Source organism: Coloeus monedula, assembly GCF_965178545.1.
Source record: "Coloeus monedula genome assembly, chromosome: 6".
NCBI classification, from domain to species: Eukaryota; Metazoa; Chordata; class Aves; order Passeriformes; family Corvidae; genus Coloeus; species Coloeus monedula.
In genome coordinates, this window is record NC_138786.1 from 30681693 (window position 1) to 30824142 (window position 142450).

Sequence of the window (142450 nt, forward strand, 5' to 3'; positions counted from 1 at the left end):
CAGCTCTCTGCAACCTGTCAGGGACGGAGGGGCTGTGCGACCACAGCACTGAGCTCTCAGACAATGCATTTCTGCAGCAGAATCCTGCAGATCTTCCCCCAGGAATGCTTCTTTTGTGCAAAACTCTCCCATGGATGGATGGATGGAGCCTGGGGTCTGCAGACAGCTACAGACCACTGCAGCAGCATGCAAAATCTTGAGCAAGCACCCTCAAAGAGCTTTGCTCTAAACATATCTGAGTGCAGTTGTGGGTTTGTTCAGGCAGGGATTGCTGACAACAACTGTGACCTACAGCTGCATGCCCTACCTATATTGGCTGTATGTGTAAGGGACCCAGCTCATCCCAGAGCAGTGATGGATGGCATAGCAATGATATTGCTGTCTGGTCAGTGTTAGACTCCGCAGGTTAGTGGCAGAGCCATGTGGGAAAGAAGCCAGTGCGGCGTGTTGTTGCTGAAGTATGATGAGGCAGCTGCCTTGCTCAGAAGAAATGAAATGTTTGTTGGCTTTCTCTCTGGAAAGTGATTCCAAGCCATGGCCAGAAAGGGGTTCTGCCGGAAAACAGCCTGAGGATACCACTGTACAAGTGATATACTTGAAGATGGGGGAGGGCTGGTTTTTTTTCAAGCACTGTACTACAAAATAGCAGACTTGCAATTATGGAGAACATCAAAGTGAATGGATTTTAAGTAGAGTTTTTAAGCCGGAGCTAAATAATGGTGCGTCTGAGAGCTCAGTGACTCTCGTATAAAAAAAGACTTTGTGTGAAGGCAAGAGTGGAGCCAGAAAGAGACTAATCCCGGTGCTTGCTTTTCTTCTACCGTGTTGCAGCTGTTCCCTTTCCAGAAAAACTTTGCAACATTTACCTCCAAAGCTTGTCACACTTGTTCCATGGCCAGTTTTGGTGCCTGGGAAGTGAGAGAAGCAACAAATTCTGCCTCTTGCATCTTTAAGCCATGGGCACATCATCAGGCAAGCTCTGCTCAATCAGAGAGTGAGAACAAGAGACTCAAACCTAAGTCTCCCTCTTGGTGGCACAAGGAATGAGCCATCCAATATTTCATTTGCAGTGTCCATACGCAAGCAAGTTCTTCTGTCGTCCTGCTACCATGTAGAAGGCACTGGTTGGCTTTGCCTTTCAGAGCTCTGCTCATGGAGGTCTGTAGCTTCTGCAGCAGCTGCTGCACCATGGCTTCCCCTGTGCCTCAGGGCAGCCCTGCCTCCACCAGGAGAGATGGCACTGAGCATGGCCTGGATCAAGCCTTTGGTTTGTACAGGGATACACAAGTTGTCAGGGATTTGTCCACTTACGGTGTCAAGTCTGAAGTGTGCTCTCTTCTACACTTTAATCCATTCCCTGTCTCTTGTAGGAACATGGAAAACGCTATTGTCTTAACTTCTCTGGTCCCTCAGTCTCCTTGTTGTTTGGGCCAGACAGAGGTACTGTGTCAGCACTGTGAAATGGAACATCCTTAAAACGCTCACACAGAAAACCAAAAAGACTGAGGAAAAGAAGCCCACAAAGACCTGCCCCTCAATAAAGGGCAACTTGGAGGCAAAACATGAAAATGAGAAGTACTTATCATGGGTGACTGAAGGTCTCTATGCCCATATCATAGAATAAGGGTGGTAACCCCAGTGAGGTGGTCATTTCACTGTACAATGTGTTTCATGGGCATCTAATGTGATTCTGTCACTGCCACTCCCTATTTTACTCCCTATGTCCCTCTGCAGAACCAGCTCGGCAGCTGCCCAAGTTGCTTGGGTTGCATGATGCTCCTGTGCACTTCTGAGCAGCAAACACCTTTCCCTTCAGTGGTAAAGTGAGGGAGAAAAGGGGACATTATATTCTTCTGGATTCCTCAGGTGGAAAGTGTCTTCATAACTAATAAAAACTAGTAGGTACAAAACTTCTAGATGTCTTTGTTGTTTCTATCATGTGATCAGGCTATTGGTTCACAATTTCTGTTACTGGGCATTCATTGAATGGTTGTATGAAATAAAAATTGGCCTTTCCTCTTCAAAATTATGAATGTTACTGTACTTACATATTTAAATAATCTTTATCTTGAGTGATGCATGGTAAAATGAATACAAGTCTCTGAACAGTGCAGAACTGTTATGATTCTGATAATTATATTTGTGTTTTTGATGTCGGCAAGTGTACATAAGGAGCATCATATGACACATGAAGACAGTGTACAGCATAGAGTACCATTATACCATACATCTGTCCATTATATGGACAGTTATTTATGCCAAGAAGTGAAAGAATACATCCAATTTCACCTCCAATGTGGGTTAAGAAGCAGGAGAAAACATTCCCCTTTTTTGCAAGTGGAGCTCATTGGTGTAATTCAGGGCTAAATCCAACTTAATGTGGAACATTTCAGCTCAATTCAACCTGGTGCTTTGCAACATCTTTCTAATTCACTCTCAGCTACCCCTTCTCCCACATTCCTGGGCCCCAAACCCTCTGCTTCCTCTGTATCGGATGAATTGGGACACAAGCTCACTCTGCCCTGCACGGTGTTGTAGAACGGCGTTTCCTCGGGCTTCCTCTCACTCTTGTGAGAGATGCCATGGTGCTTCCCAGCGAGACTACTGGGCAAACAAACTGCCGCTGTCCTTTCTCCCCCCTCCACTTGTTCAACTGACGGAAGCCCATGTCTAGCGTTTGCATGTCGGTACACTCCTTAACACGTTTTGTTTCCCTTCTAGGGATCTGCTAGATGAGCCAAACGCACATTAGTTTAGCGTTTTCCTGTCAAACAGGATATTTGTGGGCAGACAGCAGCAGGTGTGTCTGGGAGGCCCTGCCGCGGCACTGGATGCCCCACAGCTTCACCTGCTGACTGCGGGTGTGAGGACTCTGGCTGCCAGTGCTGGCAATCCCAGCCTTGACCAGCGGTTACCAGTCAGGAACAGGGTAACACAGCCCTTTCTTTTTGCGTCCTAGGTGTGGGCACACCTGCATGACCCCACAAGGAAGCTGTGTTTTGAGTGGGGCAGCAGGACTGTGGGGCTGTGAGTGAGCGCCCGGGCTGGCAGGATGGGCCACCAGCTGTGCCACAAGGAAACATCCTCACAGTGACAGGATGCACCTGAAGTTGTATCAGGGAAAGCTTATGTTGGGTATTAGGAAAAGGTTCTTCACCCAGAGGGTGGTTGGGCACTGGAACAGGCTCCCCAGGGGAGTGGTCACAGCACTAAGTCCGACAGAGTTCAAGAAGCATTTGGTCAATGCCCTCAGGCACAGGGTGTGACTCTTGGGGCGTCCCGTGCGGGGCCAAGAGTTGGCCTCGATGATCCTTGTGGATCTCTTCCAACTCAAGAATATTCTGTGATTCTGCCGCCCGGATCCACCCGTGAGGACGCGCCTGGTACAGGCTCCCGCGCCCCGTCTAGCCGCGGAGCGCTTGAAAGACAAATGCCCCGAAAGCGGCGGAAAGCTTCCCCTCACGGCACGGCAGGAGCACGGGGCACCCACCCGCGGCCTCCGCCGCGCGCCGGGGAGGCGCCGGGCGGGCCGCGAGCTGGGCGGGGCTGCTGCAAACCGCCTTATGGCGGCACGCGGATCCCGTGACGGACGGGCATAACGACCAATGAGCGAGGGGCGCTCCCTCGGCGGCCCGTGCTCGGCCGCGCGGATCGCGGCCAATGAGAGGCGCGGAGGCGGGCGATGGGCGGGGCGTCCCGCCCCCGTGTGCTGCGCGCGGCCGAGGCGGAGAGGTGGGAGCGGGCGCCGCCGCCGCGCGCTCGGGCTGAGCGGCCGCGGGGCCGGTACGGACACAGCGGGCAGCGGCACCGGCGGGACGCGACGCGGCGGGACGGGCAGCAGCGGCCGCAGCCATGGATCACTACGACCCGCAGCAGACCAACGATTACATGCAGCCGGAGGAGGACTGGGACCGGGACCTGCTTCTCGACCCAGCCTGGGAGAAGCAGCAGAGGAAGGTGGGCGCACTCCTGTCCTCTCCCCTGGCATACATCCTGTGGGGCTGCCGGGACCCGGCCCCGCCGCCCCCTCCACCGCTGCGGCGGGGCCGGTGCGCGCCCGGCCGGGGGCTGGCGCTGCGCGGCGCGGCGCGGCGTGGCGGGGCGAGGCGGCGGGGCCGCGGGGGCGGGCGGGGCGGGCAGGTGATGGCGGGGCGGGGAGGGAGAGAAGGAAGGAGGTGCTGCGGCGGGTCCCCCGCAGCAACAGATGTCGGCCGGGTCACCGGCTCCCGGCCCGCAGGTGCGCCCGGGCGCAGCGAGGACGGCGGTGGCAGGGTCCCTCCGCATCCCCCCCGCACCCCCGCCACCGCCCGTGCTCCGGCCCCGCCGGCCGGCGGCGGGACAGTAACTGGCTTCTGGTTTGAATGGTGTGGTTTAGGGCAGGGCTTGCGCGGAGCTTATGTCCAAAAATGGTAACATTCGGCCCTTTTTAAACCGAAAGGATGGCGGTGGGGAGGGGAGCTCAGGAGGAGCTCCAGCTTCGCTGCTCGCTAGTTAAATTTTTTTTCCCTCCTCCTTTAAACCAAAAGCATCCTGTATTAGATCACTCAGGAATCCTAATCCCTGAAACATTTCCGTTTTAGTCACTCCATCAGACAACAGTAAAGCAGAATTTGGAACACCACTCATGCTGGCATGGCAGGGGCACTTGGGGATGCAGCAGGCTCCCACCGGCTTCCCAGCCAGTCCCTCGTTTTCTCTGGGCTCGTGTTTTGGATCGTGCCTTGCACTCCCCGTGCTGTGAACAAGCAGAAGAACCCCAGACCTTCCGTGAGAGGGGGGATGATACTGCTTTTTTATGCACAAATGATATATTAACATACATAATGTAGCCTGAGGTGCGGGGCTTTCTGTAGGAAGCTGGGAACAATTGGGAAGGAAAACACAGCAGTGAGAAGGTGATTATTCCTCTTTAACCCTTCTCCTCTTCCCCTCCTGTGCTTCCAGATCAAAGGTTTTCAGGTTGTCCTGTTCAGGGCTGTCTGAAATGGTCCCACTGAGAAAGTTTTCCCCAGGAGTCTGATGAGTTAATGGAAGGTGATAGCTATAGAGCTGCTGTCAGAGGTTTCCTTGCTCAGGACTTGAGTGCTGAGAGTAGACAGCATGAGGACTAAAGTATACAAGCAGGGGCATTTACTGGAGAAAGAGTTGATAGTATGTGAGGTTCTATTTCAGCAAAGGAAAAGTGAGGAATGCAATCTTGGTCTGGGCTGTGAGTGCTGGATGGCTTATCAGAAGTCAGAGCTGTATTCCTTTGAGGAGGGAAGTTTCTTCCTTTCCAAAAGATCTGCCTGGCTGCAATTTTTTTTTCCAGTCTTATGCCTGTATCTAGCCAACACATCTAGAAACAGCTATTGGGGCCCAGAGCAAGATCGCCAGCCTTGCTGACAGGCTGTGAAGGGAAATTATTGTCATGCTCTGGGTTTTTTTGCCTTTTATGGTGCAGGGTGAGATAAAATATTTTATAAGTAGGGGGACACTGATTTGGTTGTCAGAAGTAGGAGTGGAACCTTAGGACTCAAAAGAAGTCTCAAACCCAAGGTTGTAGTACATGCTGTAAATAGCATGCTCTTTTAGTATTGCCTCCATCCAGGAGATTTTAAGTCCTCTTGGTCCTATCACAAGAGGGTGACAGAGAGCTGCTCTGTTAACTTGGGTTACTTGTGCAGAGGGAAGAAGCCAAGAGGGAGTTTCAAGTAATGAGTACGTCTGTTTCAACATAATCACAGGCAACTTCTTGTGGCGATCGACAGCTACCAGTTGAATTTCATGTGCTGGGAGTCACTCTCCAGCTTGCTGGACTGGAGGACTCTGTATAGTTAAATGTCTGTCGCTGGTGATGGGATCACTTCATTGTTTCTCTTCCTGCTGATGGACAGCTGAAGCTGTTCCCTTCTGCAGTGGGTGCAAGCTCAAAGTTTCATGGAGATCTACCCTGCTGGTGTCTGTAGTTAGGAAGATCAGGTCTGGGAGTGATGGCTCTTCCCAGTTGCAGCCCATCAGGCTAATGTCCCCTCAGAGGGATTGGTGATTGGACCCCAGCCTGGACAGGCGATGCAGATATTGAGGGACAGTCTCGTTCTTCTGGGGGTTTGAATGTGACTAGAAGCCCTGTTGGAATCTTGGGGCTTGCTTCCTTCTGAGGTAGGGAGGTAACAGTATCTACCAAGCAAAAGCCTGCAAAGTGAGGTGTAGTAAAACTGTCAGTCCTTCTTACCTGTGAAATGAAATCGTTGCAGTATTAAAGTTAAATGTTCAGTACAGTACATGTTAGCTAATAGCTTACTGAGAGGAAGAGGAGAGATTCATGCCTACCGAATATTCCTGTAGATTCTTTTCAGGCACAGTCTTTTCTTGTTGACTCACATGTTTTAGGTTTTTCTACACCTCAGTCTGATTTAAGTTCTACTGAATTATTGGCATTATTATTTATAACACTGAGGCCAGCTGGTGAGGCAGACTTGAAACTCTTTTTCTTGGGCCCTCTCTGGGAGCATGGACAGCATGTCTGAAGTGGTGGCATGGCCAGTAATGCAGTGAGCAAATGTCTGTGCAAGAAGTGTCTGTGTCTTGCTGGCTGTTCCCAGCCCAGCCCCTTGTGTCCTGGCTCAGTAAGGCTCTGTAGGCTGTGGACAGCTGTGCCTCATTGCAGTTCTGCCAGGCTTTGTACAGCTGAGGCTTGGGAAGCGAGCAGTCTAGTAATGTTACTCAAGTATGAATTAAGTCCAGCTCCCCTTCACCTGGCTGCATGGGCTCAGCAGAACTCATGGCAGAAGTGGGAAGATCTACTGAATTTTAGTAACAGCCTCTACAGGAGCGCATTATAAGGACAAGTTTGCTGAGCTTTTGGGAACTGGTTTGCATATTTCCTACCTGTGCTGAGACAGACATTACAACCTTTTCTGTCTGGGATGGTGCTTTGAAATGGGTGAATAGGCAAACTGCAGAATGAATTTCATATGTGGAGGGTGAAAGTTGGATAAAGTGACAGTTCCTGGGAGGAAAGCAGCTTTTCCTGTGAAGCCAATTTTTCACGTCTATCCGAAGTGACTCTCTAAGAAGTTTTAAGGAGCTCGTCACAGCACCGCTATTCTTAAGCAGCAAAAAACCCCCCTATTGTGCAGAACAAATTCAGCTACTTTTCACCTGATGTAAGCCTCTGCACAGTCTTTTGTGCAGGAGCAGGGGGTCTCTTCTGGAGATTAAAATACTTTCTCCTTTGAACTACATCTCAGTAGTTTGAACTGTTGAACTCATCTCAGCAGTTTCTTCTAACAGCCTTTTCTTTCCTCTGCCTTCTCTTCTTTTCTGTCTGGAGTCAAGCCTCAAAGTAGCACTAGCCAAGGCATAACAAGATTGATCCTGCTGTTTCCCAGATTTACAAGCAAAACTTGCTGTAAAGCCATTGCAATGGACTCACCTAGCTGTTGATATAGACAGGCTTGCCATGTAAAAAGTACACACGTGGTCTTTAGTGGCCAAGAGATTGTCACTTCTGCCCACAAGGACATTTCTATCTGCTGATGACATGTTACCAGCTGCAGCATTCAAATTTTTCCTGACAGGCTGGTGAAGGAGCTGGATGTGGTGTGAGGGACTAGGTGAGCCACTTGGTGCTCAGCATGCCTGGCTCATCTTCACAGATGAGGTGAAGGGTAATTATAAGGGCAGTCTGTGGCCACTGTATCCTGAGTGTCAGGAATAATGCTGGGGTGAAACTGGCTTTGTTTGGGGGTGCTGGTAGGGGTCAGCCTTCAGGTCCTGCATACTGCTGGCTCTCATGTGGGCCATTCTCTTTTAATGAGCTCATTGCTCAAGGTTTATTTTAAAATCTGGCCTGAAGCAACTTGTCTCAACTGTAGAGCTGGCAGAGAAACTTTAAATGCCAAATTGCTTTTTGACCTGACAGCTGCTTTCTTGACAGTAGGAGTAGGAAGCAGTGTTCATTTGCAGTGTGTAGAAGACAGCCATATGCAACTTTAATGCTCTAAGGAATGATAGTAATGCTTGTCTTTATTTTTAAAAAATCAAAAATCAAATTGATGGAATTAATGTGCCTTGTGCTTTATCCACTGCTGCTCTGCCTTGCCACTTTGGCATCTTTGTGACAGTGTGGCAGGAAATTATATCTCTGGCTTAGAGAACTGCACTGGTCAGATTTATGGTGCTGCAGAAGCAGTGATAGCACAGACTTTGGGAGCACCTTTTCTGCACCAAAGAAGTGCTTACTAAGTACAGTTGTTCATGAACTTACAGAAATTTCCTGTTAGAAACCCAAGTTTCCTACACAGGTCTCCTGAAAGCCCTCTCACTACTCTGTGCAATGTACTGCATGTAAAGATACACATAAATACAAGGGTGATCCCGTCACCTAAGAAGCTATGGGTCTCATGGCCCTACTGTGTCTGCATCCAGCAGGCCTTACTGCCCTTCTGATTTGAATTTTTCTGTGCTAATCACCTCTCTGAGGTGGGGTTATTAATGGTAGAAAGTACCCATCAAACAGGGCCGTCATGGAAACACCCCACCTCCAAGCCTGCTGGTAAGCATGCTCCAATCAGGTGGTACGAGTGTGACTGTTCTCTCTGACAAAATGTAAAAGCCACAATCATAGCTTCCTTTTCACTTGAATTGAGTGTTCTCTTGTCCAGATAGGGTCTATTTTGAGAAAGGTATCTAGACTTCCAGAAAGCTACCATTGTGGTGGCTGCTGTGGACCCACAAAAAGGTGTGATAACACTCTAAACTGAAGTTGGCTAAAATTTCTTTCAGTGCCTTCTTAGATTCAGCCATGAGGTAAATAAACGTGCATTGTTGATGAATGCACTGCACTGGGTTGCTTTGCTCCTGCTGTGACACTGCAGAGTACTCTGTGTGGGTCATAGCAAGAGATGGTCCTTGCATGGTCTCTGCAGTGTGGGTGTGGTGCAGGGAAGGTGGCCCTGATGTACCTGAGTATTCTGTGTGCCTTGTTTTGTACTGACCAGTATCGATACAGAAGCAGAATGGTGAAATTTGTAAGGCTGCTTGCTCAGCTGCTCTTTTGCAGTCAAACAGGCAGACAATATAGGTCACCAGATATCTCCTGTCTTTCAGATCAAACTTTTGTTGTTTAACATAGGTAGCTTGTTGCCAGATACTTGCTTTTCAAAACGTTAAACTCAAAAGTTGCTGTAGGGAGCTCTGGAAATATCTGGCTTTGTAGATCAGTTATTTGTTCTTGAGTGTGGGAGCTGCCTGATACTTTCTGTGATCAGGTTTCATCAGGACATGCGTGTTTGGTTTTTTTAACAAGAACATTATTATTCATTATAACTTCATGGTGGATGATGAATGAGGTATGTGTGTTTTGCTGTGACCTCCTATTCAGAATCCTGTGTAAGGGGGGAGTCTAAGGAAGAAACAGGCATGGGTTAAAAAGGAGACTGCAGGATTCTTTCGGGGGAGTGTATAACAGATCCCAAGGATCAGTTTATGAGAACATGGTACTCGCCAATCTGTACTGAACTTTTCCTTCCAATCCTCTAGGGAAGGGTGAAACACCTCAAAGGCATCCAGCTACCAGCTCAGTGATGTAAAGTATGTGTGTCTGGGGAATTTCTTGATGACTGCTTCAGGCAACCAGTTTAAATTCTTGTGCATGTGATTTAGTAATGACATTTTTTCAGTGCATTAAGTGCAAAGGCTAGAGAGGGTAACATTGTTTCCTGCCCTGACCGATTGCCGTGCTCATAGCTTGGGGCATGTGGCATGCTCCTTAGGGCATCCATAAGTAGAAGCTGTTTGGAAACCAGTTTTATTGTGTGTGGGGTGAGAACTTGTCCCTCGGAAGCATGTGCTTTTGTATGAGATGGTGTTGTCTGTGTATAATTCAAGTATAACCGGGTGGTAACTGAGAATGTGGGACAGTAAACCTGTTCAGTAGAAGTGTTCATGAACGCTGGAATCACATTTTTAGAAGCTGTGTATGTTACAGTGGTGGCCCAGTGAATGGTACAGGTTCCTCCTAGCCCTGAAGTCCCAGCTAATCCTGCTGTAGGCACTTTGTCTTCTCATGTGTGCTGTGTGAGAGGTGCAGCTCTTACGCGTTGTCAGGTGGAGGAGGAACAGGGTTCAGGTGGCCTCCCCAGCCAGCTTGTGAGCCTGTGTGCTTTTCTGTGGTGACTCTTGGAATCCACTAAAAGCATTGTGCCACTAAGGTTGGCACAAGCAGCAGTGACAGAGATGGTGAAAACTTGCATGGCTGTGCTGGTGAAGGACTGAGAGCATTTTCCATCTGGCTGTGGATTATCACTGTTGTGCCTGACACTTAAGCTGTTCTCTGGGGTGCGTTTACGCTATCGGAGAATGGCTGTGCTCTTTCTGACAATGAGGTGCAGAAAGCAGTCAAAAAAAAAAGAAGCAGTAGAAAAGAGGCTGGAGAACTGTCTGGGGAAACATTGGGAAGCTGCAAAAATACGACATACAATGGACTGGTCTCACTTTAATGTGTTGTGTCTGCCCCAGAGCCTTGCTGGATGTATTGCTGTGATTTTGAGGTATTTTGTACAGTCTAAGAAATTATGTTTGAGGAGGATGGAAGGCAGTGCAACAGTTTGCTCTTCCATATGAGAATATAAAACTGATTTCTTGCCATGTGTGACTGTTGGAAGCATGATGGTTATCATAAGAAATGTGCTTAGCATGACTTCTACACATCTTCTATAGCACTATAAAACCCTCTCATCCCATCAAAGCAATATGTGAGCTGTGCCTGAAGGGGGAAAAAGCAGGTGTAACGTGCTTCACAACTGCCAGGGTGGGAAAAACATAACCTCAGCAAGAAAGGCAGTCACCTTTTATTCACAGAGGCATAAGATTTGCTCTAACTGGGATTTTGGGGCTGAAGCATGTTACTCAGAGATTGAATCTGTGGGGAGGAGTTGGTGAAGAGTGGTGAGATAGACTTGTCAGCAGCAGTACTGTCTGTCTGGTGTTAGTCATGCCAGAGAAGCCTTCTATTGAAGTCTGTAGAACCACCCACCTCTTCTTTTTGACCCCAGTGCGTGAGAGTGACATACAGGTTACCAGTAGTCACTCAGATCCCTGAGACAGAACTGGGGACTTCCTGGGCCAATTCAAAAAGTGCTTAGGTGAATGAAAGCACTAGCATTAATATGATTAATTAAAAAAAAACTTACTTCCTGTTCCCGTCCTGCCATTGCCATTCCCTGCTCTCATACTGTATGAGAGCAGAACTTGGTATGTTTGTGGTGTGGCCTGGTGCCAGGTTAACCTCTTGGTTCCCTATTAGGCAGTAAAGCAGAACCATTTTTTCTCCATGCTGATTTCCTGTCATTGTGTCTTGGCCATTCAGCTGGCAATCAGTATATCTTACTGGCAAGGGCTGGGTCGGACCTTTGAAAGTCAACTGTCATACGTACTGCAGCTTGCTGTCTTCATGCTTTTACCTGCAGTTGTCCTCTCTTACTCTGCTTCCAAATCCATGGCTGCTTTGAAGCACTACAACATGAATGAGACTCTGCAGAGACATTCTCAACCCTCAGTGTTCTGAAACAGCTCCCATTGGCAGGGCTCGGGTATGCGTGCATAAGCAGGGGATTTTGGTCTTTCATCCAGATGAGTCTTTGATTTGTCATTCTATCTATGTAGACTGGAAATGTGTTCAACCCTGTGAGGTGAGAAATGACAGCAAACCTGTCATTTTTCTACTGTATTAGAGCCAAGATGGGAAGTGTTGGCAAGTGAAAAGACCGTGTCTTGGCTACACTCACTGCAGTGAACACCACTAGTGTGTGTCTCCATATCACCTGTCTGTCAGTCAGATTGGAGGGGTTTCAAGTAGGTCTCTGAATACCAGCGATCCAGGGCTTACTGGGAGCACCAGGGTGGATAGTTGATAGGCGTGTGAGACTGCAGGACAGACTTCTTAAGCAGCAACTTTTTCCATATCCGTCTAGATAGCTTATGTGGTCAATGTGAAGGCAGGGATGACTTGATGGATCAGCTGATTGCTTCTTTGGCAGTCTGCTTGACTTGGCAGTGATTGTGCACTGCTGCAGTGTAGGACTTGCCCTTCGGGATAGCACAGGTGGGCTCTGCTCATGTGTCCTGCGCATGGCCCTCATTTTTCAGTGGGACCCATGTGAAATCTTGTATGTGTCACATAGCATAGCGTGGTTGGGCAACTGGTTTGCTCTGCTCCTTCCATGAGCACAGTGCTGGATGGCTGGAGAAATTTCGCACAGAATACTGATGTTTCCTTTTATAATGCGGAGGATGACTCTCATGTCCTACAGAGGTGCTGAACCAAGGCCAATTGGCAGTGGAGGAAGGACTTCTGCTTTCCATGTCCTCTGGATCAGGCAGCCAGGGCGCTTTCTACTCCTCACTGCAGCATACGATGCTAAGCATTTGAACTTCACTGCTGCTGTAAATGGAAGTTGTGCTCTTACATCTTCACTGCAGGAGCTAGCCCATAAAGGCCTCCAAGAGATGAGAGAGAGTGAGAGAACCATGTATGGTCTCTGCATCCCAGCTGAGTGCTCTTTTCTTCATCATGGAAAATGATGTGTACGTCCTAGAGACCTGTTTCCTGGCCAGATTCCGTGGCTCTACAGCAGCCAAGTTTTTTTTGCTACCCAAGTATGTACTTACCTGTAATCGCCCTCACTTCATTTAAATCTACCCTTCAGTACATGGTAAGTTAGTTCTGCTACTTAAATGTATTATCCCCAAGAAAACTGTAAAATTTGACTCCATGGGTGAAAAAAAAAGCAAGCTAATTTCTTAACTGCTAAACAATGCCAAAAAAAGGAGGCTGTTTAAAGCTGTTTAGACCATATCTATGCCAGGCTTTATGTCAACAGAAAATACTTAATTTCCTGAGGAAAACTTTGACTGCAGCCAAAATCAGTTCCAAATTTTTAAGCACATGTGTGCTTCCAGGTGAGTTTCCTACATGTCTTACCTGGTTTGCGAGATGTGGACATCTCCCACTTAGGAAGTCGGGGAGAGCAGTAGCCCAGATGCAGGCATGTGGTGGTAAGAGGAGTGTTGGGGGTATGTTTGTTCAAGCCTCTGCCTTCCCTCTAGCCCTGCTTGTGGTGTTGCTGTACAAGAGGAGCATCTCCACAGGAAGCATTGGCCTTGGCCCCACCTGGTTCTGTACACAGAGTGAGAGGCCCTGTGCTTCGTCAGTGCTTGTTCATCAGGCACCCTTTGGCAGTGGCCCTTGCAAGCGGCTGCACTGTGCAGTGAAGGCTGGCTGGGAGCAGCGGGGGAGTACAGTCATGAACACCAGTGTTTCAGTCTGTTTTAAAATGGTCAGCGTGTGGAAGCTTGCTGTTTCCCAAGGGTTTTGTTGGGCCGTTGGGGAACTCTGGCCAGAGATGAGACTATTTCCAGCTGTGGTGAGCCAAGTGTGAACTCACTCTGGGCAAGATGCCCAGATCCACTGGTTTTCTTGCCAGAAATCCTCACCCTCCAGCCAGTGATACCAAGCTCAGTTTCTGTCAGTCCTCAGCTGAAGACCTCTGAAAGGAAAAGAGAACAAGGAGGCCAAGCAGAGCAAAATACTGCTGAGGGGGGCAAGGTGAATAACTGAAGAGCTTCTGCAGCGGGTACAGTGGTGGTGTGTCACCACTGAGGGCTGGCTGTTGTGGGTGAGGGCTAGCAAGAGGTGTAAGAGACCTGCTTTTCCTAGGGAGAGGAGACATGTAAAAGTGGCTGGTGGTGGTGCAGGGGATTGGCTTTTCTTGGCTAGGCAGAGCTACCTGACCCACAGGGCCATGCCATACTGCTGGCACTATCATCAGGGTGGTCACCAGTGAATGAGTATTGTTGCCTTCATTGTGATTTCAACACATTGGGGATTTCTTCTGTAAAGTAGGATATTGCTTTCCTCTTTTGTGGAAGGTGCCCTTCAAGGTGGAGAGGCTGTGTGTCTGGCAGTCTTGCCTTCCTCATATCTGGGAGTCTTCTTGCCTTTCTCAGAAAAGGCATGGCCACAAAAAACCTCATCTTCCAGAGCTGGCAGTCCTTCTTGTTGCAGTCTCTCCATTGGGATAGGACTTCTTGCAGGGATCCATTGGTCCAGTTGCTTTTCTGCAGACTGCTCTGTAGTCAGACTGTGAAAGAGCAAGGAGGTGTATGTGTCAGCAGGTGTGGAGGGAGCCTCCCTTCCCATTACTTGTATGGATTTCTGGTCCTCCCAATGCTGGCAACAATTGCTAGTGAAATTTCTGCTCTTTTGGGTGAGTGCCTTTGGCTTTTGGAGTGTGGGTGGTTGTATTCAGCTGTTTGGTTCAAGCTAGCAGGTCTCTGTTAAGACTTTCCAAAAGGCCTGTACTGAGGGCTTCCATGCTGAAACAAAGCATCTCAGGCATGATACCATGTCAGTAACTTAGCATGCACACACCTGCCTGCACCATGTCTTTTGGGTCCAGTCATGGAGAAGTTTTGGAGCTGATGGGATCAGTGCATTAACAGAAGACCTTCTGTTCCTGCAAACACACCTCCTCCAACGCTGATAATTTTCATGTGCCAACATATCATTTAATGACACATTACACCTTGCTGTTGCAGCATGTTGCAAGTAGTCTGACCCAGCCAGCTACTAACGGCCTCCTACAGGGTGAACTGCTGAAATCTGTTTCTATCCTAAACTCAAAGGAGTATTTCCCTCCCCCTCCTATAATGGCTTGTTTCTTTAAAGCTGTTAACTGGCCATAATCCAATCATTACTACTGTAATTAGTGAACTGCTTACAGTAACTAAAGCACTTGAAGCGGAATATCCTCTGATTGCAGAGCTTGGAACAACTTCTGCCTGCAGTCGTGTGAGAGGTAGTTACTGCTGATGGCTCAGGGGTGGGTGCAGGGGACACAGGGCAAGCCTGGCACAGCTGCCACGCTGCCTCTTGTGCCAAGCCCCAGCTGGCGCCATGTGGCCTTTCCACAGCAGGGTGATGCCTCAGAGCCCCATGGATGTGAGATGCTGTGCCTAGTTTAGGGTGGTGATTTGCTGTCAAAAAGGAGCCTTCTTTTTGCAAGCTGTGGCAGAAGACAGTGGCTTTGGGTGGAACTTTCAGGGCAGCTGGTGGCATTGAAGGTGTGATGTATTTGTACTTAACGTTTGGTTTATACAGGCTAGAAAATCACTGTCACAGCAGGCTCAATGTCTTCTTGCTGTCAGGGTACCCTCTTGTCCCAGTGTGTGATGCCTGTGCTCTCCCTCCGCCTGCCAAATCACTAACTTCACAGGCAAGGCCAAGGGACTTTAGCTCCTGGCCCTGCACATCCATTCCTGCCGGACTTGGGGTTTCCAGGCAGACACATCCCTCACTGCACTCTTCAGCCACTTTTCCTCTTGGGAGCAATGAGAGAGCTTTCCTGAGGGCTTCACCTGCTCTCCCCTTTATACCCTGACAGGAGGGCAGTGCCAGTATGCTGGTCTCTGGCCTTTGTTCTGTTTCCTCATGTTTACCTCCTGAGATGAAGCCTGTTGTAACTTGAGCTCTTCCTTCTTGGGGAGGAGGAGGGCCATGGTGAGGATCAAGTGTGGGCAGCTTTTGAAATGGAGGGCCCTGTTGGAGAGGAGGAGTGAGGGTAGATGAGTACATACAAGTACAGCAAGCAAAGGCTCTGTGCAGTGGTAGAATACTTCGTTCCCAGCTGCCAGCCATGACTTGGCAGGTGTGCTGTACTCAGCAGCTGAGGAGGGTATTTGTTGGCAATATTTGGCTTGTGATGGGGTCAGAAAAATTAAAAGTCTTTCTGGCCTAAGGAGGAGGTTTTTAAAAAAAACCCACAACAACAACAATACCCAAACCAGCCAAATGTGACTACTGCCACCCCCCTCAAAAAACCCCCCCAAAATAACACAAAACCCATCCACCCAAAACCTACTCCTCTTGCAGGGTTTTCATTTTGCTCTTGAGCAGTTGATGTGTAGTGTCTCCAGGCTTTATTCTTGTGTGGTGCTGGGCATTAGAGGCAGGTCTGCACCATGGTCCCTGGCATGTGAAATGGAGAAAAACAACCTCTGATGAGAATGAATTTCTTCAATGTGCTCTGGATTTAGCCTAGGAGGGAAGAGATGTTCTCACTCCTTTGGACCCTGTGCATGTTGTCAGCCTCCACCACTGTATACTTAACTTGTCCTAGAGCTGTGTGAAAGGTTGAAAATGTACTTGTTGCCATATAGGTCAGAGTGGTCAGTAAGGTGGGGAGAAGTCCTGGAGCTCCAGTGGCCAGAGATCTATATGGTGGGCACCGTGATGTGCCAAGATGTCTGCCTGCTGGCCTGAGCAGAGTCTGCCTGCTGCCTTGCCCTCTGCCTGTGCACTGCCTGCATCTTCCTGTGCTCTCTTGTTGGGCTTGTATCCTGCAGGGAATTGGGGAAGGGACCCTGTTTCTGCTGTGTTTGTACACCTCCCTGCACTACAGAACTCTGATGTTTGAGTGTGGTGGGTCCCAGATGATGCGAGGCGACAAGCGCTACAAAGATGGTAACAGATTTTAATTGGATCTTGGTTTTTATTGCTTTTACATGTTACCTTAAGACCACTTGTGCCGATTTCAGTACATCCTGTTTGTGATACTTGCATGTAATGCACTTGAATCAAAGAAATGATTTACAATTCCATGTTCTTTTGCACTGCCACCATGTGTTTGACTTGGTGTTGGTTTTAGGTGCTGGTGCAGCCACTGTAAGCACACCTTGATTGAGTGCTCCCAAGTGTCTCTTCAGGACCAAGTCTAGTGATGGACCACTTCAAAGTGGTTCTTCTGTATTTCTGTAATGTTTAGCTTCAGATGTTTGCTTTCAGTATGTTGCTACAAACTTGAAATTATAGATAACCCTTTATCCACACTCTTTCAACTCTGCGAGCGTAGTACAGAAATATTTGGTTATGTGTTTTTGATGTGGGTTTAACCAGAGAATAAAATCACAGCATATTATTTTTTGTTAAATTTTGCTTTGAGTTTAAAGCAATCTTATAGTGTACTCCTTGATATATTTTTCTACCTATAAATCCCTATCCCAAATTCTACCTCCTCCTCTTCTTCCTTTCTTTTCTTGCCTCACCTTCATTAACAGGCACTGGGAAGGGAAATGTGTTCCCATCTTATTCTGCCATTGTGTTCAGTGATCTCATATGCTTTGGATTGAAGATTGCTGTTCTGCTTAGGTGAGTTGCTGGCTTTCATGGTCTGATACATTAACAAAGTGATGTGCTGCTGGAAGGAGCTTTTGAAACTTTTTGTTAGTAAGATTTTAATAATTACCTTCATCTCTTTCATGTAGGGACTATTTTGGTGGTGTCACTCTCCTTCAGAGGTTATTTGGAAACACCTTCCCCACTGGGAGTGGGCTTCAGCAGCCCCTGAGCAAGCATTGCTCTGCTTCTGAGTGGGGCAGCGGTGGGGAAGCTTGAGGTAGAGGAGTGTTTGTACTGGGCACAGTCAGGCTGTGGGAATTCAAGGTGTGTATTCAGGGTGCACAGCCCATCCAAAGAAGCAGGTCTCTAGGCAAAGAGCAAAGTTCTTCATCAGTGCTGGAGCAGTGTGCACAAGTACACAGTCAGAGGTGTCCTTTGGGTAAGCGTGCCTCTGGGAATGAGTATTGTCCTCATGCTATCGCAGAGGGAGGCATCTGCACAGCTCACTCGGGTTTCTGTTCCACTCTGACCTTCCTGTGTGATGGCTTGGTAGATCATGTTCTCCTATGACCTCTTCTCATGTGAACTCTTAAAACAGTTTTGTAAGGGTGCTTATTTGCCGTGAAGCTGCAGTGCCCAGAACAGCGATCACCCTTCTGATCTTAGTAGAAGAGAACAGAATACAAATATTAGCTTGACATGCTTGTTTCTGTCAGGCTAACTGGGATTTAATTTACCCCCCATTTGCTGCTTGCTTTGCTTTCCCAAGAAGATATTAGTGGGCAAAATATTTCATATATGTATATTGGGGATAATACACTCCAGAGCTCTTAATGTAGTTTATATAGTGCTTATCTGCTTTTTGGCTTGTAAACTTTGCTACTTCTGCAGCCTTACAAAAGGGGTGAATAAATGTATTGTGTAATTGCTGTCTGTAAAGCGAATTCCAGAGAGTTTGCCAGAGGGTGACATAAAGTATATTCAAATTTACAGTCCCTGATGATTCCAAATACCCGCCAAAATCTTGTTTCGCACCTAATTTATTTAACTTTGGCATATGCAAGTGCTGAATGTTCTCCCTTCATCCATTTACTTGGGACAAGACTCACTCCAGATGCAGTTTCACAGTCTTTAGTCCAGTCTGACTGTGCTTGTCTGTCACTTTTTTTCAGTTGGACACACTCTTGATCAGTACCTGCATGTGTTATGGAAAAGTGAGTTTTCAGCCAGATCAGAGTTGATCACTACCGAGCCTAAGGTTAAAAGAAGGAGGTAGCAGAGTGGGGGAAGGGAAGGGTAAGTTCAGAGTGGGACTGCTCACTTTACTGGCAGCTTATCAATGAAGTGGTCAATGTCAGCAATGAAACCAGTCCCTTTGGAGCTGCAGCAAATGGAGAGGGGACCTGGCTCCTGGCAGCCAAAGGAGCTGGAGGTTTGTGCTTTGTTCCAGGCTTCTGAGTACCGGTTGCTATGTTGGAAAGCAAAGTGATGCTTTCCCCTCTTTATTTAAGCCCTGCCCAAATTCCTTGAATTTTTGCACCTTGGACCAGGTGATAGTTCTAGTTTGCATGTAAAAAGAACAGAGTGTCCACCAACTCTCCATAGGTAGGAATGCAGCTTAAAAGCTGCCCTCCTCTAGCCATGGGAGATATCTGAGATTGAGGAAAGGTTTTTAAGTGGGGAATGGAAATCTGCCTGACACAAGTTAGTCATGTTGGAAGCAGTGAGACTGTGCTTACTGCTTGGCACAGTAAGTGGGCTGAACTAGCAATGGCTGTCTGAGAAATACCTGTTCCTTCCCTTCCTTGCAAGGCACAGCCTCTGCATTGCTTCCACATTTACTACTTGTGGACATGAACTGTGAGCCAGATGAAAAATCTTAATTTGTGTTAAAATTAACTTACCAAAACAATAAGAGGAAGAAGAATTGAACCTAGATAGCTCTCCACAGTGAAGGAGCAGCAAGAGAATGTTTTTTTTTCTTAGACTCTCTCTAGCTCTTTCCCAGTCTTGACTGTTTTTGCTGTGGAAATAAATACCAGCACATCTGTGTTCTGAACATCACATTGCCTGGGTCCCCAGGCACTGACCCTGGACTGGGATTTGGCATCTGTCTCAGTTTCAAGTCCAATGCAGTCTCCTGCCTTCTGGAAGTGAGTACTTGATGGCTGGTCAAAAAGTTGCTACACAGCAGCTGCTGAGCTGCAAAAGAAGCTGCTGCTGTTGCCTATGCAGGAACATTAACTGCATCCTCTTAGGCCCTGCAGAGATTGCCAGAGCTCAGTGCAACTCACATGAACCCAGTTGCTGAAGCTTTGAGGCAGCAAAGCTTCTCAGCAAGTGCAGTCTTCAGCCCTCCAAGTCTGAAAGCTCAAAACCTGAAGACTGCCATGCTGCTTTGCAGAATACCAGACTTCTTCCATGAACAGGTACCAGTACCTGATCCCCCATCTTTAAAGAGGGGCCAGGCTGCTGTAGAGAGCTTGGGGAACACAGGGTTGTGCTATGGGTGGTTGGCCCCTCATGCCTGGGAGCTGGTGCTTCCTTTTTGGCCAGTTGCTGCTACAGTGGGAATTCCCTGTTAGTAGGAAGATGCTTTGCTCTAGTGGCTCCACTGGTGGGTGCCTGGCTCTTTATCCCCTGTCCAGTGCATAGTGCTCTGATCTGATCTGCTTTTGCTACCCTGTCACTGTTCATATGAACATCTATTGCTCTGCTAACTGATGCTTCAAATATAGTTCAAAGTCAGCAGCATGAGCATTTTAGGGCTCTGTGCTGTTTTCTTGGGTAGACCTCAGCCTACAGCAGTCCTAAATACAGAGAAACCACACAGAGAGCTGGAGACAGGCTCTAAATTATCAGGGTTGGGTTCTTAAGCATCAGGAAATCAGGGAAAAAAAAGTGCTAGAGTAGCCTGCTAAGCAGTGCAAACGACTTAACAGTTTTGGCAGCTGAGAAGGGAAGAAATAAATTCTAATTCACTTAACAATACCTTACCTGTGTGCAGAAATGAGCTGGCTGGCTCATGGCATGGGAGGCTGTCTAATGTGGAAATGACTAACTTCCTCTGGCAGTACCAGTACACTGCATAGGATGTAGGAGGTAGGATGTGAGGAGGTCCTGGGCCACTAATAAGCATAGCTAGGCATGTTAAGTATCAAGTTGAATTTAATCTGTGAAAACTCTGCTTTCTTAGTTGGATTGTCTGATTTCTGCAGGAAGAAAATATTTCTGTTACAAGCACAGTGCTCTGTGGCTATCTGACTGCATAAGAGGAAGTAAGACTGTTGTGAAGGTTAGGTCCTGTGTGCCTTGATAATAGGATATGTGATCCCATGGAAGGCAAGAGAATCCCACGGGAGAGGAGGACTGAAATTCTTTACTTACTGTCTTCTAGCTTGCTGGTTCAGGTCACTTTCTCTTCACAGCCTGTGGTGGGTGCTGGTGTAAGGTTGTGTGATCGTAGCTGCGTGATGTGTGGCAGCAATTGGAGTGGGAGCACAGCGAGCAATTCCCTGTGCCGGATGCTTGTGTAGCAGCTGTGGCGTCCCTGGGTGATGGCCAGCACCTACTGTAGTGTGTAACAATTGCGTGATTGCTTGCTGAGGAAAGGGTTGGGACAACTATACCCTTGCCCTTCAAGCCCCACCCGCTGTTTATTCAGCTTGTTGGGAGTGGGATTATTTCTTCCTGGCCCACAGACAAGATCAGCTTGAGCCTCTCACTGCAGCATCTTAATTACCCATAGCCTTTTCCCTGGGAAGCTGCATGTAATATTGCCCAGTCGTGTGCTTGGGTCAGAGCAGGGGAGATCACCAAACAGCAGACTTCCAGGCTGCTGGTTATGGTCAAAATTGCATAAATCCTTCTGCAACCTTCTGTTGTGTGGATGTGGCTCATCAGAGGAGACAGCAGCAAGCACCAAGCTGAGGACAAAAGGCCAGTACGTTTTTGGAGACTGTTTTGCTGTTCCCACTGCAGCTTTGTGCTGGTGCGCAGCTGCCAGCAGGAAGAGGGTTAAGCCCGCATATCACATGGCACGATTCTGTTTACTACATATTTCTCATAATCGGGACTGGCATCCAAATCCAGATGATTAGCACTTAACCAGAGACCCTGAAACAATGTGTGTCAGGTTTGTATTCCTCTGAAGCTATGCAGTCTGCCGTCATTTCTCTTGCAGAGACGTGGTTCTCTCTGCAGCCTTCAAAGGGAGCTATGGGGAGAGCAGAAAATGAACAATTTTATGATGAAGACTGGATTGGCCTGAACTTCATTCATCTTAGTCTAAGCTTGAAGCCAGGGTAATTTTGCCAGGAATCAACTTACACTATAACAACTTGATCCCTACCAAAGGAGATTCTTGCCTTACCCTGGTCTGAGATTAGAGCACTGGCTCGATAGTGATAGTTGGGGAAATGAGACTGTGCCTCTTGGCTTAAGAGTTTGGATGGATATTTTTCAGTGCTGAGTACAAGCTGTGGCGGTGGAGAGCTAAGTATAAAATTCACGTTAGTTTTTGAGGTGTGGTTTTGGATAAGAGGAAAGGTGTATTTTCACAGCACAGTCTATACCTTATTCTTACTATGAGCATGGGCATTACTGTAGCAAGCTTCCATGGGGCCCAAGGCAGGTTGTGATTTACGTTTCTACTACTCCTTCTGCACAAGGCAGTTCTGTTTCTTTCTCTCTCCTAACAAAAACATCTCTGCCCATACACATACACAACACGTGGCTTTTCCTTTCTATGGTGTAGTAGCAGTTCATTTGTAAAGACCTGCTTTGACCTCCTTAGAGCTTTGACACGTGGCAGCAACCTGCAGTGCTGCCATTTCTGAAGACAGATTGCAGAAGTCTGTTTTCCCCCATGTTTCTAAAGGTCTTTTTCCACCCCCCCTGCTTTCTGTCTTACCTGAGAAGTCACATCATCATCCATGGATAAAGTTTGTACGAATTAAACACGGGAGGGGAAGGATGAAGAGGTGTACCTTTTCTCCCCCTTCTCTGTGATGAAGCCAATGCTAATGGAAAAAGAATTTCTCTTCACAGTCCTGTTATTGGGATCTACCTTCTTAGAAAACTCTTGGGCTGAAGGGAATTAGAAGAGGTTTTCTGATCTAAGCACAAGCTTGAAATAAACCTGTCAATATGTCTGCTAGTAATGTCAGAAGGACCCTCCTTTTTCTTTCTCAACCACAGTGAGTTTTTACTCCTTTGTACTTGAGGAGAAAAGGAGATGAATTCCTACTTTCTGTTCTGTTGAGTGCTGGCATGGCTGCTAACGTATGGTACTGTTTCTTAGCCACAGATATTAAAAGTATAGCACATTGAGTCTATCTTGAATTGTCTTTTTTGTTTTGGTCTTACACTGAACTGCACTACTGTAAGAGAAAGAGAAAGCTACTTGAACTTCCAGAAATACTCTCAAATTTCTCTAACTAGAAAACTTGTGGTGGATGGCTTAGGGTGCTAGCAAGATACGTATTTTCATTAGATACTGACAGACATTGTGTGGACATTTTTGGAATAAGGTTTTTAGGTTTTCTGAAAAAAGTGACAGTAAATGTTCCTTGACTGTTTGTACCAAGGTAATTTGACTTCCACATGGTAACTTAACACTGCTGTCATCCGCATGTACCTTGCCTCGCTCAGATGATTCTTTATTTGAGAAAACAGACAGCACACATGATGGCAGTGATCATGACCTGCATGTCCTGCCATTTGAGTTATCTATTTCTCTGGTTTGAACCAGACTGAACAGCCATGCATTTTCTTACGTGTAACCATTAGGACAGTAGTCATGTGTCAGTTGTGATACTAAGCTGAACTGCAAATGTTTTGCTTAGCAACTGTTGCAAAGGAAAATTGTCAGGCAACAGCAAAATTAGGAGTGGTGAGTATGGAAGGCACTCTTTGTGAGAGATGAGCTGTACTCTGATGTGTTATCTGTGACTAAGTGATTTGGCATTTTCTTACACAAACACATAAGAATATGAGCGTTTATGAACAGATATCAAAGCAAGTTCAGTCTAATTCCTTAGGTCTGCCTATGCTCTTGCTAACCTGGGTATAGTAGATATTTGCAGGCAGTTTACCAATACAAGGCAGCAGGGTCAAAAGCTTGATGGGGTGGTAACTTCTACTACCAATCCTTGGGCAGCAGTGAGGAATTTCAGTGTCCATCCAGCCGTGGTAACTGAAGAAATCTGGTTGTCTTAGTCATTCTCCATCATGAAACCGTTCGTTTTCCTGTAAAATACAGGATGTACCTGAGAGGACTATGATCAATACTGTATTTGAGATTTCCCTTCTGTGGGATTACACCAAGGTTGATGGCGATGTAAGTACGAGTGTGAATGAGGTACTGGTGTGTCCTCTCTTAAGTATGGAGCAAGACAGGGCAAAATGATGAGTGACACCATGTGGTGTCTGCAGAAGTCCTTGTTCAATAGTACTGGCTGTGGAGCCGGAGGGTGAATCTACGGTGAAGTAGGCTTTAATTTTGTCATTTATAGGTGTGCACATATTATAGAGAACACTGGGTTTAAAGTCTCCATGAAGGGGGCTAAGCCAGCAGTCTTAGGGCATAAAGTCCAAAATAAGGAATCGGTACTAAGCTAAACAACTGCTTTAAGCATTTATGTTAAGGAGTGTCTGTGTTCATGTCTCCTGCCCTTGCTGCTGTAATCTTAACAAGAGACTGTCTTAGGAGAGCCATATGCATAGCAGTTGGGTATCAGAATACAAATACTGTCAAGGTAAGTGCACTTTCATTAGGTGTTACTTATTCATGGGAGAAATGATTAAAGGCAAAAGAAACCTACCTTGAACTGGCACATGTGATGTGCCTCAGAGTGTGTGGGAGCCTTTCTACTGGGGTAATCTGTGAGAGGGTGCTTGGTACATGTCTTACAGACTAGTTTTTACTTGATTATTAAATTCTATGCAAAAAAAAAATAGATAAAAAAGTTATGTAAGGAATACTCAAGGTACAGCCTAGTAGTAGTCTCCCCAGACTGCTTCCCCAGTCTTGAAGCAGAGGTTTTGTTTTTCCCAGTATCCTGCTGCTGCAGTAGTGAGGTTTTACAGTACTTCCATTGCCCTTACAGGCCAGGGCTCAGTTGGAACCAGAGCATTCTCTCCTCAGTACCTGCTCTTTCTTTTTTGCCTGTCTCAAACGTGGATCATGTGGCCGGGGAAATCACTGTTTTTCCTGCGTGACAACACAGCTCAAGCAGAAGCTCTCCAATATGAAAGCTTCCATGTTTGAACCAGGCCATGCAGGAAACTGTTCTCAGCAAGGTGTTACCTTTTTCTAAAATTTGCTTCCTACCTGTGGCCAGGATATTTCTGCAAGTCCTGTCCCTTCTGATGGAAGGATACCAGACATCACGTGGAGAGAGGACCCGTCACTGTGATGGGTCTCAGCAAATCTGGTCTGAGCACTGGTGCCACTTGCTGTGCTTTGGACTTGCAGTTACGTCATTCTGTCTGCCCCGTATGGTTTTGTGTCCTCCTATGAGGAATACTCCTTGTTGCAAGCTTACAAATAAAGATAGAATTCCTGCTGCCTCATCCTACCCTCAAATGAAATGTCTTGTGTAAATAATTTGCCTTTCCCGAAGCAGAGACCTCATGTTTATTGTTCACATCAGAAGTGGGAGCATCTCCAACCTCATTCCCTGCTGTACCTGTGGGGTTTTAGTCATGGTAATAAGGGGTGTGTGTTGCTCTGTTACAGAAACAGTGCTGTGGCTGTTACAGTTGATCCCTTTTGTGTCTCCTTCATCACCATCTCGATGAGCATAGTGTTAAACAGGCCCTGGGGATTCTCCAAATCTACTGGAGGAGGCAGGTGCTGCTGGCAGACACTGGAGAAGCCTGTGCTGTTGTTACTGACTCTCTTTTCCTTGATATTAATAAAAAAGACTGTTCTAAAAAAAAAAAAAAGTGCTACTTGGATGCACCTGCTTTTCCAAAGGCTGCACAGCTGGTGGAAAGGAAATGGTGTCTGACAAGGGAACGGGGGTGTGTAAGCATCCTGCATAGCTTCCAGGGCTTTCACAGTGCAGGCAAGAGGGTTAGTTTAAATTAGATATAAGAAAGAAGGTTTTTACAATGAAGGTGATGAAATGCTGGAACAGGTTGCCCAGAGGGGTGTTGGATGGAAACATTCACCTGGAAACATTTTAAGTCAGATTGGATGGGGCTCTGAGCAACCTTAATGTAGTTGAGGATGTCCCTACTCATTGCAGGGAGGGTGGACTAGATTGAAGGTCTGTTCCAACCCAATCTATTCTGTGTTTCTGTGCGTCACAGAAAACAAGGTGTGCCCATTGCCATAGGTAAAAGTAGTAGTTCCAGCTACCCATTTGCAAGTATAAAGCAGCGGGCATCCTTGTACTTTGTTCTTCCTGACAAGCCAGACCGCAAAGGGCTTCTGTGGTCAGGAGCCACATCTGAGAGTTTCAAAGGCAGCATATGCCAGTTGGGGACCTTACAGCTAAAAGAGCTTGTATTTCAGATGAGATCAGAGCGTACTAGAATGGAAAAAAAAAAATCTGAGGAAAGATATGAGTTAGAGATATGATTGCATGCATACTCACAGGCAAATAATGTGATGGTTTACACTGGCTTTGATGCCCTGTTTTATGGGGGGTGCTGAAGCACTACTTTTTGAAGTAGCCCAGTTCTGATATCCACCCAGAATTTGTGTCTTTGTAAGACTATTTCAAAACTTGCAATACACAAGGTAAAAAGTACCCCATTCTTTGAATGGTTTCACTTTTGTGTATGAGAGAAGGGCACCTCCCCATGCTGCCCTCAGAGCTGCTGTTGTCACTGGTAGTTAATATGCAACCATAATGTCCACAGAAAGTCTAGGTTTCCGCAATTATTTCTGTACCTTGACAATGTCTTTTCCAAGAGTGGCAAGGGAGGGGCAGGAAAGGAGAGATTTCCTTTGTATTGCCTTAAAAGAGCTAAGCAAACTAACTGTAAGCCACAGAATATAGATCTGACCTTCATTTAAGTCAAACTCTACATAAAATCTGCTGTAAATATATGGAACAATTGCTGCATAATTCTATCCAGCTCTTTGCTACTGAAGTGTAAAACAGAATTACATTAAACATCTCCGATGATTCAAGGCATTTGCTTACAAAAATGTTTTGCTCCTGCTGTCTTGTTGCAGGTTCAGGACCTCACTGTGCTCTGCATGCAGGTACAGCATGGAGCAGAGTGCTCTTACTGTGATGTCCATAAATTCTTGTTCATACTGTTCTTTCCTCACCTGTACTTGCAGTCTCACATGTCGAATATTGCCATTTGTTAAGGGAATGAGTTTGTGGCGCTTCCCTGTTTTGTCCCAGTTTATTTTGAGTTAATTTAGGATCTAGTAAGATGTTTGTGTAGTTCCAATACAGCAGAATCCTTGGGGAATTATCACCAGTGACTTTTGTCATTATGTTACTCACATGTCTTTGATTAAATCTAGTTCTTCACAGCTAGACTTTATAAACCAAAATATGTTTACACCTTACTGATCATCTTCTTTTTCTGTATCACTAGTAATTACACCAGGTGATATTTGTGCTTGTATGACATTTTGTGTAACCCCCTGCTTAGTTCTCTCCACGATGGAGACTGGCCACTTTATGCTTTCATTTTCCATCCTCTAGCTCATTCCTATTCCAGAAGAGCTGTTTCCCTGTGAAAACTCAATTATGTCAATGGGGAAAATAAGTCAAAAGTTGGGCAACAAAGAGGAAAGGTGCAAACTGCATCTCATTTCTAGACGTGTGGCAGAATGGGACAAGCCAAATAGGTTTGTTCCTTACCTAGACACCAGCACACTTGGGGCAGTGTAGGGAGCCAGAATTCATTAGTACTGCTGCTTGCTGAATGGCTTGCTATCAAAGAATGAATAGGTTAATATTTGACTTTGGGGATGAGGCATTACTTTTCAAGAAGAGCTGAAACCAATCAGAATTGAATACAGCAGTATGTAGGAAAATGTGCACTAGCATTATTTTGCATCTTTCAAGAATGGCACGTTGTTTGTTTTGTTACTATTGATTTGTTTGAGTTGCCTAGGACAGCTGATATATAGTGGTCAGTGGCTAAGGCAGCATCCTGGAAAAAAAAGCTCTACTGATAACCAAAGCAGCTGTGGGTTTTTGATAGCCCAGCAAAGGGAAGAGGAGCCAGGGACACCGCTTCCATGATGTTTCAACTTGATTCCATCTTAATGATTAGCCATGACCACTTAAAGCCTTCACTAGGAAGATGGTGTTGACTTAATGCCTGTGGCAGGTGCAGTCAGTTAAGCTGTACTTCGGTAGCCGGCACATCTGAGAGCCAGCCATCTGGTAGTGCAGATGGAGGGGCACTACTCTTTGGGTGTTGTCCTCTCCTGCCTTTTGCCATGAGACAGTATGTTCTGAAGTAATGGATTTCCATTCCTTTGCCTGGGAGGGAAGGCCTATGGTTGGATACCCATTTTGGTCACCTGACTAGAAGGCTGGTGGATTGCCCTTGGCGCTGCAGTTAAACTAGCTTCTTGGTGGGGCTTTCTTTGTGTTCATCAGGTCTGGCACAGTTTTTGAAAGCAAGTGCAAAACACTTCGTCTAAGTGGGAATTAAGCTCCTGTGTTGATTCTACCACATGACTCTTCAGAGATAAAGACCTGAAGTACAATTTATCTCAAGGAGGAGGAAACTTTTCTAGGGCCATGGTTTCAGCTGCAAGATTCCATTTGCTCTCAGGTGAAAGGGTAGAGAAGCTGTGAGGGCTCCTGGCCCAGTAGTTGGAAAGCCAGGTCTCAGCCTTTAAGACTTTGTGAAGAACATGTGTTTCTTGGGGTGGTCAAAGTGCATGGAGGGCTACTGAGTTCTCTGTTAAATTCAAGCAAGTGGGATAGAGATGAAGAACAGCATACAGGCCCTTTAAGAATAAATTGGCAAAAGAAGAACTCAGTATTTAAATTTAGTGCAGATGAAGAGGGAAAAAAATTCCCTACAGCATCTGGTTTATATTACTGCTCTCTGCCTCAGTAGAGGGTGTGTTTACAGTGAAGCTCTCTGGTGCATAATGAGGGGGGTGCTCAAGCAGTTTGTTTCTGGGGAACTCTGACCTGAGGGTATGCCTTGCAGCCATCTCCATGTCCTCCCTTTGGCCTCCTTAACTAATCCTACCTCAGCTGTTGAGCAGAGTGGAGGGGTGCCCTGTTGGGGATGAGATGTCTGAGCGCAGCACTTCAGCTTCTAGGGTTCTCCAGTATTGCTTATTGTCATGGCTTCTTCCCATTTTGCTCAGCCTAGAAATGGTAGCAAATAGTCCTCTTATAAGTTTATGCAGACATATTAGGAGTGGCTGTGTACAAAGACTAGAACTGCTGATGTGTCTGTGTCCCAGCTGTTTTAATGCTTTGAACAGAGCTGGTCACTTTGGATTTTTCTAAATGCAAGTTTGAAGCTCAGTGTGGGAGGTGGAAAGAGCAGAAGAATGGCTGGGTTTTAGTTGTGGTGGAATTTCTATTTTGTGTGTATGTGTTTTGTTTATTAAAGTGTGGTTTGTGGTCTCTGAGCAGTTTCAGCAGAGCCCAGAGCCAAAAGGAAACCTGAACTAGTAGCAGTAGTGGGGTGAGCTACTCATCAGAATGTAGCACAGCTTTGCATAGGTAGTGCTTTACAGAGGCCTGTGGTAACCTGTGCAAATGCTCACCTCCACCAGTAGCTTGTGCATCCTGTGGTGTATCTCCTTAAGAACTGACTGTGCCTGTGGTCATGAGTGCTGTAAAAGTACAGCTGGACTCACAGTAAGCTCCTGTGCTCTGTTTGACAGACAGGGAGATTAAAAATTAATTTGATTTACATATCGCCTGATAATATATCTTGTATTGCAAGATTTCATCATGTTCAAGGCTAAAATACAAATTTTTTTTAGACCTAGAGCTGTGGAAAAAATAATTCCTTGCCCACAGAGCTAGTGATCATTTCAATGTCTGCTATTTGAAACTTTTGGGAGTAGATGCCATATGCTTCCAGGCAGAAGGAAGAGAAATGGAAAATTTTATATTTATGTTCATTTATAATAAAGATTTTTCATATGGTCATTCTCTCCAGCTGCTGCTGGACCAAAACCGGTTGCCACCACTGCTAGACTGAGATTAAAACTTGTAACACAAACTCTTCACTCAGCTATTGTTGCAATTTCCCTCACGCAAGAATGCACAAAGCTAGAGCCCATCTTCCCTTTTTCCTCCTCCTCTTCCAGAACAAGTCAGAAGCAGTTACCGTCTTGCAATTTTCATCAACTCTTCTCTTTAAACAGTAGCAGAGACAAATAATTAATCTTTGCCTAACCCTACTCAAATTGGTCACCTCAACTGTTTGTCATCCATCTCCCTTCAGGTGAATTGAAATTTAAACCCTACCCTTGCCTCTGTGCCATCCTCTTTCAGCAAACCACCATCTTGTGAGCTGTCATGTTCACTTCCCAATGACTGTCCTCCTAGAGACAGCCTGCCATCACTACATTCAGGAACTGCATGATTGATGGCAAAACGGGCAGCACTGTGTGTGTGCCCTTTTCCTTTCCATGATGCTTTGGGAATGCTGGTATGTAGGGGGTTGATTAGCAATTCTTCAGTTGTGTCTGTGAGGTGGTTTCCAAAGGGAATTGCATCTCCCATGAAGTGCACCCTCTAGACTTCTGTAAAGTACCATCCTACTGGGTAGCTTATTGTGGACAGTGCCTTTAAACAAGTTCCTGCAGAGCAGAAGAAAATGGGAGTATGAAGCATCTGAACTACAGTTCCCAAAAGACATCACAATTCCACTGCCAGAGCAAAATTCTCTAACTTGTAACAAAATATTTTTATTATATGCACCCTTGCTGTAAACAGATCCTTTTCTGTAGAGCAGAAAAAAGCCCAAATTCTCAGAGCTATCCTGAAACTCGCTTTTCTAAAAATGGGGTATTTGCAGCCATCAGTGGGGAACACAATTTAAGAAGGAAGTATCTGGGAGTATGGTTAGGGTTAAAATGGAGCTACAGTAAGGAAGGGAAAATACTAACAAATAATGTACAGTTGCTTGTAAAAATTTACTTTTAGCTTTGGTTCTGCTGGGATTTTACTCTTCTTCTGTCTTTGCCCTTTTCTAAGATAATTGCATTAATGCACAGTAACTTGGGACATTTGTCATGGCACGTAAGAATTGTTCCAATCCTCTTTATTTCAGCCTAAAGCTGACTAAAAAAAAAAAAAAAAGAAAAAGGCCATCTAATGCTTTTTATTAGAAGTAGCTAAGACACTGTAAACTTGAAGGTATATTCATTTTCCTTGATGAAAATACATGATTTTTCTTCTGGTTTCGGTCCTCTGCCTGTCCGAAGGCTCCTCTTAGTGAGGGAAAATATTGGAGTTTTTTCTCCCATTCCTTAACTGAGCTGTGGCAACAGTGCTAACGTGTTCATACTCAGAATGATGCCTCCTCTGGTCTAATGAAGAATGCACCTTTTACATCAATGGCCTTTCCTATAAATGGAAAGGCTTGGGATATGTGTGGAGCACAGTGAGAAAAAAAACCCCAGCATAACGCTGGCACTCACCATTCAGTTTACGTCATTCGTCCTCTCTTGTGGTGAGCTCTTTGACCTCATCTCCTAGAAATGAGAAAATGCAAGAATTTGAATGTGTCTGTGGCTAGGGCTTAAATCACACTCTGTCCTCAGCCATTGGAGTTGCTACAGATCCAGCTCCTGCATTCAAGTATTTCATGTGCTTTCCTGGCTGCCCTGTGTGCCAGTTTCCCCAGCCAGATGCAGTAGAGTGGTGTTACTAATGTAGGTTACGTTTGGGCTTGTCACATCTTTTCAGAGGGTGACTGTGGAGCAGAGCATGACTTTACGAGAAGGCAGACCTGGGCTGGTCCCCAAGTCCTCACCAGTCAATGGCAATGTCTGTTTGCCTAAGGCATTGATAGTGAGACTTGTGTCCCTTTGTTCTCTGTCTCTCCGAGAACACAGTTTGAAGCCCCCAGCATTTTGACATGGAAAAATAAAAAGAGTAAACATTTCCTGATGGGCTGAACTGGCTGGTTAGCAGTGTTTTCCTCCCAGTTCCTTCTGCAGTGTGTTTCCTGCTATGTTCCCTTAGGTTTTCCTGTCATCAGGACGGTGAAAATCTTGCTGCTAGGTTTAAGAAGAGATCAATTTTTTCCCAATAGTATCTGGTAAAGTGTTCTGCATGTCTGCTTTTAAATAACACAGCAGCTCTGTACGACTCCTTTGGACTTGGTTAGAGTCATCAGACATTTTCTGTCATTCTGCCACTCTCCCCCACAGTGCAGGGCCTGAACCCAACTCCCAGCAGTCAGTGGAAACATTCTCCTTGGTAGCATTTGGGTTAAGTCCAGAAAGTTTGCTGACTGCCTTTCCCAGGCTTTACCTAGGACAGCTATTCTAATAAGCTCAACACTCTCCCTAAGTATTGCAGATCCCTGGTGAATGTGTCTTTAAGTCTCGCTTCCTTTTCTCCTTTTCATAAAAGTTTTGGAAAATTAGACTATAAACCCTGTAGCACAGCCTTTTAAAATAATAAACAATACTAACAGATATTAGCTCAGAGCTACTGTGCTGCTAAGAACTGGAACTGCCTTTGCTAATGGTTCAGGTTGAATAAAAGATCAAAGAAAGAAGAAAACAAAAATACCCAACAAACTGGAATGTTTCTCTTCTGTTTTTAATCCTTGGTATCAGTCCCACATCTGACTTCCTTTAGATAGTGTTCCTTGCTTTGCTAAACTACATAAACAGTCTCAAGACAAAATAATTAAGATAAAAATAGATAAAAATATGAGGCTTTACTCATTAGATCAAGAACGTGTTTAAAGATTGCATCTCCTTAAAGTTAAGTATATTGTCCTTAGATTCCTAGCCTGAATTTTTAAAGGCTGTGGGCAGGGCCAAGGAGCATGAGTTTGGAGCAAAGACAGCAAATTGAACGATGCACAGGAGGGTGCTGTGCTGTCCTCAGCCAGGTGTTATGTTGGGTGAGCCTCCCAGCATAACAGCATTGCCTCCACCTCTCTTAATGCAATTGCTGGTTTCTTAGGATGTTTGAAACATTGGACCACAGCAGTCTGGAACCAAACTCCTGCTGTAATTATGCCCTATCATCATTTTTAATCTTCAGCTGTCCTTTTTTTCTTACTTTGTTTCAAGATCTGCATCCTGGCCTGAACACAACATACTGGGAAGACATGATGTGAACTCCCCTTCTTTGCTCCATTGCACTACTGAGCCTCAGTTCCCATGTTTGCTGGGTACTAATCTCTGCGGGGGGCTGTGCCCTCCATGCCTGTTACAGCTCCTACATTAGATAGCCGTGGCTAAGCTGTGCTTTACTACCACCAGTGTTTCTGGCACCTTGGCTTAGATACTCTACACTGTTTTTCATTGTGCTGTCCAGGTGTACCCACAGACTTGGCACAGATCACTCAAAGCACACCTCAGTACTAGTCAGGACTATATCTACTGCATGAAGATAGGAGATCTCATTGTTTACAGTGCATGTGGTGGTAAGTCAGTGCTAGAAGCTTGCAGTGGCATGCAGATGCCTTAAGGTCCATGAAGATGCTCACTGATTAGACCCTTCCTCAGGCTGTGATGTATACTGAGAAATTACTTGCTCTTCAGTGTCATTGTAGAGAGTTTAAATCCTGTTGTATTCTACTCTTAGATGACATATTCATGCCTAAGCACAAAATATGTCTTAAGATTCCAGAAAAGACCATCTTCATAATCTCAGCACCCACAGTAGCTTTTACACTTTTGGTATCCAATTAAAAGTAAGTCTCAATGCAATTCAATTTTAAATATGGCCATTACCTTAATAAATACTCATCCCCACAACCATAGGACACAGAGACACTGATCTATATCAAATTTTGTTGTTGTTAGCGGTTTCATTTAAACTGTAAGTGAAAAAACTATTGAGCCTACAACTGTGCAAATATGTGAGCCTACCTAAGAGTTAAAGCCTGGGAGGCGAAATGCCTGTGGTCAACTCCCAGTAATTCACTGAGGATCTGATCATTCTGACACTGCTTGTCTGTGCAGTGTTGAAGGCCTGGAGGTTCAATTAGACACGGAGTGGATACACTGGCAGGCTTGTGCCATAGTAAAGACTTATCTTCTCTTCATGCGTGAGAAGGTGTAGATGTCAGTCCCATCCCAGCTGTCTGTGCTGGCTTTACAGAGGCAACAGCAGTAAAAGGTGACAATTCCTGCTGCTCTGTTTGTGTGAATGAAAGGAGCACATCTGCTTGGGGGTAGATGGAGGAGCAGTTCCACCTTCTCAGTCTGTTGTTCTGTGTTGCAGGGGTGGAGGTGGGAGGAAGAAGGGTTGCCCAGGTCATCCCTTTTCAGAGTTCCTAAGGCTCAGTTATGTATTTTGCATTTTAGAAGACACTTACTGCTCACATGGGTTATCAGTGAGACTTTTTTACAGTCTTTATGTAAACGTTCAGTATCTTGTCTTCACCCAGATCAGTTAAATTGTTTCGTCCAACAATAGATGTGACATTCCCTACTCTGACCTGACATTTTATTTATTCCAGAATGGCTGATGAATCTCCCATGCAGCTCTCACACAGGCTCTCAATTATCTTATGGTTGAGTAATGGCAACATTCTTTTTTTTCTGATCTCCATGAAGCAATCCAATCATACTCACCCAAAAAGCTGCAGCAATAATTTTTGTCATCCATCACTTTTAAACATGCCCTTCGGTTCATGTCTCTTCAGTAGCATCCCTTTCTTAACCTCATTAAATATGAGGTACCTACCTTTGTTTTCAAGGCCCTATTTCACCTCTCCCATTCTTACCTCTACAGTGAGATGTCAGCCCGCACTTTTATCAGCCCCTGATGCCAACTGTCTGCTTGTTGCATTTTCAATTGCTTTCTTGCTCTCGTTTGTGCTGCCTTGCTTGCTTAGGTGTGATCTGCTGTAGACTGGCACGTTGTTTCCCCTGCATTAGGCTGGCAGCACCAACTGCATGGACCAAACTAGAGGAAAGTGCACCATGGCAGCAGGATGTAGCTATTGAGACCAAGGTGATGGCTCCAAACGTTGGAGTGTGGGGGAGATTCAGTCCTGTGGTCTTGCATAGGAGGCTACAGTTCAGATACATTTGTGTAGCTTGTAGGGGTTGTGAACTGTTTGTTCCTTTTTCAGATAGGATCAGTCTTTTTGTGGATCAAGTTTCTCTTTAGTTTACTACGATCTTGATATAGAAAATGACAAGAGCTAGGTGGTGGGTGTGCTTAGACCACTGCCAAGCACCCTGACTAACACTGCCTACTTGTTTCCACCCTCATCTTGAGTCTCACATTGAAGTGCTTTGGAGCACAGAGCAGCTTTTAGCCCTGTGTATGGTAGTTTCTAGCACAGTAAGATCCTTCAGGGCCCTTACTTCTTTGGTAGCACATGTGAATCAGAGTCATCTTGTCCCAGGAGCTATTTTCCTAATTTTGGAAAAACCCCATTTCAGGTGAATGATACTACCAATTACGGACCTTGTTCAAAAAGTGACTCTTCCGGAGCTGGGAATAACCCCCCTGGAACTGGGAATTATGTGTTTCACAGTTGCAAATGAGTGTGAGAGCTCTGAATGCTGACAGCACATTGTGTCAGGGACAGTGATGATGGCCAAGGGGACAAATGTATCCAAAAATCTTACATTTTTTCTGTATGTTTTATCCAAGAGTTGATGTTACTGGTGATGAGAGTGAAGCCCAAATACATAGTACATCTGTGCTATGTAGCTTTCTGTTGGATACAGGTATCCTGATTCCTTGCTCTTTGACAGGGAGCTCCAAGGCTTCATGCCAAATACTGTTTTGGAGGCCTTTCTTGCTAGAAATGCAGCTATCGTTTCTTTTATCCGAAACATTTGCCATCATCCCTTAGAAAACCAGATTATTTCAAGTTTTTTCTATGTTCCAGAGCTGCAGCATCCCTAAACTTCTGCCAATGCTTTGTGCTAATTTTGCAGCATCCCTACAGAGCAGTGGGCAAATACATTAAGTTGTTTCAATTATTCAGCCTGTTTATGTAGCTCTTTATTTAGAAAGCCTGGGTAAATGGATCTGTAACCTCCTCTCCCTCTCTTCCTGTTCATCAGCAAAGTAAACAGCCAAAGAAGGGCCACAGAAAAAACACCACCTGTGAATCCTCCCAGGAAGCTCTGGGCAGCCCCTACACTGCAGAAGGGCTTTCAGCCAGATCAGCTCCTGCACTGCTGGCTCTGTGGACTCAGTATAAACTGATAGGCCCCACACATACACCTTCATGGCAGAAGCAAGACAAATCTTCATTGGAGCATTGTCTGCCTGTGAATCCACCAGAGAGAAGGTGCTTCCTGACCTCCTTTGAGTTGAAAGATATCTTGTACCTTTGGTCCGTGCTCTCAGATAGGCCAGAGCTGGAGCAGAGCTGCATGTCCTGCTTTGTGTTACAGTGCCAGGTGTTCTCTGTCTTCCCCCCAGCCTCTTCCTGGGACCAGGTGGGTGACACCTCATCTTCACGATGAAATCAGTACTGGGTCTGGATAAACCTGGATGGTGAGATGTAAAGTGTGGGCCTGCCATCAGGAACATAAGGCTGCTCGTGCAGGTTTTCATCGTGGTGTCTTGGCCCAGTCCTGTGCCGAGCAGTTGGAGTTCAGCTTCCATGAATTGAACAGTCTGGCTTTCAGTGGTTCGTTGCCACTTTTCAGTCTATAAATAGTTTCATCCTAGTGCAGTAAAGTAATTTCTTCCAGTATATTTTCAAATGCTATAAAGCATTTGGGAAATTCAGCATATAAAATGCAGAGACAAGCTCTGTTTAATTTTTGTTGTGAGAGAGCTTGAAGCAAGTTGACAGTTATGAGCTGATTTCATAGGAGAGAGAAGAGTATAATGAAGAGTCTTGCAGTCTGAACTTCATGATAAACTCTTAAAGACCTTACTTCTAGCTAGTTGATATCCTTGTATAGTTTTGGGGGGATTTTTGTAGTTTTTGCATGTTCGAAGGCTTCTTGTGTTTTCCCAGCTCTCAGTGCTCTTTGGTAACTCAGGGATCAAGAGACCTTATACTTTACTGATCTGAAATGCTAACCAACTCACTGATTTAATGGTCAGTAGCTTTCAAATACCAGAAGCAGATTCTCCTTGAAATGGTGCAGTTCTGTAGCAGAAGTGGAGTTAAAGGCTCCAGAGGCACAAATGTAGAGGAGAACAAATATTTACCCTGTGTTGGACAGGAAGTGTGCTGGATTAAGATTTCTGCCCTTGCCACTTTAGCCTGTTGTTAGCTAATAAAAGGGCATGTTCTGGCTCCAAAGCAGTTAATACCACACCAGTGGGAAACCAGTGTGGAAAGACTTTTGGTTTTCTTCTTTTGTCCTGTCTTCCAGGATATGAGAATTAAAAACTAAGCAAGACACTGAGAACTCTATGCCACTGAGCAAAAATAAAAACTCCTGCACTGAATTTACATGGCACTTCTTGCAAGTGATGTGTTGCTGATTCATTGCCAGTGTCCAAAAGGATGAACTGGCTGTCAGAAGAGTTCATTATCTCTATGCAGCAGTTCCTAGCTCCTCTGGACAAAGAGACTTCAGTGGAGAACTTCATACCACCAGTGGGATCCAAGCCAGCTTACGCCGTTATGCTTAGGGATGGAGCTCTTACTGCTGTAGTATTGTTCTCATCCTGAGCTGCAGGGATGGGTTTTGGAAAGTGGCTAAGAAGTAGTGACTGAGTTGTTTCCAAATTGCAGGGGCTGTGCCCTGGGGTTGGTAAATGCAAGTAGACTTACAATTTGCCTTTTCACCTTCAGTAAGTCCTTATGCAGCTACCAAATGGCTCTTTGAGCACATGCTGGTACTGCACAGTACAGTGTAATGATACCTCCTGTTTTCAGGGCATAGCACTTGAGAAGTAGTGTGCTCTATATTTTGTTTTTCAGCTTGGAACTCAGCAGCTGCAATTAAGCCAGAACAGGACATTAGCACTGACGCTAGTGGTACTAAACTCTTTTGTGCGGAGTTGGTGAAATTGTGCTGAGTGTCTGTAATGATTCCTTCTGAATATCCATTTAATTCCTTCAGCCTTTCTAAAAGGCCAACTCTATTGGAAAGCAAAGCTCTTCACTGTGCAGCGTCCATCTCATTGAGCATGATACCTGTAATTCTTTAGAGGTCAGCTGCTGATAGTGGAACTTGTCAACACAAACCGAGCTCTTTGAACTACCTCCGTGTCCTGGGGACTGGATTTGGAACATAAATACCAAAAGGTTTATCAAGTGCCTTTCTTTTTTTCAAAATTGTAATGTGGCTTCAAATGCAAAGCAACATGCAGTGAAGGTATTTCAGGTTAGAAGATGAGATTGGGGAGTATGGCAAATGGTGACTTTTCTCTTAATTCAGGCTCAAATAAAAAGAGCTTTGGGTGGTTCCCTGTACTTGTGATGAAGTTTGTGTAGAGGATCTGCAATACCTAGAGCTCCCCTGTGGGGAGAGGACGACTATTTTTGAGTATTTTTGGGCACTCTAGCAGATGTCCAAATACACCGAGGAGTAATCCAAGAGGTGTAGTATACAGAAGTAGGGATGCAGTAGGTCTGCACTTCCTCCATCACTATTGAAAACCAATAGTATGTATGTGTTTAAAGCTTCTGCCACTTGCAGCACATGGGCAAACAAAATATTCAGTGGGCCAGTTGTACCTCATGGACAGCCTTTTTAATACCCAGGTTTCTTCACTAGGGTTGTTGGTGTGATCTGTTATGACCAGACATGGCCTTTCTTGTGCCAGGGTGTTGACAGGATATAGGATTACTTTGTAATTACTCCCCAATTAAATGAGTACCTCCTTGTCAGCTTATATCACAGACTTGTGCAGAAAAAAAGCTGCAACCAAGCCTGATAATTGAGTCTGTGTTGAGTGTGGGGAGGGTGTTAAGCAGCCACCCACGAGACCCCAGCATTTCTTCCAAGTGCTTTAAGATGTGAAAGGAGGACTCAGAGCAGTAGCATTAGGAAAGGGAAAAATCACATGAGACCCTGGGAGGTAATGCTGGTAATGAGTTAGTACGGAATGAAGGGAAACTGGAACTGGATTGTTGAGCTTTATTTTTCATGGCCTACCCAGCCAAATCTTTCCAATTAGTAAGTTGATGATGGCCTAGTCTGTTCAAGGAGCAAGGGAGAGATATTTGTGGTGGCTGTGGGTTAGCATCCTCCTTAATTGATACAGTATGTTCAGCTTCCAGACTACTAAGGTGGAAAGGATCCCTTTATGGGGCAGCTGGACTCCTTTATTAGTAATCCTATTGCTTAAAAAAAGCTATGTGTGGAGCAGTTTTCTGCCTGCTATAATAAACTATTAGCTGTTATTAGATGATTGCGTTAGTCTTTGTTTCAGATAATTTTATTTAAATAAAATTCCTTGCAGCATGGACTTGGCTGTAGAAGTTGTTGCAAGAATTAGCTGATCTGCCCCAGCAGTCCTGTAAGGAATGTATGGTGTTGCAGTACGCAGGAGCCACGGAGGGTTTGCGTTCAGGCCAGGCAGAGAATGCAGCCTGGCTGTGCAGTCAGAAGCCCAGGTGCACTGCTAACTACATGACTAGCAGAAGTGCAGCATGTGCAGCTGGGTAGATTGATTTTGTTTTTCACCTATGTATGAAGTACTGTTTGAATATCCTGCTTTCTTTTCTGGTGAGTGGAAAGGGAGTACTGCTGTCATTTCTCCTACAACACTAGAAGAAAGCCTGGGCTAGCACCCATAGCTTTCAGCCCACTCAAGACCTCCCTTTGCAGAGAACATGTGTAGACAGCATAAAACTCTGCTACTAAACTGAGATTTGTGTGGTAGCAGCTCCATCCCCTTCTTACCAGGAGCCAAATCTTTGTGGACACATCTCAACAGCAGAACTGTGTTGAAATATCTAATTAAAATTCATCCCCCAGCATAAACACAAGGAAGGAGGGTGTCTTGGTGACTGCAAACACTGCCTCCCTTTGAGCCCAGTGGTGGTGGTCTGGAGAGGCAGTGCTCCAGTGAATTCTTTTGCTTAAGCCAGACCTTTCTCCTGTCAGAAAAGAGGCAAGCAGCACTGCTCTGGCTCAGTTACGGCTTCTCCAGGGCTGTTACACAAATATGGCAGTCTCTTGGCCATGTCAGAAGGTTTACATTCACCCATGGAAAGCAGGGCTGTGTGGAGAGTGATTTAGCAAGGAGAGAAGTAAAGAGCATCTGGAAAGGTCAGATAAAGCTGGAATGTCACAGCCACAAAGAGATGAAACTGCCTGTTTATTTTTTCTTTGTATCTGTCATTTATGTGGTTGTGGTAGCTTCAACATTTACACCGCTAAAATTGCTCAGCAGCCGAAGTGCCTTATGCCTCATTCGGCAAAGAGCTCTCTAGATTGGCTCTGAGTGATACCGTGGTGCTGTTGCTGCTTTCCAGGCAGAAACATTCTTTAAAATGTTGACATACTGTCCTGCTCCCTAGGTTTCAGGAATTCTGCCTGAACCACTTTGGTACCAGAAAGGTACTCATATTGGAAATAACAGTGTGGAGGGGAAAGATTATTGGCTTTCAGGAACAAAAGCAAATGTTGAGGAAGTGCAAAGAATACCAGAGAGTGCAGTGTGTATGCACACTTAAGTGGTATGGGTAGGTTTGCAGTTGACATGGCTGAGAGATACCTGGAAGGACCTAGCTGAATCTCATTAGAGTTTTGCTTGCAGGACTAGCTATCACCGGGCTGTTGTTTTAATTAGCTTGTGACCAGGAAAGGGTTAATACGGTGAAGAAGCAAGGATTTTTTTGTATTGTGTCAAGAAAAAGAGTGTGCATGCCTGTTAAAATAGGTATGCAGGTAGGCTTGTAGAGGATACCCCAACAGCAAATATGCTGAGGCAGCAGAACAGTTAATCATATTTATTTGCTTTAGGAACATTTGTTATTCTCTTTATTATCCGACACGTTATATTGTGGTAGAATATGAACGTGTTGGTGTTCATTCAGCACCCAGCAGCCAAATTGCAGGAGGTGATCTTGGTGTCAGGGATCTTGCTGATCAGGCTGGGGTGTAAAAAGGAAAAAAAAAAAAAAGCTACAAATCTTAACTAGGTGGGAGCAGGGAGTACAGAGAGCAATGATGAGAAATGCATCCATGTACATGCAAATACACACGTGCTCCTTCATTAGGCGTCCTCCATAGTGAACAGTGAAAAAGAGACAGACCTGCAGGGGTGTCCTGGCAATCTGTTGTGTCCAAAAATGAAACTAGGAGTACAATATATGGAAAGATCCAAGGGCCAAGAAACACAGCTCTGTTTGCACCTCTTGTGCAGTTGCCAGAGAAAATTTATGGTGTGCGGTTTCTGTGCTATTATTTAACAGTAAGTAGTTTTCCGGCTCTGAAATTTCCATAAGTCTCAAGATTAACAGACTATTTGTTTTCTTGTCTTTGGGACAGGGAGTTAGAAGTAAGCAGGAGAATAATCTCCAGACTTCTGTGTCTGCAGACAGCAAGGAAGAACATCTGCTGCTTCCGAGCAGCTTCCCAACTGGCAGTGTATTTTTGCCCTCTGAACTGGGGTGCAAGTCGCCTCACCCCAACAAATGCAGGTGTGGTGTTTTTTGGTGTTTTCTTCCTTGCCTGGCTGCTCCCAGGGCCAGGCCTGCAACAGAAAGGTGGATGGCTGCTCTTGACAGCCCTTTCCACTTCCAAAAACTTGTTTGCTGGTGACAGGCAGCACAGCGGGGCTTAGTATCCACCCCGAGCCAAGTGCCACCAGTAGCTGTGACTCAAGGCGTGGGGAGGAGCGGCTGTGTTGCCCAGAAGGTGGATGGGGTGAGTGGGAGGCTTCAGTAGGTTTCCTAGAATAACAAAAAGGATCCTGTGCAGGTGCATGAAGCCAAGTCAGTAAAAACGGCTCTAAACAAGACTGCCAGGATTGCAAGACCCAGTGGACAGCAAAAATTTCAGCTCTCCCTTCTCTTGCTTCCCTTTACTTTTCTGGCACATTTGTCTGGGCTTCTCCTATCTGTCAGATCTCTTTCCAGTTTACTACTCTGAAGTAAGAAGATATTTTACTGCTCTGCAGTATATGCAGTAAATGCAACATAAAGCTGTTTTCTGATGATTGTGTTTTGATAGATACTGCTCTGGGTTGATCTGTGGTGAATATAGTTTGTGAGTCCCACTGCAGTTATTAAAAGCATTCATAATCCTGCTTTCTTGTAAAATGGCCTAATGCATCTACACTGGGATATTAGTTGTTGCTGTTCACTATGCTAATGTGCTGCTCATAGCATTATGCTTGTTGGAGTTCATGTAGGACCTGAAGAATGCCTTGAGAAAATGTCTGCACATCTGGGAATTGTCTTATGGAAACTGCGCGTGCTCTATCTATTCACCCTTCATGGTCCATGTTCTTGAGAAGCTGAAGTGTCCACTCTGCCACTCATGGGTAATGGCAGTGTTTTGCAGAATTGTGTCACTTCAGCCTGAGGCCATGATGAGATGGAGATGGTTCCATTTGAGAAGTTGGTGCTGGCTCTGGGACTTTGTTTCCTACCAAGCCCTGGGTGACTCTTGCAGCAATAAAAATACTCTCACTGATCTAGTTGCCCTGCCAGGCTTTATAATAAGGAAAAGTTTAGAAGATTTGTAGTTTGCATTTAAGTTCATCTGTGTTTCTTGGAAGTGTAGAACTGGTGGCCCTCTTCTACCCTCAAACCATGCAGAGGGATGCCCTGTTGAGCTCTATTGGGATTATCAGTGATTTAAAGCAGAGATGTCTGATCTGCTTTGAGCTGATGGAAAACAAAACTGAAATTATTTCAGAGAAGTCAGACAAGAAATAAAAGTGCAGGCTTGTGGCCTGTGAGTTAGATCTCAGGCTTCCTCCTCAAATCAACACCAGTTTTGTAATGTCACCCAGGGCCAGGCACTAGCTCAAAGTATCTCGCTTTTTCTGCTTTCCAGATATGAGAAGGAGGTTCATGGGCAGCCACAACCTTCCTGACATAAGTTGCTCGCATACTTTGATATGTGATGATGATGATGTACCATTTGAAAGTATCTCTGCTGTCATTTGCCTTTCTGGAGGAGTGAAGTAGCCTGGCTGCAAAAGGGAGCCAAATAAAATTAACCTCTCTTGTAACACAGCTCAGGCAGTAGCATGAAGGAAGTAGAGCCAAAAGAATGTACTTCAGGATACAGGGCCCTTTTCCAAATAAAACCACTCTTACTTGAAAAAAACCCACCACCTTTTATTTCTCAGGGGGTTAACAATAAAAAGCAATAAAAGGTGCTTAATTACTTACTCTTCTTTTTTCCAAGCTTCCAAATCTGGAAGGAAACCAGGCTATTTTTGAAAAAAAGAGATCACAGACTTTCACAATACATGCATCCGTCCAAAGGGCCATTGCCATAAAAGTATTTACAGCTGTGCTGTTATCCTGCTCCATTCCACAGTCCCAGTGGAGAACAAGGCCAGAGTGCAGCAGTGGAAAGCTCTGCAGCTGTTGAGCAATGCTTTTTCCAAGGAAAGATTCTGCCACACTGTTTGTGGTGTGGTGAACTGAAATAAGAGCAGGTTAGTAGTGAAAGCCCAGCGTTGAGACCACTCAGAACAATCCTGTTGCCCTTTGGGATAATCTTTCTTTTGAAATCCTGTGCATGCTATAAGTAATAGTGAAGCATTTCTAAATTCTTGGCATGCTGTGCTTCAGTATTAGATGAGTCCTTCCTTCTGTGGTTCCCCAGCAGCCTAAAATGGCATGGCTTCTGTGGTCCACTCCACCCTCCTGCTTGGCCCTTGTATGCCAAATTTTCTCTTGTAGAGGCTTGTTAGATGCTGCTGAACTGCCTCCATGCACTACTGAGCAGGAGACCTTTAAGAAAGTAAACAATTTTCTTTGCTGGGTCAGTGAGTTGAATTGGACCAGATCTGGGAGGGGGGGGGGAAGACTTTACTTGTGGTAGCACTGAGATTTTGGGTACATTCATTTGTGAGTAACCTCACCCTTCTATTTAGAGAGTGACTGAGGGTTTATCAGGTTGTACAAAGGAAAGGGTTTACTTGGTCTGCTATTCAAACACTGGGAAACACATTCATTAGCACTTGAACAAACCTTGTCCTCCTGGTTGCTACCGTTTACTGTTCAAACAGTAGTTTTGTGTCAAACAGCTTCTGCTTCTTCAGATGAGATTGAGCTCTTTGATTCACCTGTTTAAGTCTATGCCACGCAGAGGTGTCTGAGGTGTTTCATATTTGCTTCTTGTGTTTTGACCATCAAACTTTTCTCTTTCAGACCAGTTGACATGGCACTCTTTTGAGATAACCCCTTCTGTCACATCTCTTGGAAGAGATGGTCTCTCCCCTGTCAGTCCCCCACATGCCCATTGTTCAGAGCATGGGCTTACAGATTGCACCCACAGAAAATGTGCTGTGGTCTGTTGTAGTGAAATTGATTTCTTTCATATGAGAGATACTTTTATCCTGACTACTTGAGGTCAGAAGGTGCTTTCAAAAATGAGTTATGTTTAGCTTGCATAGTGCTGACTATATTGTAGTTTGGGCCTCAGTCTGTCCTGCACTTCAGACTCATCATTCCAGTGGTGATGCATTGTATCACTAGTTACAGAGTGGCTGTGATTTTTATTATTGAGATGGCTGCAGTGATGCTTCTGCCAGAGGCTCTCAAGTAGTGGGAGTTTGGGGCTGTGCTAGACAGTAGTGTCTCTAAGTAATGGTTATTTACATCCTTTCTAGGACCTGCACTTCTGCTGAGATGGGTGATATTATCCTTATTCAGAAAGTATTTACTCCTCCATGTTGTGGGGGAGGAAAGGTGGGACAATCACAGGGGAGGGAGGTCTACTTAGCAGCTAGTCAGTGAGAGTGGAGGCAGCAGGACAGACACTCCTGGGATGTGATTTATGTGGCTAAGGAGGTCAGCATGCTGTTCTTCAGCGTCTTGAGGGCTGCTGGGAATGGAGTAGACCAGAGGCAGTTGAAGAATGGTTCTTGTTTGTTCTTAAGCACATCTCTAGAGACAAGATCATCTGGAATGCTGTTCCCTGTTCTCCTTCATATTAATAAGTGTCATCTAATACCACTGGAAGTCCTTAGCAATCTGAGCACTTAGCATGCTTTAAAATCAGTTTCAAGGTATTCTAAGCCAAACAGAAAATGAGAAGCCTCTCCAGTACATCAGATGTGCTAGAGCTGTAAAATGACTGTCTCAGATTCCCTCTGCTACAGAAACACTTTGCAACTTCTTTGGATGTTTAGAGGTACAAATGCTTGTGCTCCACAAGGACATTGGATGGAGAGGTGATAACCTAATGAGCATTTGTCATGGTACCTAGCAACACTGCTTTGGCTGGGAACTGTTGTTTGGTTTGTGGGAAGATTACTGACTGCTTTTTTTTTTTTTTTTTTCTTTCCTATATTTTAGACATTTACAGCATGGTGTAATTCTCACCTCCGCAAGGCTGGGACACAGATTGAGAACATAGAGGAAGATTTCAGGGATGGTCTTAAACTCATGTTACTTCTGGAAGTCATTTCAGGTGAGAGAGGTTCTGTGTGGTGCTGTCCATGTAGGATACTGACTGCAAGGGCTGTAATGCTGCAGTTTTTGCTGGAATGTAAGAACAGCTGCTTCCTGGTTCAGAACAAATTTCTGCCTAACAAATATATGTCTCTAGCAATGACCATTTTGGAATGTACTCCAAAGCTCATGGCTTGTGCAGGCTGCCTGTTGCATTCCTGCTCCGGCTTCTTGGCTTTTCTCTGCCTGTCAGGAATGTACAGCCTCCTGTGAAGATCCAGGCAGTGGCTCTTACTGTTTGGCAGGGCTGATGAAGCAGCTCTGGGAAGTGTGGGAATGCTGCACTGGCAAATCACACCAAAGCCACATGGCAGTGGGAGTACGATAGAAATTACTGGAAGAAAGGAGTCAAACCAGTAAATCTTCTGTGTCATTCAGTTTCAGCCATGACTGAAGTTTTTCCATTCTAGTTTAAATCTGAGCTCAGTGCTCAAACCTTCATGGGGGGAAAAAAAACATCCCAAAGAAAAGCATAATCCCATAATAGTCTGAAATAAAAGCAGTGGCATGAACAAGTTAGGTCAGATTTGTTTTTACTCTGTGTCACAAGTGTCCCACTGCTAGACAGATATCTCCCAGGGATTGTTTCATATAAGCAGTAATCCCTTTTGATATGCCTTAGTAGGAATAAATACCTTAGTAAAGTGTTGTAGGATGGATTGAAAGAGGGCAAGACTGTATTTTTCAAACTGGGGTTGTTCACCCCCAGCTCACAGACTTTGTTTTGATGGCTTTTAAGCCAGTTACAGCAACCCAGTGACTTTCATTCCTGACCTTGGTACATTTTCCTATAAAATGGCCGTGATAGAAGCACTCACATTGCCTTTCCTATGTCCCTCTTTTCTTTCCTTACCTTCCTTTTTCTCCATTTTAAGGAAAGATTTTGTCAGTTTATTGTCAGTGTTTGTCAGAAATTATGAATATAGAATGAAATCTCGGGGGGTTTGCCCATACTGGTGGGTTGGAGGGATCAGAGTTTAAAACATTGTAAGAACTTTGCAGTGTGCAGTGCCTGTAAGAAATGAGGTAGTAGAGTCCTGTTAGTTTGTCTTCTGTATTTATGTTCCCTCACAGAGGCAGAGCTGCAGCCTGGACACTGGGGCAAATGGGCCTTGGTGGCTTAGCTTCTAATCACTGGACTGGAAGATGGGGGGAGAGAAGGATGTGTAGTGTAGGAGAAGGCAGATGAGGCTTGATGCTAAAGCAGGGCGTCTTGTATCTCATGCTGCTTAATTTCCTTGCATCATCTCCCATTCTTCCTCTCGTTGTCCCTTTGGTAGCCCACTGGCAGGGCCTGTCAGATCCACCTGAGTTTGGGAAGAAGCTAGCAGCTTCCAATTGCAGTGGCGTGGGCATGGCACCTACCTGTCCCAGTGCAGAGCAGCTCTGCCTGAAGCCTGCTGCTGCATGACGAGTGGGCAAAGACATGGGGGCAGCTGGGGACTGCATCCCACCAGAGACCATAGTCCTTCACACACTTAAGACTGAGCATCCTTTCCCTAGAGACAGCAGAAGCCAGAACTGCAGTTCTCCTAAGTGCAGTGACAGAAAAAGAGAAATGTGGCACATTTTTTCCCCATTTCACTTCCATCATTGCAGTTCCATTACCCATTCTGAGCCCCACTGCTCATACAGAGCCTTCTTCCAGCTGCCAGCTCCACTAGCAATCCCTTAGGTCTGGAGCCGGGGAAGTAGCCGCCCATATGGGGAGCAGCGTGTCTCCTGATTGTTTGGCAAGGGCTCACCTGTATGTTTTTGCCATGGTTCCTACTCATCATCTGCCTAAATGGTGAGTCTCTGGGTGGCTGTTAGCCCTCCAGTTCCAGCTTCTGGCCTTTCCATTCAACTCTTGGCTCACACCTTCCTCGTCACGTATTTTGGGGGACTGCAGAGCTGCTGATTGGGAATTTGCCATGGGCAGGGTTACTCTGTGGCAGGCTGATCTCCTCTAACCCAGAGGATGATGGCCATAAGAGCTTTTGGCCATGAGAGTGCTGGGTCGGCTTGGCTGAGAGCCACATGAAGCCGAGTGCCTCCTCCACCTGTCTGCCTGGCTGGGATGCGTGGGACTGAGGGAGCACTATGTCCCTGTGTCCCTGCTGGAGAATGCTGCTGCCACTCTGTGCCATGGCAGGAGGGATGGAGCCTGCATCAGGGAAGCTACTGGAGACCCTATGGTGGAAGAGAGACTGCCAGTGAAACTGTGGGAAACCTGCTTTCTTGGGAACGTGTTGCTGCTAGGCAGCTAGGGCAAGTAGGAAGCAGTTTTCCCGTCCAGTGCAGTTTCCCAAAGTATGGGAAGCAATGATGGTCTGCAAGAGGAGAATGCTTCAGTTTTACTCAGTGTGGTACCTTCTGGAGGTGAGCTGTGCTGCTGACAGCTCCCCTTTCAACCCCACCAGAGACCCTTGGTTCCCCAGTCACTGTGTAGTGGGGGCCTGTCCTGGGACTTCCTCATTGCAGGTCCTCTCTGGTTGGCCTCTGTGGCTGGAAGTAACAACTGCAGCTCGCCTTAAAAACTGCCCCAAAAGATACACTTTCATTTTTCACTTTATGTGTTTCCTTCCCTGACAAAGCTGTTTTAAAAATCTACTGCAAGACTGAAAAAGGCTAAACTCACATTTAGTGCTTTTAAAATAAAGTTGTAAGGTGCTTTTTATTCCCTTTGAAGAGACAGAGGCACTAATTGAAATTTTTCCTAAACAAATTTGCAGTGAACAACTTCTATGCCAACACATCCTTGCATTGTTCGGCTTTCAAAGCACAGCCTTGGGCTAGTATCTGAGAATCAGAGTGAGAAGCGAGCAGATGATTTTCATTGTCTCAGCTAGGAGAAGTTCTGAGAAATAAAACCAATGATGGAAATAGCTCAAAGTAGAATGTATTTCTAGCAGGCTTCCTTTTAACAGTCTACATCATTAATAATGTATGGCATGGCACCAGATGATGCGTTTTTCTGGAAATCTAAATCTGTAATAAAGTCCAAGTCTGAAGGAATAGCAGTTGGGTTTTGAAAGCTAAAAAGTTCCCAAAGAAAGGATTCTAATCAGGGAGTGGTTTGCAATCACCATCAATTGCTTGAGGATCTCATGGCTGTCAGGGGGAACAATCCTGCTGTCCCCAGCCTCAGGGAGAGCAGTTCAGATGTTCTCCACTGCACTAGCATTGCACATGCAGCCACAAGGTGAATTGGATCAGCTTGCTATTCCAGCTGAAACCTAATCACCTGTCTTTATTTTTCTTATTGCAAGGCTAGTTTACAGTCACACGAACTGAAGAAAATGGCTGGTTTTTAGCTGGCTTAACCCATTTGTTGACATTTGGCTGCATAAGACTGCTTAAGTCTATTGTAAAATTACATGTAAAAATGTCGTTGTGAAACTGTCACAAATAACTGTCACACAAAATGCTTCAACTTTTCTTTAGAAAGACTAGCATTATCCAAGTGGAAAAAGAAAGCCGTGTACTGTGACATGTACTTGAGGTTCCATTAAAGCAAAAGAGCTGGGTTTTTTTAATCTTACAAAGGAAGTAATACCATAAATACACCTTTTTACTTAAATTGTCAGACATCAGTGTTTCCTTTTAAAACTGAATCTGGTTTTGTCCTTAAGCGTGAGAGGTAATGACACCAGCACACAGTAACTACTGAAACACTATTTAAAGGATTGTCATTTCTAGACTTTTTCCTTTGGAGGACATGGTTATGGAGATAGTATTCTCTTTTCTGTTTTAGCTTTTCCTCATGCCTGTGTTAGGAAACAAGCCAAGTACTTTTCTTTCTCACACTTAAGCCTAAAATAAAGGGTTTGAGTCAGCTTGCATTGGCTTAAATATTTAGTTCAAGATATAGCAGGAGACTTTTGGAACTGAATAGGTCAGGTGAGTAATTACTTGCCTAGACTTGCCCATTTGATCTCCTTTTAATTATAACTTTTTTTAAGTACAAAACCTACTTGGATTTTCTTTAGATTGTTTTTGTATTCTGCAGCTTGTGATCTGGAAGCAGATGTTGTCTTCACTTACAATGTTGTGTCACATACAGGTGGTTCCTGAAATCCCATCTAATTGTATTTCTAGTTGAGGTTTCTTTGAAAAGTCCACCTGTCCAAGTTTTAATTTGCTTACTCTGAGTGTTTGGATTATTGTTAGTAAAAGTAGACTGAGTGTAGTTACAAGCAGCCTATTAAGAAGGACATGACTGTACTTAATGCACCTCTTTCAAATAAATAAGGTTGGAATCTACCAGCTTTGTTGCAGTCAGGAGCTGGGTGTTGTCCTAAGACTGATTTCTATTGGATACTGACCTGTTCTTACCTCAGGGCTAGGCTGCTGCCTTCTCTGTGCCTCTGTATAAACATTTCAAATGCACCTGTGTAAAAGACCTAGTATAGAGTCAGAATTACATCAGACTTAATGGAAAGGAGTTGAGGTGACAGTCCTTACAGTTATAAAGCCACTTTGCCAAAGAAGTAATTCTGTTTCCTGCTACATTTGGCCATTCAGTGGAGAGACTAGAGAGGTAGGAGATTTGAATCTTGGCTGGGGGAATGAAAAGGCAAGGTACAAGATCACCCTCATATTTGACTGTAGGTAGTTTCAGGGAGAGATTTGGTTTGTAAGTTGGGTGTTGCAAATGCTGGAGGAGAGCTCCTCGCCTGTCTTTGTCAGGAAGGGGAGTTTGTGCTCTTTCCAAGCCTTGTTATCTGTGTCTGGAGGAGGTTGGTTCCACTGCCTAGCTCAGTGGGGTTTTAACAGACTTTTTCACTTTTTCACTTTTTTCACCTCTGATGCAAACCTACTCTGCAAAGGACTTGACAGGTTCTCTGTAACCAACTTACCTGTGATGCATCAAAAAGTTACTTTTCTGTCTGGTTCTTTCTAGAGGTGCTTAAACCGTGAGCGTGGCTGTCCTGGAAGGATGCAGGGAAGTCTATACTCTCTGCCAGGCTGAGCAGTGGGAGCCACACCCCAGGAAACATGCACCAGGGAAGAACAGGTTCAGAGTTATTTTCTAATACTTTTTTTTCCCCCCCTTTTCTTATTAGGTGAACGTCTGGCTAAGCCTGAAAGAGGCAAAATGCGAGTGCACAAAATATCCAACGTGAACAAGGCCTTGGATTTCATTGCCAGCAAAGGAGTCAAGCTAGTATCTATTGGAGCAGAAGGTAATGGAACCATCTGATTTTTCTGGGCCCAAGCTGTGCTTAGCCCTTGCCTTTCTTTCATAGCTGCATGTCATTTCCCTGTGCCCTAGTGTTCTTGTAGAATAAACCATTGAGTTAAAAATGGGATGTAGTAGGCCTTTACCCTGGATTTAAATCCTGTCTTCACACCAGGCTGCCAAACCTGAATCCCACTTGGCATTATTGGTCGGGTCATCCTGCTTTTCTCCTGGTTCTCATGAATTGGGGAAAACGTTGAGCAGTAGCAGAAACAAATTAATTAAGATGTTTCCTTCTCAAATGAAGAAAAGTCTGAATTGAGGCATAGCAGCTATTTGTGTTTAGCTTGTGTCAGAGCTGCTGGAGAAGGTCTGTTGCTGGAGGACATTACATGGGTCAAAGCCAAATGCAGTCCCCAGCACAGGACAAAGACCCCAGAGGCTCCAATGTTCAGGGCTTCCAAGCTTCTGTTTGTGCACCCTACATAGCTGGATGGTCTGGCTGGAAGCGTGTGTATCACTGTGTAGAGACCAGTGCAGGCAGCATCTGGGATGCCCTCAAGAACTTGCAGATCATGCAGAAAGCAGGCAGTTGCGTAGGATTTTTGTCTTTTTAGCAGAGGTGGGTAGGTGTTTTACAGGTATGTCACCCAAGACCCGGAAAGGCTTGCAGGTTTTCATAACACTTGTTTTTCTCTGTTCTGGATCTGTGTGTAAGTCCTTCCTATGGATTCAGGTTGTCACTGTTGCTGTGGAGACACTCTGCTTCTGTGATATTTCTAGGTTTGTCTTTACAGTGACCATGGAAAATGAGGGAGGTTTGTTATCTCCATCTTGCAGATGGAAATACTTGGTTTCTCTAGGGAAACTTCTGACACATGCAGGAAATGAGCCCATGATACAGTTCTGGATGAGTATTCCTTCTTTGGGAGAGTCCTGGGGCTACAGGGCTGAGCTCTGCCTATTTTCAGCTCAGTGAAAGAGAGCAATGCAGTGTTGGCCTGCTGTCCCCAGTTTTGAACTTTCAGGCATTCTCCTGGGATATCTCCAACACCTGTACCCATCCTATGGTTCATTTGTTCCATGTCAGATCAGGCAGATTATTGCGGCCTGCTGCAGGTGCTTATGTTTGCCTTACCCAAACCTTTACCTCAACGTACTGCTTTAACTTTGTGGAGACTTGGAATAATTCAGAACTTGTGTCAGGGACATTGCAGACACCTGTTTACTGTGTTTGGTACTGAAGAGCAAAATGCAAGAGGTCAATGGCTGAATGATACTGATATTTTGCATGCAAAACTTTCATTCAAATTTCTCAGTTTTTTCCAGCAGTAGCAACCTGAGGCTATTGTTGGCCATGAGTACTGTTTATGGAGCACAAATAGATATCTAAGGTCATTTTGTGCCCTTACAAAAAAACTGATGCATCCAGTGTCTGACACAATAGTCCATATATATATATGAGACCCTTTTCGACTAGAAGCTGGATCTAGACCCAGAGGTGGTCTACCTTAGAACAGCTCCCCTTTTCCCAGAGTATGTATAAAACCTATCTCTCTTTTTTTCTTCCTTTGTTCCCTTTTCTTTTTTCCTTCCAATTCCACTCTCCCTGGCACTATTTTGCCTTTTCCTCTTCTGAGGGATTTCTTTTTTTTGGCTTTGTTCCTGAGTCAGCTTTGACTGCATCCTCACAGCACTTGGATACCATTTGCAAGTCAAATGATCTGTGACCAAAGATCACCAGGGCCCGATTGTTCACTATGGACTCATAGTGGTACCCTGTTCAGAAATAGGCTGTGAGGTGGCATTTTGTGACAGAAGTATGATTCATATTAATTGAATAGTGATCCTGACCTCCCCTGCCAGATGTTTCCTGGCTCTTCTTTGTCCTGATGCCTATGCAGCTACATGGAGAATACATATGGCTTTCTTTAAACTACCAAAGGCAGCATGGCACTGCAGTTTAGACGAAGGTTAGCTTTGATTTTTATACAGAGTGCTTGGGCCTGTGCTGTGATGCCAGCCCAGGCCATGTAAGTGTGGTCACGGCACAGACTCCCCCACCCCAGTGCCTGCCTGTGCACACAGACCGAGCCCATGCCACTCTGCTTGTCACCAAGAAGCATAACCTGCTGCAGGGCCTTCTGCCCAGCCCATCAGGTGCTTGGTGGACAGTAAACTGCACATCAGCTATAAAAATGGACTTTTACTTTGGACAGCACAGCAGTTTATTCTGTCTATTAGGACAGAAGGATTCATGTTTCAGGAAGGGATTATGAAACCTTCCTGAAACGTGAATTTTAGGAACTTGCTTTCAGATTTTCAAAAAACATCATGCAGCAGCAAAGCAGGAGGTCAAAACCAATGAGTCAGTCATAAGTCTGCACCAAGAAAATGAACTGTAGATGCCTCAGTCAGGTTGGACTGATGTAGAAAGTTTTCTAGGGGGCTTTTCTGCTAGAGAAGAAAAACATCCAGCAGTAGTGTGGTGGTACTGGTTGAAGGGGCACACTCCTTACCTCAGGGGCTTGTTCCATCTCTGGGTGTCTGCTGGGCAGTGAGGTCCTGTTGAAGGGTCTGCAGCCCAGCTGTAGTTCCCTGTACACATTGGCCATCAGTGTCCTGGGGGTTTTTTTGGTCTTTTTTGTTTTTTTGGGGTTTTTTTGAATCTAAACATTTTGTTAGCCAGAGTCTTTAGAATCAAAGTATGTTGTGGCATACAGCAGATCTATGTAAATCTGGATCAAGGAAGACTCTAGCCAAATGGTTTTCATCTGCTTTTAAATCTCACTGTCATCTGACACTTCAGGAGGCTTCTTTTGCTGTAATAGATTCCATACTCATGTCAAATGCTTCTGGGATTTAACAGACTGAATAGGTCAAGTATGTCACCCTAAGACTGGTTTATTTTTACCTTGAATCTGCATAGAAAGTTGCTGCTTTCTTAACCAGATCTTGCTCACTTCAACATACAGATAACTTTGGGTGAACTGATTGCTATTCTCACCTGCACAAGTAAAAGGAGACATAAAGCTTAGAGATTTCAATGACTGCAGAAGTCCCATCTGAGTTTAAAACACCTACTGAAGCACCAGGCAGTGCAAGCATACATTTATTTCACTATGGAAAGAGGGGGGAAATAGGGTCTCTCTACATCAGTGAGTGAAACATAGCATTTTATTTGTCCCTGTATCCTGTCCACTCAGTTAGGGACCTGAGAGTTACCCTCACTAACAGTGCCAGCTATCTGTCCTAAATCTGACAGGACCATCAGGAGCAACACACTTTCTGAAGACAGGGGCATGGATAATTGCCCTGCTGTATTTGGCTTTTGTTTGATAAACAAAATGCAGAGCAGCCTTTATATCACCATTGTTGTTCTGTGTCTGTAATTCCCAGATCATAATGCTATCCTGCCAGTTGTTCATGCCCTGCAACAACTTCTCTCCATGTGGTAACCAGAGGCTGTGCTCTCATGGGCAGCTCAGAAGTATCTAGGAGGGGATAACAACTTCTGTTGTTATTGTTGATTCTGTTTCTAACTGTCCAGGGCAGGAAAGGAAGCTTAATAATTTTTGCATTTTTCAAAATGAGCTCATGCATTTAAAAGATGTGGTGGCATTTCAAAAGGCTTGTCTCTTTAGCCAGCCAGTACTGTAGTTTTTTCATACTTGTTACTTGGTACAATGATGGGAGCTGGGTGGAAGCATAGTCACTGGTGCAAAAAATTTCCTTCTAGTGGATGCAGATGCCTCCCCAGCTTTAGCCAGCAACTGATCAACCCTCAAGTTGAATGTAAATCACATTAATAACATGTGCTTGCTGCTGCTGTTCCTTCAACAGCTGCTGGTGGTGAAGTGCACACAGTGCTTGTAGAGGCCCTGCCTAGAAAGAGCACTTGGAAAGCACAGTCAGGCTTTCAGAAAATACTGTCTGATTACTAGCCTTTTAGTAACTGCTCTCACATTACTGAGTCTTCCTTTCATCAGCAGGGAGCAAGCATAGTGTCTTTAATTAAACATTAGATTATTCTACCTTTGTAGTGTTGCAGTCAACTTTTTAACAATTCCTGTGGAGTTTCTTTTTTTTTTCATCACCAGGAAGCAGAAAGCTTCATGCAAACCTGTTTTGCAACCATGTTTTTCACTTTTGTTTCTTGGCCTGTTCTACTCTACTAGAAAGAGAGCGGCAGCAGATGAAGTGTCCTGAATTCTGAAGGAAAAGGAGGTTGGCAGTGGGGAGTGCAGGGATGGAAAACCAAGTGAGTCAAGGCCAAGGAGCATAGTCTTTCTGATCAGGCTGGCTGACTTTGTAACCAGGTTTCCAGGAGAAGATTTTTAGCGCCAGAAATGAAAAATTTCTTGCTTGCCTGCTTCTAACAAAGAATAACCATTTTGTCAACTCTGTTTAAAGGGGTGGGGGGGAAAGGGACTGAGGACTGTGAGGCTTGCTAAATGTGTATCCTGGGATGGATCACTCACTAATCTCACTGACATCAGTATCTGCTTGGCAGGTGGTGGTACTGTGTAAAGTAAAATGACATGCAGAGATGAAGTGGTAGAAACATTCTAGGTTTCCTCCACAGCAGCATTGTTTTGGTGCGCTGCTAAGGAATAATCGTATATGGGAACAGGGAACACGTCTTCCTTTTTAAATGGGTAATGCTGTGAAGAAGACTGGGAAAGAAGGGATGCTTCCATCTTAATTCCAGCAGCTGACTTTATAAAACTGGAATTTGAGAACGTGACCAGAACATAGTGCTGAGTTCTTAGGCGACATTAGCGACTTAACACTATCTGGTTTTATGTAAGTGTCTTGACCTTTCTTTCCAATTAAAATCCATGGAACAGAAATATTAATTGCCTATTTCAGCTCACTGATTGATTTATTACTGTTCATGAAGCATTTTCAGCATTTAAGTATTGTCATCAGATTTTAATCAAGCCCATTAAAATAAAGAGCTCATTTTAGTTTCAGGTCTTAAATATGTCTTAGGAGAGTCCTGGCAACTGTTGTGGGTTTTACGAGCATTGAGTTTTTTGCTTTTTGAAAATCCCCATGAATATCTATCACATGAACAAAACAAGCAAGCTGAAAATACAGATGCTTTCTTGTCTATTTTAGCTGCAGTATCTCAGGTATTTGTAAAAATAGTAAGGATTTTCCTTTAAGTTGATGGCAGTGGTTTTTTTGGAGGGGTGAAGAATGCAAAAAGTACAGAACTGAATACACTTGCCATCACATGACATTTTCTTGCATCAGCCTAGCAGACAACCACCTGACCTCAAAATGTCTCTAAAAAATTAATTTGTGTGAAAACCGTCAACAGAAAAACACAGTTTTTTTCATGCCACCAAGAGTAAACTGAAGGTTTTTTGTACTGAACAGAAAAGTTACTGGCTGTTTAATTCTGGGCAAACTAGTGACCCACTAAGAGATCTGTGTGTACTCTGAAGTTTAGGAAGGAGCAGAGACAGTTTTATTGCGGTACAACAAGGTGGCCTGTCTTGTTTTCTGTGTTTTGCATCTGTAAGTCCCTAATTCAGGTGTATGTCAAAGGACAGCAGAGCTTATAATTCTAATTTACACTGTAAGTTGCATGACATGTATCTCTAAATCACAAGTTCTCAGGAATTTGGACACGATTTCTCAAAATGTGTGTTTGGGGTGTGTGCTGCTTGTCTGTTGGTTTGAGTGCAACGAGATTCACATTTTGAAATTTTTTCATAAGAAGAAAAGCATTTTTTAAATAGCTTAAAAGGAAAAATTCAAATATTGTTACTTTTGTGTCAGAATCCAGACAGGTGTCAGTTGCCTATACTGCAAATTCTACTTCCCCCAGAGCACAATGTGTTCCTGCTGGGCAGCTTTATGAAAGAAGTGGCACAGAGGTGTCTACAATAGTACAAAAATGGTTTCTGACAGTCTTCTTGGGACTTGAATTATTCTGCCTCCAAACACTAGGTTAATTCTAACCATTTTCTTACTGAAAATACTCTTGTAACTTACCATTTGTTTGTGAAAGATCCTGCCATACAGGGATCTGCCAGAGAATGATGAGTAGGAGAAAGCAGTTCAGCTAGTTTCACTGTCTAAAAATGTGAAGGCTGTAAATTCTGTAACTGTATATATATCTCTCTGCAATTTCTGTAGATGTTGAGGATCAGCACTTGAGACCCATCTGCTCACTGTTTGGACTCTGGCTCTAGTCCATACGTGGTGGAAGCTCCTTTCTGCATTGCCCCAAGTACCTCTCCCCAGGACCTTGATCCACCATCCTAAACAGATCGTACCTCAAACACGCAAGCAGTTGCCTTGTAAAACCTCCAAGCTGTTGACCCTTGCTGATTTATATTGTGGAATCTAATGAGCAGTAAAGCACAGTCTGCTCACCTCATGGTTTATGTTACGTTCTGCACAGACTGGTCAGCATGAGTCTTTGCTTCCTCTTCCAGCAGGATGTGTGGACTTTGAGAAATGCTCTGTTGTGTCTTTTGGCAATTACAAGACTGAAAGGAGTCCTATACTGGCAATCTGATGTATTTAGTCTTGTTTGAAATTAAAATGTTTATGCTGTATGGTTTTCTTGGTGGTATCTTGTTCACAGGACAAAACCAGCTGTCAGAGCTCATGTGCTCTGGGAATTGTCACTGGTTCTTCTGGTAAAATTATGCTGGGGCAGTTATATAGGTGACGTGGGGTAGACATAGGGTAAGAGAAGGAAGGCTTTTCCTTTTCTCAGTTTGGCTTCTCTAGGTGATAATAATTATACCTGAGGAAGGTGCTTTTAGGCTTCTGTGGGGAATTACACTGATCTAAATTAGTGCTTATTCTTAATCTTTGGGAACATCTGTGTCTGTTTTGCTCTCAGTATTGTACTGCAAAAGAACCAGTCTGATTACTGGGTACTGTACTATACCAGCGGAGCATCTGGGAAGGCAGGAGAAAACAGTTTTTAGCAGGAATTCCAGTTTTCCATCTGCAAAAGGAAATGTTCCTCGATGCTCCTGTTTTACAAGGATTGCAGTTGCAACTTGATGTCTTCTATTTCTTCTCTTTCTACCTTTTATTTCCATAGAAATCGTGGATGGCAATGTTAAAATGACCCTTGGAATGATCTGGACCATCATCCTTCGTTTTGCCATTCAGGATATCTCAGTTGAAGGTAAATTTTAGTTCTTTCCTGCCACTGTTCAGTAGTGGACAACTGGGGTAACTAAATGGCTTTGCCACTGAATGGCCAAAATGTGCTCTTAAGTGAGTCACTGAAAAATCCTAGGGAGCTACTCTTCCCAACCTGCCCTGATGTCTCACAGACATGTATGGCCAGGTTCAAGCATACTGAGATGAGTTTTTCACATGCTTCTCTTGCAAGAGATTTCAAGAGTAGCTCAAAAGGATGACTAAGCCTGAAAGTAAACTTTTGTGTTGGATTTTGATTCAGGCACTAGCACTGAAAATGAACCTATCACTTACGAGTCCTACAAGACTCTAGTCCCAAAAAGCTATCTCCTTATTACTGAACCTCATTAAAAAGATAATAGTAACAAAACTCTCCTAGTAGACTTTTCCAAACAAGACATTTTCTGACAAGTGAAGTTAAATAAAACATAATTTAGTGCAGTCTCTACCAAAGAGGAATTCGTGATGGTTTTTCTAGCTTATGCTCCAGAGACTCCTGTTTTCTAAGAAAATGAGTTAATTGATGTGTTTCCTTTCTTTCTTTAGAAACATCTGCTAAAGAAGGACTTTTGTTATGGTGTCAGAGGAAGACAGCTCCATACAAAAATGTAAACATCCAGAACTTCCATATCAGGTGAGTTACAGGCGAAAACTTAGCTTTACAATCAGTGTTGTTTTCCTGTGTCTCTCAGTATATTCAACAATATTCCTGACAGGCCTCCCAAGGCAGTGCATGTGCACTTTACACAGTAGCAGTGTGGTCCAGAGAGATGCCTAGGAAATTGAAGGCAGAGGATCTAAGAGGATCCAAGTACCTACATCCCAATTCCTCATTCAGGTTACAGTTGCTGCTTTCATAAAATTCTTCAGGGCATTAAGTCCTCTGAGAGCAGCATTTGTGCCATGGGCTAACCAAGAGATCTTTTGCTCTGTGAAAACTCAGAACACTTTAGGAACCATGAAGAAAGGACTGCCTCTTAACTTTTGTAATATGGCAGAGCTGAGAAGGGATAAGAGGTTCTCTTGCTCTGCTTTTCATATTTCCAAACTGGCAGATGTTCCCGTGAAGATTCTGCATAATAGTGTTTTTTCCAACACATTTTGGAGCCTTGTATGAACCATAATAATGTAAAGCACTTCTAAGAGCTTAACTGCCATCCATGTTCTCCAGTATTTTAGTGGAGCCAGCTGAGGACACCTGCCTTTTCCCTAAAGAATGCACTTTTTCCTCCTTTACGGCTTGCGTCTACACATTTTTTCACCCCGGAGCTCACGTGCTGCACAGGGTATGCACAGAGAGTTCAGCACAGAGATCTGCCAAAAATGAAGTGCTAACTCAATGGGCAAGTCCTAAGCACAATGGATTTTTGTAGGGGTTGATAGGAGTCTTTATTGCAGTCTCATGCACATATGAGACATCCCTCACTCCCAGCACTTAGAGAAGCACTGCTAGTTGGAAACTAAACTAGAATTAGTTGTCCCACTGCCTTGCTGCCTTCCCTCATGCTCACTGCTGTGTGTGTCCGTGGCTGAACAGTGTTCATTGTTCTCTCTTGTGTTTCTCTCGTAGTTGGAAGGATGGCCTTGGTTTCTGTGCTTTAATTCATAGACACCGTCCAGAGCTTATCGACTATGGGAAGCTACGAAAGGTACAACTCCATTTGTTTATCAGACAAGATGCTTGGCTCCTTGCAAGTAAAGAGGGAAAAGAATTAGCTTGATAAACATAATTGGAGAACTTCAGCACAAGCTGGCAGTTGCAGGACTGGGGAGGAAGGAAAGAGGGATGAATCAGTACATTCAGGCTTCTTAGTGAAGCGTGAACTTAATGAGCTTCCTGCTTGACTTTTCCCTGCTTTCAGACTGCCTTGTATGAGACACACGTGCCCCAATCCCAGCTGATGAGCAAAAGCTGGCAAACTCAGTAACACCAAATGTGAGAATAGTTCTGTGCTAATGTCACAGACTAGTGAGTCAAATCAGACTTAACATTTCTGTGGAGAGTTGGATAGAAACCAGTTATCTGGTTTCAGAATGCAATAGCTCACTGAGGGGTTTGTGTGCCCTCACTGGACACTTGTCACATGGTTCCAGCTTAGCACTGAGTCATCTGCAGTGCTTCTGGGCTTCCCCTAGCACATAGGTATCAGGTGCCAAAAAAGCATTTGTCACAAAATTCAATTTTACTTAAAAATTTATTCTGGTAGCATGATAGCAAGCTGCTCCAAAGTTTACTTCCTGTGTGATCTGGAGACAAGATTGCTGAATGGATGATGACAATAACCACTTAGTGGTTCATGCTGCTCCCAATGTCTTGACCCAGCAGTGTGATAGAAGATCAGACTGGGTTCTTATCCTACTGGCATTCCTGCAGTCTCCTGAGATCCAGTTTCACTGTAGCTGTGCCCATGTCACCTAGAGCATAATGAAATGTCACCAAGAGCATAATTCATGTGTCATTGCCGAGGCTAACACAAAAAGCTTGTCCATCAGATCTCCTGGGCTCAGTGTTTTAAGTGCATGTGTGCTTGATGTTAGCTAGGGAAATAAACATAGAAGCCCATCACCAACAGATCTGGGCTCTTGGACCACCATGCAAATAGACAAAATGTAAATGACCCAAGCAAATTAGCTGCATTCCAAAGGCAATGAGTTGTACAATGCCTGATCTGCTTTTCAATAACCTTTTAGATCTTTACTGTCTTGCAGAGCAGTCAGTTACATTTTCTGATCGGTTTTAGTGTCTGGAGTCAGCACATGATGAGTAAACAGTGGGAGGAGACTGTACCTGTTCACATAAACAGCAGTAAGAAGAAAAGGACTTATTAGAGTAACATTTTCAGTGCCTAGTCTTGGGAAAATAACGCAGCTAAGCAATGTGTGCCTGACAAACCCAGGCTGGTAAATGCTACAGTGCACTCTGTTATCAACAAAGCCCTAAGCCAAACCCAAGCAAAAACAGAGTGAAGGAAAGTGAGTTATTTGGTCATATTGTCTGCAGGGTTTTTTGGGTGAAAAATAGGGTGATTGTTCTAGCCAAATTCAGTGTACATGAGAGGGGTTTTTTCCTACTTGGAGTAAGGTTAAATAGAACCAGCATCTTTTGATCTCTGCTTGCTTTTGATCCTATCCTTCATCCGGTTCCCTCTGTCCTCCTTAAGTCTTCTCACTCTCTCTGTATTGTTTTTATTGTTGTTCTGCCTCAGTTACTCTAAAGGGATGAGATTAAATGTATGTTGGAGAACTCTACAACAGCTGAAATCTTGAGCAAATAGCTGGGAGGAACTTAGAGCCTAGTCCTTAGTTCTGGCAGTTGATATGTGCTGAAGGGAAGTTAACCTTTTTTATGCTAGGTGTTTGAAACCCCTTTGTGGAATGTATAAACACAGAGGAGACTGCTGAGAAGCAGCCATTACAGTGGATAGTAGATTTGAGATCCACCTCAAGTTCTCTTCCAGCTCCAGGGAGCAGTGGCATCTCAATTGTGTGTACCTTTGGCAATGCTGTGTGTGTTTCTGTGTATACACACACACACAAATGTACAAGATAAAGAGGTGAAATCAGTCCAAGCTGTCCAGAGTTCTGCACTGTACCTCTTGTTTGGGCAGCATTCTTTTGCAGCTTTAGTGTTTCTGCTCTTTTACAGAAGCTGTGTCTAGGCTACAGACCTCTATTGGCGCTGTATACTTGAAAAAGGTAGCCAGTGGAGTAGCTGCATGTCTTCCCAAAATTTAGCAACTTCTTTTGTCAGCACTGTTTTGTATTGAGTTTGTTCCTAGCTATTTCTCCTAGTCTAGCTATATTAGTGGAACAAGCACAATTAATTTCTGCATATGGGCACTGCCTAACAAAAGTTATTTCTATAGTCCCAGCCTCAAAACAGCAGGGGCAAGTCCAGCTTGGTGGTGGTGATTCCCTGACACCACAGCTACTTGGTTAGATAGTTTCTATTTAGTGCAGGTCTGTCTGCTGTTACTTGGGTCACTGTAGATAAGCTCATGGTCTGCAAGTGAGGGGTATGCAGAAGGTGGGGTTTCCCTTCCTCCTTTTGCCCCTGACTGTAGCTCAGCCGTGAGCCACATCTAAGATACTTTCATCAAGTACAGTGATTGACTGATGGCTCCAACACCCCATCATATACCACAATCTGTGTAGAACTGTGGTCTGTGTACTGCTGTGTTATATGCAGATATTTCTGAAAATGTGAGTTTTGGAATTCTTTCCTAGAGTCTTTAACTCTGGCAGATATAGTAAGTGCTTGCACTCTCTCAATTTTCCTCCCCCTCCATCTCCTTTCCTGACTGCTAGATAATAGATGATGTTTTTTGTTACATTGCAATAATTGCCATGGCAACCTTGTGTGCTGCAAGGACTTGGAAATAGCTGGGGGAAGAGAGGAGTCCCTGTATGAGTTAGGGTTGTGGCAAAAGATGAAGAGCCGCAATAGTCTTTAGTCAGCAAAAGCAGAGAGTGAGCCAGGTTGGCATCTGTTAGGGCAGGTTTGCTGTCTGCCACTACTAAAACAAAGTACCTCCTCCATGGTAAAGCTGTAGATTTCCTTGTGGCTAGCCCAGCTAGAGTCTGGCAAGTTACTGTTCCTCTTCAAGCCTCTGGCATTGCTATGTTCTTGTAAATGGAGTTGCACCTCTGCAGCCTCATCTGGGTCAGTGCTCTTCTGGGTGTGTGTTTCAGCTGTGGAAGGAATCAGGGGACAGGTGACTTGTCTTTTGTTTGATCTGCTGTGTTGGGGCCCCTAAAATGTGCCTGCAGCCATGGTGCTGCAGTGTGAGGCTTGGAGCTGCCTGGCCAGTCTTTACTACATTGCCCCTTTTCATGGGCATCAGCTGAAACAGGTGATTTGAAATAATGATCAGTTAGCGTACAATGGGATGGATCTGAAAGTGGTGGAGTTCAGAGGAATTTCATAGGCCTTGAGACCCTGTTGTAGTCTTAGATAAGCTCCAGGGGAAGCCCTAAGTCTTGCACAAAGAAGCATCATTGTTGTGATGAGCTGCTCCAGTGTCCTTGAGGCATGAAGCTTTTTCTACAGGCGACAATCTTGCTCAAGTGTAGCTCTCTGCTCATCTCAAAGCTAGTCTTGGACTTAGGTAGCTTGCTTTCAGTAGTACTATCTTTAGTTTCATTCCTTAAGAGATATGTGATCACACATCTTTCTTGCATTTGAAGTAGAAATCTGCTGGCTTTATCTAGGTGAGTCTCCAGTTTCCCACGTTAAAACTTCCAGCCCTTCCTTTGGGACTGCCCAAGCCCAGTATGTTTTTCCATCAGGAAACCTCTCCCAGCTTTCAGCCAAAAATTTCTTTTTAACCTTTGGCAACAGTGCTCCTGGTGGTGTTACTTGCAAACTGATAGGAAAGCTATCTGCAGTGAGAGATTTGCTCCTCCCTTTCCTCCAGGAGAGGCTGACAGATCCTGATGCAACTTGTTCAGATGGGTCTATGCCAAGGAAGAGTGTGTGTTAATACTAAACACTCTATCAGGGTGTTAACAACCATGATGGTCATGGTCAGCATAGGGTGAAATTTGCTACACAGTGGTGACATTTCTACAGAAATAGAAAATGGCACATGGGCTAGGGGAAGGCTGGCAAGAGAGCTGCCACTTGGCATTTCTGGACGCTCCTGCACTTGAGTAAAAGAAAATCGGTTCTTTTTTCTTCCGAAATGAAGCTAGGGCTGTGTCTACACTCAGTGAACAAGGTATGTTGTATACCAGCTAGTCTCACCTCCTCAAGTAAGGCTTTTAGTTACACTGTGGGTTGGTTCATAGAGGTTTCTCCACATCAGGCACAGAAGACAAGTAGGTTGAAATTGAAGTGGTTCCTCTAATTCCATGCCATATGATGGTTCCTTGTGTCTGGAGAATAGTAAAAATCCACTGCCTTCTCCACTGCTCAACTCTGAAGAGGTGGATGTAGATACATCTGATGTAGTTACCATTGAAAGTGTATTATATAGGAATATGAGGATTTGACACGTCATACTGTACGTGACAGCTGCTGGCTTCATCACAGCATGCCTGTGCAACATTTCCTTGCTTAATATTGACATGTTCCAGTGGACTAAATACAGATCACTGTCTGTTTTAATGGCCTTTGTGTGTGATTTACATCGGTAGGTGAAACACTGCTGTCTGCTAGAGACATTCATCCAAAGGAATATGTTGCTGATGTTGGATGCCAGCCTAATACATCGTTGATTCCTAGGGAAATGCTGCAGGAAACTGCTTTTCGGAGCAGCTGAGTTTCCTAATTCATGAAGGCTGCAATCTGAGGGCTGCATAGTGACCAATGCCATAAAGGAAGTTCTATCCATGCCCATACCTTGTCTGCCCAAGCCTGCCTAGCTTCATCTTTCCTGCTGGGTGTGTTCAAAGGAAACTGCCTGTTGATTAGAGTTCAGAGGCACAGCTTAATCTTCCAAGTCAGTGCAATAAGCAAAGACATATGATTCACGTAGAAAATAAACAGAACGTGGATGCCACTCTAGAAAGAAGGTGAAATAATTTTACTCCATATTTCCTAGTGTTTTATGTGGGTCTCAGTGTGGGTGGCACAAAGGGCAATATGGAGAGTACCACCCCATCTTTCCTCCCTCCCAAAAGACACCAAACAAGATGGCTAAACACTAGCAGTTTATGCACAGCCTTTCATCCGGTAGAAGCCGTATGTCTCAACAGTAGAAACTGATAATACAAATGTAATTCGAATCCATGAAGTGGATTGATCCACAATAATGAAGTATCATGGTTACACAGGAATATAGGAACAAGCTGGTATGAGCATCTTCTACAGGTTGGCAGGTGTCTTGTTGCTGATTATTATGTTTGAACGCTGGACACAATTTGCAGAGTGTCTTTCATTTTCAATGACATTTGTATTTCATGTTTTCTTGTGTGGCTCTTTAAAATCTACAGAAAATTTATATAGAGAGGAATAGAAATGTACTAAGGAAATTACAAGACCTGTGCAAGAGGAAAAGCAATACTCAAGGCAAACTGGGTACTTCTATATGTATTTATTTTGTAGAGATTTGTTGAAACATTTCTCTTCCTCCCACTCAACTGGTGTTCAGCAAACTGTACACTAGCTAAGGACAGCACCCATTGCAGATGTTGTTACTATTCTGGTATTGCTTAGATCTTCTAACAGATACACAGCTCTGCAGTTCTTGGAAATGGAAGTTGCAAACCTAATACAGCATGAGATGTAAATGTGAGATGTGGTCTCATCATTTACTATCAGTATGATGTGAAGCTAATTTTAGTTTAAACTAGGTTCAAGACAAAATGCATTATTCCTTTTTTTTTGCAAGTGCACAGACTCTATGATAATTATCATACCATGAGTCCCCAGGCTCTTCTTTCAAAAGGAAGCTAATTATTTCATCCTGATACATGAGGCTTCACACACAATTTTTTCTGGACAGCACAGTTACCTGAACCAAACCAAGCTCTTTCTGAGAGAAATGCTGTGTACCCTGTTAAATTTGACGCTGATGCCCTTCCTCTGTTTCTTTCCCAGGATGATCCTCTCACTAATCTAAACACAGCTTTTGATGTGGCTGAGAAGTATCTGGATATTCCGAAGATGCTGGATGCAGAAGGTAAAGTAGAATCCAACTGCTTTTAACTTGCTTTTTCTCAAGAAATTTTCCATGTCTTCTAGGTGGACTTCTTTTGTACAAGATTTCAGTAACCTCTGAATGTTCCCTGCATGACTGTGTAGTAAATGTATAAGGGAAAAATTAAAATGGAATAATGAGTCATATGTTCTGCTTCCCTCTTCCTCCTCTGTCCTTCAGTCTTTTGAGTCTAGCATGGAGATCTTAGCTTGGGGTTGACACATGAGGCAGAGATGAGTAACACCTGTCATCTGCTGACTGAAGTGTTCCCTTTCAATTATCAGGCCAAATAGTGAGTTAGTGTATGGTGTAGGACCGCGTTCCTTTTGCTCCAGGGTTTTTTTGTGTGGTCTTTCTGACATTGCTGGTGTTCTTCCTTTTGAGGGCATGATATTATTATTATTATTATTATTATTATTATTATTATCTGCTTTTTCTTGACTACTCAGAAGTGTTTGGCCTGAAGATCCTTCATTGACTGGATCTGGAGACCAAGGCAGAGTTCCATGTTGTTCAGAGATGCTTTTGCTGCTGATCATGATTGCTTCCCTGAGGCCACTGGGACAGCAAGGATTACTTTTTAGAGCCTTGTCAGGACCAGCTTGGCAATAGATTTTGAAGACTGTAACTGTGGAGTACAAACAACAGCCTGAAATAGTTCACTGGTTGTTGGCTGTTTGCCTGAAGCCAGCTGGTTTCAATGGTAGAAGCTGTATTTCGGGCTTGGGTTGAACAGGAGAAGCAGTTAAAGATTTTTGTTAAATAAAAGGAGTAGGAGGAGCAAAGAGGAAAGGAGGGAATAGGACAGCCAAACCCAGTGAACTTATATTTCAGTAACTAGGATGTTCATATTCCTAGGTAATATTTCCCATCCTCGGAGATGAGTTTTGCTTTCCCTGCATTCATCATGCTGAGGTTAAAAAAAAAAAACCATGAGGTTTCCAGAGTAGATTCAAATGTTTCCTACCATTCTGTAGGAAACACAGACACCTCCAAAATAAGTGGATTTAGCTTCAGATCTCAGCAAAAGTAGCAGTGATGAAGAGGGCCCCTGGCAGGAGCTCTCATTTCTCTTTACTGATCTCTCTCCTCCCTCATGGAGTTGAGCTAATGTGCATTCCTCCACACCATTAATTCTGATCTCTGGAGGTGTTGAGTTTCCCCTGAAACTAATGAAAGGGCCTCTTGAAATTCAAGCCATCATTGTATTGAAATGGAGGAGGGAGGCATGGAAAAGAAGGGAGAAAATACCTTTCCAGAAGAGCAGAACTGCGTGGAGGAATTGCATGGCTATAAAAGTCATGTCAGCCTGCTGCCAGTTTGGGTTGATTCAATCCACCAATCACAATAATATTCTCAGGACAGGGAAGTGCTGTGACACAAGACTTGCTGACATATGGCTACATTAGCCTGTCCAGACTCTGGAGGAAATTTTATGATGAGGGAGGGGAACCAGAAGGGTGATCCTGGGTTCTGAGACACACACATCTTCTGGGGAATGCTGGGAAGCCCTGTGGAATCACTATGACAAGCACACACCGCAGCAGGCCTCCTGGACAGTTGTGGTTCTTCCTCTCCTTTGCTTTCCTCCCATCAGTTGATTATGCTCTTAACGTGAGGTTTTTTTTGACAGACATTGTTGGAACTGCCCGTCCTGACGAGAAAGCCATCATGACCTATGTTTCTAGCTTCTACCACGCCTTCTCAGGAGCCCAGAAGGTATCGCAGGATCCCAAGCTCCCTCCACAGAGCACACCTGGTGCCGTTGCTAATGTCCAAACCTTTTTTCTTTCTCTTTCTCCTCTCTAGCTACGGGCATCTTTATTATCATGTTCTTGGTAGAGTTGGCTGTTGGTTCAAAGTGGTGCCCCAGATATAATACATGGGGCAAGGGAGCCAGGAATTCCATTTCCCTGTAGTCAGCAGTACTTCCAATGGCACTTAGGTATGCCACACTTTGGCACACATGCAAATTTAAGGGAGCAGGGGGCTCTGCCTTCTCCATTTGCCTTACAAACTGCTGTCCTCCTGGCTGAGAACCTGTACCTCCTGTTCCTGGTAAATCTGAGCTAGGATACTTGGTCTCACAAAAAGTAAATGCCACCACATAGATGCTCTGCCCAGCAGGAAACTGGAGCCTGCCCCCATGGGAAGATAATACAGATACCTATTAACTTTTTTTTTGCCTTCTCCAAAGATGGAGAAACAGAGCTGACTGAGGTTTCATGAAGGGTTTAATGAATGGCCAAAGCTTTCTTTTGCCTTAATGTACGCTTCAGGTTCCAGCACCCTTGCTTTAAGGTCTGAACCTGCTGCTTTCTCAAGTTGTGCCACAATTTGTCTCAGTTCATCTGGGGCTTACAAAGCATGTCTAACAAGTACATCCATGGTGGTTTTGCAAACAGAGCATTGCTTATCATGACAGAGATGCCTGGTTTTGTTCATTTGTATCTTTTTTTCCCCCTCTTTTCTCATCTGTGTTGGAAATCAGGCAGTTGAGTCCTTGTTACTTCTGGCTAAGCCATTTTCCTGTTGGTAATGGAGTCACTTCAGGAAAACATTTTGTGGGTGAAACCTTGTACACATCTCTTGCCAAAACCAAGCAGCTGCCTGTACTTCAGTGCCTTAGGAACAGGCAGTGCGCGTTGCAGCAGAGCAGATCCTGTGTAGGAAGTGCACTGCGTAGGAAGGCTCTGATCTCCAGTTCCTCGGCGTACGAAGGGCCTCGAGCGCGGGCGTTCAGATCTCCAAACTACTTGTTTCCATCCTTGGGCCAGGCCCCCAGACCGCAGCTGTGAAGGTGCAGAGCCCAGATCCTCCTCTCAGGATCCCCCTGGATTGGGGGGTAGGGAGGGGTGCCGCTTTGAGCCACAAGCCAACGCTGCTAGCCACCTTCTGATCCGAATTCCTAGCTCTCCGCATGGAAATCTGTTTGGCCTGTCCTGCAATGCATGATGGGAAGTTTTCTCCCCCTCTCTCACGCCACCCATGATTGTTTTGTTTTATCCTATGTGCTGCTTCTTACTTTATCCTTTCAACCTCTTTTCCTTCTCTGCACAGATATTATAGGCACGCTAAGGCCGGATGAGAAGGCCATAATGACCTATGTCTCTTGTTACTACCACGCCTTCTCAGGGGCACAGAAGGTGAGACTTTACTGCTAACAACCCCTCCCCTCACCCTGCCCTGCCCACCTGTCCTCTCCAATGAGGAATGCCAGATCCCCATCCGCCCCAGGGCGTTTGCAGGGAAGCCCAATGCATCCAGTGATGCATTTGGATATGCCATCTGTAGTCTTGCTGGAGAAGTGATGTAAATGTCCTTTTGGACAGACTTGAGCTGCTCCTTCCCTCCAGTGTCACACCACAGCAGAGGAGAAAATATTTGGTAAAGCTGGCATTGAAAGGTGAATGGATGTCTGCTCTGACAGAGGCAGAACCCTTTCAGTAACTAGTGGGCATTGTCGTGGCCAGGCAGTGTGCCTCCAGAAGTACCACAGTCCAATCCGCCCACTCCAGGAAATCACAGCCTGTCCCTCTTGGGCTGCCATCCTGCCTTCCACACTCAGCCTCCACTAGGTCTTTTCCTAGGCTGAATCATCTGTGAGCTGGTTACATAGCACTTTTGTGCTCCAGCCACAAAGTTCAGTTCTACCAGACGTTCAGCTTTCCCAGACTAAGGAGGTTTTTCCATTCCTCGTTTCTTCCTTGTCATTCTCTTCCGTTTCCCAAACCACCTATATGTTTTATTTCTCTTTCCTCTGCCTTGTCCATTTCCATAGCTTCAGGCTTCCCTTCTTCCTCTGCTTCCTCTTTACTCCAAAGTCTCTTTGCCTGACATCAGGACATTTGTAACTAAATAGTTGCAGATTGCCTTTGGGCAAGCAATTTCCCAGCAATCCTTTGAATAAGGGAAAAAGTTCCATTCTTTTCTCCCATGTCATAACCTGCCTGGTCTGCGGCCCTTCCACAAGATTACTGCTAATTTCAAATTGTAGACTTTAGAACAGTAAAATCCAAAATCCAAGACTGCATTCTTCATGTTACAAACAGAATTAAAATCTTGTTGTTTCCCCCAGCCACAACTCCTTTCTCTCATTAGGCTTTTTCTATTTGAGACACAGTCCTTGTGTTGCCCATCTTGAGGGCTAATCTGACTCCAGGAAGATTCTACCTCTTTTGTGCAAAGCAGCGCTGATGGTCCCAACATTGATTCAGTTACCATGCTGATGCTGACTTTCAGAGGGCAAATGCAAGTAGTTTCCAGGGAGCAGCTCTTTAGTTCAAGCTTTTTGTTCTTTACCCAGTTTCGTATAAATTACATGATAATGTCTTGTTTCCAAGGAACTGGGAATGTGTCCCACAGCAGTGCAGTAGACTTGCCCATGTGGTGTAATGATTTTCCTGCTAGGATCCTGCTTTGTGATCCTGTGGTTTTTTGTTCAAAACACTTAAGACCAGTCTGCAAGCTCCAGCCAGCTGATACTTGCCCAGGAAGACTGTAGTTTCAGAAGTCATGCCAGTCTGATAAGGCCTGCTGTTTGCCAGGTGCCCCTGAGGGACTGCTCCATGCTGTCTGCTTAACCTGAGGAGCTCCAGATGAGGAAACATCAAACCACAATACGAGGAGGGTTGTAGCCTGCTGCAGAAACAGCCATGCAGCTTGCCAATCTCTTCCTTTTCTCTCTGCACTCACTCCGTGATTTGGGAACCTGCTCAGCAGGTTCCATGCTCTGATCAGTAATTTAGGTGGATGCAAAGTCTCCTGGGATAACTGAAAATAGTCTTTTACTTGCCTCAGGACCTGAACCAAGTAGCTGAGGCAAAAACTGGAGATGAAGTTTCTTAGTTATTAAAGTTTCAATCCCATGTAGTCCAACCGGCTTACAGGGAAGATTTAATAGTTTGTTCATTTTTTAGCAGTCCTGGTGGGCCAGCAACTCAACTGTGCCCTGGCAGGAGGGCCACAGCTCCATTTTGGAGCTGCCCTAGTCATACATTAGCCAGCTGCTAAGTGATACAGATTCAAACCTGCAGGCAAATGCAAAGCGTTTACTGAATACAAGCCTCTGCCCAGATGTTACTGTGTTGCCACCTCATGCAGGGTTAGGTGACTTACTGTGATATCGCTGAATTTTTCATCCAGATTTTTCACTACTGCCACCAGGCCTGAGGGGAGAGTCCCATGAGCCGCTTTCTACTTCTTTCACTTTCTTATACTGAGCCTTTGAAGGTACAGGGTCCCCAGCCTGACATGTGTGTGTAGATGGCTGCTTTTTCTCTATGCCATTTTTATATATATATATATATATATATATATATATATATATATATATACATATATATATATATATATTTGTAGGTATACTTGCTTTGGTTGGTTTGCTTGTTTTCTAACCGCTTCTGACTTTCACACTAAATGCATGCAACTCTTGGTTGGCTTGATATTTTGTAAACTTGTGGAAATTTCTAACAAATGTTTTACTGTTTTATTAAGAGATTGTGTTTGGTGTACGGCATTTTGGAGTGGTCCCCTGATGCCAGAGGACAGCAGCAGGCAGGCATCTTCCCCTGAGGCTAGAGGACAACAACAGGCAGGCGTCCCTACGTTGTGCACTTGGGAATGCCTTCCTTCATGATCCTCCTCAGCAGAAAGATTTAGATCCATGAACTAGAGAGACTGCAAACTCTGCTCCTATCCTAAGCAGTTCAAGTTATGGTTGAGAAGTACAGAAAAGACAGAAGGCAGATAAATTGCTGCCATTCAGATTTTCATTTTGATTCCACCAGAGAGCATGTACAGAGATACTCCAGCGTGGTATCATGCAGAATGTCCTGGGCTTGTCCTCCCCAGCACTCTGAGTGCAAGCAGTACAGTGCATCAGCACGATGCTGCACTGAAGCTGAGGAGCTCACACGGATTCTCTGAGAATACAGCTGTGCAGCTTCCAGACCCCAGGATTCTGCATCTTCTCAGTGCTGCCCTTGTGGGCATCTTGGCTTGTTTGGAGCCAGGGTGAGCATCCTAAATGCATTGTTGCCATTAGTAATGTGGGGAAGCCAAAACAGCTTTTTCCACTGAACTAAAGAAGGTGTAGGGGGAGCTGCTTTGGCCTCATGAAAACATCTTTGTGTGCCACTCTTCTTTAACTTTGAAGTGTTTTGCTTTAGTTTTGAGGTTGCCATCACCATGGATCAGCTCATTAGGAGTAGTGTGTGGGATATTTGTGAAGGTTGCCTGAAAGCACTGGGATCCTTCTGTCCTACCTTGCTCAGAGCACAGTGTAACATGTTGCTCGTGACATTAATGGTGATTAATGGCCATGGAGCCTTTCCTGTGGCTGCAGCAACAGCATGCTGTTGCATAGAGCAGTAGCAGTTCCAAGGCAAGAACCACTGGGAGGCAAGTACTGGTGGGGGAAAGAAAGCCTCTAAGCTTCTGCCATTGGGATAATACAAATAATGTCCTAACTGCTGACATTCTTAGGGTCTTTTTGTTTGGACAGTTGTTCAATATGCATATATACACACACGTATTTAAACTTGGGCAGCTGGAGAAAGTCCTATCATCAGATACATGTAAATATGCCTCAATGGAATGGGGTCCTGCCTGCACAGCTGGCTGCTGCTGCAGTGAGCTCATGGGGTGCAAAAATAAGAAAGTTAAGAGTGTGCAATGAACACCTCTCCTGGAGTGATTGAGATAAACATTTGGTATTGCCAGTTCCCTGCAGTCCTTAGGCATATCATGGTAGGGCTCTAGCAATGTCTTTTTGACATACTATTTGGTCCCATTGTGTATAGCTTTCTCTGTATATCAAAACCACTCCATTAGAGTACAAACTTTAGTTAAAAACAGGTCAAAGTACAAGCTTTTTTAAACATAACCATTGTTTCCACTTTTTGCAGATTTCTTTTAAGTGAAACTGCTCATTTTCCTGTACAGGTCTCTCTGATGTGTTTTATATTAGCTGATAATCTGTGTATCTCATAGCTGGTCCACTTTAGGGAAGGGGCAGATGACTGAATAGATGTTTTAACAGCTTCATTTCATTCTACAAATTAGTAAGATTGCCATGTCCCCTGGGACCTTAGCAATCCATATATCACTGTACAGCCTATGACTTTGTTGCTATTCTTGCTGCTTCACATCAGCTGCAAAAATTAGAGGTTTTTTCTCAAATGTCCTTGAAGATTGAATAAACAGATAATTAAAGGTCTTTTAAAAATAGAAAAAGGTTGAAACTTACCAGCTATAAACTCAGCAAAACTTATTTTGGCATCAGTCCCAAATGTAGTTTAAAGGCAGAACACAGCGTTGACAGTTGGTTTGTTGTAGTGTTGGCATGTACCCTCTCCTCCTTATTTGCACTTAGCCTCTGTAAGGAGGACTTCTCCCAGCAGGGCCTGGGGGTTACCTCTAGCACCTTCCCCAGGCACCAGGGTCACAGCTGTACTGTGGTAAGAGGGGTCTGAGCAATCCCCTGATGCATCACAGGGGCACATCCTCAGGTGATGTAGCATGACACACACACCATGGTAATGAAAAAGGGAGCTGATAACCCACAGATACATTCTATGCAAGGATCAGCCTGCTTGTATGTCCCCCATGCCAAACACATGCATGGCACTCCAGACCAGACTGACTGCTTCCAAGTTCATAGCTGGGATTTTTCTGATCCTTACTTTCCAAATACATGTTTTAACATGTTCAGCTCCCTGCAGAGAATCAGGGTTTGGTCTCACAATGGAAAGAAAGAAAGAAAATGAAAGAAAGAAAAAGAAAGAAAGAAAGAGAAAGAAAGAAAGAAAGAAAGAAAAACCTCCAAACCTAAATAGTAACAGTAGGATCATTTTTTATTGTGAGACTTGTTTTGGAAGAGTAAGCAGAAGGATTACCTGGAAAGATGGGGGAAAAGAAATCCTCTTCTCAGCTGGATCATGAGACCCTGAATACATGGTGGGTGTATGCACCACCAAGGACGTGGCCCTGTAATCAGTGCCAGAAATACAGGGAAAACTGAAAGACAGTGCTGCTGGGCAGAATTTAAGGTTAAGAAGAGTATCTACCATTTTGTCTTCCAAAAAAAATTAGGAATTTTCCTGTAAGTCCAGTCTGTGGATTAACTCTCTTTGGATAGTTCTTTCCTGGGGTAAAAGTATGGAGACAGTCTCATGAGCTTGACATCACTCTGTTACTGCTGTTCCAGCTCAGAATGCTGGTATGGGGAGTGGAGGTGACAGCAGGAATTCCCTGTCTTTATGAAGAGGTAGCCAGGGTCCCTCTGGTAGGAATCAAACCACAAGGCCCTCTTACAGAAGCAGCTCCAGAAAAAGCATAGAAACCTTGGTTGTCCCACAACATATAAGGTAGAATCAGTACAGCTGAGAATCTCGGAAGGAATGCATTCACCTGAGAAGGGAAAAAATAAATCATTATAGAAGGCCAGATGGAAAGCAGAGCAATCAGGACAGATGTTTCAAAGTGCAGACAGGTTACTAGAGCTAAGGGTAGGAGATTTTACCTTCAGGTGTGTAGCAGGAAGCTAAACTGCAAGGTTCGGGTTGGGTTTTTTTCACACTTTTCCCTTCTTTTGTTTTTCTTCTCTTTGTCAGGCGGAGACAGCAGCAAATCGTATCTGCAAGGTGCTGGCAGTCAACCAAGAAAATGAGCAGCTCATGGAAGACTATGAAAAACTGGCCAGTGATGTAGGTGTTGGTTTCTGAGTGTGGTAGTATGCAGAAAAGAATTGCATTTAATGCTGATAAGTAATCTTGGAGAGTGCTATTGACCCACTGCTATTTTCCCTGGGAAATTGTTTCCTCTTCAAATTGAAGACTGAACTTACCTTAAAGACAAGAACAATCTACTTTAAAACAGAAAGTTTCCATAGAGAAGCTTTGAATTGCTCAGTTTATTAGGAGCCAGCCCAGAAATGCTAAAATTGAAGGAAAAATCAAGCTGGCTTAACTTGCATTTGTCAGGACTATACAAGTTTATTATGTCTTTCATACAGCTTGTATGCTAGTATACTGTAGAAGTCAGGATCAGAGAATAAAAGTTAGAGATAATTGAAGAAAGAGATATGCATTTGCTGATAATGGAAAGAATCTGAGTCAGATACAAACTGGAGGCTGCTTTTGTTAACTGAGAAGGCTTACAGACTGACAGCAGAGAAACTACAAAAAGAGACCAAATGTGGACTGGAGTATGTTTGTGGTAGGTAAGCAGGGAGAAGATGGACAACAGAAGGGCAAACATAACCCATAAGCCTGGTTTCAGCCTGATCAGAAAAGCATAGGGCACTACTCCACTCACTCTGTGGACTGCCCATTGCATTAGTGTTTTGCCAGCTCTCCAGATAGGTCTGTTATGGAGGTATATTCAAAGAGCTACACTGACTTTGAGGAAGCTAGAGGGGAAAAAATGTAACTGAAGGCAAGAACTTGATTTCTCCTGTCAGATTGTTCTGGAGATCATATGACTTACAGCATCCTTTAGTTATGCAACAGTCCAGCAAAATTCCTAAGGCTTTACCATAATCTGAGGACATAGGTTTGGTCCTGGTTGTGCAAAAGCTGTGCCTTAAGCATGTTGGATTGGCACTGCTGCAACAAGCAGTACTACTTAGTGTGGTAGGGAATGTGCTGCTCATTAAAAAAAAAGTACTTCCAAAAAAGCTGGCAAACTTTTCTTCACGAGCCTGCTGGTAGCAGATCTTTCTGGCAGCAAACGTAAAAGTAAATGGTCCCTTATGAAATCAGAGCAACACCTGCAGTTTTAACACAATTTTCAGTTGAAGGCTTCTTGTCGTTGCTCCTTCCAGCTGCTGGAGTGGATTCGTCGCACCATCCCCTGGCTGGAGAACCGGGCCCCAGAGAACACCATGCAAGCCATGCAGCAGAAACTGGAGGACTTCCGGGACTACCGCCGCCTGCACAAGCCCCCCAAGGTCCAAGAGAAGTGCCAGCTTGAGATCAATTTCAACACCTTGCAGACCAAGCTGCGGCTCAGCAATAGGCCAGCCTTCATGCCCTCAGAAGGGAAAATGGTCTCGGTGAGTGGGGGTAACTGCTTCTGTGTACCCCAACCATGCCTAAAAAACAAGACTCTCTTTCTGCCCGTGGGTGGGCAGAGAATGCCCACCTTCATAGTGAAATACTCTGCAGGAGGAACCCTGCAAGATATGGATCAGGGAGGCCATGATAGGGGAGGATCAAGTGATCATTGCTTTCCTTTGTCTAAATCAGACTCTGAGGCTCTTCCCAAATTGCATGTCTTTATGAGGAGATGTCTGGGTGCCTTTTGTTCTTTCTGATTCAGAAACTGTCAAGTTTTATTAAAGTTTCACGTAGGGAAACTTTAAAACTCTAGAGGTGTTTAGAGAGGCTTTTTTCTGCAGACAGTTATATCCTGGCACTTCTAGTCCTGCTTGTCTCCCTGACTTGTCTGCAGAACCCCATGAGGTGAAAAGCCCGTGCTTTTCATGGCTTTCCAGTCAGTTGGAGCCACGTAGCTCACTGAGACTAATGCGGGTGAACATCTTCCCTCCACCTTCTAACCTACCTTTCCTTCTCATGTTCCTGTCTCTAGGATATAAACAATGCCTGGGGTGGTCTAGAGCAGGCTGAGAAGGGCTACGAGGAGTGGTTATTGAATGAGATCCGGAGGCTGGAGAGGCTGGATCACCTGGCAGAGAAGTTCCGGCAGAAGGCATCCATTCATGAGTCCTGGACAGATGGTAATGCCAACCTACATGCTTCCTATTGCCTGACACAGTGCTAACTGTTATTTAGGGAGGAAGAGATGGGTTGTGCATGGGTCCTTCCATGAGAGTTTCCTCTTGAGAAAGCTAGATTTATTTTTTATTTTATTAGAAAATAATGTATGAAAACCAGCTTGATCTCTGTTGTGCATCATGCAGTCAAGTGTTGGCATTCCCTAACTGTGGCAAAGTGAGAACTTTGGCTAGAAGAGAGCAGCTACAGAGCAAAGGAAAAGTTCCTGTGCTGTAAATGCTACCATTGGCTTTTACAGGATCAGCGTAGCCCATTTTGCACATACTGAGACGAGTCCAGTATAAACTGTGACAGTGCTGGCTTAAGCTGCATTATGTGCCCTTCTGTGCTGTTAATGGCAAACTCACACTTTGTGGTTTGAAAGTGAGCATTGTGCTTTCTCTGGGCCAGCAGTCATGAGGACAAGCCTCGGGCAGGGCGACTGGAGTGGGGCCGATGCCCTTTTGAGGGCCCTCGAGGGTGCCTGGGTGGCCAGAGCTGGCTTTGGCCACCCTGGGTCCTGTCCTTCATTCTTCTGTCCTTTGGCTCCCTCCACAGGTAAGGAAGCAATGCTGCAGCAGAAGGATTACGAAACTGCAACCCTCTCAGAGATAAAGGCCCTGCTGAAGAAACACGAGGCCTTTGAGAGTGACCTGGCTGCACACCAGGACCGCGTGGAACAGATTGCTGCTATTGCACAAGAGCTCAAGTACGGCACCCCAGCGCACGTCCCATCCTTGGGGCCACAGAGGCTTAATGAGCTTTGCTCTCTGCCCCCTTGAGAGCAAAAAATCCATCCTCATACAAAAATGCTGGGAATTCCCAGTGTTTCCAAACAGTATCTAGGATACTGCTATCCAGTATCCGGACACACCAGAAAAGCAGGCCAGAAAATGGATGAGTCGTGGGTGCTATGGAGGAGGAGGCAGAATTAGATTCCTAAGCCAAGTTTCCATCCTCTTGCAGTTCATTATGCTGCCATGCACCCTTTCCTAAAGAGTTTGACCTGCTGCTGGCACCTGCTGTGTTTCAGAGTTGTAATACTATCACACTTTTCCAGGAACAGAAGGAAAGAGGAGAGGATAGGAGGGTCTCAGTTTGCTCTCTTTTATAAAAAAAAAAAGTCCTCCTTATTCTAGCCAGAAAAAAGCTGCTGGAGGCCATCGTGGCCTCATTCTTTCCCCCAAGAGTACTGCACTGTGTGCACTCTGTTAAGCACTTGCTACAGGGCATCCTCACAGCAGATTAACTCTTTCCTTGCTCCACTCCAGCGTGGAAACCTTCGCCTCCACTCCCTTTCCTGGTGTAATACTGGTTACCAGGAGAAATGGGAAGCTCATCAGGATTGCTAGAGATAACAGGCAGGCAAAGAGCTAGTGACTGCAGCAGGGAGGTTTTGAAACCCTGCTTTTTTCTTGGCAAAAAACAGTCTGAACTACTTGGTGTTGACTCTGTTTCCTATTTTAAAATGATTTATGTATCACACTGGCCTATCTAAAGTTAGTGTCTGGGCCGAGATCAGTACTCTTGGGCTGAAGAGCTGTTTTTCTCTAAAAAACTAGGATTACTGGATCAAGATCATTATCTTCTTTGACAAAAGAGATTTACAGAATTGCTGTCTTGTCTACTGGAGAATTGACCTTGGAACAGTAGGAGGGTTCAAGGCAATCCTCCATGTCAGTAAGATTAAAACTGAGTCTGTCTGGCCAGCAAGCATTACCTGACCTGCCACTTCCAAAGCACATGCTACATGTCAGCCAAAGCAGCTGCAGCTCTAAGAGCAACAGGGAAGACTGAGGCCCAAGCTGTGGGAGAGGTTATTTCTTCTAAAGTGTGAGAACAGCGGGCTCTGCTATTCTTATAAAAGCCATCTTCCATCTCAGCAAAGAGTCCATGTCCTGAAAAACCATGGCAGAGCTCCTTTTCTCCCCCTAAGACACACTGCCAGAGAGATGCAGAGGGTGTGGAGGAAGCCACTGCAGCTACCCATGGCAGGAAAGTTTGGGGGCATGGCACTACTACTACTATTCCCTAGCAGTAGTGGTCCAGCATGGGTGTGTTAAAAGTCAGACTTTCAGAAAGAGTTCTTTCTTCTGCAGTGCTGGCTCTGCAGCAAAGTCGATCAAGCAACTGATCTGGATTAGAAACCTAGCAAAGACATTATTTTTAGCCCAAATCAGTTTCCTGGCTAGTTTACTGAAGAACTCCATTGACAGCTATGCCCATGCACCTCAGGAGGGCAATACAATGGCATGAAGAAACACGATTGGGGGAGGCAAGAGTGTAACCTCCATTACTGCTTAGAGAATTGCTCATCAGATGGCTCAGGGTCACTCAGTATCCCAGTGATTTATTCTGGGTTTTTCTTTCAAGGCTGGCACTTCCCAGATTGGCTGGTCTCCCTCTCCCTGCAGATTTCTCCCTCTTTGACCATATGCAGAACTATGAGCACAAAGCAGTGCAAGGCCGTAAGCTTTAGCCTGTCCCTGTGCTCTCCTTTCCCCAGTCATACTTTCACCAGCTTGTGTTCCTTGAGTGTCAGCCTATAGATATGTCAGCAACGCACTTCTCATCAGGCTTCTAGGAGAGAAACCTACACTGTTATTCTGGGACTGTCCTAAATAAATTTACTGGGTTATGTAATTTAGCTATTCCTTGCCACCTGTACTATGCAATTCTTAGGACACTCTTAAGCAGTTTCTTAGTGTTCCTAATAAAATCTTTGCTTTCCATTCTGATGTACAAGCCACAGTTAGTTAGCCTGCATAATGTTCTTAAGCAGAGTACCGGAGCAGATTGCTCCGCTCATAATCTCCTTATTTCCAGTCTGAGCAACAGTCTATACTCCCTTCCCCCTTTGGCAAGTTATTCCCATCAGGTAGCCAGCTTCAGTATTTATTGAGGCCTTGGGTGGTCCTGTTCTGTGCTGTTTAATGTACCGTAACATACAGTGTCTCCTAAACTAGATCCTGATATCATCCTGACTTGCTTTATTTGCAGTGACCATGATCTCTTTGTCTGAATCTGTCTTCAAGATTGATAAAGATTTCTAATGGATTTCTCTTATTTCTGTACAGGGTCCTTATTTGACTTTTTTTCATTTTTTTTCCCAACCCTTTATAGCGAGCTGGACTATTACGACTCTCCCAGTGTCAATGCCAGGTGCCAGAAGATCTGTGATCAGTGGGATAATCTGGGTGCTCTAACCCAGAAACGTAGAGAAGCCTTGGAGGTGAGATATGTTACAAATTGGACCTTCTGGGTAGTGCATTTGTGGGGGGCAAGTTGCAGTGTGCACAAGCAATATCAGCTCACTTCTGAACTCCTAGAACATCCTGGACTGTAAACAAGGGCTACATTTCAGTATACTTAGTCTGCTTTTCTTCCAGCCCAATTATGGTGCCATTTATTTTCTCAGACTATTGATTTATTTTTACATTTTTTGTGTTTTGTAATCTCATTCTGCTTGAAAAGACTGTCTTTGTTTTGTTTTATTTCAAAGGACCTCGGATTTGTTTTATTTCCCTTAGAGAAAAAATCTGTCCAGTGTGTAATCTCTTAACAGCAGAGAGATTTTTACTGACGTGCCATCCTGGGAGCACCAAGGAGGTCTGAAAGGAAGGAGCAGCTCAGACAACCCTTGTATCTATGTGATTATTCCTCTCCAACCATCTTTCCTGATTTTCTTTCTTCTTTTTCTTTTTGTGCGTGCACAGAGGACAGAGAAACTACTGGAAACAATTGACCAGTTGTACCTGGAATATGCCAAACGAGCTGCCCCTTTCAATAACTGGATGGAAGGGGCCATGGAGGATCTGCAGGACACGTTCATCGTTCACACGATTGAGGAGATCCAGGTACAGAGCAGTCATTTGCACCAATTAGGTGGGGACAGTGAGAAGTTTGGGGTCTCCTGAGTTGCATGAATTCAGAGTGGTATGAATTTATAAGTTATATTTTGGTACTTCTGCTCTATTGAGTGAGCCTTATCAAGAGAAATAAAAATGAGTATGTTTTTCCTTGATTTTCTCCAAAAACCTGCATCTGAATAGATATAAAACATACATACATCATCCTAGCTGGACAATAAAACTGAAAGCAGATTTTTCAGAGTAACTCCAGAGCCATATTGATGGAAGCCTGAAAATTGAGAGAAACTTTTAGGGTCTTGTGGAATTTTTCTTTAACCCACACAAGCAAAGCTTAGTGCTGCTCACGGGGTCTGCAGGTCAGTTCTCACATGGAATGTCACGTCCAGGTCATTTGGTCTTACGTGACTGACAGGATGTACCATGAGGACTGTTGAGCTGCCAGCTGGTTCTTGGTGCTGAGCACAAGAAAAATCAGAATTGTCCTCTTTGGCGTGGAATTACCATTTGAAATCAAAGTTGTCTTGCCTACTCTAAGACAACAAAGACAAGTATCTCATTTTTTCCCCTTCTGAAAGAGTGTTAGGAAAGCAGCTTAAGGTATAGACAGGTAATTTGCAGACCTTAGAGAGCAGGAATTACTCTTTCCTGAACTGCAGTGAGGACTTCTATTTCACCTGCTTGATGGGCTTGTGAAAAGAATCCAAGTCAGCTCTTTGCCGGAATTGCTGACAGGAGTGCGACCATCAGTGAGGCAGCAAATGGCAGACCTACAGGGAGCATGACAGCCAGGGCAGAAGCAGAGCAGTGACTGTTACTGAGGTGCTACTTGTTTCATCCATGATGCCCTCCTGAACAAAGGGCTTCATTAAGTCTTTCATAATGCAAAATGAATCTAAACAGCGCTTAAACACTTCATCATCTCCTTGTGACTGTTTGCAGTGTCTTTCCCAGCCCCCAGACTTGTGTTACATCTCTATGGCCGCTACAACAGCTGCAAAGTAATGAGTCACTGTGTAAGAAAGGAATTTTACAGAAAGTAGTTAACAGTGTGTGTTGTGAGAGAGAACAGTCAGTCACGTGGTTTACTTTCATGCCCTCTTCTGTCCACACTGTTCCCTTGGTTATCCCTGCACACACCGCTGTTTCCCATTCATTTTCCTGCCTCTTTCCCTGCATTTGCTTCCCTAGTCTTGATCTTCTAGGTTTCTGGGATGAAGTACCTTAAAGGCCTGTAGAAGCAGTGGGAGATGAGCCAGGACTAGCTGGCTTGTCAGCTGGCTACAAACTACCAGCAAGCACTCCCCAACCGGCAGTCCTTGGAGCACAGCCTGGGCACCGCAGCGAGACAGGGAGCAGGAAGGACCTGTTGTGGTCAGGCAGAAGGAGCTGTTTTCCAGCAGCAGGAGCATGTGATGCCTGTGCAAATTTGCAGCTGTCTGGAAGACCTTCACCTGGTTCTAAATGATTCTAATGAAATTGAATCTGACTCTTAGTACTCATCTGGAGTTACTTTGGGTGTAGAAATGGTGCATACCTGGTGGGAGAAGAAAAAACACAGTGCATTTAAACTAGTGAGACTTTTTTTTAATAGTCAGATCTTCTTCCCCAAAGAGGCTGGCAAGCAGTCACTGAGGAGTGTTGCAGAAATAGTTCCTTCTAAATTATGAGCCGTTACTATTCCATCTTTTTTTGGTATGTGATCTCTGTCACTGGTCAACATGGGACAGAAAGAGAGGGAAAACAAGACTTCACATCATTTGACTACTTAAAACATCCCATTAGTGATACTGAGAGAACCTGAAAAGTGTATTAGATTAGCCTGCTTTGTATGCTGGGAATATGTTAGCTTTTGCAGTCACTTCAGGAATATGGTCTCTGAAGAGGCTATTTCATAAGTAATGTTCTTACCCTCCCTTTGCTGCTGCCTTCCTTCTGCAGGGATTGACCACAGCTCACGAGCAGTTCAAAGCCACGTTGCCAGATGCCGACAAGGAGCGACAAGCCATCCTGGGAATCCACAATGAAGTTTCAAAGATTGTCCAGACATATCATGTCAACATGGCAGGAACAAATCCTTACACTACAATCACCCCACATGAGATCAATGGCAAATGGGAACATGTGAGTTCTTTCCAGCCTTGCAGGGTAGTGGGGGCAATGTCACTGCTCAACCACTGTGGACCCAGGAAGTGGATTATTTACTCTGCAGTTTTAACCTCTCATGTTTACTCCTGAGTTGGTGTGGTTTTGTCATTTGATTTTGGCTCAATTGCCATGTGCTTGGAAAGTGGAAGATGTCTTTGATATAAATGTCTAAGGCACATCAGATTCCCTTTTACATGCTAATTTTAAATGAAAGTTGCTAAATTTAAAAGCTTTGAGGTTTTTGATCTTCAGTTGACCTGCATGTATAGCACATAAATCGGTATCCTTTTTCACCATTCAGCCCTTCAAATGTTCTATCTCTGCAGCCAAGTACCCTTTCCTTGCTGTAATCCTAAAAGAGCAACTACTGCCCATACCCGTTGCACTTATGGTTCCTACTACCAAACAAAATCACCAAAGTGAGATCTGAACAGAATCCTGCAACTCAGTTAACATGAGCCACCAAAAACCCAAATAATGAATGGAAGGTGCTTCTGATCTTTCGTGGCCTGACATGAGCTTGTGTGTATCCTACAGCAGATTGGGTTCACATTCCATGAGTTTGCCCACTGTGACTTAAACCATATGAATGCTTGTTTTCACTGCAAACACCCACTCCTCCCTCCCTTGAGGCAACTTCTACATTTACTGTACATGTGCCTTTGTGTGTCTAAACTGCACACTTGCTCATTGTTGTAGGTGAGGCAGCTGGTTCCCAGAAGGGATCAAGCCCTGATGGAAGAACACGCTCGCCAGCAGCAAAATGAACGACTTCGTAAACAGTTTGGTGCACAGGCCAATGTCATTGGACCCTGGATCCAGACCAAGATGGAGGTAGTGCTTTGCAAATTTTGAAACAGTCTCTTTTTCTCTGTGATCTTCACTGATATCCTTATTCGTGGTCTTTCTTGATCACTGTCACAGCCATTCTTTCTTCAAGTTACAACAAGAGAAACATCATAGAAAATACAAAGAATATCAAGATTAATATTGGTTACTGAAGTGCTTGTACTTTTCTGCCCCTCACTCTAGTACCAGAAAAAAAGCATTACTTAAGATGGAGAACATTGGTATTTTAAGATTTGTGTTTAAATGCAACAAATTAAAAATCCTAGATCAGAGACATAGTTTATGTAATTGCTTTCGCAGAATGATCTTGATACACATGACTAAATAAATACAATGAACATACCAAACATCTGCAGAGGAGACATTTTTAAGGGAGGTTTCTCTTTAGGTAAGATTTGAGGTAAAGTAGTTGGAGTTGATGAAACATAAAAATACGAAGCTATTACTGATGGTAGGAGCTGGAAAGAAGAGAGTGATTACGGAAATACGTCTGTATGAAGGAGCTAAGTGGCAGACAGTACACCAGAAAAAGACCTGGCTTGGTACATTACTAGCTTATGGACTGCAGTTTCTTTTTCCTTTGTATCCTTGTATTAGACACATCTTATGTGATTTACCTCACTTGGAAAATGTTCAGGGCTGTGCTAAATTTTTTGCTGACACTGTCTCAGCTCCTGTGAAGTAACTGCTCCATGAGATTTTTTTTTTTTTTTTTTTGAATCATCATCCTGTGTGAGAGTGAAATTGCTGCAATAAAGATCAAGCATGTTGAGGCTCATCCTTTCAGTGGAGTGTAACTCCTTTGGCTTTGCTATCGCAGGAGATTGGCCGCATTTCAATAGAGATGCATGGGACCCTGGAGGACCAGCTCAACCACTTGCGGCAGTACGAGAAGAGCATTGTGAACTACAAACCAAAGATTGACCAGCTGGAAGGAGACCACCAGCTGATCCAGGAAGCGCTTATCTTTGACAACAAGCACACCAACTACACCATGGAGGTAAGTGTTTTGGCAGCAGATCAGACAGCCTCATCTGCTGTGGCCAGCTAGCGTCAGCCACATCTAGTTCTGGCAACATATTGTGGTTCTCAGGCAAATGGAGAGCTTGATAATATGGCCAAACATGCAAAAACATGTCACTGAATTTCATTTTTACCTTGCTGTACTTCATGCCAAGCCATTCCAATGTACTTCCAAATATGGACAACAGAAACAAAAACAACCTGAATGAGATCCACAGTATTGCTTGAAAAATTGACAGGTCTCGTTTCTCCTGCCACCCGATTGTGTTAGCTGGGATTAGAAAGGGAAGTGCTGATGATTTTGAGCTGCCACTGCCTGGCACAAGAAAAAAGTCCAACAGAAGGTTTTTTTAAAGTTGGAGACTGGCTTTCTGTTGATAACGTGAGGTTTCTTGGGAGCAGTCCGAGTTCAACATGAGTCCAGCTGAACACAGGCTTTGAAACTGGTTTTTTGGTTTCTGTCCAGCTTTCCATTAAGCAACAGTAGAGGCAGGGGAGCTCCAGTGTCTTCCAAGCACTGTGTTTTATTTAGTTTCTTGGTAAAGAGAGTTTTCTGCTTAACTAAGTCCTAGGAGCACTGGGTTTGTTTCTCATTTGTGTTAAAGGCCCTCCAGTATGTTGCTCTGACCAGGCAAAGGAACTTTGAATAGGACCAAGTTTTTCTTAAGATCAGAATTTGGCCTCTTCAATATGGGGTTATTTCAGTCAAAATTCAGATTTTAAACACCTGCAGATTAGAAAGAACTTTTCTGAGAAAATGGACACCAGGACTGTGTTGCACACCAGGATCATTTAATTTGCACTAAGTAGCACGTCTGATCCACTAGCCTCAGAAGGAGAAGAGCGACTTCTTAATTTCAATATTGTCCTGACCTCTTTTTCCAGCATATCCGAGTGGGCTGGGAGCAGTTACTAACAACAATTGCTAGAACCATCAACGAAGTGGAAAACCAGATTCTGACCCGTGATGCCAAAGGAATCAGCCAGGAACAGATGAATGAGTTCCGGGCTTCTTTCAACCACTTTGACAGGGTGAGTCAATGCTGACTGCAGCTTGGTAAACTACAAGGTTCCATGTGGACTGCGCAATGCAATAACAAACAAGCAGTCACTGTGATAAAATGAGATCACAGAAGATGTTTCATTCTTAAAAGTGCCACTCCTGTGGAGCAGTCATTTCTGTGAAGACTGCCAAGTGATTGTTAGCCTGGGGAGAAGTATGTCTTCACAGGAGACTGCAAAATTTCCTGGTAAAGCAAAAGTGTGGAAAGGTTTGAAGTCTTTTTTAGGCAATAAGACTTTTATCCATTCCTCTTCAGAGAGCAGATTATTATTTTGATTTATAAAATTCTTGAGACAGTCTGTTCTCCACTCTTCTCTACCATCTCTGCTATATCTGAGGGCAGCCTGCCCTCAGAGATTGGGAATGCTTTTAAATTGCTGATTACTGGCTATTTCAGCCCTTCTCTAGCTGTCAAAGAAAAATAAACCATGGCTTCTCTCCTTAGGAGAGGGACCCATAAAGTTCTATAGATTTTATATTTTGACCTTCATATCATTTGCCCCTTCTGAAGTTCACAACAGTCTGAATGTTAATGCAGACAGAACACGGGTTTCCCACCTTCATCTGTTTGATTTATGATGGCTTAACATTGACTTTAAAAGCTGGGGTTTTTTTGAAGAAAGTCACTTGAAATTGGGCCCACCATCCTGTCTGTAGCTTCCTTGATCTGGCCAGAGGTAGTGGCAGCAGGCAGGGGCTCTTCAGTGCTTGGGGGCTGTTCTGAGCTAAAATTCTGCAGAATGGGTGGGGATTCTTAGTTCCTGTAGTAGCTTGTGTATTATTTCATAGGTACATCCAAACGCTGGGGGAGTGGGCAATGAGCAAAGGGAAGAGCAGCTGCCAAGCTGCATTGTGCTGCACTGTACATCTGTGGTGTTTGCAGAGCTGAGCACTTGAAATAGCTTTGCCAGTCAAAGCTCCACCTCGTGTGCAGGTCTTATAAATACAGCCATAACGCTGCTCCCCTGAGCTTCAGCTGTTTTTCTTTGTCTGTTCCTGGGATGCCCTGACAGCTAAGCTTCCTTGGGTGTGTTGTCAAACATGCCTGCCCTCACCTACTCTTTTAGTGGAACTTTTGACTATAAGATTAAGGCACTGCTTCCCACTGCCTCTGCCTGCTCGCCTGCACTCTGGGTTACTGGTGAAACACAGGGCTTCTGACACTGGATAACAAGCAGTGATGCAAGTAATTCACTTGGGATATTGAGATCTTGAGGCTTCTGAGCATCAGCTGTTTTTGTCATTCAAATGCTCTCAAGATGGGATGAGCTCTCTGAGAAGGAACTGTTCCAAGAGCATTTTTAGCACATCCTAAAATGTCGTTGTGATATCTAATGTTGTGCACTTTTTATTTTTCTTCCCTGTCTTTCTATCTGCATGTCATTCTTCCTCTTCCTCTCTCCTCACCCACTGCATGGTGCACCTGTTTGTTGTCCTTTCACCTCCCTTTGATCTCTCCTGTGTCTCCCTTCCTTCTGCCCCACACCGTCACTCCACTGGCACTGCATGTCCTGCTGCCTGGCACACCGCATAACCAGGACCACTCCGGCACACTTGGCCCTGAGGAATTCAAAGCCTGTCTCATCAGCTTGGGTTACGATATTGGAAACGATGCACAGGTACTGAATGCTAGTGGTGAACACAGACAGATATTAAACTGTGAAAAAATAACAGTTTTTTCCTTTCTTTTCTTGTTTGTCTTAATCCATCTGTCATTGTTGTTCTTGTGTTTGACTATATATACATCACTTTTCTATACTACTTCCTCTCTAAATGCACTTTGGTATCTATTCCTTTTTAATTCCTTAATTTTTTGTCTTGGGAGAATTCCTTTTATGTCTTCGAACTGCTCTGCTTACTTCTGGGTCACTTAAAACTCCTTTTCTTGTCCATTCCTCAATCTGTCTTGCTTAATGTCTTTTTGCCGTTTTTTCATCGCCAATATGTTTCTTGTGTGTAAACTATTCCATGTCCAAAACCACCTTTGCTTCTTCATGGTTTCACAAACTCTCTTTCCTCTGTTATTTTTCATTGTCCTGTAAATCCTTCCTTCTGTCTTCTCCCCCCACCAAAACTCATTCTTTGTAATGTCTCCTGTGGGTTCATTTCTCCCTGGACTGGTCTCCCTTTTCTCTCTTGGCTTTTTCCATCTTTGCATCATTCTCTGTAGAAGAAGACTGGTATGATGGATTGTGAAGATTTCCGAGCCTGCCTTATCTCCATGGGTTACAATATGGTAATGTAGAGTCCTCTGTCACTCCTATTCAAAGTGATTCTGTAGGCACCTTCAAAAATACAGGGAGAATGTGTAGTGAATCAAGGTAAATATAGCCTTATTTTCCAGAATTATCTACAGTGTTTTAAATCTAGTCTTGGTTGTATGTGTAAAATTCTTGTCTCAAAACTATAGCTAAAGGTAAAAACAGAAATGATTGTCTAATTCCTGGATAGTTCAAATAAAAATTATGTTTATCAAACTGTGTAGCTACTAGTGGAACAAACAATAAGCTCCCTCATACTGGTGCCTGCTCTCTGCAGAGCACACACAATCTCCCCCAGCCCTGAATTTCAGTTGAAATCATTTGGAAGTATACATGACCTCACTTCTGAGTACGCTCAGAATGCTGCTCCTCACATTCCTACCATTTTTTCACATCTCCTTTCCTGTACATGTACGTTCCAGTTCCAGTCATTCTCCCCAAAGCTTTTCCCTCACGAGAATACCTGAATATTCAGAGCAGTAACATATAGCACCTTGAGAGGCATCACAGCGAACAGGAAGAGCTTCACCAAAGACTGGTGCTCCTCAAAGGGCAGGAGAAGAGCACAGTGCAAGCATATTCATCTGCACTCTTGGTGTCTTTGCTCCTGATAGCAGGCAAAGCAGTTTAATCATCTTACTCATCAGCCCAGTATAAATACAGACTCTTTGGTGTAGCGTGCCAAGACGGTAACATTTGATTAGGTATCTTAATTACTCTTGAAGGTGTACTGTTCTAAATGTGTTAGGAGAGCCTGTTCCCAGGAGAAGACTCAGCTCTGCTCTCCCCTCCTCCTTACCTGGGGAGGAAGGAGTCCCAGAGATGAGAACAGATGACCTGTTGTTTAAATGCAGAAAGAAATGCAAAAAACTACACTACAAGGTTTTGTCTTCCGTAGCAAAACTTCTCTGTAGGATCTTGCCTGTAGAGACTATTTCCCTGGGCCACTCCAGATATGCAAGTCCTTCTTTCCAAAGCCTGCCTATTAAAGATGAGTAAGATACTATGAAATATCCCAGAGACATTTATTCTCTTCTGTCAGCTTAAGAAAATTGTAAAAGTTCTCTTTAAGTAAATGGAAGTAAAAGGATTTGAGAAGTGCAGATCTTCAAATACTGCTACAGACATCTAGCGCATGTGTAGAGAAATTTGGGTCTTCCTTTGAAGTCAGTTGGTATTGTTCCCCAGTAGGAGCATTGTCCTAGAGCTGGATGTTACCCTCAGGCATAGCTGGCAATGTTTTATTCCAGAGGACAAATGAGTGGCAAGCATTTGTACACAACAGCAAACTAAAAAAGAACATCCTGATTAAAACCCTAGAGGTGGTTTCTATTTGGTTTTGTTTTCTAGCTATGAGATGTGCTGCTGAATGGTTTCTCTCACTTTGGTAGCACTGCTGCTCAAATACCCAGGCTTACATGACTCTCTTGCTCTCCAGGGAGAGGCAGAGTTTGCCCGCATCATGAGCATTGTTGACCCGAACCGTTTGGGTGTAGTGACCTTCCAGGCCTTCATCGACTTCATGTCCCGGGAAACGGCAGATACAGATACTGCTGACCAGGTTATGGCTTCCTTCAAGATCCTGGCTGGAGATAAGGTCAGGCTCCACACCTTGGCTTGCTGTATCTGCTTAGCTCCTGCTTTCTTTTTTCACTTGTCTCTGAGAGAAGGTGTTGAGGGAAGCACTCTGTCATGGGGGGGTATTTTCACAGGAACATTCTGTAGTGCTGGAGGAGTGCAAGGTCAAAGTGTGGGTTAATGAGCAGCCTGCTAAGGCACTCGAAAGTCCTGTTCAGCTGTCAGTCAGAACTTTGCAGCCCACTCTTGCTTTAAAATTTTAATTAAGAGCTTGGTTGCAATTTGTTATTTTAAAATGAACAAGTTCAACAGATGGTTTTTGATTAGTCCTGAAAACTGTTCTTTACTGACAGCTGTAAACTTGAGATGACCTTTCTCAGATCTACATGTCACTATCAGTTTTTATACAGTCAATAGATTTTCATTGAGAATATGCAGTATCTGCAGGAGGAACACCTTTTAATCATAGAAATTGGTCGAATGTAGGGAAACTCAGGATGATATGAAAAGTATTAATTTTTTAAATTTAAATGATCAGTGCAAGCAGCTGATAAAAAGTGTAATCTTATTTTTCTTATATAACAGTGCCCACTAAGCTTTTATGTAACTGAAAATATTATATGTACATGTAATATTAACATATCTCTTTATTTGCTAATGATTTGAGTTATCTCACATGAAATATTGGATGTCATTTCTCAGATTGTAATGAGTTATCCTTAAATCCGGTACTGGTTTCCATTTTTCACTAAGAATCTTTTCATAGTCATAATCTAGAAACCCATGATACCTGTCCTTTAGATATATACCTGACCAAAGCTAGTTCTATTGTCTTTTGAGGCCTGAAAATTCCATGTTATTCAGATGAGCTAACCACTGAATAAATAGGTACTTTGAGATGCAGTATTACTTATTAACTTGTTTACTCTGGACAGTATGTTACATGCACTCGTCAGTGTTTAACATGCTCTGGTGACTGTAACATGAGCTAGTATTTCATTATGAAGAAAAATACCTCATACCCCAGTCATTAAAGTGAAAGGCAAAATTATAAGAAGTCACAGGAGAGAGAAGGGTGATGTGAAACCTGAGCTATTGCTCAGACAGACTGTAAATGGCCATGAGTTGGTAAGCTAAAGACAACATACTGATTAGGAGACAGGCAACTACTGTTACCTACTGCATGGAGAGAAGCCAAGCTGGCTCAGCTCAGCGCAGCAAGTCTTCAGAAGATGAACTTACATAAGTTTTGCTTGCTTATTAAAAATGTCCACAGTGAAAGGAACTGTGGAAGCAATACAAAGTGGTTGCTTGTCTGCTGCCTGCATTGGTGCACTAGCAAGAACTAGTGGGGCCCCTTTCCTTGCTCTGAAGAGAGGGAATGGCAACTCCCAAGCAGCACAAGCAGCTGTTACCTCCTGCTGGTGAAGGACAGCATCCAAATTAAATTTCAGCTTCCTCCCATTTACTTTCAGCAGGAACTCCTTTGTTAACAGGAAGGCACAGTCTTACTCTAACAACTTGCCTGACTTGCCTTCAGGTCTTTTCTTTAGCTGCACCAGTATCTCTCCTGCAAAACCAATATTCACTGTAAAAACCATCTACTTGCCCAAACAGTAGGGAAGGAGTACATGTCCTGCCAGGGTGTAAGTGCAGAGAGCTCCCTGTGTGGGTATACAGCACAGGTCTCATTGTTGGGATCCTGTCCCTCAGTGTTGCCTTGCTGCCCTGGTGGGGCGGGGGGGGGTTGTCCCTCAGAGGAAAGTCAGTTTCCTGAAAGTAATGATTGCCTTATCATTTGTCCTCATTGCAGAACTACATCACTGTGGATGAATTACGGCGGGAGCTGCCTCCTGATCAGGCTGAATATTGCATTGCTAGGATGGCACCCTACACTGGCCGTGATGCTGTACCTGGTGCCCTGGACTACATGTCCTTCTCCACAGCGCTCTATGGCGAAAGTGACCTTTAACTTTTTTCTGTCCCACCACACGCTCCCTCCCCTCTCCCCCGTCCAACACGCCCTATTTTCTCTTTGCAAAGCAACCTCTGCTCCGCTCTTTTTTTGTGTTTTCCTGTTTTGCGTCAGATAACAGATCACATTTTTAAGTGGGGGGGGGAGGACATTGACACGGCACCGCCTACCTTGCCCTTGAAATAACAGTTTACAAAATTATTTTGTGCAAAAAAAGTTACGTTTTAAAAAGAACAGACATATTTTATTATAGAAAAAGGTATTTTTCTCCACCAGATTGAAACTTAAAAAGGAAATGTTAGAATATTGCACCAAATATTTTTTGTTGTGACATAGAAAGTCAAGCACAATGTTACATTCCATCCTTTCCAAAAAGAACCAAACTATGACAAAACTCCACTTGTTCTGTTAACTATTACATTTGCATATGTCTCCTTATCACATTTATCTTGGGAGGGGGGAAGGCACACAAGTGCATGTGTTTGCTGGTTCACTCATTTCATGAAAATATTTTATGATAAACTTTTGAAATTGCTGTGTTTTCTAGGGAAAAAATAATGTACACAGCTCATGTTTTCATATTTAATTAAAAAATACAATACGCCGCCTATGTTTATCAGTGCACAACTTTTTTTGTTGCTGAGAGTTGTCTGGTTTCAGAACATGAAGCTTGAGAGTTGATAACTTTGATATTGCTTGTCACAAACCATATTAAAAACTTCTTGTGATAACAACTCTAGACTTTATTCATTTGTATAGTAAAATTGTTTAATCCTATTTAGTTAAACATGATAAGGAAAATCCAAAATTATGTTTTTAATTAAAATTACAGTACATTTAATGGTATATTCTCAGCCCCATAGCCTTTTCATTCTTGCTGAATAACGTTGAAATTTTCACAGCTTTATGACCACTTTAAAACCTCAATACATCCCTATCTTTAGAAGCAGTATTCTTGTTATTCCTTAAAAACCAGCACAGAATTAGTTAGTAGAGCTGTACAAAAAAAATCATATCTTAAACCATCCATGAAACATCCATCCACTGTTCCATGTTCAGCACTGAATATCTGACTAATTTTGATACCACATCTCCTGACATCAGAGATTCCTCCAGAGGTCATCTTTCTATTGGACATACAAAAGAAACCAGCCTTCAGGACAACTCCTTTGGGACTTTTATTGTGTCATAAAATAACACACGCATGCATGTGTCTAGAAATTAGCAGAGGGGGGAGCAGCTAATCCTTCCAGCCATCTCGTATTACAGGTGCATTTCCTGCCCTCCCACAACTTTAGGAAACACGGGTTTAGGAGCAAAATAACATTACTGCTTTGTGACGTGTTTCAAGTAAGTGTTTTATAGGTATAAGCATGTACCTCTGTCTCTAGTCCTAAAGGCAGATTTTATTTTGAAGTAATGACTGCAGGAATGGTGAATTTGTGGACAGATTCACAAGGAGCTCCTTGGTAACATCGTCCTCTCTTCCCCAGGGCAGAGCTGAGTCCTGAGGAAGGTATTGCACAGCTTTCTGGTTTATTCCTGACCTTCAGCAGGACACAATAAAAATCAGAGCAGCAAGTTGTGATGTGTCCCAGTGTGACAGTATCTGCCTACTGTATTTGGAGAGGGGACGCTAATGTCTGCTACCACACTTCTTTCCAGGAGACACCAAGACCTACATTCTCCTGAATGCATGAATGAGTGAAGGCTGAATAATGAGTTTACAGGGGGCATGTGAATAAATGCATTTAGCTTCATACATGGACAAGGCCAGGCTACACTCACCACACTTTGTCTTCAAAGGTGACAGTTTGTGTAACTTAGCTGTAATTGTGTTGTTAATGAGGGCTGGAGTTGAGCTGAAGCCTAGTTTCCTGTGTTGAAACCCATGATACTGAGAAGCCTGGAGGGGTTGATATGAATTGTCAGTAATGTAGGACTTGGAGCCACATAAGTATTTAATCCACTTGCAAGCTCATTTTCAGCTATGTCACTACTGTGTTACTGCAAACGAGACTGTCCTCTTCAAAGGTACGGTATGCTGATTTCCACTGCCATGTTTTAAAGTACGTAGCATAGGTTATCTGTTTGAAAGCTAAAACAGCAGAGAGGATGACTAGAGCAGATAATCTTTATTGAAGTCTGCCTCTGAATATCCATTGCCCTTGCTTTGGTAACCCTCTTTCCTCTTCTACAGTAGCTGCCCTGTCCTTGCTTTGCTGCACCTGAGAAAGGACATTTGCACTGTCAAAAAATTTGAGATCTCTGTAGGTTGTACCCCTGCTCCCAGAAGATGTAATGATATTTTAATATTTTTTTATTTATTTAAACAATAAAACTGGAGTGGGGGAGAATGGGAATATCCTTTGGGCTATTAAATGACCACTGTCTGGAGAAAAGATTCCTGTTATTTTGAAAAAGGGGTGGAAAAGACTGTAGCTGCACCTTGGGCCATCGCTTTGGGCCCAGGTCTGCTACCACTCTGAAAATGAAACCAAATTATGTTGAATGATCATGGTGACAGGACTCTGCAAGTCCATGCTTGGAGATTTCAGAAGTCTTCATAAAAGTCTTTTACTGAGCTGTGGCAGCATTGCAATGTGTGACCAGGTTTCACACAAAACACCAGCTCGGTGTTAGTATTCCTAGTTTTATGACAGCAGGTGGCTCATCCCTGCTGACACCACAGATTGGTGATAACGTGTGGGCTCCAGCCTCGCGAAAGTTGGCACCCCAGCACTGCTTTGGTGAAGTTGAGATGTCAACAGGAACAGAAAGCCCTTGCCTATGCTTCTGAATACTTGAATAGAGTTTAAAATATTGACAATAGGTGTGCCTAAAATATACTGGCATGTTTCTTCTTGGGTGACATGGCCTCAGAGAAACTGGCTAGAGCTTACGTGATGTGGTCTTTCCCTCTGGGCCTCCCCATTCCCACCTCACACACGGAGGAGTGCTAGGATGCTGCCAGACATTGGCCATCCTCATTTGCAGCACAAGATTTATCTTGCAATTGTGTGGCCTAACAGTCTGGGGCCATTCGTATGCTGAAATGTGAAAACAGCTTTTGGTATTAGGCTCATGGTTTTGCAGCTAACATGCCATTCTTTAGCCAAGTCCAGGCATCAGCCTTGATGAAATTCATCTCTGGAAGCAGCCGTTTGCAGCTGCCCCTTTGGCGACTGCCCCTTCGTCTGCCAGGAACAGAAAAATTGGACAATCCACTTCAAGCTCACTCCTTCCATTTAGGGGTAAACCATTTCTGTCAGTCTCCCATACTCACTATTTCAGGTATGGAAGTAATTCTTTTTGAAGAAATTAACCAAGAAAGTTCGTCCATGACTGTTGATATGTTTGGCTGCTGAGATCTCAATAACCTGCCTTATTCAGCCTGACTGTCTGACAGTACAGGGGCAGAAAACACTTCAGTGCTCAAACAACATGGGTCTTGTCTTGCCTGCCAGAATGTCAACCACATTTCCCAAAGCCTCTCAAATCTATCTTGTGACTGTTGCATGTCATCTGGTTTGGAGCAGAGTGCAGGAGCAGAGCCAGGAGTCTCAGAAGACAATGAAAGGAAACTGTTCTGCAACCTTGGATGAACTTGGTTTCAAAGAAGTATTCATATATCCATGGAGATTCCATCCAGACAAATCTGAGTGGTCTTATCAGGGAAATAAAGGAGAAGGTGAGAAGTAGAGAGGTTGGGGTTTTGTAATGGCTGTGAAAAGGAACAGCTTGAACTAAAATGACTTTTTTAAGAAAACAGAATGCAGGTATAATTTTCATACCATAACAAGAAGATTATTTGTACAACATTACTTGCACTACAGATACTGGGGTAGGACAGACTTTTTCCACCCCTTTTTCCACCCAAGTATGAAAAAATCCTTAATCCTGTTGAATTCATTAAACCTTTGAGATGACTCTGGCTACTGAAAGCGTTGCTACTGTGCAAGCCCTTAAAATCCGTTGCATTAGTGCTAAGCTGCTGGGAAAGTCTTAGCATAGTAAACATAGATTAACAAAGTCTAGGGCATATCCTGATGCAAACAGGTAATCAGAACATTCCCCAGCAGGCACTGAGAAAATGTGCTAAGCGCTGCAGTCACTAGAGAAGTCAGGCGTTGCTAAGGATAAAGTTGGATGATTGCATCTTATACAGGGAGGGATGCTCTAAGGCTATTTCAGATAGATTTAAACCTCACCAATTTAAACCCACTGAAAATAAAAGGAGAAATATCTTTTCTATATTCTGAGGGCTCAGAGCTACTATAGACTAGATCTCACCAATAAGATATTAAAATAGATTCTTCCCATCTTTGAATACCATGCAACAGCCAGGAAATGGGGTCTCAGTTTAGTTCTCTGCTTTGACTTCTGGGACATACATGCACGAAAAGATGTTGGCAGAAACTGCACTACCTCCTCACTGTCTTACCTCTTCTCAGCAAGTCTCTTTACACCCCCTTTCTATTAGTCAGTCATTCACATCCTGGTGGCCTAGCTGACATTCAAGCAGAATATTGAGGACCTCTAGTTATCATCATGCCTCAGTGACACGGACCCTCAGACTGTCTGCAAAAGCACGATCTCTCATTACTGCTGCAGGAAACCTGTAGTGTTACTCCCACTGTGCAGATAAAGAAGGCACATGCAGGAAAAAGGGCTAGATGTCACTAGAAGATAGAAATATGAAGCCTTTATTTACAATTGCAATCCAAACAGTCTCTGTTCAGCTGGTGCTCAGGTCTGGAGGTATTGCTCACTAGGCTTTTCCCTGTTGCATCTAAACCTTCTCTGCACACCTCTGTTTCTGCTTTGGGGCATGTCTGGGGTGGGAGATTGAAACTACTGAACACCTGAGCCTGTGGGACAGTCCCCTTCAGGGCCCAAGCACCCCCCCTTGCAAACATCCCACATCACCAGGGGCCACAAATCTCACCCCATGTAAAAAGAGCAGTACAAACCAGCAAGACTGCCTGCTTTGCAAAGTTTCAAGGTGGGTTCACCACCCATTTGCTCCATAAAAGCCTAATTGCCTAAAGTATCTTCACATGAGGAGAGTAACACAAGCTCAACACCTCATCCCTCCTCAGGATGCACACCTCCTAGCCCTACACCTGAACCAGCAGGAAACCTAATAGGCTGGGCCAGGGAGCATCTCCTCAGCCTCACTCTCTCCCTGTAATAATTAAGCACTCAAGCAATAGGAGAGTGTGTGTGCCCATATCCTCATGGTTTAGGCAATGAGTTTGCAGAAAGAATGCTGTATTTCTGTCCCTGACAGAGGTGTTTTTTATGTATTTTCTATTAAACAGTCACAGGATAAAGACCCTTAGGATGGGAAACAGGCCCTAGCATGCCTCTCTCAGCACCCCAACCACTATGCCTCTCCTTACACTTGCTCTCCCTCAGCTATCTGCTCCATAGTGGCAGAATTTGAACGAGAGGAGCTTCCCTCCTCCAGCACCACAGGCTCACACTGTGGTTAAGACACTGGTGGATTGGAGACTGAATCTTCAATCTGAGGAAGACAGCAAACCTAAGCTTCCAGAGTAATGGCTATTTTAAATGATAAGCCATTTTACAAAATGTAGCTGTTGGTCTGAACACATGTTTTGGCAGCCAAAGGAAAGAATAAGCCCTGGTTAGTCCTCGTTACAAACAGAAGTTGGCACTCCTCTGGGAGACAAGATCATCCTTTGGATCCTGGGTGGAAGAAGGCTCTGTTTTCCCAGCTGCAGGCAGGTGCATTTGTGTTGAGCAGGGACAGGATGTTCAGACCTACACCTCCCACCGGTGCTTCCTAGCAGCCCCTCACTCATTTGCTAGCATTTTTGGTTCCCACATGTCCTGTACAAGACCTAGCTTTAGGTCTTGGATTGGATTCTTTCTGGATGGCTGGCACCTGTTAGGTACTGCAGAGAAGGCAACTGAGTGGTTACTGTCTCCAGCCAGAGGTGACTTGCCTGGGGTCCTCAGGAAGGTTCATGGTGGAGCAATGAACTGGGCCCAGCTCTGTCACCTTCCAGTCTGAGTGCTGCAGTCATCCTACGACTAGTTAAAACCTTTTCCCATACCATCCCCTAGTATCTTAATGGCTGCTGTGGCTTTTTTGTATGACCCTGTGGCTTTCATTGTACAGATTTGCCTAAAAATAAGGACTACTTTAATCTGCAGAGTTAAGAAAGCATTTTATACTTTTATTATTAAGCACATTCAAACATCCTCATCATCACCATCACTTTAATGAAGAATTTCTCTCCTTAATGAATAGGACATATCTTTTAATCTCTGGTGCTGAGCCACAGCATTCTGCTTTCTAGGACAGAGAAAATAAAATTTCTTCTTCAGGGAAGTGAGAAAGCAGTTAATTTACCCCGGCAATAAACAGACTGTGGTTTTTTAGTATTCTGATTCCAGATAAAGTGTTTGTTTACGTTTGTAGATGTGCAGTCAGAACACTAACAGTTCCCAGTGGGCTTTCAGATGTGCTTCTGAGAGACCAATCTTTTTGTGCAAGCAAAATGAGGGAACTAAAACACAGTGTTTTTACTGAAGTTGATTTTGCGCGTGATAGCTTCCAGAAACACTATCCACATGCGAGAGGCAATGCTGCAGATTCTCCTAATGATATATTTCATGCCTTTTAGCACCCATGCAGAGTGTCCACAACCAAGAAAGGGAAAGCAGGACCCCAGCCTGGCTCAGGCACTATCAGAGCGGCTGGAGCTGTGTTCCAGACACACAGCCACATTCTTCCCTGCTGACATGATCCCAGAGGCTGAAGAGAAGCAGGATAAAACAAAAAAAGCTTTAATTGGGCTTCTAGTATGACTTATCTTCATTATTGCCAGTAACTCCAATCCCTATTACAACCATACCATTCCAAGGCTGCCACCTAAGGAGCTTTTTTCTGCTTCTGAGCTTCTTAACACAGCAGTTCAAGCACACAGTCACACAGAGACTCTACTGCTGTTCCTGTAATAGTCCAGCTCTGCCACTTACACAGAATTTGCACAAAAAGTCACAGCATTGCCATTTTGAGTGTCCTGGACTCTCTAATCAAATAAAGAAGTAAAGCAGCCTTACAACTAAACATTGTATTCAAAGTTGTAAGACATACTTGCACCAGCTACAGCTACCCACATGTTCTTTTTTAACCACAGCTAGCTGTGTTCTGTTCTCACATTTCTCCATTTTCTTGCCAAGTAAGAGTTCACATCAGCTGCCTTGTGGCAAAAGTCAGCATCCTGGGCTGCATTAGCCAGAGCATCACTGGAGGGTGAAGGGAGGTGATCCTGCCCCTCTACACAGCACTGGTGAGGCCACATCTGGAGTGTTATGGCCACAAAAGAGACATGGACTTACTGAAGCACATCACCACAAAGATGACTGTGAGACTGGAGCACCTCTTATATAAGGAGAGGCCAAGAGAGCTGGGATTGTTCAGCCTGGAGAAGGCTGAATCTGTATCAATACCTGATCAGAGGGAATGAAGAGGAGGGTGCCAGACTCTTCTCAGTAGCATCCACGGACAACTGAAACCCATGATATTGCATCTGAACACAAGAAAACATTTTTTTTCTACTCTAAGGGTGGTCAAACACCAGGTCAGGTTGTCCAGAGAAGTTGTGGAGCCTCCATATACTAAAAAGCTGTCTGGTCATGCTCCTGGGCAACCTTGGGAGATTAAACCAGATGATCTCAAGGTGTCACTTCCAACCTAAAAGATTCTGTTTATTATATGGATGTTGAATGTATCGGTTATCTCTATCCTAAAGAATGATTAGAGGGCAATAAATTTGAATGATACCTGAATCTAACATAAAATATCATAAATGTAACTTAGATATTTACCCCAAGTTAAAACAGGAAATCCAGACATGATGCTGTCAGACAAGGGGAGAATATGGGCAAACCAAACTGTAGTTATATTTTAAGCATTGGGACAGTGAAGACTTAACAAGCTATGCTATGCTGAAGAAACAGAGAATAATTTTTATCTTGGTCATCATACTGTAAATTGTCATTAATTACACTGTAAAAAGTCCATAAAGTGAGTATATCTGACACTGATAAAGCAGGAAAGTAGTGTGCTGTTTATTCATGGAAAAACTGCTTTTGCCATACAGGCCTGGTTCGTCACTAGTTACTTTTCCACAGCCAAGGTTTCCCCCTGGTGTCAGCGATTAACAGTATTGCGGCGTTATCCAAAGCGGTGTAAGTCTGTGTGCCGAAGAGAAGATGGCAGGAAGGGCCTGGCCGCAGCACACTTCTGTTGGCAGAACTGAGTTGCCGAGTGCAGCACTTCAGATGAATTCTCTGGACGCGTGACTTTTCTCCTCCACTTGTTAAGCAGAACTGTGACCCATCTGTTTTGCCATGTCTTAGTCAAAAAGTCACAGGCAGTTCAGCATGAACAGGCTGCCCAGGGAAGCTGTGGATACCCCATCCCTGGCAGTGTCCAAGGCCAGGCCGGACGGGGCTCTGAGCAGCCTGGTGTGGCGGGAAGTGTCCCTGCCCGTGGCGGGGGCGTGGAGCGGGACGATCGCTGAGCTCCCCGCCATTGCCCGCCGCGCCTACATCTCCCGTCGTACCGCGCGGCGCGCTGCGGGCGGGGCGGTGCGGGCGGCTGCGCGCAGGCGCGGTGGTCGCGCGGCGGTCGGTCGGTGGAGCAGCCGGCAGCCATTGTCGCCGCGGCCGCAGAGCGGTTCCCTCACGGCCCGCAGGACTCGCCGCTCCGCGACGGTGCGTAGCCGCCCCTCCACGGCGGGGGGGCCGGGGCGGGTGCGGGGAGCCACCGGCGGGGTTCTGGCGGCCGTACCCTGCGGCGGGGCGGGGACGGGCCCAGGCAGGGGAGCCGCGGGCGGAGGCCGCGCTGGCGCCGCAGGCCCGGGCGCTCGGCGGGGCCGCGGCCGGGGGGGGGGGGGGTGGGGTGGAGGCGCGCTCCATCGCTGCCCCGAGGAGGGAGGGCTGATCCCGGCGGGATGGCCGGGAGGAGCCGTCGCGGATTGGAAGCGAGCGCAAAGCTTCGAAGAGCCGAAGGGGCCGGCGCCGTGCGTGGGCCGGCGCCGCGATGGCGGCGGGGGCCCGGCTGTCTTGGGCAGGCCGCAGGCCTGGCGCAGCCCCGGCTCCTCTTGGCTGCTCGAGAGGAGGGAGGAGGAGATGGCCGCTTGCTGCGGGCCCTTGCTTCCCGAGGGTTTTTCTGCATTTTCTGAGTGGCCAGCGAGCGAACTCGGTTTCAGTGTAGTAGGAGCGACGTGTGAAGCTCCGCGCCTCGCAGGTGTCAATACAGATCTCGCATCCATTGTGCTCCCTGATTATGAGTAAATGACGCGTGGATGGGTTGTTCGTACCTCTTTCGCCCTATATTTGAGAGTTTCAGTGGTGGTCAGGTCCACCCACCCCGTGTTCATTTCCTTCTGTGATTCTTCTCCCTGCCTTATTTTCCTAGAACTAAAAATACCGAACAGCAGTTACGCAGTCGTTTTAATCTTTCAAATCTTTGTTGTTCCCAAAATGAGCGCTGTTGCCGAAGTGGCTGCTCTTGCCGTGTTCTAAAGCATACAGTTACGTAAGGGTGTCCTTCCTCTACAAGGGCCTGCCTTTCCTTTAATACCCACTGATGGCCTGGCCTGTGTTTGCGTGGTAAGGGTGCGCCAGAGAAACCATGTGTTGGAAGACTGGGCACTCCGCGAGGGAGCTGAACCAGCCCCCTGGACTGGATTTCTGTGTGGGCATCAAAATGCACGTGTGAGCACAAAGAAGAGAATGGCTACAAAGGGCAGCGTAGGCTCTTCCGAGGTTCGGGCATGGCTGAGGCCAGTCAAAGTAAGTGCTGTCACAGTTCAACCCCTCGCCCCATAAAAAGCCCAGTACTCAGGCTTCCAAAATTCTGGCACTTCTCTGATGGCACAGTAAGTCTGAGTAAAGAAAGTATTTAATAGAAGTCTAAAGGGCGTTAGTTAACAGAGAAGGTAAATCACATTAATTCAAAATAGTGCATCCAAACTGACTGGAATTATTTTTACAGCTAACACGATATGTTGTCTGTTTCCTCTGCTTCTTTAGAGCCCAGTATTGTAGTGGAAGATCACGTCATATTTCCATTCCTTAGGGCTTGAATTCTTTGTTTTTTTCTATGACAGTAAGCTCGCTGAGTGAGCCGAATAATTAATATTTTCCAGTTACAAGATCTTAAAAATTTTTAAACCACATAAACTGAAAAGGTAACACCTTAAGGTAAAAAATAGAGTTTTATATAGAATATCTCAAATTATATATCCTGCATCAGTAAATAGCTTTGAAAATTTTAATGCCCCAAATATCCTTTTTTATTTTTGCCATTTTTGAAATCTCATAATGCAAAATTTTTCTTCAAAATGTGATAGACTCTTAAAATAAGTTATATATATGCCTACTGGAAATCGAAATAATTTGATGGCTACCATTTATCTTTTCTGTGCTAATAAAATTTTATCGCAGAGATTTTCCTAGGTGAAAGTAAAAGTTTAGAGAATGTTTTATGTTTTTTGTTGTTATTCCAATAATTAGCATATGAGTTTTGTTCTTTTTTTTTTCAGTAGCTGCTAGCCCAGTAAAATCTTCAGAGTTACAGAGCTGGGGTTTTAAGTTTCATGATTAAAAAGTACAAAGCTGGAAGCTCTTTGTAGGTTCTGCTAGAAGTCAGCAAGACAGGATTTTACCACTTTTCTGGCTGTAGAGAATCAGGCTTTTAATGTGTATACCTAGAGGACAGTAAAATCAAATCCTATTTAACCAAGATTTCTGAGATGTAAAAGATCTTGATCACCCTATTTTAAGTTTGTTAATCTGATGAACAGTGCTGTTTTCTTTTTTAGCATCAACCTTAAGATGAGTGGCTGCCGTGTCTTTGTTGGACACTTGAGCTCACGTGCTCGTGAACGGGATGTAGAGAAATTCTTCAAAGGATATGGTCGCATACGAGAAATCCATCTAAAAAATGGTTTTGGGTTTGTGGTAAGTAATAGCCTTGTTTTCCTTGCTCTTGCTTGCAGGTGCTAACCTTGCTAGGATGATGTCAAGGAAGGGAAGATGTGTAAGAGAATAGTAGTTATAGTGGGAAATGGAAATTCTTAATACACATTTCAGAATGCTTTTCAGAATTTTGGATTACAGTTTTGGCCACATTTTGCTCAAAATCTTGGTGGTATTCTAGCTACATTAAATACATTGTTTGTTCACATTCTTTTGTAGGTTTAAAATTTATCCCTCATTTCTGAAGACCGTATAAGTATCCTGTTTATGGCAGTACAGAATTTGCAGTCTTGACCTGGAAGAAAAGTTTATACAGAACCACTTAAGCTCCCCTCTCACCCCTTGTAGTCTGCTTGGTCATATTTCTTAAATAATGGCCTGACATAAAAGCAGAGTAGTTGGCTAACAGATGTAATAGGTGCTGACTGGTGGATTCAAGCAGCACAGCTTTGAATTCTCGTGCAGCTAAAGTTTGACATACTCACCACCAGTACATGTTTATAGGGCGTATATGTCTGTCAGGCTATTAAATGAAATAGTTCATTGTATCTCAGTTACCTGCCGCTGCTTTCTAGAGCTCTGTGCTCCTAAATGTCCAAATTTTGCAGCTTTACGGGTTCACAAATTGACTCAAGAGCAGCCTGTGTTTAACTATTATCTCATGAGAATTGAGAATTAGCTGTTCTGCAGCACTTAGTTCAGACTTGAAAGGCTGATACTGCCCTCGCACTATGGCAGTCTTACATGCCGCTCTTTTTGCCAAGATCAGTCCCTTGAGTGAAGTTACTGGAAAAGAACAAAAGAACAGGCTTTGCCTACTTCAGTTTCATATGAGTATTGTTCCTTAACTTCCTGCACATGGTGATTCCTGATTACCCTGCATTATGAGCTGCTTTTTGTTGACTACCAGTAGGTAGCTATCTGTTTCTTAAAAGTCTGGAGGTAAATGGCTGATCTAGACGTGAGTTTATTTAGCATGCTCTTTCCAGTTGCTGCTATTTCTCAATCTCCATTCCTTGACTGTTCTTCTTCCTGGGCAGGGCTGTTGACTCATTCAGGAGCAACTTCTGTTCAACTCTTGTAAGCGAGTCAGTCAATCCTTCCTCCTCTTCTCTAGTTCCTAGGTGGAACCATTTTCTTTTCAAAGATCATTAATAACCTTGAATAATTGTCTCATAACTTTATCAAAAAGATTTAATTGTTCTCCGGATAAAATTCTTTTCTTCATAGCTGAACAACTTTCCCTCCCATACTTGTCATCCCATCATTGTGCACCCATATCAGAAATCACTTCCATTGTTTGTGTAACTGTTCTAGGTTTTGGAAGACTCTGGCCGGATTCCTTTGGAGCTTCCTTTTCTTCAGGCTGAACAAACACAGCTCTCTCAACCTTTGTTATCCAACCCTCTCATGAGTTTTGGTGGCCTTCTGCTAGTCTCACTCCAGTTTTTCAATGTCTTTTATGAGCTGGAGGGACCAAAACTGAACACCGTGTTCCAGGTGTGGCCTAACAAATGCCAAGTAGGGTGGAATAACAGCACCCCTTGGTCTGCTGATTGTACTCCTGGCGATGCAGCCCAGGATGCGATTTGCTTTCACTGTAGCAAGGCCATGCTGCTGACTCATGCTTAGCTGACTCTTCACAAGGATTTCCATGTCCTTTTCATTTCCATGTCCTTTTCCCCTTACACTCCAGCCACTCAGCCCCCAGCGCATTCTGCTGCTTAGGATTGTCTTATGCCACATGCAGCACTTTATGTTTATCTTTTGTTAAGACTTGTGATTCCTGTTTGCCTAATCTTTCAGCCTATCAAGGTCTCTTTGTAGGGTGTTTTTTCATTCTGGTTATCTCTTTCTCCTCCAACTTTGGTGTCAGACGCAAAATTGGTGAGGCTGCGCTTGAGCATGTCATGCATGTCATTTATAAACACATGGAATGGCATTATCCTTCATGGCACTTCGCTTGCCATGTGCTGTCAGTTCATCTTTATTTTCTGTTTTTTAAGACCTGTATTTATAAAACATATTACAAAACCAAGTGAACACTGTTATAGTGTTTAAAGCATGTTTTGTTGTGCTTGATTGAAATCATTGCTTAATCTTTCAAACTAATTATATTTCAGGGAATAGTGTTTTCAGAGTGTAAAGCTAGATAGACTTGCAGATATTCAGTTTGTTAGAAATAGTTATAGAAATAGAATAGTTGACATAATGGGACTTGGAGTTGCCAAATGCTGGACCTAAATAAATTTTTTTAAGATATGCTTTGCATCGTCATGCAAACATGTGATGTTTCATTTGGTAGTGAAACAGATTTCAGTGCAGAAGGGGGAAGATTGCTTAAGCCAGTATTGCTTCTGAAAAGCAGTTCATAGTTACACAAACACTTTCTTCAACTTGAGAAGCTTCTTCTCTGTTGTTAATTTCTTGCAAGCTGCAGTTCCACAATTTTTTCTCTCCCATCTGCACTGTTGCTTCCAGCAGTCCCTATCCACCTGCTTGTTCTCTCTGCTTTATTTCTTTCCTTTGTTCCCTTGCCTCTCATGGTATTGCTGCAGTTGTTCAGCCACATACAATGCACCTACCTGGGAAGCTGATCTGGTTGAAAAATAACAGTGCCTTTTTCACCCCACCTCCTGCACAAAGTGTGCTGTTTTTCATCTGGGTAGATTTCTTGACCTAGTTTCCTGCAGAACTGTAGAAGCAGCTTTGCCAAGAATCAGTGGGCTGGATAGTGGGCAGAGGCTACTTGGGCTGACTAAAGCAGCATTTCTTCCAAAAGTGAAGTGACAGATTCCATTGCAACAGTAAATGGAATTATGCTTGTTACAGCTGATCTGGACCCGAAGGTGGCCAGTGCTGAAGAAGGGCTTCTGTTTCATACTCTTCTTACATGGGCACCTTTTTACCCAGCTACTGAACTGAATTCACTCAGAAAAAAACCCAGGAGGGCTCTTTTTTCTGGTTTACCCTTTCTTTGCCAGTTCACTAAGAATTTAATCTTAAGAGAGTTTCGGGAGTGCATGACTCTCCTGCATTTGATCAGCTCATCCTGTTATATTGCATTTTCCTGTATGTGGGGCTGTGTTTTAAATTGTATGCCTTGAAGTAATTTCCCCCACCTCTCCCCAAAAGTATTTTAGGTATTTCTGTAGTAAACCAGGTCATTTAATTAGTTTATTCAATACAGATCCTGCAAATAATTCTACTGAAACAATTGGGGAGGCAAAAGGAATTTGTGGGGTGGAGGGAGAAGAAATGATTATGAATAGGAACATCTTGGCATTTCAATCATAAATGTACTAGGAATCAGCTTCCTTATTCAGAGTTCTTGGTGATATTTCATGTAGAAATGTAAAATTTATAAAGAAAGCATGTTTATTAGTATTTGCGTGTACTGTGAGGGAAAATACTTTTTTATTCCTATTTTCTTTCTAGGAATTCGAAGACCACAGGGATGCTGATGATGCAATTTATGAACTAAATGGTAAAGAGCTGTGTGATGAAAGGTAAGTGTGATACCATAATTTCCCTTAAGAATAGAAAAAGTGCTTTACATCAAAATGCAGTGCATTATCTTGTGGCGTTTCTTGTGGTTCTATGATGGGATATACCTTCCATAACTTTAAAGACATCATTGGGTTCCAGTCTTGTTTAAGGCAAAGGATTAGTTTGGGACTGGATGAGTGGTTTGGAGCAGGGCTGACTGTTTTCTCTACTTCCACTTAGTTCTCTTTCAAAGCTAACTCAGGATCTTGTCATTTGGAATATTAGTAAGAGTGAATTGAACTTACCTGTCTGTTGACCAGAAAATAAGCTGATGATAGCCTGTTACTCTTTGGATTGTTGCCCTTCAGTTTGCAGCAATGTGGACTATAGTCATTGTACGTTGCAGTAATTTTTATTGTGATTGTGGAAGCTGGGGTTTAGGTCATTAGGTTGTTGTTAGTTATTTTAGTACTCTTTTCTCTCTGTGATTACTCCTGGGCTCTGGTTGAGCAAATTTAAGTGTTTCAGTCTGAATTACAGACTTGTGACAATTTTCATGAAAATCCGAGGGAGGTGAATGAGAAAGAACGCTGGTCTGGCTCTTTAAGAAATGCCAGTGGTTGTGTTATAAATCATTGCTTGCAAGGGCAAGATAATTCTTGTTTGTGCGCATTTGCTTCCAGTTGTGAAAGATTTAAGTCAATGTCAAATACTTAAAGTTTGTTGTTTTATTTTTTTATGTGCTTGTTTTGTTTTGTTTTTTTCCTGTCATAAGGGTCACAATTGAACATGCTCGAGCCCGAAGAGGAAGGGGAAGATTCTCACAACGGTTCAGTTACTACCAGTCGCAGAGTGGATCTAGGTAGGTGGTCTGGGCTCTCTGTCCTTTTCCTCTTCCAGTAACTGAAGAACTGGAGTGAAATACTCTTTTCTTTTTGTGATTTAGGGATCCAGCTCAGTTTCCTTGTATAGCTTCACAAAAGAAGTTCTATGTTCTCAAACACTGCAGGTTCATTACTATTATTTGCCTTCTCCGGCTGAGGAGAGTGTGGATTTTAAAGCAGTTTAACTGTCTTGAAGACTTCACAAACCTATTATGAAATGTGCCTTTGCCATGGTGTAGGCACTACGCTGGTCTTGCTTCCTACTGTCACGTAAATGATGTGAAGGAGTATTGCTGCAGTTGGATTGGCTGATTTTAACACTAAATCAAGAAAAATGCAGAGCTTCTCTACTGTGGTTTTTGTCACCAAACTGAGCTTACATGCTAAGTAGAATTACTGTAGAGCAATAATTCAAGGTATTTACTGTCTAACCAAGTTTTCACATTTCCAGTTTTATGGTTATCAAAATGCTTGTTTGGGCACAGCCTAGAAAAGGAGCAGTGCTAGGGCACAAGATAAACCCTTCTGCATGTTTTAGTAAATACCAGTTGACTTAAGTTTGCTGACCAAGCAGGTGGCTTGCTAAGGGAATCTCTCTCCAGTGATGGAATGTGAAAATCAGGACACAGCTCATCTCTAGAATACCTCTAGAGGACACACAGTATTTGTGGAGTTGTTCACTTTCAGTGATTAGAGCCAGTGAAGGTTCTGCAGATTTGTGTATATTCTGCCAGACAACTACACATTACATTACATCTTTGTGCTTTATATCTACCTGTGTGAAAGAAGTATGTGTGGAATAATTTATTCTGTAGAAACATTCATAGCTGTTGCCTATGTACAGTAGAGTTTGGAAGATGAAGATACAAAGGACATAAACCTTCACATTTGTTACAAAATCAGAATTGCTGGCAGTTTCCAACCACTGTTTGGAACATCTAATTTGCATATGCAAGCATACTAATAAGATTATTTTTTCTTTAATGGCAGTAGCCTTGACACAGTATAACTGGTCCAAGGTCCATGCTAAAAGTGGGCTTTTAAAAGTTTGATTGAAGGTCGTGGGCATCTGACGCTGTAGTCATGTTCGTGATGTCAGACTGCCAGTGCTAGACAGGAAGAGACTGTGGTTTGCAATAATGGAAAAATCAGACTCATTTGTGACTCTGGGACCTCCGTTTAAATATCTGGAAGATCTGGATGTTCTGAAAAAGATTGGACACTTTGAGGTATGCACTGAAATGAAATTGACTGTGCTTCAGTGTATAAATCAATACACACAATTTAGAACCATGTTTCTGTGGGAGAAGATGAGAATCATTTTCTCAAAGGTCAGTGCTCTTGATTTTTCAATCTTTTTTTTAGCAATACAAAGTAGTGCTGTTGTTAAAATCCTGCATTACTTACCAAAAAATTGGCATACTTTTTCCATAATTCTCAAATCCCTTTCTATTCAGAATGGCTAGGATGGGGAACAGAAATTACTTGCATGGGTAATATTCTTTCCAGGTATCTCCCTCTCCTGTATGAACATTTTCAAGCCACATTTTAATTTTTGAGAGGGTCTTTCATTTTTGGTTAAGTGGCAAACCTCAGCTTTCATTCAGGAGCTGTAAACTGCCACGGTTATTTCACGGCAATCAGTTGTTTAGCTCTCATTTTACTGAGATAGAAATATTTCTACCCAAAAAAATGTCTAATGCAGGTCACAGTGGCATTTATAAAATTAACAAGTGATTTGGAATTCAGAAGTGTGAACTAAGGTGCCTTTAAATTGTGTCTTCTAGCTCCCTGACACGAAGCAGAATGCTATCAACTAAAAAAGCGAAAGATAGAAAAATATCGTCCTTTCTCTGAATATTCCCAGAAACCATATGTGAGCCAAGAAGGTCAAATACCAAAATTAAACTAAATCTCTGTACATTATTTTCATTTTACCAGACATTTACCTAGTGTATCTAGAAAAAAATGACAGCTGTGTTGACAGCCTTGGTAAAAAGGCTTCATCAAAATCCTTCTTAATCCCTTTTTAACAGCTTACTTCTTCTAGTGGAGTCTTAAATATACTCTTGACTAGGGAGAATCAAGTCTGAAGTCCAGCAATAAGGAAATTACTTAAATCTTTCAGCAAACTGTAGAAAATGACAGATTTCTTAAATTTTGAATTCTTTATGCTGGAGAATTTTTTCTTTTTTTTTTTTTTTTTTCTCCCTTTGAATTCTTCCAGCCGGTATGGGCCTCCTGTTCGTACTGAACACAGGATCATTGTTGAAAACCTTTCATCCCGTATCAGCTGGCAGGTGAGTTAGAATCTTATCTTCTTTTTCTACACCTTATTTTACTACTCCGTAAGTAGACTGCTTTCAGCCTGATTTCTTAATAAAGCCATCATAAATATTTCATGTGAACAAAAAAATAAGAAAAAAGCTTCAGGGATTGCTAAAAATTAGCAATCAAGCACTTACAGAAGTGTTTTGTTTCATAGCTGTGCAAATGGTTCTATAAGTAGATTTTGTAGTTGGGAACTGATTCTTTCTTACTTCTGTTTGCCAACTGATAAAACTTCGGAAGACTCTGGATTGTTTCTAAAATATTGAAACATTGCATTCATTCAAACTGTGTCATCCTTTTGTATTGTTACACCTGGAAGTGCATGCCTTTGTTTTTATTAAAATTTACGGTCTTTTCTTATGTTTTGCAAAATATTTTTGTGACACGATGCATGATTGAGAATTCTGGGAATACATCAGTAATAGAGGGAATTTTAAGAGAGCTTCTGTGTCAAGTATGCTTACTGTAGGTATTTTTTTTTTTAAATCCAAACTTCCATTGCATGTAATTTGAAGCTTTCTTACCACCTTTCCTTTTTGTTTGTTTTTTCACCTCTTGCTAATGTTTTGCTAATATTTAGCTGGCTTTCAAGAATAGTCATATAATCAATTCTTTTAGTTGTGTTCCGTATGGTACACAGTGTATAGAAAGTTCACTTTTTAAGGACATAGCAACAGATGCTATTTACAAAAGGTGAGTGAATAGTGGAGTTCAGTCTTTTTCACTAACCTTTATATTCTTTGAATAAAGAGACTTAAATCAATGTACTGAAAGATGCAGGAGAACATGTTGAATGTTCAAAGCCTTGGTCTTGGAGCTACTTCCCCACGAGGAGGCTTCTTGACTTGCTTGGAGCTCTGCTGATGTGTTTCATAAGAGTTGGGTGCAATCCATGCAGATAAATGGTTGAACTCTGTTTATCTTCTGCATGACAAGTTCAAAGGGTTTGCAGTTGTACAGTTGTGTTAATTATTGAATAACTAAAAAAAACCAGCTGAGTTGATGTGATGATCAAGTGGATTTAATCTAAATATCTTCTGGGTATGCTACACAGTTACATATATGAAGAGATTGTCACTTGGAAACGACAGTAGGGACCAGAGAAGTAAGCTAATGGAGTGCTAAGGAAAAGAAATCCTATAATGTTGTTTAGTGTTAAATGCTTAACTTGAAGAAAAAATTAACATTTTTGTAACTTTCTTTTACTTGTGAATATTTATAATGGCTTTATGTGTACTTACATTTTAATCTGAAGCCCACCCAATTCAGATTTCATACTGGTGAATCTTTTAGTATTTTAATTAAATGTTTTAATGTCTCTTAAATATACGATAAATTAGCATAAGAGACTTTTTGATACCTGCCTAAATAGACATCGTTTGAAGGTAACAACCATATGCAAGCTGCATTTACTTTTGGAGTTGTAGTGCTTTGATACTAACTATAGTGTTTTAACTTCTAACTATGCTACTTACACAACACATTAAAATGGCTAATGCATTAACAGTAGTGGCATTATTCTTCCCTTCTAATCCCTGCTAGGAAGCACACTCAATATGGAACCTTGCTTTTAAACTTACACACATAATTTAATCTTTGGTGTGTTCAGATCCCCATATATTGAGAACATCTATCTCCCTTAGAAGTTACTGTGTTGGGATATTTAAACATAGAAAAAGCCACAAAAATTTGTGTTTGGAAAAGTTTCCTCAAATTGTTGACTATATTGTTAATAGATAATCTCATCTCTAAGTAGTAGACAAACTGTCAGAACTCTCCTTTTTTTTAGCAAACATATATTTCTGCGTGTTCAGAGCTTTCCAACCCACCCCCATTAGTTTTTCAGCATCAACTTTTCAAGCAGTTGAGAATAGGTCTGTGTTACATCAAGATGTATTGTTTAATGTGTTTTTCCTATTTATGGTTGTCCTACACCTTATTTCTCTTTGCTGCTAAGGACAGCAGGGTTTTCTTGTGCTAATTAAGGTGAACCAGAACAGTAAACTTAAGATAAAACTTGATTGTTCCACTGGTTAGGTAGTAAAACCAGGTAACTTTAAACATTTCTCTAATAACAGAATGTTGAGCTTTTATAGCACATGCACACTTCCTCTCTTTCAAGCATTAATGTTGGCATCTTAATCACGTTGTCATTGTGATTACAATGATTAAGTGATATTTCATGTTGATGTTTCTTAGGATTCCACATATAGTGTTACAAGACTGTGGGAGCCTCAATCTTAAAGCCTAAAGTTACTGATTTAGGAAATAATTATGTAGATTATTATTTTCTAACTTCCTTTTGATTTACCAGTCCTGGTCTAGTTAAATTCTCATTGACTCGAGCAGAGCCAAAATTTTGTCCATCATCTCTAAATTGAGGTAAACTGAATTTGAAGTATTGTTTTTAATGGTACTATAGGGACCAATTTTCATTTGCTGTTAGGGTTTCTTTATATTAAAACCTGTGAAACAAGGAAAATATCTACTACTTTGCATATGCCAGTTTTTAACATAAAACTGTAGAATTTTAATTAAAATACTACATAAAACTAAGCTTTCTGATATTCTGTGGCAAATGTTCTAAAGTTTTTTCTTGGCTTTTTGTTTTGTAGTCTTTTGTTCCTTAAGCATATTTCTAACCAAGTGCACTTTGAACCTCTTCTAACAACCTTGATTTGGTTAACCATTTTTCTTGTGTGGAGGAAAAAGAACCAAAGATTTGGGGGTTTTCTAGTGGCTGAAATTCTAGGGTTTGGCCTGTTCTGAATTTTCCTTTTGGTTCCTATGACACTCCTGTTTTTTGGCAGTCTAGATCTTGGTTTGCCTGGGTTTGATCTCGATTGGCTAGCACAGATCATCCTCGGGTTCTTTAGCCACTTCTGGAGACTGGAGACTATGTCCAGTGCTTTCAGGGCCTCTGGTACCTCCGTGAAGCATATTGCTATGAGCCATCACTGCCTTTCTCATGTAAGAGAGTTCCTCTTGGCCAGCTAGGTATTGGACAAGCAACTCTTTGCTTAAGGTACCTTCTTATATCACCTGCCACTTGTGGCGTGTTGCGGTAAGTAGTCTGGGATTATAAAATACCAGATACGGTTGGGTAAAAGTGCTGCCTTAACTTAGATGTTTAGCTTTTTAGTGACCTTTTGCATTGTTTGTGCTTTCTCCTATTGCTAAGCAAGTAACTTTACTGTGTCCACATTTAGCCTCTGTTAAGTTTAAGACAAGGATGTTTATTGATGTGACACTGTAGCGTGACAGATACTCAAACTAAACTTAGAAAAATTTCCTTCATAAAATTTTTAATTACATTGTAATTGCACCTTTTTGCTTTTAATTTTGCTTTGAAGCTGGGGGAGGTGAGCATAAAGGTTGAATTTGTCAACATTTATTGGATTGTCATTTAACTGGGGTGTTAGTTATGAAAATCTGCATTTAATACTACTGCGCTTCTCTCCTATAGTTCTGATTTCAGTGAACATGTTGGTATTTTAAGTATTGCACTGTGTTTTCATAACAGCTGGTTTCAGGATGCAGGATTATCTTAAAAGCAGTGTTTTATTCACTGTAGCTGTAAAATGATGGACCTTTTTTATATGCAGCTGCTATTAAATAAGCTGTTTCAGACACTTTTTTCTAAATTATATGTATATTTTTATATATATAGATTGAAAAGCATTAAGCAGTTTTAGCAGAGAAAGTTTTAGGGCAGTATTCTGCTACCTGACTGATTTGTGTCCTGTTCAAGACTAAAATGTTAACTTTTGCTGTAGGACTTGAAAGATGTCATGAGAAAGGCAGGGGAGGTCACCTATGTGGATGCACACAGAAACAACAGGAATGAAGGGTAAGTTCGTTTTGTGTCTAAATCGGTATGATTGCTGAAACTATTACGGGCATGATTTTTCTTGTAATACAGAAGAAATTAAATATAAATCTGTGGTGTGGCTTAGATGCTGAAACTGTCAATAAGTGGGAGATCAGTATTGAACTCAGTCTCTATTCTCTATCATGAAAACAATGTGTGAAAGCAGAAAAGGAAGGGAGAATTCCTTCCAAATGTTAAATCCTGCTGTCTTTAACTTATTTTTATATAATCATTTATGATCTGAGTCCTGAGACTAAAACACCTCCTGTCTATGGCTGCTTTACACTGGTTCAACAGTCAGAGTCATGGGAAAAGAACATAACCAACTTCCATGGGGAATACCTACGTGCCCACTCTCCATTTTTAATTCTGCAGTCTACAAAGGTCCTGCACAACAAAGCAGGAGAGAAGGAAGTACAAACTGAGTCTTTGTGCTGGCAAAACTGCTGTAGGGCCGTTGCAAACCAGCACAACTAAGACCTTTTTTTGAGTTCAAATTTTAAAAACCACAGACTGGATTTTTCTGTTCACTGTTAGAATTCTTAAATAGGGCAGAAGAGTCTGCAAACTTACTTTGTTTCATGGACAACTTTGGAATGCAATTTAGTGGAGGCCTGAAAGATATTTCCTCAGCTGATGCAGGTTTGTAGCTTCCTGCATTTTCTCCATCTCCTTGCAGATGGCAGTTCTGGTAATGTTCAAGAAGATGTGAAAGGTAGGGATGGCTAGGACTGTTAAGTGTTGTATTTTACTGTTAACCACGTTAAAAACTAGCTTTCAGAAGATAAAACAAGCTGTGAAGCAACAGATTAAAAAGGGCCAGTCTTGCTCTCCTTACTTTTTTTGTTTCTCTGAAACTTCATTTTTTTCATGATGGTGAACAGGGTTGTGGAGTTTGCATCTTACAGTGACATGAAGAGTGCACTGGAAAAGTTGGATGGCACTGAGCTGAATGGACGCAGAATTAAACTGACTGAAGACCACAGAAGGCATAGGTATGTCACCTGACATGATAAAATTCTGCTGAGGGCATGGATTTGGGTAGCATTGATGCCAAAGTTTGATTATCTAGTTTTTTGACCCCAATTTAAATATCACTGCACAGATAACTTTCTAGCAATGTAAACAGATTAAGATAAGAACTAACTGCTGAAACAACGTAAATAGAAGAGTTTTGGATGAGAGTAAGGATTTTTTTAAAGAAAGAACTTTTTAAAAACACGAATTTTGGTATTAAAAAATGAATAATTGAAAAATAATTGAAAGCTGTTTCACAGTCCTGTGAAATGTTTCTCAAATAGTTGTGAAAGACAACTTGTTAATGAAAATAAAAGAAAATCAGTTAGCTTGCTTGCATTATTCCTAAACAGTTCTGCTGTTTAGTCATTAAAAAAACATACTGACTTCAGCTCTTTCATTGTCTCTCTTAAAAATAAATCCATTTCTTTCCATGAAATAAAGGATGCATTACTAGTGAAGGTGTTAAAACTCTAAGGCCTTTAAGTGTGCTGGTGATCACACCTTTAGAGACTTCCTTAGCATCTTGAAAGAAACTCTTACTAACTTGCATGGTGTTTCTAGAGAGAATAAATACCACAGGTATGAAGTTTCATTTCTGTGTTTTTCTTCATAAATTAAATGATATTTCAAGGCAGGGTGTATGCTGAAAAAGAGTTCTTCTTTGATAGAAACTACCCTGCTTAAAAATTGGTTTCTCTCCTCCTGGCAGGAGCTGGGAGGAGAGGCATCTTTTATTAGGCAGTTCATATTTTGCCACACTAGCAGAGAATGTCAAGGCCAGAAGTTCCTGATAGCCTTGACCTAAGAAGATAGTGTCATGATGGAGCATAACAGGAATCTAGCAGCACTGTGAAATAACTGAATGCTGTGAATAGCACTTTCAGATGTTCAGATGGATGTGCTATGCATACAAAGTAGTTGAGAATTTTACTGATTGTTTTAAATTTAGTAAGAGGTGAGACTACAGCTTTTAATTGTGTTTCTCTAGAAGCAGATCTCGGTCAAGGAGTTACTCAAGATCTCGCAGCAGGTCCAGGTCTACAGGATCTTCCAGATCGGACAGCCGGTCCAGGTCCAGGTCAAGGTCCAGGTCCAGATCCAGGTCTCGCTCTCGCTCCCGATCTCACTCTCGATCCCGCTCTCGTTCTCGCAGTCGTACTCCTAAAAAGAGTTACTCCCACAAAAGCCACCGCTCCAGCTTGATAGCTTCTTCCCCTTCCCCCTCTTCTTCTAAAAGAAAATCTCGTTCTAGGTCGAGCTCTGCTCATAGCCGTAGTTAACCTGCTCTGAGAGATGTATTAATGAATTTAATTTGATTCAAGTTTCTTGAAGACTTGAGACAAATTATGTATGAGAACTGGGAGGGGAAGAGTTAACATGATGAAAGGGTGACCTCCTCTTACATTGCCAAAGTGCCTGTCATCAAATAGGCCATCTCTGTGAGGAGGGGCTGGCTGTCAGCTTTCTTCTTTCAGTGAAGTCTGGAGTGGGAAGTCTTTTTTATTTTTTTCCCTGCTATTAGTAAACATTTCTATCATAGATATATTATGTACACATAATGCTGAGGTAATGGGATGAGACAATACGCTGCTTTCTCCCTCTCTTGCCCCTACTTTCCCCTCCACCTCCAAGGCCTTTGACTTCCAAAATACTATGTTAGCTTTTGTCCTTGGTATTAAGTCCGAGAACAGGAAGTAGAGATTTTATTCCTTTAAGGTTCTGTGGCTACTTTTCTGTGCGAGAATGAATGGACCAGATAAAATTAGTTTAGAGTTCCCCCTTTTCCCCATTGCTTGGCTTAACAGGCTGTTTAAGTTCCAGCTTTACATGACCTTGACAATATGCTTAATTTGCAAAAGACTTTCAGGAATACACATTGGTTAGTTGAATGTTGCTCACTTGGATAGTGAATTAATACAATGTTAAGCAGTAATGAAAGCTGGAATTTTCTGTTAAAATGAGACATACCATCCAGATGTCAGGATTATTGGGAATCCATTATAATAATTTTACAGTAATTCACTAGTATGTGGTATTGTATGTATAGGCCTTATTTGACAGGTGACTTCATAAAACTGCACAGAAATGTCAATATGCATGTCCATGTTTTTGATGTTTATAATAAAGTGACATAGCTTTCATACCCAAAAGTGTGATACTGAATAACATGTGTATGACTAGCAATAGTCTTGATGGAAAGGAAGGTTATTTTAGTAATGAGAGCAGCAAAAAAAAAAATCCCAGGAAAAGTGTAGTCAAAATCTCTGGAATGCACAGTTGTTTTGATTAATAGAAATTTCCACTGCAAATACTGTTGTTCTTACAATTTGGGATTAGATTTTTTTTTTTTTAACTTCTGTATCGTTAAAGAAGGGAAACATTTTTGGAAAAAATATGTAAATTAATCCCAAAGTCTTACATGTATTTAAATGTACCATTCCTAATAAAATCAAACCTTTTTCTGGCTTACTTTGCAGTTTTGTTTAATTGTTGTTGCTGTCGTTCACTTCATATAATCTTTCTGACATGATCACAAATTTATTTGAAGGTATATATGTATGGAAGCAAGAAAATGTGAACTGGAAACCAGTTACGATATGTAAGTGACCGGATACTGACTAACAGGAGGACAGGATAGGATTTGGTGTTGGAAATCTCTCTATAGGTAAATTCATTTGTCACTTTTGAAATAGTGTAATAGAGATTCTTAACATTGCCCACATGACTTGTGCACATACAAGGCTTCAAGGCTGACACCCTTTATAGAGCCAAGTTACTGGTGACCCTGCCCATGGCAGGGGTTTGGAACTAGATGATTTTTAGGGTCCCTTCCCACCCAAACTATTACTTCATTCTTTGCGTGTTTGGCATGGTACGGTGATATGAATACGCTAGCAGTTCAGAAGGAACACATTAGAAATTACTTTGCAGAGGAATCTTACTAGATGTGACTGTTGGGAAAGCTGGAGTATGCTCAGCTGTGTTAAATGTCAGCGTTGCTGGCTTTGGTAATTTTGTTAGGCTACCCAAGAAAGCCACAAATTGTCCATTGCCTCATCTAGTACCTTTGAAATTGGCAAGTGCAATATCGGAGACCTTGAATGCTTCTGACCACGGCATGCTTACCTTGCAAATTACTTAAATATAGGGCTAATGTAGATCCCATTATTTTATTAATTCCCGATTATTTCTTGTTCATATTTCACTTCTGTAAGTTTCCATTGATTCAGTCAGCAGTGACAGCAGTCAGATGAATATGCCTGGTCAGTTCCTGAGCAGCAGCCCCTGGCCAGCTTTCTGCACAGTTTATATACTGAGCATGATGCCATGTGGTATGGGATATCCCTCTTGTCAGCTGTCTTGGCTGTGTTCCAGTTTCTCAGGCCTCCCAGTCTCCTTTCTGGTAGGACATGAGAAGCTGAAAAGTCCTTGATAAACACTACTTTGCAATAATTGAAAAATGTCACTGTGTTACCAATGTTATTCTCATCCTACATCTAAAACAGCACTATACCAGTTACTATGAAGAAAATTATTGCTAAAACCAGAACAACTATTAATGTATTTCTGAAACCTAATTATTTTAAAAATAGAATATTTTTAGACTGCCTTGGAATAAATTACCCGTATCAGGTGCCTTACTTCCAACTTTATACAGAGCACAGGAATGTAAGCTCCACTTTAAGGTAACCATAAATAGGCTTCTTTAATGTATTAAAGTCCTATCTTATACAGCAGTCTGTGTTCCAACATCTGAGGCTTTCCCTGAGAAAGATGGGAATTACCCCCTCCAACTGGTAGAAAGCTTCTGCTCTCAGCCCTTTCAGCAAAGCTGAAAAGAACAGAGCTCCAAAGTCATGATGCATCTGCAAGTGTATCTGCCATTACTCCTCCCCTTATTCTGCTAACGTGGTCCTTGAGAGCCCTTTTCACAAATTTCTCCTCAGCAAATGGAGGCAACATAAGACAATACAAGTGTTACATTTATATTAGAGTCAAAGGTTCCACTTGTCCCTTGGGGGTGCAGCTGGGCAATAGGGCCTCAGGTTGTTTAGCAGTTTGCTGCTGGCAAGACAAGCCACCATCCCTGTGTCTGCCCCTTGTATTAAGCCAGTTCTGATGCTCATCTGATTGTCCAGAAGCCAATTCAATGACATCACAAAAAGTAGGTTCTCTGGGTCTGCTGCAGTACTGCTTTTCCCAGCATTCTCTGGGAGGGAGGAAGTGGAGTTATGGCCTGGGGTGTAACTTTCCTCTGATCCTTCTGTTTTCTTTACTCGCAAACACAACTATCATATTTCTTCTAAATTTATCCTCCCATCTGTTCTCAAAGTAGGCAGTCTTCAAACAGAACCCCGTCACTCTGCTCCTGTCCCGCATTTCTTGAGCTTCTCTTACCACAGGACATTATCCTCCCAGGGGAAGGAAGCCTTATGCTACAGCACACAGCTGCTTGCAGCACGGAGCACACCTGGAAGTTGAGCACTGCAATTAGTTGCATTTCTGCAACTGGCTGCATCACCGCCCAAAAGCAAGAGTGTATTTTCCATGATGTTTATGACACTTCTTTATTATTAATTACATTTTTGTCAGTTTAACACATCAGCCAAGGATATCCCAGTGGTTTGTAAGATAAACTTTACTGTACTTGGCCACATCACATCTCTGCTTTATTAATGAGAAAAGGAAAGCAAGTGTTGTGCATGCTCACCTGTGGTTGCCAAACAAGGAGGTGAGGAAGAGGGGGGGGGGAGGGATATACTACCGGGAAGGCCAAGATTCCTTGCCGAGCATGTTCGGCTCCGGCTCGTGCCATCTGCTAGCTGTCCTTGTGCCGCTTGCTCCTGGAGCCGAGAACGGGCTGAGAAGGGTGCGGGTTGTGCTCAGGGGAGAAAATGTTTCTCTTTCAAAACCGCGGTGAAGGAGCGACGTGATTCCCAGTGGGAAGAAGTGCCCCAGGATCTGTACCCGCAGCGCTCTGCCCCTGCTCCAGCAGAGGATCGAGGGCCGCGGGCGGAATTTCTCTGCTCTGCCAGCTCCTCCTGTCGCACCCCGATCTGAGAACTGAGCGCTGTACAGTTCCTAAGTGGAGTTAGTCTTCTCACAAGGGTTTGGAAGCACGTAACTTCCAGTCTGATTCCTTCATTCCCACTCCATAGCCATTTTTTGCTGGCAGACTAAATGCTCTGTGCGTCCAGCACCTGAGGGCACGTTTCCCATTTTACGAGCCGTGCAATCAGTTCCCCCTCCACCTCCTCTCTTAGCAAACCTGCAGGAGAGTTGTTAGCCTTTCACCCCGGTGATTTACTAGGACAATAATGCTGATTAGCCAACAATTATACCTGGCAGAGGGCTACGGCAGAGGGCTCCTCGCATGCCAGCTTAAAGGAGGGGATACAGCAGAAACATAAGGGAGCCATTCGGGCCTTAGTTAAGAGTCAGCACCAAGAGGAAAGTGCAAGGGTTAACAGGCTGGGGTTAGAAACAAGACCAAATCATATGCTGTAGTGAAATACTAGCTAATGGCAACTCTGGGTAGTCTCAAGATGTTCAAAGGACATTCACTACTATTGATTTGCTGGGCCTAAGACTACGAGGGAGTGATGAGGGAGGGAAGAATGTAAGGCAAAACGTGTTTTTCCAGATTAGTGAAGGACTTAAGACAGAGTTTCACTGGTAATGAATGATACTTTTGTGTAGTGTGGTGGCTTTTTGCTGTAAACAGGGATGAATGTGGTCTTTCCCTGTTCTCTCCTTTTCCACTGTAGAAATCTCTTGTGCTGTGTGAGTATTTAGCCATGGCAAGCTGAGCTGGAAAGATCCAGATCAATATGCTTAGAGCAGATGTTTTGGTTCAGACAAAGAATTTCTCTCTGTATGTGTGTATGTAGGTGTGGTACATCACTGGAGACCCTGAGATCAGGTTCAGTAGGCTCCTAGACACACACTGGATTTGTTTTACCCAACAGCCAGCTCTCTGGTGTTCTAAGGCAACTGATTCCTCCTCGATCAGAGTCCCATGGGTATTACTTTGTGGTTCACAGAGGTAGGATGCTGCAGGACACTCTTCTAAAGGAAGTGAGTACCCATTGGTATGGCTGAAGTTAAAATCTGAAAAGGCTCTCAGTCTAGAGCCTTAAAAACAGAGGTACCCTAAATTTGTTAAAATTTGACCCAGAATTTAGTCAGGGGACAGAGTGGCAGTGGTGCAGCATATGCTAGCACAGCAATAACAAGAAGGAGATGTTAGGAAAACATACACAGTAAAAGAAAAGAAACTGGATGAAGTCTTTGCATTCACATCGACAGCTGAAGGAATTAGTCTCTAAGCTTGGTGAATGGGACTATGGATGTAGGCCCCACTGTGGCTTCTGGTTGGGATTTTCCAAGTGCCTCAGGCTATCAGGAGTCCAAGCCAGCAGCATTCCAGCTACCAGACAGAGCTCTCTCTCCAAAGCAGACTGTGCTTAGACCATGGGCGATCTGTCCTTCTGCTGCTACTGGCCATCAGACAATCAGTATCTGGCCTCTCTAGACAGCCTGTCCCTTTAATGCCTCTGGCCAAAGATGGAATTTACCAGAGCTGGACCTAAATGCCACATCTAGTGCTCCAGTCTGAAGTGTTGGTATTGGTTGCACTTGGCTTTGTTGCATCTATGTATTTTTCCAGTAAAGCTTCAGGTCACACTGGCTGTTTAACAAAAAGTCTAAGCAAAGAGCTCTGCTGTCTCTTACACATATGGCCATTGCCGTGTTCCCTGCATCACTGCCAGTTCCTCTAAATGCCTTAACTGAAAAGTGATGTGCTCAAAAACCTCCAAGTTTTATTACATGTTTAAAAAGTTCCCCTGTTCTTTTCCTTCAAATTGTCACAGCCTATTTTTAGCACTGTGTGAGAACCATTACTGATCATGTAGACTGATCTTCCAGATTTGCCCAAAACGCTTGCTGCAAGATTTCTGCCCACACTTGCCCTCTGTTTGTTTCAGTTTGCTTTATCTTTCCCCAGTTCTGACACTTGGATGGTCTAAAATCCACATCTGCTTATTGTACAGACTCTCTTGAACTTCCCTTAGTCCGGTAGCTTGTATCTCTTATCTGTGAGCACCAAAATTATCGCTGTGAAATACTATGCTGTATTTCTCAGTGAGAATCGATGACACTCAGTATATTTTGAGACCCCAAATCTCACCACAAACACATCGCAACCTGTGAGTGAATTTACGTAACTCTGCTAAGACCTCACAAACCGGTGTTGTGCACTTTCCTACCTTCCCACAAGTGCCTCTGCTGCCTGAACAACAGCAACAGCTCTGCGTGGGAACGGAGCGTGCTGAGAGCAGGTTATGCGTGTGCTTACGGTGAAGTTGTGGTGTGACATAGCAGCCAGGGCTGCCTTGGGCTGGGCTCTGGAGCTGCCCACGCGCCTCTTCACCGTGACGGTGCTGTTTAGGTGACAGCGGGGTTTGCCCGGCGCGTCAGCAGCGCGATCCCAGCGGGAAGTGTCATCACTGCTTCCCACGGGGCGGATCACGGGAAAAACGAGCCCGAGCCGGCCGGCCCGCCAGGTGGCGCTGTGGCACCGCCTCACGGAAACGGCTTTTCCAGAAACTCGCAAACTCGCCTCAAAACCGCGCTGGTGACCCAGAGCTTTGCCTTTGCGGAACCTCCCCGAGAAACACACGCCCACACACCCCCCATCACAACACCCCTGACTTGAGCACTGGGAACTCTGTCCTGGCCCCCCCATGCGGCTTTCAGAACGTTCTCCTGCCGGGAGAGCCGAAGGAAAAGGTGGGGGTGTGGCGCGGACGGGCTCAAAAATCAACCATGGAGGTGAGCCATGTGCAGTCTCCTGAAGGACCTGTTTGTTGGAAGCCACGTCTGTGTGTGCAGACAATCTGGGTCCCATCATTTTGACTCCCTGGCACTTCCTCGAGCCCTTGGAAGTCTCTTTGTCATGATGGCCACCGTGAGAATTGCTCTGAAGGGCTGTAGACCTGTTTGCTCACCCCAGTGGTGGTCCCAGGGTAGATCCCCCGATCCCCTCAACATCTTCTGAGCGACATAGAGGGACAACTTCACCAAGGGCTGGAGCTGCCCACCTTTGTGAGCTCTGGCAGGGTGAGGGAGGGAGATGGAGAGGTTGGATTAAGATCCAGGTATTAAAAACTGCAGCCACCCAGGAAACCTACACAGGCTAATCTTGAGAGGAGAGTGGTTATAAAGGCTTAGAAGGAGTGAGAGCTAACAAATGTTTCTCTTCTGCACTAGACTGAGAAACAAAACTGACTGCTGAGGAAGCCGCCACCCCCACCCCCATCCTCTTCCTCCTCCCCCCACACGTGTACCCACAGGAGCTGCCCAGAACTGGGGCTGCACCCTTCTGCCAGGGCCTGTTTCTAGACAGTGTTAGGCATACACTGAATATTGCCACTCCTCCAAATGAGTCTGGTGACAAAGAGTCTTCCGGAAATAACTTCTGGCTTGGTCTGGAGAAAATTTCTTGTTGTCTAGGTGTGACTTCTGAGTAGAATGGCTTTCTGCTATGTTTTACCACCCAGTGCCTACAACAGGGCTATTACTCCTTAGGCTGTCCTGCAGGCTGGCTGGGGGCTCTATCCCTGGGTGTGCCTTTCCCTCACGCACTCCAGACATCTCTGGCCCTTACCAAGTCAACTAACTCCTCAAGGCAGCCTCTCCACACTCCAGTCCTCTGCCAAAGTCAGGGCTCCACAGAGGCTTCCCCAAGACAACATCCAATGCCCCTGGAGAAGGGATTCAGGTCTTCTTCATTATCACTCTTTTTATTTCAAGGGTGCTCAGCTGGCTTTCTTGGTTCACCCTTGATACTTGGAAGCAGAATCAGGGTTTGTGAAGTTTCAAGACCCCATCTTTCTGCTTGAGAGCTTGAGGCCAGAACAGCCAGACTCCAAACTCACGGAGGAGTGAATCACCTCCCAGACTTTCTGGACCGCTGCTCCAACAGCGTGGCAGCAAGCTGGTTAGATGCTTAATCAGGTCCAGAGAGGAAGGCAAAGCTCTGGCCTTGGACTCCCCTGATCCCACTTGTTTCTCAGGAGTCCAGCATGTGCCACCTTGCCCTTTCTGGTACCTGCTGGATTGAAAAGCAGGGAAGACAGAAATCTTAATGATCTTCCTACTGGCCCAAATTCTCATGGGCATTACTTCCCCAGGATTTGGAAAACCTTGGGCAAACAATACAGGTAATTTTCAACAGTCTCTATTTCATCTGGCTTCACAGACTTCGTTGCTTTCTCCTCAGCTTAACAGTGATGCCATCCACTCTGAGTTCAGGAACAGCACCGGCAGAACTGGCAACACTCTTGCTCTTCCTACATTACATTGCCAATGCACCTCCAACTTCCATGTGCCATCATCCAGCATGCACACAGCATCACTGGCTGGCTAACAGCCACCTCCTTGGCCCCAGGGATGGGGACACCCGAGCCTCAGATCACACAGAAGAGCTCCCCTTCACATCCCATCCTCTCTACCTTGGGTTCACTTGTTTTCCTTTTTACTCCAAGAAGCAGGTTCAGGTCATTTTCAGCTCCGAGTCCTCCAAGAGTAAGTACCACAGTCAAAAGGTAGTGTTTGGGAATATTATCCCAGGGTATTCAAACAAACACTTTCCACCATTTCATTTACTGAGAAAACACTCCACTGTGGAAAGCTTTTTTGGTGTTCAGTATCTCTGGGACTTTTAGTGTCCTCTTAGGGTGAGACCATCACTGGGACTTGCCCCACTTCTCCTTTGAGGGACAGGTAAAGAGGGCAGGGGAAGTGTTTGCTTGCAGCAGGGTGGGAAGGAACTGCCTGCACTTCAAAGCTCCTGAGGCTGTCCGCAGGCAGGAAGGGCTGTCGGTGACGCTGGGGCATGAGGCAAGCCCACCACAAGGAAATGGCGAGGCTCATGGGATGTGAAAGCTGTGACTGTGTCAAAGGCAGGATGGAAATGTAGGGGCAGCCCTATTTTTAGCAGCTTCTTGCAGAACTTTGCTAGAGCTTGCTGGAGTCAGTGGCTGCTTCCTCTTTCCTTTATGTAAGCAGCGCTGGTGAGGTTCAGATCTGTTTTTATTTAGCCACTCACACAAGAGTATTGACTGAAAGGTCCCTCCAGCCCCTTGGACACAATCACCCATGGTCAGAGAGTCCTAGGTAAGGAGAAGAGAAAGCGAATCACACATCCCTGTCTCCATTTCAGGGCTGTGAGAGGTGGAAACCGATGCTGAGGCTGCGGAACGTGACTCTTAGTCACATCAGCGGGGGATTTTGCAATGTGGAGGGTGCAGGGTGCAGGGCAGGCAGCATGCAAGCAAAACTGAAGTGCTTTGTGAGGGCCTTGGGTAGAACTTCTCCAGCTGCAAGACCAGGGTATCATTGCCCTGCAACACTCACCTTCCTACTCCAACCTCCTTGTATGCTCAAGATGTGTGGAGGTGGCAGGGTTTAACACACCTCAAATTAGCATGGGGCACTCTGGAGAGCAGTAGGCTGCCATGAGGGTCCTCTGCCTGTTTCCCTTTAACATTTGTCAGTACTAAATGATTACTATGCCTGCTGTAGGGAAATGCATGGGGGAGAGGCCATTCCTAAGCCAGATGAGAGAGAAGATGAGGCAACAAAGTAGAGGAGCAGCCATGGGAAAGAAGCAACAGCTAAGATACGACTTTTCTGAACACGCTGTAACCACCAAAACATATTACTGACTGGCTCCAGTTGCCAGAGGTTCAGATCAGTTTGACTTGCTGTATTCAGTTAAGGAACAGGTTGGGAAGGACAGTGTCCAGGCCTAGACACCCAGAGTTTACTGCTGGTCTCAGCAGACCTGGCCCACACCTTATTGTCAGAGGGGAATGAGATCGCTGTAGGGATGGGAGAAAAGCACATTCTGAGCCAAACCAGATATAGTTCTGGGCCATGTCCGGAACAAACTCTTCCAAAGCCTGACAGTAGTGAGGAGTAGCAATGGGATGAGCAGATGAGAATCATACTTACTCTGGCTATAGAGCTTGATGTGCCTAGTAGGCAGCACAAACCCTGTCCCATGCTTGAGTCTTCCTGCTAATAATCTTTCAATACCACACATTTAACACTGCTCCCAGAAACCTAGAGCTCCTCAGAGCCTGTAAAGTATTTCTGCAAGACTCTGCTTTGTATCTCATACTTCATACTGTTCTTCATCCCCGTGGCAGATGCATCTATTATCTATATAGGCTATTCTTAAGCTGGATTGATTAAGGCAGCATATGCAATTCTTGAATGAGAGATGTGGATGGAGAAATGCTTTGTAGTATGGCAATTTTATTTAGAAATGAGGAATCCTTTATATGTAGGTAGTGAGGAGAGCAGGTCACGGCCAGTGCATTGCTGTCCAAGGGAATGTGCTGGAAGGTCACTTTGGCCTCTAGATGGCAGCCCTATTGCTTCCCCCCAACATGCTGAGAGGGAGAAACGCCTTCCTTTCAAAAATGGGGCATAAACACAGGCCTCACACTCCTTACTTCAGACCCAAACCTACGGGCACTCAAGCCTGCATTGCAAACAAACTCTTTTGGTCTTTTTCTCTCTGGAAATCAGAGCGATAGCAGCTCCATTAGGCCTCACACCTGCACATGCTTTGTTTGTGCTCTGCCTGATGCCCTGGTAGCTCTCCTGGGGGGAGAGCCAGAGTCTCCTCAGCACATGGTACTTGACCTCTGGGGATATAGGGCTGTGAACCTAACAAGAACCTAAACCCCACTTAACCAAAGCTACCTGTACAGTAAATTGCTTTAATTGTTTCAATAAAAAGCTACAGCCAAGCATTTAATGGCTTACAGCCGCTGCGTCTCTCTGGGATTCCATTTTAAGGTTTGCATGTTTCTCTTCTTTTTGAAGCATGGGGACAAAAAGGGACAGTTAACATCATTAACACTGACACACATATCTTCGTGCTCTATTTTAGATGAGATAAAAACCACCCTTCTGAAGGGGAAGGGTCATAAATATTTCCTTGTTGGAGATGTTAGCAGTGGGAATCATGGGAATCTACAAAGCTAGCTATTGGCAGAAAATGCTACTAAATTGTCTTTCTGATTAAAAGTTACTTAGTTAACTTACTTGGAAGTACCCCATTTCTGTATTTCCTGAAAACTCATAATCATCACTTCTTGCATCCTCACAACACCCTGAGAGCTAAGTGCTGTATTCTGGAAGGGAACTGAGACTGTTACCCAGACTTGAAAGGTGTTCAGTACCTAGAGATGGGGACTGGGGTATACATGCCCAACCTACACTGACATCAAAAGGCATCAGGAGCAGTGCCCTTTTGAAATCCAATCAGACACTACGTCAGCATCTTCAAGTGCCTTGATACCTACTAGCCACACTACTCCTCAGATGATTCATGGGAAGCGTGTTTCAAAACCCTGCTTGTACAAAGTGTGCAAAGAAGGCAGATGACATCCACAGGGTACAGAAATGTGACATTTTTAATTGATAGTTTGGGAAGGTGATAATAAGATAGGAAGAATGTCCTCTTGGTGTGTAATTCTCTTGTGCTGGTGCCTGGTACAAGTGATGGGCCTGGAAGTGAGCAGGGCTGAGGCAGTTGTTCTCCAGGGCCAACAAAGCTGAGGGGCTCAGGATTGCATTTCTCATGTTATGGGAAGTTCTTGGATCACGGGTTTGTCAGAGTGGATATACTTTGCCCAGTGCCAAGAAGAAGCATAAGGGAGAATAAATACATGCGGAAAAGGGGAAACAACTTTTAAGAGGGTTTTTTTAGTTTGGTTGTTCGGGGGTTTTTTCTGCTTTAATAAAGCAAAAGAAAATTTGCAAGAAATTTATGGTCTGATTTGAATTCTACCAATGCTCATGGAAATCCCTTTAGTGAATACTGGACGAGGTCCAAGAAAAGCAGGTTATTATTCCCTTAACTTCTATTCATCCATAACTGTTCCCTTGTGTATGCAGTTTTGTTAAATCTTGCCAGTAGATTTAAAGTGAGCCTCATCAGCAATGGACCTGGATAAGACACTGGGATCAGCTGCCTCTTAACCCTGAGCTAGTCTTGCCAGGACAGTGGTGGTGAATGAGGATGCCTTGACTACATGGCAGGTAGCTGTAACCTTGCCTGGAGCATGCTGGTGGGATCTCTTATGGTAAGACCCAACTGACAGGTACGTGACTTCTCTCTGTCTTGCACTGAACTGCTCTGCCAGGTGAGTGATTTTAGCACAACAATACCAGAACAGCTCAATAAAATGGTTTGGTTGTAGTCAAAAAGTGCAAAATAAGACCGCTTTGGTATAGACAGAGAATGGACCAGAAAATGGCCTTACGTCACCAAGACTAGAAGAAGGCCAGGCACCTGGAAGCAATCTTTCCCTCAGCCTGGGAGACTGGAGATGAGAGGAAGCAGGTTCCAATCCCAGCTCTGCCAAAGACTGGGCGCTCTTTTTAATGTGCCATTGCAACGAAAGAGTTCAGTGAGAAAACTCAGCTCTTGTTTCACTGCCCTAGGGACAGGGGAATGCTTTTGGGGGGTTTTGCACTTGCATCATTCTACATCTGTGCTGTCCTAAGCAAACCTGTTTGAGTTTGCAAAGCCAAGAGATTTGAGCCTGGAGTACTTGTGCTGCTGGTAAGGACATAATTTCTACATGGATCAGGATCTTCTCTGCTGTTTGGAGAGTAAGTCTGTGTATGGAAGAGGTGTATGAAGAGTGAGTTTGGGCTTAAAACTAAGACTGAACCCTCAGTTACCCATATAAATATCTATCAACACTTGGGAATTCACACTGAAGGTTATACTTACAGTACCTCCACCCATATTTAAAGGTTGGAAATATAATTTGGGATAATTTGCTAGCCTTCCTTTCTTTCCCTCTCCTGTCTCTCTGCTCTCTGACTGGGATTATCATAGGGCATATAGGGTCACCCTAGAGTGAATACGTTTTTGGGGACATGGTTTTGTGTTTTGAATCACAGGGTAGCTATGACTGTTCCTGGTGAGGTGGAACAGCTGTCACACATCCCACCAGCCGTCTGTCCTTCTGTCATGCTGGGGTGCTTTACAAGGTGTAGAATGGGAGCCTGTCATGCATGAACATAGAGGATCCTGTTGAGGCACAAGGCAAGGAAGCTAGTGGTGTGCCACCAAAAATAGGGAACAGGAGCTGCACCCTCCATCCTCTTGGGCTATAAACAAATAAACCCCACTTCTCAGGCTCCAGGAAGCTGAAAGCTGTTCCAGATCCACCCCTGTGTGAGAAGAAAACACACCCCATGCTTTTGCCAACATGTGGCTGCAGGTTCCTTGCCGCAGCCTGAGCCAGCCCTCCCTGATGATGTGTGGCCCTAGGGTGGTGTGACACTGTGCCTCTTGGGAGCAGGGCTGTCCGGGCTGGTGCTGGAGTAGGCTTCCCCAGCTTCCCTTTCTGCTGGATGCTGCCCCTGCAAAACAGCCTCCAGCCATCAGAAAATTCAGTACGGCCCTGTATCTTCCACAACGAAGCTTTTGTTAAGCAGTTTTATATTTCTAAACATTACACAGCTCTGTTGCAAACTTCCCAATACCTGCCTCAAGCAGCTCATCTGAGCTGTTCCTCCCACGCCAATCTCTGTGATCTGTGGCATGCGTACAACATTGATGAGAACAGGACCTCCCCTCTGCTGCACCATATTTGCCAGAACAGGCATAACTCAAGATAACCAGATTTGAAACAATCAGAGCAGGAAGCAGCAATAACTGGCCTGGAGGAAAAGCAGGGAGTTGCCCATAGACAGTATTTAGGGGGGGTGCCTGATTTGTGGTATCTGATCTCTTTCCACATTCTAGCCTCACCTACAAAGACAGGATATAAAGCTTGCAGGATCATCCTTCATCTCCCTGGCTTAAGCATTGAGCTTAGATCTGTACTATCTTCTGTTTAGCTGTAGTGTTTTGTGTGTGGTGACACAGGCATTGACCTATGCATGTACATGATGAAGATGTCCAGAGCTGCATCTGGTTTGAACACCTCTCATGAGGATGGACAAGGTGGTAGACATTCATGTTATTTTTTTCTCTAGAGTATATGGACCTGAGGGCTGGTGCTGGTGCAGCTGATGCTTCCGAGGATTTGCACCCTGCAGTCTGTACACAGCAAACACAGCCAGCCTCCCAGCCAGGACCTACACACCGTGGGGGGCAGGGCAGGCTGAGACAGGCCTGCAAGCACCTTCGCTGATGAGCTGACGGCTTAGTCACCGGGGCTCTCCACAAAACCCTGTAAACACCACCCACAGTTCCCTGCAGGAGTCCTTGCCATTGGACTCTGCCAGAGCCCTGTCCTCCTGCTCCCTGTGCCAAGGGTCACGAGCTGGGACCAGCAGCTGGGTGCCCAATGTGGGCTGTAGCTCAGTGCAGCCGGTCTGCTAGAGGTCATCACACGCCTCCTTAAGCAAACAGGGATCCACGCCAGTTGATAAATCATTTACGAGAAGTCAGAAGCAAAGAACTAGATTAACCAGGTCACTGGGTGTCCTGGGGGAATGACGTGTCAGTGGAGCTGAAACAGCAGATCCCACAGTTGCAATCTGTTGCCTTCTTCTGTCCTGACAGCAATTCATGGAAATCCCTGGAACTAGACACCAGATATGGAAAAACCCATTAGCTCATCCCAGTCAGCTCACTAGTTAAAGCAGTCACTCCCATTGTCGTTTTTTGGCAAGGTTAAAAATGTCTCAGGAGAGGGGATTTCCACCAGCTTCTTCTCAAGGGGAAACTATTCCACCTATCAGGAAGGCTGCCCTGTGGTGATATTTTTGTAAATCAGAAGTAACTCCAGAACCCAAGCGAGAAAAAACAAAAAAGGATTCTGCTGCCAGAACTGGGGCAGTGACGTTTTTCTGCCTGAACAGATACATGCCACATGGAGCACGTCTCCAAATGGAAACTCTGTGGGTACACGTGTTTACAGACAGCCACCAAGGTGTGCTCCTGTGTGTGTATATACACCCATGTCCTCCCTCCCCTTCCCAAGGGTGGGATGACCTTGTGTCTTCAGCACAGCCAATGTGTTGTAGTGTGATATCACACCTAGCTCACGTTTGTGCAACTCCACTGACGTAAAGGTACAGCACATTGCTCTGAGGAGAGAAGACACGCATGAAAGACAGGAGGCAATAGCTGATGGTGGTGCTCCAGCACCCCCTTTCTCTGTGAACAGGGAGAATTTGCTTCTCCTCAGCTGTGTCGAGAGAAGAACAGCCCCCTCCCCCCCCACCACTGCTGGGGGCTCTGAGGCTTGGCGCATTAAGGGTTGAAACCCAACATGAATAGGAAAGATGGTGCAATGCAGAGCTGTCTTGCTGAGGTTGACAACAAAGGCCATGGAGATTTTGGTAGCTAAGCTTTTCAGCACCTGGGAAGCACTTTGGGACAGTGGGGAAATAAATTAGCTGCGTGATGGCATTTCAAGCCTTATCGTTAGTTTCAGAACTAATTCTGCATTTAGATGAATGGGTGTAGCACACATAGCTGAGCTGGAACCTGCAAGAGATAGTGAGGATTGCTCCCTGCTCCCATTTAGAAAATTTTTGGCCAGCAAAACTGTAACTTGCTGTCTTGGTGTCTTAGGTCTGGGAGCAGGGGTCTGTGTCTGGGGTAGGCACAGCAGCAACACCAGCAGAAAACGAGCCCCATGCTGCTCAGGGCTCTGATTACTTGTGCCACTGGGTGTTGACTTACGCCACTTAGAAGAAGGTGGGGTATTACCTGGGTGTTTGCTCTGAATTTGTGACTCCTCAACTAATCATTTTATTTGTTTCTCACAGCTGGCACAGCTGCCTTCCCTACTGGGGACCCTTGACATTTAGGCACTGTGTTTTGCACTGTTCTAAGGACTGGAGTTTCCTTTCTCAGCCAGTGGTGCTGAGGCTGCCCTGCTGAGCGTGCTGCGTACTCTGTTACTGCAGGACAGCTGATGTGCCAACCATACCTAGCTTTGGCCTGGGCTTTCTTCTCTGCAGAGTTCTTACTTTGTTCCGTTTAGCACATAACACACTGAAGCGTGCACAAGGGCTATAAAAGAGCTATATGAACTGTGGAAAAGGATCTAACCAAGGAGGCACAGGTCACACTCTGGGACTTGACTGGGTCCCTGCAGTTGCTGTCAGGTACTAGCCAGCTGACCTACTGAGCCCCTTGCCCCTTGCACTGTGGAAGGATAAGAGCAAGTAGAGCCCAGTAATATTTTAACTAAGAGATTAACTTTCTGCCAGTTCAACAACAATGGATCTTCTGTTTCTGTGGATGAACAGTGCTGACTTGAGGCTCTTCCACATGCCAGCCTCTCTCCTGCCACTGGCTGCTCTGCCCTCAGAGGAAAACTCACATTTAACCCTCAGACAGGAAAAGGAACCTCAAATCTAGAGACAACAGCCCAGAAAGGTGTTGTCCTGACTCTCTACAGCTCATGTCCCTGGCACAGTATGGGTGGCACTTATTTCCTAAGGGAGGGCCAGAAGAACTACCCATCTTCTTTCTAGATGCTCAAGACTCACCTATTTCCCTACAAAGTCCCAGTGCACCTCGAACCCACACATGATGGTTGAAAGAGATGTAGAGAAGCCACTGAACAGTCCTGGCACTCAAATGCATTCCCTTTCCACTCCCGAGTACTTTTGAGACCCTTCATCTCTCACGCCTTGAAATTTGTGGACGTTTTGCCATTGCTCTCAACAGGTACAGTACCAGCCCCTGAAAGACAGGTCCAAAGCCCATAGAAATCAAGATGGACCTTTCTGCAAACTTCATCATGGCAATGGAAACAAGTTTTGCATGTGACAAGGCAAAAAGCAACACCAGATTCATTGGAATGACTTATTGCAAAGGTTATATTCCAAAGATGAAAATACCACGTGTTTTATTTTAAAACGTAAGTTAAGATTCATGCAGGGAAAGCTGGCCTTCCCTTCAGCAGCAGGAAGCTGGGTGCAGCAGTATCCTGTGGGACCTGAGCCAGCCAGCCAGACCAGCCAGTCTCAGAAAGTGGAACTGACTAATCTGAGTCGTCTGCAATGAGCTGGGCATGAGTGAAATCATGCCCCGTGCAAACAGTGTGAAAAGCAAAGGAAGATGGTATGGTGCTGGTTTTTTTATAATTGTTGTTGTTCTTGATTCTGTGTGGGAGAGAGAAACAACATAGGTGAGGATTTTAAATAGCAAAGCAAAAGCAAACAGCAGTGGCAACGTGGCCCTGGATGTTCAGCTGTGATGAGACTGAAGGCTTTGTTTCCCAATGCTTGTAGTGAACCAGTTTTAGGAGGCTTAGTTTCCAGTAAGTGCTCAGCACTTAAAAACAACTACTCTCACAAAGAACTGGGCCCATGATCTTTATCTCCTGACCATGTGCTTTGAGAGCCATTTCCACTTGAGAGGCAAACATTTTCCTTCCATCTCCTCACGGAGCCATCTTTCCTCCCTCAGACATTTGCACCAGGACTGTATGGGCAGAAATTAATCCAGGCCCCAAAAGAGAAGGTGGGGAGACCCTGCCCAGCACACATATTGTTTGCAGATCCTTGCAGTGTGGTGGAATCATCCAACACCCTAGTACAGGGTGTGTGCGTGTGATGTGGTGGAAGAGCACATGGTTGCTGATTTTCAACTGCCTACCTCTGTTCTGCGCATGGCCTTGCGTTAGTTTCAGGCATAATAACATCATGATATCATAATGATATATCGCACTCTGATGACAACACCACATGGAGTAAGCCACAGCAATCTGATCTCATTCTGCAAACGTGGAGATGAGTGTTACTGCTTCACAGGACAAGTGGGTGGCAGGTAGATGGAGCTGGCACTACCTATATTGTCAGGCCTGGGTGGGAACGTGACCTGCTGGGTTAAATTAGGTGGCTGGGAGCTTAACGCCTCAGCTCTAAATCAGCCTCAGCGGTTGCGGGTGGGTCACCAGACCTATCTGCATTCAATTCTTCCATCTGTGAAATGGTGACAATAATATTTCCTCACCTGATTGGGGGAGGGAAGGGAGCATGTGTACAAGAATGAATAAATGTTTACAAAGCACCTTGTGAGCAGTGCACAGGCTCTGGCTGTGCTTAGGAGGAACCTGCGTTTTTCCCTCTGCTCTGGGTTGCACCATACTGTGAGGTGTAAACACTCCCTTCAGAGTCAACAGTTTCAAATGAGAGCAAATGAGATAATTCCTCAGGAGAGAAACAGGGAGTGAGGACTTCATGTGTTACCAGCAATTTCAATAAATTCCATTGAAAGAAAAGCAAAGTAACCTTTTAAAAGATAATAAAGCAGAAAAACAAATGAGTTGTGACCAGTTTGGTTTTTTTTTATGGTACCATGATCTTAGGTTTCACTTCCCAAATGGGAAACAGAACAGAGAAGTGAACCCCCTTGAAATAAAAGTGAAGTTAATAACGGGTCGTCTTTAGCTCTTACCACATCCTGTGTATGCTGATCACTCTGCTTGTAGCTGGCAAGAGCACTTCTAGATTTTTCTTTACCATGTTAATTCTTTGCTGAGTCAAACCGTGTTGTATAAACAGTTGGGAAAAAGCCTTCCTGCATCCCCCTCCGGCACTGCGGTGCCACGCGTGCCGTCCTGCTCCCTTCCCATGCGCGTGGGTGCCTGTGCCCACAGCACTGCTTCTCTGCCCTGCTGTTGGTACAGACCCACACTCCCCACAGCAGCAAAACCACTCAGTGAGCACTCAGAGTGAATGAGCACTCACACAGCCCTGCCCACCCTTGCTCCCAGTCGTAGCACACACTGTTTCTGCCGCAGTTTCAAGTGCTCACACGCAGATGTGATGGCCCCTTGGTGTCTTGCTACGTGTTCACTAGCACTTGTTCTTATGCACATACACAATTCCTTAAGCCAGCACAAACACACACACACAAATATGCACACTCTTCTTAGTCTAATACAGGCACGGAAACATTATTGTTTGCTTTTTCTGGTACGAAAGATAGGCTCTGCAGAGGGATCTAGACAGGCTGGATCATTGGCTGAGGCCAACTGTATGAGGTTCATTAAGGCAGAGTGCTGGGTCCTGCACTTGGGTCACAACAACCCCATGCAGCTGGGGGAAGAGTGGCTGGAAAGCTGCTCAGCAGAAAAGGACCTGGGGGTGCTGGTCAACAGATGGTTGAACATGAGCCAGCGTGTGCCCAGGTGGCCAAGAAGGCCAGTGGCATCCTGGTCTGTATCAGGAACAGTGTGGCCAGCAGGACCAGGGCAGTGATTGTCCCCCTGTACTCAGCACTGGTGAGGCCACACCTCAAATCCTGTGTTCTGTTCTGGGCCCCTCGGTACAAGAAAGACACTGAGGTGCTGGAGTGTGTCCAGAGAAGGGCAATGGAGCTGGTGAAGGGTCTGGAGAGTTAAGTCCTATGAGGAGCAGCTGAGGAAGCTGGGGTTGTTTAGTCTGGAAAAAAGGAAGCTCAGGGGGGACCTTATCACTCTCTACAACCACCTGACAGGAGGCTGTAGCCAGGTGGGGATTGGTCTCTTCCCCCAGGCAACAAGTGATAGGACAAGAGGAAATGGACTCAAGCTGTACCATGGGAGATTCAAGTTGGACATCAGGAAGAATTTCTTCACTGAAGGGGTTGTCAAATATTGGAATGAACTGCCCAGGGAGGTTGTGGAGTCACCCTCCCTGAAAGCATTCAAGAAATGACTGGATCTAGAAGTTAATGCTATGGCTTAGTTGACAACGGTGGTCTTCAGTCAAAGGTTGGACTCAGTAATCTTGGAGGTCTTTCCAACCTTAATGGTTCTATGATTCTGTGAAAAGTATGCACTTCACAAATGCAAACCAGTCATACACATATACAACTCAGCTATGAGACACAGCTATCCATAGCATCATCATTGCAACAACCTTCTCCCTATGATGAGCTTTGTAGCTGAGAGTTCAACTGCTTCAGGAAATGTGGATTAGATTGGCATATTAATTCAGCAGCACAGCTATTTTATTGGTATTATTTAGGCTGGACACTTATCTTTTGGTGCATTACTGGCTTTTGCTGCTGCTGCTTTTCATTCTGCTTATACTGTTGGAGGTGACTGTAGGATTCTCCCTTCATTAGCAGAATTCCTCTTCTGAAGAGTTTCACTAAGACAGCCTTTACCATCCACCACCCCCACACCTGCTCCTCAATGGGTCTTCAGCATTTTAGTGACACTTTGAAATTCTGGTTTGTGTTTTGAAACAGCTCCATTTGCAACAGACACTGTCAAAGCTACCACAGCTTGAACCTGTAGGGTCTTATCCATCAACAATATTAGAGGTAACAGACTGGTCAGCTTTGAGCTGCACATCTCAAACACATCTGAACTTGGGAGGAGGTGCACAAGTTTGCCCAGTATCCTGCTATTGTACTAGTGGGCCAACAAACTGCAGACTTCAGTAACAATTAGTGGGCATGATTTCTCAGCTCGATGTACACAAACTGAAAGGCACTGAACTTTGGAGTCAGAGGACTTTTTTAAAATTATTTTTAATATGTCTAACAGTGCTCACTCTGTAGGCCTGGAGATAACAATTGTCCATCCACAGATAAACGAAGCAGCGCAGGCTGTGCATGTGCAGTGCAAAGCCTCAGCTGGAAGAACACTTTGATGGAGAAACTTGTTTCCCGATAATTTCAGTCCCCTCTGCTGGGCAGGCAGGGAGAATGGCAGACATGGAGACACCAGTTACTGCAGAAACTACATGCGTGGATACTTGTCCACTAAGTAGTGCCTGTACCACTGGCTGAACTCTCATTTCATACAGGTCATCAGGCAACCATTGAATGGGAAGAGTTTCCTGCTGCTATGAGTTACTGCTGGACCTATTATCCAGTTGGACCAGCCACATGCAGGAGACCTGAAGAGAAAAACTGATCTGTTTGTCTCCTTGACCATCTGTAGTGGTCCCAAATTTCTGATTAAGCTCTTGGTATTTGCCAAGTAACACCTCTCCCTGCAGAGCTGTGGGCTGGTATCTTGGCATTTCCCAAGTGGCACTTAAGGGCCCACATCCTTGCCCTTCCAAGAGAGCTAATCCCAAATGCTTGACAGACAGGTTCCAAAATACTGCCAGTCACCTAAGGAACATAACTAAGAAAAAATAAAGCCAATAATGTTGAATTCTGTATGTTTGCTTTTGACTCTAGTCTTTGACTTACACTTCAGAGTGTTCATGTTTTTCTCTGTGCTAGCTAACAGGAACAGCATGCTTTTCTTAGCTGAAAAATTAGATTCTCTTTTGACCACATGATGTATGAAACAGAGACTTACAGAAAAAAAAAGAGTAGGAAAATAGGAGGATTAGCTTTCCTCTTTTCTCAGCCCCAGTAGCCAGCAATCAATGTCTCATGTGTCTGCAACACTGTCATCCCCTTACAGAAAGCAAAGGATTGGTAAGGAAGTAAGGAGGTAAGGAGATAAGGAGGTAAGGAGGAAGCATCCTGCTGTGGGTCTTCAAGGCTGCCTGGGCTTCACAACACTGAGGAAACTGTCTTCTGGAGCAGGGCATCACGTCATCCCCTCAGTGCTCACTATCTGCACTGCAAGGCAGCCCAGACAGAAGGCCCAGCATTTCTGTTCTTGTCAGGAGCATGATTAGCTCCCCTTTGATGACAGTAAGTCCAGGCTTTGCTTTTGTTTCTCCACCAAAAGCCTACCTCTCTGTGGACCCATGGCCCCAGCACAGCAGTGGCAGCTGGGGGCACTCAGAAACCCTGACTGAAATAGTGACAAACATCATCCAGCAAATTATTTCCCCTCCCTAGTTGTCCACAGAGCATGGGGCAAAGCTCCCACTTTCCTGGTGCAGCCACCTGTAGAATGTGTGGCATTTCTCCCTCTTTGGTTTCTCCACAAAGGTTTCTGTATGCAGGGAAAGTTGGAAATTCAGAAGGCATCCATCCCCTCCAGCCCAGCTGCCTTGCCACACAGTGGGGGACAGGATGAGAACAACACAATTTAACTCTCCGGCGGCCAAATGTGCCAGTTAAGCTGGGGTGTTCTATGTCACTTCTCACCCTCTGGTCCCCCAAACTTGTTTCAGAATCAATGTGGCTCTTTACTAACTTCATAAAAATAAACAAGGGCCTGGTAGCATTTAGGTCATATTAGTAAATTATTTACACACAAAACCCCCTTCTGTTTCTTATTGTACGGGTCTTGGTGTCACCACACCCTGCCAGGGACCACATTTGTCCCTGCAATGTAGTCCCCACTCTGTGACAGCTGGACACTGATGTGATCAGGCTTTCGGTGCACTGGCGAGGCTTCACCAGCTGCTGCCTGCCCAGGGCTGGAGGTTGCCCACGAGGCAGCTGCATCCAGCCTCTGCAAAAGTGGGCGTTGGCAACCTACCCTGAGCAGGCACACTGCTGCGGGTGGCTCGGCATGCAGAGGCGGCTGAGTTCAGGCCAGGTACAAGCTTATCAGCAGATCGCATCCAGCCGGGAACAGCACTGAGAGTCAGCCCAGTGGCAAAGCACAAACTTCCTTGCAACTATTTTTAAAAACACCTTTACATCTCTCTTTTCAACTTGCAGAGCACAAATAAACCAAAAGCATCAGCCAGTTGTTGCTAAAGGGAACTATTATTTTGTAGCCTTCCTCATGCCTGTTGCAAATGAAATAGTATTATACTCCTCAACCTCCCTTCACAGAAAAAGTCCCTCATCCAGCTCTGCATTTGATCCTGTTTCTATTCTTCCATGCTGCCTTTGATGGATTTTTGATCTTGACTCAGCATGGTCCATCTTACAATATTTCTTTAGGTCCTGCTTCACAGTGGGCAAGTAGGCACAGACTGTGATGGGTACCCAGGCTACACAATGACATGTTTTTCATGCTGACCCATGGGGCAGGTCTCTTATGCATAATGCTTGAACAGTCATTGCCCCTGTCCGCTGCTGACCCCCACAAGACAATTTCTAATTCAGAGTAAGAAGCTTGCCCAATTTCTTCTAAAACAGCTTGCTTTGGCATTTGTGTGTGCTGAACTTTCTCCGTCATGGTAGTTTGGTTTCCAAGTTTAGTTAGAATCTTCTGGAGTTCCTCCCAGTCCTGCCAAGACTTGCTTGAATTTATAATGCATGGTTCTCTGTTGCCAGCAAATGCTGTTGCCTTGTTATCCTTCTTCCCCCTTCACTGATTTTTGTAGTAGTATTCAGAGGGCCACTTTCATCTCTGCTCCCATCACCCCCTCCCACCCAGTGTACTTTTCTTCCCCAACTGGAACACTGGCCTTTTACTTTTAGTGGATTTTCCCCCCATTCTGTCAGTTCTGAGTCAATTTTCAATCCATGACGGGACTTCTCACATGATGGCTGCCAAATTTGTTTCATTTTTGGAAAGGCCTTTATCAAAACACCTTTTGAAAGCATAAATTACTAACTATGGTCCCTACTTGTTCCTGATGAACTTCAGAAGCTCACAGAAGTCCTAGTGGGACTAGTGGTCTATCAGTGCTCCTTCCGCTGGGTGCTGGTCCACCAGTGCAACTGGCACAGTCCCCATTTCTCTGGAAGCGTCATATTACACCCTGTCTGTGAAAGGCAGCTGCTCCCTGGGGAAGGGCAGGAGGGAGGAGACCGGGGTTCTGCCCCCTGTACTCTGGGGAGCAGCAGCAGGGCCAGTGATGGACATGAGGGGTGCTGACTCCAAGGCTGTGTCACAGTGCCTTGTGTTTTCCTGGGTAAACCCCTTGAGCCCCGGTGTCACACAGAGCAATGCCCCATCACTGGTACTGGCAGCTGTGCTGGGTGTTGAGGACTCTACTCCGGGCACCATCATCCATCCCTGTGTGCTGTGCAGGGTCCATACAGGGCAGAGGCCAGTAGGAAACACCTCAGACTGGTGTAGGACTGCCCCGGTCTCCCTGGGGAAAGCAGAGTAATGCAGCTGAAATGCCAGTCCACCACGCCCGAGGGAATGGCATGTGGCAAAGCCATTCAAAAGCCACCAGAGCAGCAGCCCTGGTCCTCCCTCACCTTCTGAGCCCGGCTCTTGTCCTTTAACACTGAGTGCTGGTAGTACTCGCTCACCATGCTGGGTGGCAGCATGGCCCCACCACTGCCCAAACCCACCCACATCCCAGGATGAGAACAGCACAGTTTAACTCTCCTGTGAGCAAATGTGCTAGTTAAGCTGGGGTGTCCTCGTCCAGGGAGCTGGTGGGCACTACCAGGCCATCCCATCCTCTGCCTTTTGCTGCTTTCCCCTGCAGTAATATTGAGATAATGTGTGTCAAGAGACATGTCCAGAAGTGGGCCATGGACCAGGAGGTTCAGAAGTAGAGGGGCCAGGATGCCCCCAGGATCAAGGGGTGGGTGCAATTGCCTGAGGTAAGAGCCACGTCCAGCATATCTGGATCCGGGTCTTGCTCTAGCAGTAGTTTAGTTTCCCAGTTTACCTGTGAAGTGCTTCAAAGGGTGCTGAAGGAGTCTGCAAAGGGCAGCAGGAGCATGAGCAACTGCTGAAGCCTGAGGGAAGGCTCCCATGCTGCTGAGGCAGGCTGCAGTGGGAATTTTATCACTGACTCCTGGATGAGCAGAACTAGGCGAGCACATAAAGCTTTCCCAATCTGAGTTCAAATGTATGAATTTACCATATCTAACACCTCCCTGAAATCCAAACAGACTCAATTACATTCTCTTTCTGTAATGAATCAGTAATTATATTGAAGAACACTATTATTTGTTTGGCATGACCTATATAAACCCGACTTGGGGAGTGCATAGTTGGTGTGGTGCCAGAGCCCTGCGTATTACTGCCTTATAAACACAACCATTGTTTGAATTTCAGATCAAAACAAACCGAGCCATGTCGCTTGTCAGTTATTAGATATCTTTTTCCCAAATGCTCACCCAGGCCGTATTACAATAACAATAATTATTATTACATACTTCCTTATTGTATGTTTGTGCCGAGGTAGCACATTTGCCTTTTTCCCACACATTAGTTGCTTCTCCTGACTCTTATGATTCACTCCTGCCTATTTCCCAATGTCCATGAGCTCCTTCTGCATTCCCAGCTGCATTTTGTCAAGACCTGCAGATTGGCACAGGGACTCATGGTGCTGTATTGCACCAATCTGCAAAGGGTTGCAAACCAGCACAGGGGCTTTGCTCCTCGAGGGAATATACAAACCGAAGAAAGATGTGGACCCTGCTCCCAGGTGCTTTATAAATATTTAACTTGGTCTGATACTGTGATAAGGGCTAATAATGTGATTTGGACAGACTAAAACCCAGCCCTGCTTGGGCAGGGCTGGAAATGGACCTTCTGTGGAAAACAGGGTTGGGAGGGGGGCAAGCAAGAGCAGCAAAGTGATGATGCTTTCCACAGCCACAGCCACTGCCACAGCTGGGAGTAGGACTCACCTTGCCCAGCGTGGGACATACAAAACGTAGTTGTCAAATCCTCATCAAGTTGCTGATCTGCCCTTAGAATCACAGAAGAGAAGCAGGTGCTTGGCTTTTGGGTGAGTCAGCCCTTCTCAAGATAAACTTCAAGATATGTGAAATGTCTCATACACTGGAGGTGCCTATTTGTCTCCATTGACTATGCAGGAAGCCTGTCCAACTAATTAGGTTTAGACACCTAACTTTTAGGTACTTAAAAACAGGTGAGAGGAATCCCATCACTGACATTCTTCATTACCAGCCTGACAAAGGAGGCAGTGCGAGAGGCCCCCTGGAGATACCCTACCAGATTTGGACCCAACCAAACTCCTCTATCCTCTGTGCAAGGGAATCTGCAAAGCCTCACCTTTATGTCCTCCCCTTGGAGTTCCTACGGGCATAGGGCTCTCCAGCCATACCCAGCTGGCAGAGATGAAAGCATGTTCCCTGCTGAGGTCTGAATGAGGCAACGGTCTTGTGGGAAAAGATATAATAATGGAGCTGAAGTCTGTACTATAATGTATTCAGAGCAGGCAGGAGGAACCAAAAAAAAAAAAAAGGAGACTTGACCTTGGCTTCCTGCCTGGTGCTAAAAGTGTGTTTTGATGGAACGGGATAGGCGGGAAAGCAAGCTGCCTCCCTAATGCAAATATCTCATGGAGCTGTAAGATGTGTGGAGTGCAACCCAAGTGTTTGGAAATAAGGTTATGACAAGTTCCACCCTGAAAGGACAAAATGGTATTTTTCAGAGGGTTATAGCTGAGCCTGTTGGAAGTAAGTGGCCACCAGCACAGCAAGCAGCAGCTTCTGACACCAGTACTGCGTGTCACGTAAATGTCATGATCCGAGGGGCTCCTGAGTAGTCTTAGACTTTCTCAAAAAAGAAAATAAAAAGATGAAAGCATTTAGTCCTAGCACTTTTTTTTTGAGGAAAAAATCATGGAAACATTCCACTGGTGAATGTCTGCTGAATAATTAGCAGCCAGGGCTGCTGTGGCTGGAAACAGGCAGAGGCCAACAGAAACCACTGTGCTGTGTTATCATCTTGCTGTGTATCAGCTCAGGACGGATGCAGGATTTGAAAAAAGTCAATTTGTCCTGGTTTCTGAGATCTGTGCCTTTCCACGTCCCTGACCACTTGTTACATGCACTAACCATCTTATTGATACAAGGGCAATTGCTGTTTTGATGTGCAGCAGGTGTCACTTGCTTCTTTTTTTCTGGAAACTGCCAACAGCCTCTTTAAAGCTTCTGGCACTTCCCTTAATCTGAACAACAATTTATTGAGGTGAGATATATTTGACTTCCCTCTGCCCTGGCAGGCACAGAGTCCTGTGCATATTAGGCCAAGTTAAGGGCACGTGTTTGAAGCTGTGCCCTTGCTATATACCATAATCAGCTCCTGAGGTCAGGCCCAGTAGGGATGAAGGGGACCCCAGGACCACCATGTGCCTGGCTGAGACCTGGAGGAAAGAGATGTCGGCACCTGGCTGCACAGGCTGTCCCACACATGTGGACTCTCCACAGGGAGGGGATAGGTGCTGCTCTGGGGACCTGTAGCAGGATAAAGCAGCAATCTCCCCAACAGCAGCTTCGTGGCTCTGCTCCACCACTGATGAGAAACACATCTTGCTCCATACCTCACCTTGCTGTAGCCAGGCTGAGCACTTCCTCAGCTCCCATTACCACCCTGGCAGGACAGAAATCCCACCTCTAGCTTCACACACTTGCGGCATGTTCAGGGAGGAGACCAGATGTGTCTTGCACCTTGCCCTAGAGGGTTTGTAACTTCACTGAGAAAGGCAAACCCCTAAGAAGAGGGAGATTTCTCTGCTGGAGGTGGTGCGTGCCAGCAGCAAGCGGGCAGCAGGGACCTCTGTGGTGCTGCATGAGGGGGCTGCTGGGCTTTCCTACTTGTCCTGGAGCGTCCGGACAGGATGTGCAGACCCCAGCTGGGGACTGTTCTGCCATGGAGCTGGGGTAATGTAACAGTCCCACACTCAGGTCAGAGGCAGAGAGGCAGATGTTCCTTGTCAGGCACCTTCACTTTCCACAACCATGCAGCAGCTGGTCCTGGTGATGCTCTTTTCCTCCAGCCCCTCAAGCTTATTGGCACACTGGTTTGTGTTTCAGCCCTGCTCCCACCCTCAGCACAGGCTGCATGTGTCTGGATGCAGCTGGACAGACCCCAGGACGCGGCTAGGCCAGCCTCCTGAGCAGTCATGACAAACAGCTAAGCACTTGCAAGGGCTTGCTGTCCTGCTGTGTGGAAATACATTAATTGCATTAGTATTTCCACTGGAAATTATAACTTAGATCTATTAACTTCAGCCAATTTCCTTACCCTGCGTCTGCTAAAAGGACATCTCTGCTTTTTCCATTGCAGTGTCTTGTCAGTGCCACCGTTGCTAAATTTGTGGCAGGCTAGTCACATCCATGTGACACTTCAGTAGAGTCCACACATTACCTCCACCTCCTGTCTTCCCCTCACTTCCCCCAGAGGTAGCCCAGCATCTGAGCTACTGAAAAACAGAAAGCCCTTTTTATGATCAACTAAATCAGATCCCAAACTCCATTACTAATTTGTAAAGATGTGCTGTAATTTAGATCACCTTGGATGGTCTTTAGGTCATTCACAGGTGTAAAGTCAGGAGGATTAAGGGCTTATAATATTTGTCTGGTACTGTTGCTACCAATTCCAGCAAAAATAATGGAGCTAGCTCCTTGGGTTTCCTGCCACCACAAAGTACACACATGCACACACTCTCTATTTTATGAATGTTTACATACCCGAGCTGCCAGGAATCTCACTCCCGTTGCTTCCCACCACCTTAACACACTTTCCTGTATCTCTGTGAATTTGTTTTCTCACCGAGCAGCTGGTAATATCCCTTTTGCTTGGGAGCAGGCGGAGACCTGACCTCCTTGGGTGCCAGAAAAGCCTGGCAGAGGGCGCACCTACAAGCTGTGGTTTCTATCTCAAGCCATTTA

The 142450-nt window shown here is 44.4% G+C and overlaps 2 protein-coding genes across 4 annotated transcripts; both read left to right on the forward strand.

Moving 5' to 3' along the window:
- The first annotated feature begins 3740 nt into the window (after positions 1-3740).
- ACTN1 (actinin alpha 1) lies at positions 3741-91124 on the forward strand. 3 transcript variants are annotated; one of them, XM_082283561.1, is made up of 22 exons: positions 3741-3957; positions 44702-44816; positions 49906-50025; positions 57100-57186; positions 57750-57837; positions 58774-58852; positions 64747-64828; positions 66480-66565; positions 73462-73554; positions 74673-74903; positions 75440-75587; positions 76183-76333; positions 78748-78856; positions 79341-79481; positions 81435-81617; positions 82341-82475; positions 83311-83490; positions 84399-84545; positions 86115-86195; positions 86747-86812; positions 88276-88434; positions 90229-91124. In XM_082283561.1, exons 1-22 carry the CDS (start codon positions 3853-3855, stop codon positions 90385-90387), a joined length of 2745 nt encoding a protein of 914 aa, XP_082139687.1. In that variant the 5' UTR covers positions 3741-3852; the 3' UTR covers positions 90388-91124. The 3 variants fall into 3 exon arrangements, with proteins under 3 accessions (XP_082139687.1, XP_082139688.1, XP_082139689.1); XM_082283562.1 differs by lacking the exon at positions 86747-86812; XM_082283563.1 differs by lacking the exon at positions 86115-86195.
- A 7904-nt stretch (positions 91125-99028) lies between these two features.
- On the forward strand, positions 99029-115482 carry LOC309574169 (serine/arginine-rich splicing factor 5-like). The gene is made up of 8 exons (XM_082283588.1): positions 99029-99147; positions 101262-101400; positions 104857-104927; positions 105683-105769; positions 108019-108091; positions 111899-111972; positions 112878-112988; positions 114002-115482. The coding sequence occupies exons 2-8, from the start codon at positions 101275-101277 to the stop codon at positions 114291-114293; spliced, it is 834 nt and encodes a 277-aa protein (XP_082139714.1). The 5' UTR covers positions 99029-99147; positions 101262-101274; the 3' UTR covers positions 114294-115482.
- The last annotated feature ends 26968 nt before the right edge of the window (positions 115483-142450 follow it).

Coding starts and splice junctions, on each gene's coding strand:
- ACTN1 (XM_082283561.1), top strand. CDS start 3,853: ATGGATCACTACGACCCGCAGCAGACCAACGATTACATGCAGCCGGAG. Junction 57,187..57,749: donor TCAGGATATCTCAGTTGAAG/GTAAATTTTAGT, acceptor TTCTTTCTTTAG/AAACATCTGCTAAAGAAGGA. Junction 86,196..86,746: donor ATATTGGAAACGATGCACAG/GTACTGAATGCT, acceptor CATTCTCTGTAG/AAGAAGACTGGTATGATGGA.
- LOC309574169 (XM_082283588.1), top strand. CDS start 101,275: ATGAGTGGCTGCCGTGTCTTTGTTGGACACTTGAGCTCACGTGCTCGT. Junction 105,770..108,018: donor CAGTCGCAGAGTGGATCTAG/GTAGGTGGTCTG, acceptor GAATTCTTCCAG/CCGGTATGGGCCTCCTGTTC. Junction 111,973..112,877: donor AGAAACAACAGGAATGAAGG/GTAAGTTCGTTT, acceptor GATGGTGAACAG/GGTTGTGGAGTTTGCATCTT.